At 37.5% G+C, this 138722-nt stretch overlaps 4 protein-coding genes across 11 annotated transcripts in view; 1 reads left to right on the forward strand and 3 right to left on the reverse strand.

Moving 5' to 3' along the window:
* Positions 1 to 15277: 15277 nt before the first annotated feature.
* Positions 15278 to 18967, reverse strand: ADRA2A (adrenoceptor alpha 2A). The gene is made up of 2 exons (XM_019725123.3): positions 18506 to 18967; positions 15278 to 18294 (listed from the first exon to the last, which is right to left on the reverse strand). The coding sequence occupies exon 2, from the start codon at positions 18056 to 18058 to the stop codon at positions 16667 to 16669; it is 1392 nt and encodes a 463-aa protein (XP_019580682.3). The 5' UTR covers positions 18059 to 18294; positions 18506 to 18967; the 3' UTR covers positions 15278 to 16666.
* Positions 18968 to 38797: 19830 nt separating this feature from the next.
* Positions 38798 to 107865, reverse strand: SHOC2 (SHOC2 leucine rich repeat scaffold protein). 5 transcript variants are annotated; one of them, XM_074339070.2, is made up of 9 exons: positions 107625 to 107865; positions 86903 to 87848; positions 67418 to 67555; positions 54563 to 54693; positions 49964 to 50152; positions 44934 to 45056; positions 42965 to 43102; positions 42516 to 42633; positions 38798 to 40918 (listed from the first exon to the last, which is right to left on the reverse strand). In XM_074339070.2, the coding sequence occupies exons 2-9, from the start codon at positions 87603 to 87605 to the stop codon at positions 40710 to 40712; spliced, it is 1749 nt and encodes a 582-aa protein (XP_074195171.1). In that variant the 5' UTR covers positions 87606 to 87848; positions 107625 to 107865; the 3' UTR covers positions 38798 to 40709. The 5 variants fall into 5 exon arrangements, with proteins under 5 accessions (XP_074195171.1, XP_019580679.1, XP_074195172.1 ...); XM_019725120.3 differs by lacking the exon at positions 107625 to 107865 and adding an exon at positions 106908 to 107006; XM_074339071.2 differs by lacking the exon at positions 107625 to 107865 and adding an exon at positions 106871 to 106973.
* On the forward strand, positions 107341 to 121576 carry BBIP1 (BBSome interacting protein 1). Of its 3 annotated transcripts, none has more exons than XM_019725117.3 (3): positions 107341 to 107478; positions 120369 to 120440; positions 121344 to 121576. In XM_019725117.3, the coding sequence occupies exons 2-3, from the start codon at positions 120395 to 120397 to the stop codon at positions 121508 to 121510; spliced, it is 213 nt and encodes a 70-aa protein (XP_019580676.2). In that variant the 5' UTR covers positions 107341 to 107478; positions 120369 to 120394; the 3' UTR covers positions 121511 to 121576. The 3 variants fall into 3 exon arrangements, with proteins under 3 accessions (XP_019580676.2, XP_088647987.1, XP_019580677.2); XM_088791861.1 differs by lacking the exon at positions 107341 to 107478 and adding an exon at positions 107564 to 107774; XM_019725118.3 differs by lacking the exon at positions 107341 to 107478 and adding an exon at positions 107633 to 107770.
* Positions 121577 to 122749: 1173 nt separating this feature from the next.
* PDCD4 (programmed cell death 4) overlaps positions 122750 to 138722 on the reverse strand; it is a 24825-nt gene continuing 8852 nt past the window's right edge. For both annotated transcript variants that reach the window (XM_019725115.3, XM_074339072.2), the window contains 10 exons: positions 138613 to 138722; positions 136968 to 137062; positions 135237 to 135350; positions 133005 to 133226; positions 131354 to 131451; positions 130315 to 130429; positions 127376 to 127483; positions 127039 to 127149; positions 126205 to 126344; positions 122750 to 123505 (listed from right to left, as the gene is read on the reverse strand). The exon at positions 138613 to 138722 is cut by the window's right edge and continues 193 nt beyond it. In XM_019725115.3, coding sequence (XP_019580674.1) covers positions 123445 to 123505; positions 126205 to 126344; positions 127039 to 127149; positions 127376 to 127483; positions 130315 to 130429; positions 131354 to 131451; positions 133005 to 133226; positions 135237 to 135350; positions 136968 to 137062; positions 138613 to 138722 — 1174 coding nt within the window. In that variant the 3' untranslated portion in view covers positions 122750 to 123444. The remainder of the gene's footprint in view (positions 123506 to 126204; positions 126345 to 127038; positions 127150 to 127375; positions 127484 to 130314; positions 130430 to 131353; positions 131452 to 133004; positions 133227 to 135236; positions 135351 to 136967; positions 137063 to 138612) is intronic.

Consider the following 138722-nt stretch of genomic DNA (forward strand, 5'->3'; position numbering starts at 1 on the left):
ATATGCCGTGCCCAGCACGGTACCCTGCACACTCCAGAATGGTCTGGACTCCACTCAGCTCCCAGAAAAATGAACTTCCTACAGCATAGACACCAAGAGCTCTCTGCTGCCTATAGTAACACACGTGGCCCTTCAAAGTTTGCACCCAACTTTGCTCCCTAGTCTCATCAGTGACACCCCTACACATGCACCTTCTATGTAGCATGTTGCAATTCTTCTCCCTGTGTCCAGAATTCACAGTGCCCTTTACATCTCCCTGCATTTGCACATGGTTCCCTTTGCCTGGAACCTCTATTCCTTTCTTCTTATCCTTTAAGACCCAGGTAACATGTGACTTCCTCTGTGACGACTTCTCTGATCCCTGCAGACAGAATAGGCCCCTCCATCATCTGTTTTCTCCAGCATTCTGTTCATTTCCCTATTACAGTAGTAGACATAGAAATAGACCACTCAAGAAAAGCATTCTGTGACCGGCAAAGGATTGTGACCGCCAAGCATCTCCTGACATTCCTATGGAATTAGTGTGAATTCCTCGAATGGAGAAAGTCACTCCTCTTGGTTCCTCGCAGCCTAGAAAGCACTGGTTCCCCTTGTTCTCCTCCACTGCTGAAATAAACACGCTGTGTGGAGCACGAGTCATGCCGACTTCAGGCTCTTTGAACCTTAAGTCCTGACGTGCCTTTGTTCACGTCTGCCCCCCGCATGACTCCGAGCAATCCCATGCCTACAACTGTGAAGCCAGGTTATGCGGGCCCCGATGTGGGGGAAAGGCTGGATTTTTCCCATGTGAACAAGTGACACAAGATATGAAAATAGAAATGGACAGAGGAACTCCACCCTGCTGCCGATTGGTCTCACTGAGCTAAAAAGGAGAACAGGGTTTTAAGACCCAGGCAAAATCAACAATGAATTGGCTGGTGGGGAGGAAAAGAGATGGCATTTTCTTGCGCTATAAAGAAACTAAAAATAGTGTGAGGTTTTCCAAGAGGCTATAGTGGTACTTCAGGATGTGGTTATGAAGCGTTTATTTCAACAGCTATTGGCGTGTTCAAAGCTAAAGCCATTCACGGTGACCGACTGCTCACCCAGCTCCCAGGAGCAGGCGGAAGGCTGCAGCGTTTCCCATCTCTGGGCCTTTGCTGGTTCAGTGCTCCTCCCAGAGGGCACCCCCTTCTCCCCCAAACTGAGACAAGTCATCCATGCCCTGAATTCCAGCCACTCCTCTGAGCAGCATTTCTCGAACTTTTCACCAAAGCACCCCCAACAGCAGAGACAAATTGTAATAGAGGAGGGGTGGGGTTAGTGAGATCTGAGACTTGCCTATAGAGGGTATTACAAGCATAACATTTCCTCCACATCTCTGTGTTAGCCTAAGAATTCTATCTCACGTTACTCCAGAAAAAGGGCCTAAGTTTGTGTTAGTGTTTAAAAGTCAGTTTGTTCCCCAATCTCACAGTTGTTGTTGTCATTCCAGAAAGGAGAGTCGTGTTTATCCTGTGACATCGAGAGCCTTCTGGCTCAGCCCTGCCAGTGTGCGGTGCCCCGTAGTGACAAAACCAAAGCCTTGGCTGAGGACCTCAGCTTCACAGTTCCTTTAGCCACTGAGGTAAATCATCCATTCTTCCATCAATTCATTCATTTATTCATTCAACAGGCATTTACTGAGCCCCTTGTAAATGCTTAGAACTAGGGATGAAGCAGGGAGGATCCTAGTCCTCTGTGAACTGTCTCAGGGAGGAAACACAAGGAGCCTGGGTGTTCCATGACTCTGTGACAAGTGCTCCAATGGGAAATAACCACAGAGGCTTTGGAATCAGGAACGTGGAAACTGGGAAAGCCTTCCTTCCAGGGTGGGCACGGGCCAGGCTGCACTCCAGCTTAATGGTTAAGTTCTGTGTGTCCTTGGGCAAGCCAGTTAACTAACCTCAGTTTCCTCATCTATGAAATGGGTATAATAGCCTCATGCAGTTTCCATGGGGATTAAATGAGTGATGCAGTGCGAAGTGCTTCATACTAAGTGTTCAATAAATATTATGAATATTAAGCTGAGATCTGAGGAATGGATGGAATTAGGATGCACGAGGATGGCAAAGATAAAGGAGGGGAGGTGGGGAGAGGGGAAGAGTGTGTTCCAGGCAGAGGTAACAGCATGTTAAAGAACAAATATGTAATAAATATTTGTTGAAGAATAAATTCTTTAAGGGAAGTGAGAGTAACAAAATCTCAATAAACCACACCCTTTACCTATTTCCCATGCATGGTATATGTGTGGAGGTGGCATAGACTGGCACCTGAGCCAGGCACCCATAGGCAAGCCTGCTGCATATTTCTAACCAGTGTCAATTTCTTAAGGGCAGAGATTGAGTCTTTTCCCTCTTGGGGTCCCATAGCCCTGAGGCTTTACTCCCCCTAGGGTGATAAGATCCCCCCTCTGCTCCCTCTTTCTGCTGTTTCACCACCACTTCCATTCTAGGGAAAGGCCTTGGCCAACATCACTGGAGAGCCAGGTGTCGTGCCCCATTAGCAACCTTAGGAACACAGGCAAGGGGCAAACCCTGAACTTGGGGTCAGGGGCCCTGGATTCAGGTCTCCCCTCTGCCCTGCGACCTTGAGTGAGTCTCCTGGGACACCAGTCCAGAGAGCACACTGAGCCCCCATGACAGGCAGGTTTGGGAGGGTTGATACAATCGAGTGACCAATCATCCTGGTTGCTGCAAGACGGAGAGGTTTCCTGGGATTTCCAGCTTTCAGTGCCCAAACCAGGAAGGCCTTGGGCAAACGGGTGAGTGGATCACTCTCCGCATTGCTTCTCCCCTCACATCTTCTGCCTGCTCCTCCTGCCCAAACCTGAGTCACAAGTCCTCACAGAGCAGCACCTGAGTCCTCCTGCTTCGCAGCTAACCCACCAGACCACGTCTATGCAGAACGAGGGAGGAAGAGGAGGAACAAGCCGTTGGTATTGCCATGACGTTCCCACACTGGAGGTTGGCTTCAATCCACCGTTTGAGGTGGGAGGTCCGGGCCAGCAGCTCTCAGAGATTCCATGTAGGGCCAAAACCAGGCCAGCTGGGGTGTCCACAGGGACGGGGGACAGGGGAGGTTGGTCTGTGCCACTCTCCAAAAAGTTGGGGTGATGGAATTTATGACCCTGGTGGCACTGAGCCCACCGTTCTTCCCCACAGGAATTAATTGGGCTAGTGGTCAACTTGATGCCAACCCACTAGCCAGAGGGCAAATAAGAGGCTGCAGGGGGTAAATCCAGGAGCGCCTCCAGGGTTGGGCCCCATAGAGAGAGCAACAGGCTGCCTGCCATCCCATCAGAGAGACATCTTGGGTTTTCAATTACAATCCCCACTTACGTGCTGTTTCAGGCTTGAATGCCAGGCTATATTAGGTCATGCCGAGCCAGGCTTGTTGTGCTTTCTCATTAGCCACATCACATCGTATTTTTAGAGATGGCCAAGACTGAGACAATGCCAGAGGGTTGGTTTTCTTCCTGAGTCCCCAAACACCACCTCCATAAAAATATCGCGCTTGAAGATCCAAGGGTCCCTGTAGTTCTTGCCACAAGGGATAAGTGAAGGGTTGAATCAGAAGCAATGAGGGATGTGGTTTCTCCGCCTATTTTCCATTCATTTCAGCCACCTACACTCACCACCCCAAAGCCCTCTGAGCTCCTAGCTTCCTATGGCCCAATGCAAAAAGGACAAAGATCCAGACTCTTGTGGGGACTAAACTGTTTTCCTCAGAGCAGCCTTTCCTGCCCAATTCCACCCCTCTACAGACCCAAAGCACTGCAGTGGGGCTTCCTGTGCTGTCTCTGCCAGGTCCATCATCACTATGGCAGGAATGTTACAGTTTTCAAAGTGCTGCCTCACCATAGTCTCATTTGACTTACCTGTGGAGGTGGTAGTAGGATACCCATTTTACAGATGACGAAGTTGAGGCAGTGAAAGGTGAGAAGATGTGTCTAAGTCATAGAGATAATAAGTGGGAGGATCAGGGCCCCTGCATGGCCCCAGGGGCTCAGTTCAGAAGCCAGGCCCAGCTGCCTATTTACTTCCCCTCATGTGGTAACCAAGAAGGAGTTGTTGCTTATGGGTATCCTCTCCTGAAAACACAGTGCTCACTGCTAGAAGTGCCTGCACATGCCTCGGCCCTCTGTACTTCACTCCCACCCCAACCTCTTTGTACCTGGGACAGTCACCATCTGCAGGGCTGAGGCCAGGGCAGCGGAGAGAAAGGAAGTGCTTTCTGTGACTTTCCACTGGTTTCTGCCCTCTGTCTCCTGTTCCTGTTCAGTCTTAAATCAGTCTCTGTCTCTCTGTCTCTCTCTCTCTGTCGCTCTGTCTCTCTGTCTCTCTGTCTCTCTGTCTCTCTCTCTCTCTGTCTTTCCCGCCCCCCTCACAGCTGAGTCTGGGATCCAGCATCCACAAGACCCCCAGACCATCTCAGGTTGGAGTGGAAGGGGCAGGGTTATTCTTCCTCGGTTAACAACTGAGCACAGTGCCAGCGTGTGGGGCCTATGGGTGAAGGGTGTCTCCCGGGGAGGGGGCAGCAGGCATCCTAGGGTGGAGATAGTAGGTAGGGGTCAAGGCTCATTTCAGTGCATCTGCCTTGGGAACAGGGCTGGAAGCTTCAAAATCCCTGTGTCCATGAGATCCTGAGAAGAAGGCTGCAGACAGTGAAGGATCAGGGACCAACCCCAAATGACCTCCATGCTCTCTGCCCAGGAAAGACGAGTGCAAGCCCTCTGCCCATAGCTCTTTGGCCACTAGCCCTTCCACGTCATTCACACCTCATGGGTCAGAACACAGACCACCTGACAGGGCAGGCCCAGGGGAAGGACTCCAGACCAGCAGGTCAATATTCACCTTATTTAAGCGGCTATGGTTGCTTTTTCTTCCACTTCTCCATTTCAAGCCATGGATTCAGGCTCACTCTATTGAGGACTCAGTCCAGCCTATGGAGCACATGAACTCAGATTGGACAACGGAGCAGGGCTGTAGCCTCCTTCTTTCCCTGGCCACTTCCTCGCTCCTCTAACACCTCACCCACACCTCCCTGCCCACACCTAACTTCTTCCCTCACACCCACTGGCTGCCCATCTCTCCCATGACAGCATAGGTTCCAGGATCAACAAGACCATACCAAACACCCTACCTGTGCAGAGATCCATGCTAGATGCCAGGTAGGGAGTAGGAGAGGTTGGTTTGTAGAGAGGTAAGGCACAGTCTTGGCCCACCCAGCAGCTTCAGGCTAGTTAGAGAGACAGGAAAGGCTTACATAGACTCAGCACCTCCCCCCAAAATTAAATAATATGGCAAGTCAAACATAAACATGGGGGAATTTGAGGAGTTGGTAACAGCCCAGCTAGTCTTGGAAAGACAAGAGAAATGTGGCCCCCAGACATGCCTCTCTTCCTGGAATCACACAGCTTAGAAGGAGTACAGGTGTGCTGACCCCAGGGAACATACCTCGACCATAATCCTCCTTCCTTCTTACTGGACCCACCCTCACGCACAGCTGATATACAGGCATTACCGGCACTTATCGGACTCCTGCTGTTGCACAGTTTTGAAGGCTAAATGTCTATAGGGAGGTGAGAAGAGGCAGAATGTAATTATAGAAAGCTGGAAGCCCACGTGGCCCACGCTCTCAGCTCGTGTAGTTTCATTTTGCCAACTAGATCAAAGAAGAATATCCCAAAAACTCAACACACAAAAATATCTACACATTTCAACCACCTCTGAGGCCATTTCCTGGAAGGTTGTTTCTGATCTTAAGCTACCCAGTCTGTCGTATTATTATAATCTGTTGCAGCATCCTGAAGGGACTAACACCATGACCCAGTCACTGTGCTCATGGAGGGCGATACAACTGGTGTGTTACGGACCTGGGCTTAGCTGATGGACACATGGGCGAGGGTGGTGAGAGAGAAGCGCTTAAACATAGATTGGGGGCTGCAGGGGGTGGGGGGGGCCCTATGGCCAGAAGAGGGAATGGAAGTAGGAGAAGCAAACCACAACGTTCACCACAAGACCCATTACATACAGATCAATTTTCATTCATGGACTCCATCTTACACGTGAACTTGACGAGTTACAGATAGAAGCCGTCACCTCTGTTCCCTCTGCCCCAGTTCAGGGGAGACTCTGGGGAGCTGTGGGAAACAGGGATATGCAGAAAGTCAAACGAGGAGTCCAATCCCATGAAGAGCTTGGAGGCAGAACCTGGTAAAGAGCAGCCCGGATCAACTGCCTCCTTCAGCTTTGCTCCCATGGACCTGCCCTCGTGGGAAATGTGCAAACTTCGTCTCAGCAGAGTGAGTCATTCCTGTCATTGTCACAGTTGGGTCCCAGGCACTGGGTCAGAGGCAGGACCGAGGCATTGTCCACGTGCTGCTGAGACAAGCGCAGGCACCACTCTGACTGAACCGTGTCATCATCATCATTATGAAGAGGAGCCAAGACCCAGAAGACAAGAGCACGTGCCAAATCCAAACCAAAACAAATTCCAATCGAGAGAACAAGTCACCACATTGGTTCCCCAGGACAGCCAAGAATAAGACATGGCAGGGGCAAGTGAGTGAGGCGAGAGGTTAGGATTGATCCTAGGAACAGTGAGTACATGCCAGAGCTGCCTGACGATGAGGGAGAGAGATGCTAAGGAGGCCCAGCCCCTGCCAGGTCCAGGCCACATGACAAAGAACCCAGCAGAAGTGGCTATAAACACAGCCCCACAGTGAGCCTGACGTTGAGGCTGTCCTCTCGTGGTCTCCATGGAGAGTGGCATGCAGGAGTTGAGTCACCCAGAAAGCAAAATAAAGCTGGTGTCTACAGCTGCACACACAAAGGGCCACCAGGAATGTGACTGTGACCACTGAACTATATGAGCTGATTAGCTCTGACCTCCTGCTCCTTCCCTACGGAGGCAGGGCCAGTCTTAACGAGCCAAGACCATCTTTTGTGTATGTCCTGAAAGCTTGCACAGGAACACCTGCCGCACCAACTCCACCGTCCTGAGTACAAACTGCTAGATCAGGGTTCTGTTTGAAACTCATCTGTGATGGTTACTTTTATGTATCAGCGTGGCTGAACTACAGTACCCAGATATTTGGTCGAACATTATTTAAGCGGTTTCTGTGATGGTGTTTTTTAAGAGAAGATTAATATTTAAATCAGTGACTTTGAATAAAGCAAATTGCCCTCCATAATGTGAATGGGTCTCATCCAATCAGTAGAAGGCCTTAACAGAAAGAAGAAGGAATTGTAGCAGCCCACCACCTTTGGACTCAAACTGCAGCTCTTCCCTGGGCCTCCAGCCTGATGGCCTACACTGCAGACTTTGGAATTGGCAGCCTCCACAGTCACATGAGCCAATTCTCTAAAATAAATCTGGAAAGATAGATGATAGATAAATAGATGACAGAAGATAGATGTATGGTAGATATATGATAGAAGATAGATAGATGATAGCTATATGACATGATGATAGATAGTAGATAGATAGACAGATAAATAGATATACATATATAGATACATAGATATACACACATCCTGTTGGTTCTGTTTCTCTGGGAAACCCTAATACACCATCTCTCTGGGTTTAAAAGCTGAAACTCTTTCCCATATCCCCAAGCACTCATTTCACTGCCTTATGAGATAGGAGATATAGATGCAGATATATAGATATTCCAGATATATGACATAAGCTATGTATATGAGATACACCATACACATGATATATACATACATGTATAAATCACACACACACACTCTATGCCCTCAAGGCCCTGCACAAAGGTATTCTCTCTGCGGATCCTCCCATGATCCTCTAGCCGGTGTTCGTCTCAGGCCCCTGGGAACTTTTATGGCCTTAGGTCTGTCCACTTACCCTGGCACACCTGCCTTCATTCTCAAGGCTATTGAGGCACCAAAGCATAGCAGAACCATAGCTCTTGGAGGTGAAGAGACCTGCAGATCTCTGTTGATTCAACCCTCGCCCAGAGAAGAAGCCCTTCTACCAAATTAACCTCTGCTTACATATCTTTAGGAAAGGGGACTCCCCACGACAGACAGCACACCCCCTGTTCTTCAAGAACGTAACCCCCTCTATCTGTGCCTGTTTCTACTTTCCTTTTCACACGTGACACTATGTATTCATTTTCACACTGCCCCTCCCGTGTTTTCACGTGGTTCTCAGTGGGCATATCTGACTTGGGTGTATTCCGTCCCATTAACATCATTCTCTCATTCATCTGGCAAATGTCTATTGGGCACCTACTGGGGGTTGCCTGAGACTCGGCAGGAAAAAAAGTCCTTCCCCTTGTGGAACTCACAGTCAGGGATAAAACATGATAACCATGCAGCCTTGAGACTGTGGGAAAAAGGTAACATTTTACCCATTTTTCAGTTGATATTGAGACTCTAGGAAAAGCAACAAATAGTCCAAAGTCACATAGACAGACAGAAATGGAGCCACACTGTGAGCCCATGTCAGTCTAACACCGAAATCCAAACTCCTCTGATCCAGCTGCTAAATCCCTTGGGAGAACTTGTGGGCTAAGCATGGCTGAAAGGGGAGAAATCTTTCCCAAAGCAAAACATCTGCATTTCTCATGTTTTCCTCTTGGTTTACATCCGAAACTCTTCTGATTAAAAGATGTCCCCCCGCCCCCGACGAAGTGGGCACAGTAGAGCTGGTGAAGACACTGGTCTAGGCCCCAAACCTTTTGAGCAAGAAGAATGAGTGGTGGAAAGACCCTCCTGAGAGCCTGGGAGGATGGGCTGGGCAGGGGACAAGCTCCTGAGCAGCCCTCTCACCTCTCACCGCAGCAGGGTGGTGTCCCTCCTCAAACACCCCCATGGGGCATTCACCACCATCAGGGACAGGAAGGGAAGTTGACAGGGAGTCAGACCCAAGGTTTAAATCCTGGAATAATTTATGCCAAACCCCAGGTTCTTTCCACTACTAAGATAAAAATGTGTTGTAGTGGAGCTTGGCTTTAAAGTTTGGGTGTGATTTTGCAAGGCAGCCGGGGACGAGGCGCGTGGCATTCCGCGTGTAGAACGGCTTGGGCAGAGTTCCGGAGTCAGAAACAACACTACGACCGGCCTGGGGAGCGACAAGCTCACGAAGAGCACTGACCTGGGCATCAGGACATCTCAGTTTCAGGGCTGCTTCACTGGAAACCATCGCAGTCATCATGGGTCCTGCGTGGAACTTGGCGTTCGTCCAATCCCACACTTTCGCTCTGTTGAAAAACACAAGGTCTTTCTTTCATCAGGCTGGAAAGAGAGAAAGCGAAGAGTCTAATAGGTCAAATCCCTGTCACAAATCACTACAACACGGGTTGTGAGGGTGTGGTGCTGGCGCTGATCAAACTAGCCAGCCCAGCCCAGCTCTGCCCACAGCAGCTTCACCAGCAAAAACAAGCCTTCAGTTCCCAACCTGGAGTGGAAGCGATTAGCACGACTGGCCTGATGCCAAACACCGGCCTGGGTTACTCACCAAAACACTGGGAACCCTACTCTCCAAGTTACAGCTGGGGAGACTGAGGCTAGATCAGCTGTTCAAGCTTAAAATCAAAGCTGTGTGATGGAACTGCGAATATAATCAGGTCTTCTGGCTCCCAAGTCTTCACTTCAACGTGCCCTTCTCAGGAACACCAGCCCTTCCCTCTGAGACGTGGACACCCTCTCTGGGAACTCCTGAGAGAAATAGCTCCCTCGCAAACCAGCAAATGTTGAAAGTGTAGGGATTGCGTTTCAAGCAACCAAACACTATGGAGAGTCATAGGAAAAGGCCTAGCCTGCTGCTGAGAGCGCCTCGTGTCACAGGTTTCCTGAACTCCTTGCCGAGGGCTTCCCTCCTCAAGGGGCCTGGGCAAGCCTGGACTAGGAGTAAGCAAGGCAAGTCCCAGATTCGGGGCTTATCAGATCTTCGGATCCCAAGCAGAATCCATGGGGCGCCGGGAGCCTGCGAACTCTCCTTCACCCCTGCATTGTCAGCGAGGCTGTGGGCAGCTCCGTGGCGTACACAGCCGCTTGTTCCCTGTGGTCGCCTCTCATCCTCTCTGACCTCTTGTGTCGATAAGGCAACTGAGGTTTGGAAATCGGGAAAGTCAAACCAAGTCCCACAGTCAGTTAGTTCTACATACCACCAAGGCCGGCTGAGTTGTCAGCATGTCAGCATGAGCTCTGAGCCCAGGAACCACTCTCTGAAGATGAAAATTCACAGAGGGTGAGGGTGGTGGTGTACACTATTTTGCAAGCAAGGACACCAATGAAATCCCCAAATCTGGGTCTGTACAGAGACTGGCAGTGCCTTTGGGTGGCTTTGGGGGAGGCAGGAGCCCTGGGCTTCCATGAGTTCATGTCAGCACCCTAGTCAGGTCACTCTCATCTGGGTTACTGTTCTCAGCACACCCCACCCCATCAGTCTCCACTCAGCAGCCAGAATGATTTTCCAAACAAAAAAATCTGACCCTGTTCATCCTCTGCCTAAAAACTCCCCAGTGGCTCCCATTGCCCTCGAGATGAATCTTTCCGAGTGGCTGCAGGATCTGGCCCCGCCCCTCTCAGCCTCTCCAGTCTCCTTTCTGCCTCTCAGGCCACACAGTCTGACCAAAGTGGACTTTACTTGGTTGCATGAACACACCATGCTCCACCTCCCACCCCAGTCTCTTTGCCAGACCTAGTCGTGCCCACCCCTCAGCTCTCCTCTCCGCCAGCTGACACTTGCCCAGCAACCGTCCTCTGATGCTTTAGCCCAAGCCAGGCGCCCCCACTGTCACCCACTGTACCACCTTCATCAATCTGCTTACCATCCCCCGGTGCCAACTTAATATCTATCTCCTCACAAAAGAAGAAGGTCTGTGGGGTGAAGGTCCTCACTATCTTGTTTACCACTCCACCCCCAGCACAAATAGTGCAGTATCAGTGATATTAGTTTGGGGACAGCTCAAAAAAATAGGAAAGAAGGAAGGAAGGAGGAAGGAAGGGAGGAAGGGAGGGAGGGAGGGAGGGAGGGAGGGAGGGAGGGAGGGAGGGAGGGAGGGAGGGAGGAAGGAAGGAAGGAAGGAAGGAAGGAGGGAGGAAGGAATTTACCATTTACTAAAACTCTCAGTACCTCCTCTGGGGCCAGGGCATAAGAGAGAATCCTTAAGGTGTGTACCTACTGAGAAGGAAGGCTAAGGGGTCCTGAGTAAGGAGCAGCAGAACTCTTAGTGACCCAGGGGACAAGAACAGCCATGGACCTGGGCAGGTCCCCAACACTCCTCCCCAGGCCCCAGCTCACATCACTGCTGGCAGCGCAGTGGTCTCTTCACTGGGCCAGAGCCACACACGTGAGGACAGCCTAGACAACTTTGGCCAAGAGCCAGCCCCACGGCTCCCTGGGGCTGTGTGTCACCTGACTCACCAGCTAGCAAGGGGGTGGTGTACATGTGTCTGTCTGTGTCCCTGTGTGTCTGTATGTCTGTGTGTGTGCAGTCTGGCCATACTCATAACAGTCCCAACACAACCTCAAGCCTTCATGAGGCCAATGACTCTTAGACCAGTTGTGCCCAAGAAGAACATACAGCTTGGCCCCTGCCCAGTGTGCTTCACCTGAGGGAGGGACAGAAGGAGAGAACAGAGCTGGCATTTCATAGAACCTCAAAACCGAGCAGGAGAAAAGTCCAGTATGACCCAGTAAGTGTTCCAGAAAACATGTGTCACTTCAATACTCTATAAAAATGAAGTCTGCCGTCCACGGAGAAACATCGCTCACCATATCCACCCCCTCTCAGAATCACAACCCACACTGGCAAGTTCAAGGCTCTGAGAAGTCCTGAAGAAAAGGCACCTGTTACAGGTCGCCTAACCCAGCATTTCATCGGAGAAATGATGTAGATCGACAGGCAGACAGATAGATGACAAACACGAGAGAGAGAGAGAGAGAGAGAGAGAGAGAGAGAGAGAGAGAGAGAGAGAGAGAGAGAGAGATTGAGATTGTGTTTGTGTTAAATTAACTGTACGGGACACACTTAAATAACACTGATCTAGACCAGACATTCTCATGTTATAAATGAAGAAATGAGGGCTTAGAAAGGACTTTGCCCAAGGTCATACCCCTGGCAAAAGGCAAGGCCGAAAATAGAACCCAGACCTCCTAATGCCCAGGTCCACGCTCTTTCCAACAGGCCCTGTTCCCTCCTTTGTATTTAACGCTAAACTCCAGGATTTCTGGTACTCAAAGAAATCGACACTATTTTCAAAACAAACACTGGTGTTTGTGGTTGTGCTTGGTGACTGCATGTGTCCTCCCTCTGCTGAGGAAGGCGCCCTTTCCTGCTCGCCAGACTCCCAGGCCCACTGTGGGGGCTGGCAGGACCCAGGGCAGAGCGGGCTCTGACAAGGGCAGGGGCCTGGGTCCCCGGATCCTGCTATGCTACTTGAGTCAGGAAGGCAAACTTCCTGAGGGGTGTCCTCAAAGGGGAAAGGAGCTCATCATGTCATCTCTAGGGATCAGGATGGAGAAATAAAGCTGAGGCCTGGTAGGCCTGGCAATGCTTTCACAGGGTTCAGCTGCTAGAACCAGAGCTGCCTTCCCTGCCCCTCCTCACTCAGCTCACGTCCTGGCACCCCAGCACCCCTATCCTACTCCCTGAGCTCCCAACCATAGTGACCTCTCCCCCGTCCACTCTCACAGGACAGGCAGACGCCCATGACCCTCGGTGGCACTCAGCATTCACTGCCCCCCACACACACTGTCGTTGTTGGATGGCTATGCTTCACGCAGGCACATCCTGTCTCCCCAGGCAGCCTGAATGCTTCCAGAGCACAGGGCAGGCACAGAGGGCTCCTATGGGGTTGATCAATAACTCACCAAATCCAATAGCAAAATAGAATTCCTGTTGGATGTTGATGGCATCAGACAGAGTCAGGGGAGCAGTGGGCCCCAGGGACCCAGGGATGCCACCTGACCAGTCGGCTTTTCAGGGACTGAACAGCACAATCTGGGAGTGGAGGATATGTGTGGAAACTTCTGGCTCTAAAACACTGATTCAATTATAGAATCATAAGGAGGGGAAAGCCTAAGCTCCTTTTTCATCATTTTCTCTTCCAGCCCTATAGCACAGAGGAAATTGAACAGAGTCTTGCATCCAGGCTCAAGTGCGGCATTGCCCCGCCCTCCAACTCAAGGCACTTTGCAGGGCTGAATCTGGCAAGACACACTTCAGACCCAAAAGCCAGCGGCTGTTGATACCCCAACCCAAGTCACGTAAAACAAGAGGTGCTGCCAAGAAGACAGATCCTCTCGGCCCAGATAATCACGATCAGATGTGAACAGGAAGCTGTGTGGTAACAGACAGTCTCACCTCCTGATCTTCGGGCTAAGACCCCCATGTGGACCCCTCCTCCCCCTCAATTCCCCTCCCCACCTGAGACCTTTGCAGACTGTTGCTTGAGCCCTCCGCAATGAACAGTGATGCGCCCTGTGAACTCCAGCCCTTTCTCCCCAACTTTCTCAGGCCCCCTCCATCTCTGAGGCTTCTCTGCTGCTGGAATGGATGGTGGGGATACCAGAGGCTTGCCCCCCATGGCACCATTGCCCACACTTTCCCCTTTTCCCAAAGGAGCAGGCGTGAAGGCAAAACAAACATGACCCACAGACAGAGCAGAAGAGTCAACAGTGAGCAGTGTTTGTATCTGCCCCTGTGTCTGGGACACACCACAGCCCGGTTCCTGGGGGCCTGCCAGGCTAGCCTATTGTCTGGCACTGTTTGCCTTTGGGGCGATGGGTACCTTGAGTGGGAGTGACTGAGAGGCTGGAGTGGGGGTGGGGAACAGGACTCAGCACCAGACCAGGCAGCCAGACTTGGCTGCACAGGCCATGGTGTACGAAGCCCCCAGGCAAGAGCTGAGGACCCGCCCATCCTCCTGTCTGCAGGCTCAGATGGCCAGGCGATGGCGGAACTCATCTCCACCTCTACAAAACCCTCTCAGAACCAAGGCCTTGCCTCTCCCAAGCCCTTCAGAACCCAGATGACTTCTCAGGGCTTTCCACCCTCCCACCCCTGCACACACACCTGACCCCCACCAAAGAAATCGAGGAAGACAAGTGCTGCTCAGAGGGCGCTCTGAGGACCTGCCCCTGGGAGCGCCCAGAGCTGGCCTGCACATGTTATAAGTGGCTGGCCCTATAAAGTCCATCCTTCCCCAAACCATGGCCTGTGGCATGTGACTAGGCCTCAGACCCAGCTCCTCCTTGACCAGCTCTCCTTCATCAGTGTTGTGTGTAGTTATACACATGCATGTAACTGCTCGCACCGATCAGCTGCTGCCCAGCTGAACGAGGCAGCATGGGTCCAGAGCCCTGTTGCCCAGAGCTTGGGACCCTGAGCAAGTCATTCCTCCTGGAAGATGAAAGGTTGGATTCCTGGCTCTCGAAGGGCCCTTCCTGCTTCAAAGTACCACAGCCATAACCGTCCGTCGTGTGAGGATCTCAAGCCCTCCAAGACAGCAGGATAGTACAGAAATGCAACCGGGAGGATCCGTGTCTTTGGCCAGAGACGATTCAAGCCACCAAGTAATAAATACATGGTTCTATTTAGATGTTTATGCTGCAGTCTGTGTATACACTACCCCACAGGCTACACACCACATGTTGTATGTTACCACATTTTAAGGTGTGATACACATTTCGGAGTATATTCCCCAGTTTGTGTATATAACCACACTTTAGGGGAATATACACACCTTGCGTTTTAGGGCATATAGACACTTTGCAGTATGTACATATTCTGTGCGTATCTATATACTTAGGATCTATTCCACACTTTGCATATACAGCACACTTTGTGTAGAGACCTCACTGCTGGTAGCATTCTGCAAAGTGGTAATGATGTGGCTCTGGCAAGGCTCTGGGGTTAAGAGTATAGACCATGCAACCAGGTAAAGCTGGATACAATGCATTTCTACCACTTGTTAACCTTGAGCAAATCACTTGCTCTCTGCGACTCAGTTTCTTCACCTGTAAAATAGGTCCATACTATATTAATAGTCCATACCTTATAAGGTTTGGGGGAGGATTAAATGAAGCAGAACCATTAACAGGCCCACCATAGTGTTCAGCACATAAGAAACACTTCGTGAATGGTAGCTTTGTTATTGCTTGCACTTTTAAAGATGTTTTATCATGTACATGTATTTCTTTTTAATTTAAAGAATATGTGTATAACCAGATGTTCCCAGTCTTAAAGCTTTTGGAAACTCAAATAACAGACAGGACCATTTAATTCATATTTATTTCACATTTGATCTGTAAACTTTTTATTTAAAAAAAATCCACTGTCATTAGCAACATGTGCTGACGTTAATTTTTCTTTAGTGAAATAAGAGTGCAGGCCTTAAAGAGTCTAAAACATGTAGAAACTCGGATGTAAACATGAAGGTCTTCTCCCTCCTCCGTTGACTTTGGAAATTCATCAATGACATGATCTCAACCAGAAAAACAGAGCGAGGGGGGAAAGACAACACTTTGATACCTAAGAGCTCTTGGGGCAGGAACTGTACAGTTTGGCAGGCCCATTTGTCTTTTCAAACTGTTTACCTTGGGCAAATTGTATCAGGTTTGCCTCTTCCACATAATTTCCACTCCTCTGTGTCTAGAAACAGCAGCTAAAAGATTTCCCCCTCAGTCAGCACTTTGGGGGATGGAGGGGCACACATACATACAAAATAGAAACATACGTATTCTTCAAGCAGTGGCCCCAGAGAAAAAGAGGGAGAGGACACCAGAAAGAGACGGTTTTAAAGGGAGTTACTGGGGCAAGGGTGCATCCGGGGATAATGGCTTTATACACGGGGCTGATGCAAGGCAGAAGGGTTCATTTACTTCTGTCTTGGTCCATCATTGCAATATTTACATAGGAAAAGGCAATTATGCTGTTAGGCACAGGGGAAAAAAAATGGACAAATCTTTCCCCCCTCAGGAAATCTCAAAGCAGGTCTAGGCCCAAAGGATCAGTCACCAGTTGCTGTTGAAAAGGACACAGAGGGAGGTAAGTGACACTAAAAAAGGGCTTGCACTGCAGAGGGACTTGGCCTGAACCAGACAGACTTGTGTACTTCGAGGGCATCTCCAACAGACAGGATTCCGACTGCAAAAGCCAAGCAACACTAGGGACCCCACCCCCACCCCGTATGTACTATCAAAAATAGTGTATATTTACAGTGGGGGATGGGAGGGTGGGCTGGGCTGCCCTGAGCTTTGTTTAAAAATAGAGTTGGGGGAGGGGGAGAGCAATTAGCCAAGACTGGGTAACCCCCATCTGTTAACCCTTCGTGAGCCATACCCTCTGGGGTCCAGCACTTGCTCTGAACTGCTCTGGACTTAGGGGAAGTGAAAATAACAATACTGATTAGGGGCGGCCCAAGGAAGATCGCTAGGAGTCAGGAGCGGTCCTAACAATTGGGGGGCGTGTGGCCCTCCCAGTCAGTACTTTTCCTGGTAGGGAAGAGCAGATGGCCCCAGGAGGGCCTCCATCCAGGAAACGCAGAGAAGGCAGACTCCGGGGTTCAGAGTGCTGGAAATGCGTAGAAGCACCCCTCAATCCCAGCTGCCTGCAGTTCACACGAGTCTGTTCGCGGGGAGGTGGGGGTCGCGGACAGTGCGCTCACACGATCCGTTTCCTGTCCCCGCGGCAAAGGATCTTCTTGAAGGCGCGGCGGAAGTCGTGGTTGAAGATGGTGTAGATGACCGGGTTCAGCGAGCTGTTGCAGTAGCCGAACCAGAAGAAGAACTTGAAGAGCGTGCGCGGCACGGAGCAGCCGACGGCCGTGAGCGTGTAGGTGAAGAAGAAAGGAAACCAGCACACCACGAACACGCCGATGACCACGGCCAGCACGAACGTGAAGCGCTTTTCGCGGTTCTGCCGCCCGCGCCAGCGCGACGCCTTGGCGCCCCCGCCGCGCTCCTCCCCGGGCCCGGCCGCCGGCGCCCCGGGCCCTGCCGCCCCAGGCCCGCGCCGTGGCAGGCTGTCCCCCGGCTTCACCTGGCTCGCCCGCGCCTTGCCCTTGGCCCGGGGGCCGCACTCAGACTTGCGGGTCCCGGGAGGCCGCTCGGTGTGCTCGGACGACGAGCTCTCCTCCAGGTCCAGTGCGTCCGCGTCGCGCGGCCCAGCCGGCGTGGGCTCCCCAGGGGCACCGTTGAGCTGGGCGGGCAGCGGTTCGGCCTCGGCTCCCACGGGGCCCACGCCGCGCTCGGGGCCCAGGCCATTGGGCCTGCGCTGGGCGCCCCCCGGCGGCACTGCGTCCGGGCCCCGGCGGCTAGGAGGCACGCGGGTGCGGCGTTTGGCGATCTGGTAGATACGCACGTAGACCAGGATCATGATGAGGCAGGGCGCGAAGAAGGAGCCGATGCACGACGAGATGACGTACCACTTCTGGTCGTTGATCTCGCAGCGCGGCTCGGCCTGCTGCTGGCCGCCGCTGCCGCCCTTCTTCTCGATGGAGATGAGCGGCGGGAAGGAGATGACGGCGGAGATGACCCACACGGTGACGATAATAGCCTTGATGCGGCGTGGCGTGCGCTTCAGGTTGTATTCGATGGCCTGCGTGATGGACCAGTAGCGATCCAGGCTGATGGCGCACAGGTGCACGATGGACGAGGTGCAGAAGAGCACGTCGAGCGCCAGGTAGATCTCGCACCATGCCTTGCCAAAGTACCAGTAGCCCATGACCTCGTTGGCCAACGAGAAAGGGATGACGAGCGTGGCCACCAGGATGTCGGCCGAGGCCAAAGACACCAGGAAGAGGTTCTGGGGCGCCTTGAGCGCGCGGCTTGTGAACACAGCGATGATGACCAGCACGTTGCCAAACACGGTGAGCAGCATGAGCAGGCCGGCCAGGCACACGAGCGTCAGCGTCACCTGCAGGGAGTAGGGGGTGGCCTGGGCACCGCCCCCCGGCTCCTCGGTCCCATTCCAGCTCGCGTTGCCTGCGTCCGGCTGCAGGGAGCCCATGGGCACGAAGCTGCCCTCGGCCAGCGGCTGCTCCTGGCGGAACATGAACGCGGGTGCCCGCTCGCCTGGGCCTGCTGCCAGCTGCCTTCCGGCCCGGAGCCCGTGGGTCCTCCTCTTCCTCCCGCGCCCGGCTCGCCCCGCTGCGCTTCACATGGGGAGGGGGCCGCAAGGAGGCCGGGCTGAGCTGAGGGGCAGCTAGCGGCCCATGGGCCGGGCTCCCACGAACGACGCCTAGCCTGCGCTTCGGATGCTGGGAGTGGGCGCGCTCTCGCTCTCCGCTCCTAAACACAGCCAAGTTTTATTTCTAAGCGGCGGGAGAAAAATAGTAGGGCCGATGGGGAAAAAGATCTATTCTTCAAGAAGAGAGAACAAAAATCATCGCTGGCCTCATGACTTGGAGGGATAACAGGAAATTTTAAACTATTTATCTTATCTATCTATCATCTATCTATATCTTGACTCTTGAGCCTGAGCGAAAGCAAGAGGTCTTACCGTGTGCGGGGCCCGCCCCCACCCCGGGAGGCAGCGGAGGGGTGCTGTTGCGGGCTTGGGGTCCTATGTCTGTCTCCTTACATCCCCGAAGCGATTACCGGCTCTCCTGCTTCCCCTAGACGCGGCGGGGCCGGCGGGGACTGGGCTGGCGCCGAGCAGCGGACTCTGCCGCCTCTCGGAGCGCGGCGGGACTTCCAAAGTTGCGTGCCCTGCTGAGGCTGGGGCGCGGCGCGCGGAGCTCCGGGGCGGTGGCTGCGGCGGGGTGAAGGGTGTGGGGGCCGCATGAAGGCGCCCCCGTCCTTAAGCGGGCCGGGGCGGGTGGGTGATCGGCCCTCCAGGAGCCCTGGCCGAGTCAGAGGGTCTCTTGGGCGTCGGCCCGGTGCTCTGAGGGCGCTGAGCGCAACCGGACAGGCTGGGGTCCCTGGGCAGCGTGAGTTGGGGCAGGAGTGCAGGGCTGAGGGGAGCAGGTGCTGGAGGTGGCCGGGCGGCAACGCGCCGGCTGCTGGCCGTCTGCACTGAAGCCGGAGCCGCCGCTGTTCCGCCGCGCTCACCGTGGACCGGTTTTATAGCCCCGGGATCAAGCCGGCGTTGCCGAGCAGCCGGCGTCAGCCCCCACGTGGGAAGCCGACCCTCCCCCGCCCCTTGCACCTCCCCTCTGCGGGTCCAGCTCCCGCGCCCCGCGAGGAACCCAGGGGATCACTGCCTGCCTCCTTGCCGGGACGTGCCCTTTAGAAAGGCGGGTGCCTTGAGCGCGGGGTTTAAAGAGCGTGTCCCGGGAGTGGGGAGCGGCCCCTGCTGGGAATTGGCCGAGCAGCTACGGGCCCGCAAAGCAGAAAGCCGCCGGCACCCGGAGTGCCACCATCGAGCTGAGTCCTGGGAGGAAAGGGGGTTGGGGACCCCTGATATGAATCTGGAGAAGCATCCACCCGTAAGGTTCGCATCCGGAGCAACCCTGCCCTGGGCTGGGCCGCCCTCGTCAGCAAGTGCTGCTGGCCGCCGGGGACAGTGGAGTCCTGGCGAGACAGGAAGGCGCAGGTTCAGATTGACCCCCGGGGGCGGAACGGGAAGCGCCTCCTGCGGAGCGTCCCCCGCCAGAGTTCAGAGCTCCGCTCGGAGGAGGGTGACCACGTGTTGTGCCAGCCGCAGAGCTGTCTCCGGGACAGGAGCGGCCAGAGGTCTGGACCGCGCCTCCTTAGGCCTCGGTGGGGAGGGGTCCTGGAGGCGGAGGCCTTGCGCCGCGACAGAGCGAGGATGCACTGACACCTGCTGGCGGCTCGTGGTCACGGCTGGGAAGCTCCCCGCCAGCACCGGGCGCCTTCTCCAGCTCCTGCTGTCGTTTGCCTACAGCGCCTTCGCCTGTCTCAGGACAAGTTTGGGTCCTAGCTCAGAAAAGGAGAACCCAGATTTTAAATTGCACTGTCATGTTGTAGAAATCTTCCTAAAGCATACACTCCCCTCTGTGTGCCTACCCCCGGCAGCAGTGGGGGTTCATATACTAAAGTCACAACGGAAAGACTCTGCAGGCATCAGAGCCCAGGACTGGCCCCCACGCTGGACCGGCACAGTCCACCCATTCCACAGATCCAAGAGGCCTTGACCCTGCCTTGCAGGGTGCCCAGCTGTGGTGTGCTGTGAATCATTATAACTTTGTTGCTGTCGGAAAGCTAGACTCCATCCTCCACCCCACCCCCATTTCGGATGCACACACACCATCTTTTAGTTAAGGGGAGGATGCTGGCCGAGAGAGTATTTTCCGTGTTCTCTCTGATATGAATAGCGTAGAGTGGAGTGAATGGCTAGTTTTTCTCTCCGTGCTATATGTCCTACAATAGATTTTAACAGTTGCTAGAGTACCAGCTTGTATTGTGCTATCTGCCCTGTTCAAACAGGCAGCAGGCAGTTTGAGGGTAAGGCCCAGGAGGATAGAAACCGTCAGTAGGAAAGCAATTGCACCTAAAGAAAAGTTGCCTTATGTAAGGACCCATTATACCAAATACCTTATGTAGTCAGCTCAGCTGGAAGTTCCAAGCATTGAACAGATTGCCTCTGCCCAGCAGGTTGCAGGCTCGGGACTAAATTCAGGACATTGAGTATCCCCTTGAACCCCAGCAGATGATAGTTATTGATGCTGCTACTTTTGATGTAGTCATGAAGTCTATCTAAAATACTTTTCAAAGTACATCACAGAGGTCTCATTTGACTATAGTACCTTTATCTCCCACTCTGCTTCAGTTGGGTGAACTTCCCTTCGAGGAGCCTCCCAAATCCCCTTTTCTGGAGAATCTAGAGAAGGCAGAATTTGCTGAGTCCATCATTTCCCATCTTCTACTCAGATCTCAGCTCTGAGTCTCTTGGCAGGGGCAGAGACATGACACTAGACTCCGTTGGAAATGTGGTTATACTCATCTTTGCACAGCAGCCAGGAGCCCCAAATGTCAAGTGTGAATGCTGAGAGAGACAAAAACCAAAGCCGGTGGCAATCTGGGGTTCATCGTGCTGTTCACAGGACCTAGGGAGGCCATTGCTGCCCATCTCCTCCTTTTCTCATTTCAGGAGCAAAGGGGCAAATGAACACAGGGCCACAATGCTTTTCTTTCTTGAAATTTCACTGTTAGCCTGTGTATGACACCTCTTGTCACATTTTCTAAATCCTTCCCAAACAGTACATTGGTTTCTTAATTCCTGGGTTTGGAATCTTTTCTCCTAAAATGGAAATAGACCTTTCAAGGAATTAGGATCTGCGAGGCCGATACAAAACTATTACTACTGCTACTACTGCTACTACTGCTACTAATTGCTGTCGCTTGTTATGTACTGAGTATGCATCATGTCCCAGGCCATACACAGAGCGCCTTTATATGCAGTTCGTCCTCTTGTCACATGTCCCTCATCACGAAAGGCTCTGCCTCCTTAGTTTGACACAAAGGGTCAGTATCTCTGAGCTTTGAAAAGCTACTAGACACCATTATTTTTTGCTAGAAGATTTAGTGCTGTGCTAGCCAAACGGGACAGAGTTGAACAGAGAGACATCCATGAAGACAGTAATTCTTAACCAGGCCTGCATATCAGCATTGCCTGAAAAGGAAAAATACACTTACCAATGCTCCACCAGGGTCATTATGATTCATCAAGTTCGTGGTCGGGATGCAGCTTGTGTATCTTAACAAAGCTCCTGGGGAGACACTAATATGCACATTGCTTAAGACTCACTGCCCTAAACAATAAATTTCAGTGGGGGGCAGGAGTAACGAGCAAGCATCTGGTGGGGGCAGGGAGGGGGGATAAATGACCTAAGGATTTCTGTCAAGCCAACCTGATCTCTGAAGAATGGGCCCCAGATTGAGAATCATTACCCTGGTGGGACAGCAGGACAGCTAGGAGGGTGTCATAGCCCTTCAGGGATCTGGGCAGAATGAACAGCTGAGTGCCACTTAAGTACAGAGGTTGGCTTTCATAGCCTGAGGAAAAGTCAGCTCTGGGCTCATGAATAGGGATCCATTATTATTTCTACTATTAACATACATAAGTGCTATGTATTAGCACTGATCCCGTCAGGCACAATGCTGAACAGTCTATGTACCAAATGTTTTATATTATCCCCACCAACACCCCTAATATGTAGATATTATTGGTACATAGTAGGGAAAACAAGACTGAGAGGCTAAGTAGATTGTCCAGCTAATAAGTAGCAGGGTTGGATCTGGACCCCATGTTTCCTGGTTATAAGCCCAGCAAGATTTCTAACTCCCTTTCTGTGGATCTCTGCCCTCTGCCACACTGACAAAGGGGAACCTGCAAGAGAGTCATCAGAAACGAGAGTGTTGACGAGCTGGCAGATCCTATGTCCTGTGCTCCCGTCCATCATGGCTGCTAGTGCAGGACCGTACAGAACAAGACATGTTCTTTCATGCCACATCTGATGCCTACTGTGTTGGAGGAAGCACCAGGCATACTTCACACAAGACTGAACCTGTCCCAGTGGCCAACCTACTGCAGAGGGAGCACTACACTAACTGGTTGTGCAAGCTCGGAATTGCTGGCCTCGCCTGGGGAGAAGCAGCCACCCGCTCCCTTGTGTGCCTACACATACTTCTTCCATAGCTTGGGTGAACCTTTATTGCACTAGCTCACCTGTTCACTTGTATGATGATCTGCTGAGGGGAAGGACTGTCCTGTCCACCTTTGTATTCCCAGAGCATACCTAAAATGGACTTTGTAAAAATCAAACTCCTGGAACCTACCCCTTGGAGATTCAACAGGACTAGGGTAGGACTTTGGCATTTACTTGTATTTTTAACTACCTGAGTAATTTAATAAATACCAAAATGTAAGATGCACTGGCATAGATGCTTGACAAACGTTTGTGTGATGAATGAATGAAAGAATTGGTGAATGAATGGATACTTGATGATTAAGTTACCCAAGAGATAAGAGGCCCAGGAGAAGGTACCTGGTTAAGGTGGCTAGCACTTCATTCCAAATTTAGGTTTAGTTGAGGAATCTTAACTAGCTCAGGGATATAGGTATAGAGTTCTCTCATTTTCTCTCTATGTCTCTACTGATGTATTTTTTCCTAAAAAGAATATGTAAGCAGTGGGATATACTTTATTTACAACTATCAGCTAGACAATTTACCCACAAATGAAAGCTATTTAAGCTAAATAATCTGTTTGTCCTGGAATTACATCTCTAATGAAACTGTCAGGCAACACCAAAATACAACTTGACTTTGTCTAAAGGGAGCAGAGAACTGGGTACAGGCGCTATTAATAGCTTTTTTAAATTGAAGACTAAGAAAAAAATCACGTGCCCCATTAGCGTGGACTCCTAGGCTGTGATACAACTCTCACAATCAGTTCACACACACACACAGGCCACACCCACGCACACAGGCAGTACTTAAACACACACTCTCACCCGCCTGAACGTGGTGAGCAGGTGGGGAACACAATGTTCTCACTGCCGTCATGCCGCGCACAGCTGGAACCAAACGCTGCAGTAAACTACAAACATCTGTCAAGTCACTGTATTGCTGACACAGAGGTGGGCGGGGGGCAGTCACTTGGGAAAAATATATTGCTCCCTCTTAGCTATTATTTAATTCTTCCCCTTTCTTATACCTGCACTTGAGCTCTTTGGAATCACATTGTTACGGAAGACAAATGGACACCGAAAAAAAAGCATCAATTCCAAGAGTGTTGTCATAAGGAACGGCCTTACTTACCACCTTCTGGGTTTCTCGTCACTGACTGACAGATCCATCCTGCTATACTCACAAAAACAAGTGGGAAGTCCTGCCCCCTCCTTCATCTCTTTTTCAAAAGTGCTAGTCCATCCTGCCCCGGCCAAAAGATTTAGCCAGGTGCTTTCTGTCTCTGTGAGGGTCTCTGGCCAAAACCAAGAAGACAGCAGTCTGTACCAGGATCATCTCTGCCTTCAGGATGCCAAGAGAGGGTGGGCTTCCAGCTGGCTCTTTGCTGCTGCCCAAATCTGCAGCACGTTTGTTTGCACCCAAATGTGACCGTTGAGGGATGTGCACGCACGCGAACCTTCCCATTACCTCCTGCAGTCCTTCAGGTCAGTTGTGACCAATAAGCGCTCTTTCCCCTTGCATCGAGGTCAATCAGCGTCCCTGCTTTGTCCAGGAATATAAGGAAAAACAAAGCTTGAAATGTTTATGGTGAGTGGTTGCTATTTGTACCCAGGCATAACACGTGAGCCAGAGCCCCTGGTCCTTGAGTGTAAAGGAGATATTTGTCACCAACATTAGTAACTCTTAAACTAACATTCCATTAGTCTAATTAGGTAAAGTGAATCACCCTTCACATTTACTCAAGGAAACCAAGGCAACACGGTGCCTGAAACATAAAACAGAGAGAGAGAGGGAGGGAGGGAGGGAGGGAAGGAGGGAGGGAGGGAGGGAGGGAGGGAGGGAGAGAGAGAGAGAGAGAGAGAGAGAGACATAAAGAGGTGGTAGTCTGGCTATCACAAATACATTATTTCTTTTTTCCATTCTCCTTAGTTAATGACACAAGCACAAGCTCTTCCTTCCTAAAGGGACCCCTATCTGCCTGTCTGCCAGGGCCAGGAAGTCATTAGAGTGAAATCATTAGGAGATTGGACTTTGGAGTAAGATAAGCCTGGGTTCTGGTCCTTCTTCTGTCATTTAGTAACTGTATTAATTTCTGGACCTGTTTCCTATACGGAAATGGGGAAAACACTTGTACTCAACTCATGCACACTCCCAAATGAAAATTAAATGAGCAAACACATGGAAAATACATAACATGGTGTTTGGCATTTAATAGGTGCTCATTATGCATTGGGAACATTTGTTTATTTGGCAACTCTTTCTCCTCTATTTATGTGAATTTTCCTCAGACAGATGTACATAGATCTTAAGATCAGTAAATCTTAAAGGATGATAGCTAATAAATTAGCATGAGAAATAAGAATTTTAAAAAATGAAAGTGGGATTATGACTTTAATGGATTTTAACAGGTATTTATTACTTTTTCTGTGTGAACAGCAATGGAGGGGGTAGAAGTCAATGGTTTTGAACTATTTATCATATGTAAGGATACACATGCAGTTATTGCCAAAGAAGAGGCACAAACATTGGCGACGTTCAGAGAACCAAGCAAATCGGATTTAATAAAGCAAGCCTCCTAACAGGGTCATTAAGTACTACAATTTTCTAGAGATGAAAACTGAGAATTGCCTTCTTTGGAGAGCTTTAAAAGCAGGATTCATGCCTATCTGTTGATTTTGAATCAGACATATGGACCAGACTGGAGGTGTAAAAAGAGCTGAAGAGAAAAAGGGTCACAGAATCTTAAAGCTGATGCAACTTTAGATAAAGAGGGCAATGGGGGTAAATAGGGTGATGCGGCTTCAGGGTGCTTTCTTTTGCAATAGAAAGCCCAACTAAAACTGTTAAAATAGAAAAGAAAGTAGATTAATTCATGTAAATGAAGTTCAGTTCAAGCCAGGGGCTTAGTTGACTTTGGGCAAGGCTGATGCATTGGCTCAACTTTCTCACTAGGAACCTGATTTCTTTCTACCTCTCTCTCTACCAGTGGAGGAAAAAAAAGATTAGCAAATGCACAGGGAGTAATACAAGGAAACATGTAGTCTTCCAAAAGGCACATGAGAAAGAAGCTGCCTTGGTTCTTCCCAGCACTCCAATGTCCAGACTTCATCACTGTGAGGTTGAGATGGACCTCTTGTTTTGTTCTCGGCTTCCATGAGATTCCAGAGCTCACAGAAATACTTTCCCTTTTCACTTCAATCTATTTGAGCAGGTTTCTATTCTGTGCAAACAGAATGCTTGACTGGAATGAATGTTAGAGCTTTAATTTCATAAAATTAGTTACTGATCATCTTCAATGAATCAGAATTAGTGCTAGACACTGATGCTAATAATCACCCACAAGACATAATTTCCAAGTCCACTGACTGGGAAGTCTCTGAGAGGAATCTTTCCATTGACCTTTCATATATTAAAAACATTTTAAGTAAAATAACTGAGCTTCTAAAAAGCACCAAATATTGTTGCATTTAGCACAACAAAGAGCTGGTTCTTTGAAAAGATTAATAGAACTGACAAATTCCTGGCTAGACTCATTAAGGACGCAAGAGACAAGATACAAATAAACAAAATCAGAAATGAAAGAGAAGTTAAGGCAGATAACACAGAAATACAAAAAAAAAAAATACAAGAACACTCTGAAAGACTATATGCCACCAAATTCAATAACCTAGAAAATATGGACACATTCTGATAAACACATAATCTTCCTAGATTATGTCATGAAGAATTAGGAAATTTAAACAGACCAATCAACACAAAGGAAATTGAAACAATCATCAAAAACCTCCCACAAAGCAAAAGTCCAGGAGCAGATGGCTTCACTAGTGAATTCTACCAAATATTCAAAGATCATTTAATACCTGTCCTTCTCAAACTCTTCCAAAATGCTTAAGAGACAATACTTCCTAATTCATTTTATGAGACCAACATTACCCTGCTACCAAAACCTGGTAAGGATAACACACAAAAAAGAAAACTACAGACAAATATCTCTGATGAATACAGATGCAAAAATGCGAAACAAAATACTAGCAAATCGAACACAATAATACACTAAAAAGATTATCACAATCTTTTATCAAGATTATCAAACAATACATCACAATCAAGTGGGGTTCATCCCAGGGGCACAAGGATGGTTCAACATACGCAAATCAATCAATGTGATACATCACATAAACAAAACAAAGGATAAAAATCATATGGTCATATCAATAGATGCAGAAAAAGCATTTTACAAGATACAACATCCATTTATAATTAAAACACTTAATAAAATGGCTGTGGAACGAAAGTACCCTAATATAATAAAGGCCATATATAACAAACCTTCAGCTAATATCATACTTAATGGCAAAAAACTGAAAACTTTTCTCTAAGATCAGGTACAAGACAAGGATGCCCCACTCACCACTGTTATTCAACATAGAATTGGAAGTCCTCGCCAGAGCAATCAGGCTAGAGGAAGAACTAAAAGGCATCCAAATTGGGAATGAAAAGGTTAAATTGTCACTTTTTGCAGATGACATGATTCTTTACATAGAAAAACCTAAAAAAAAAAAATACACACACACACGAAAAACTATTAGAAACAATAAACAAATACAGTAAAGTTGCAGGATACAAAATCCATGTACAAAATCCATGTGTTCCTATACAATAACAATGCGATTTCAGAAAATGAAAAAAACAAACAAACAAACAAACAAAAAAACCTATGCCTTTTGCAATTGCAGGAAAAAGAATCAAATACCTAGAAATAAACTTAACAAAGGATGTGAAGGACCTATACACTGAAAACTATAAGACATTATTCAAAGAAATTAAAGAAGAAACAAAGAAGTGGAAAGATATTCCATGTTCATGGATCGGAAGAATCAGCATAATTAAAATGGCCATATTACACAAAGCAATATACAAATTTAATACAATCCCCATTAAAATCCCAATCACATTAAAAAAAATTACGGAATTTTGTATGGAAATTGGTATGGAATCACATAAGACCCTAGATAGCCAAAGCAATCCTGAGAAAAAAAGAACAAGGCTGGAAGTATCACACTCCCTGACTTCAAATTATACTAGAGTGACAATAATTAAAACAGCAAGGTATTGGCAGAAAAACAGACATACAGACCAATGAAACAGAATTGAGAACCCAGAAATAAACTCACATATATACAGCAAATAATTTTTGACAAAGGAGCCAATAGCATACAGTGGAGAACATAAAGCCTCTTCAATAAATGGTACTGGGAAAATTGGAAAGCACATGCAAAAGAATGAAACTAGATTTCTGTCACCATATACCAAAATTAATTCAGAATGGATCAAAGGTCTAAATAGAAGACCTGAAACAATAAATTGCATAGAAGAAAACATAAGTACTGAACTTAAGGACTTTGGTCTTAGAGCAGAGTTTATGAATTTGACCTCAAAGACAAGGGAAGTAAAAGCAAAAATAAATGAATGAGACTATACCAAACTAAAAAGCCTCTGCACAGCAAAATACACCATTAACAAAACAAAGAGGCAACTAACCAAATGAGAGAAGATATTTATGAACAATACCTCCAATAAGGGGATAACGTTTAAAATATATAAAGAACTCATACAACTCAACAATTTTTTAAAAATCCAATTTAAAAAAAATGGGCAGAGAACCAGAACAGACACTTCTCCCAAGAAGACATACAAATAGCCAACAGATACACAGATATATGAAAAGATTCTCAACTTCACTAGCTATTAGAGAAATGCTAATCAAAGCCACAATGAGATACCACCTCTGAGTTCCCTGGATCTGTAATTAGGTGTCTGACATTAAATTTGGGAAATTCTTAGTCATTGTTGCTCAAGTATTGTTTTCAAATATTGAAAGAACTCTTTCCTCCTTCTGGTATTCCCATTACACATACATACACCTTATGTAGTAGTGCCATAGTTCTTGGGTATTCTGGGTTTTTTTCCCGTCTTTTTCCTTTGTTTTTCATTTGGAAATTTTCTACCGACATGCGCGTATCTTCAACCTTAGCGATTCTTTCCTCAACCATGTCATCTACTAAAGAGCCCACAGAGGCATTCTTCATTTGTTACTGTGTTTATTTCCAGCATTTCTTTTTTATTTTTAGAATTTCCAGCTCTGCTTACATTACCCCTGTATCATTTCATGTTGTCTTTTTCTTTTAGATCCCTAAGCATATTACTATTTTAACTTCCTGGTCTGGTAATTCCAGCCTCCCTGTGATATCTGTGTCTCGTTCTGATGGTGCTCTGTCTCTTCAAGCTCAGTCTTTTTTTTCCTTTTAGTATGCCTTGTAACTTTTTGTTGAAAGCTAGTCATGATGTACTGGGTAAAAGTAACTGGTGTAACACGCCTTCAGTGATGTGGTGGTAAGGTGTGGGGGGAAGAAACATGCTCTATAGTTCTGAGCAGGTCTGTTAGTGAGCTTGTGCTCCTCGGCTGTGACCAAACACTAAACACTTCTCAGTTTCCCCCATTCGGCAGAACAGGAAGACTAGAGTTCGTTATTTCCATTCCTCCACATAGAAAGCTAGAGGGAACTGTAGTTGGGTATTTCTCTTCCCTCACGTCAGTTAGGCTCTGGTAAAACCCCAGCAGGTTAGGCTCCTGTCCAATCGTTTCTCTTGAGGGCAAGGCTTGTTCAGAACAGAAATGCTCTCAGTATATTTCAAAATAGCTGCTTTTCCTCTCTCCATGCTGGAAGCACGAAGAGATTGTTCTCCAGTCTTCACTGTGAGAACCTGTTAGGGCTCCTAGAGGTAAAAACTCAAAAAAAAGTATGGGGCCCCTTCAGATTGGGCCACCAGGAGTTTTTAACTCTCTGACTTGTTCATACTCAGTCATCAGCAATTCATCAATCGTGGTTTAGGCTTTTCTACCCCAGCACTTGTTTCCATGAATGTTTATACTCATGGGTTTCTGCTCTGGTAATTGTGGTTCTCTGTATCTGCCAATCTCTCCAATTTTGGGGGGCAGCTGTTTGCCGTGTGACCCCAATTCTCTGATTAATTGTCCATGTGATTTCACTGAACCCCAAACTCCAAAGTCACTAATCCTTGACTTTGTCCAAAACAAAAATTTTATTAAATAGTTCACGTATAATCAACATGAGAAATTACTCACATAAAAATAATAGCAGTTAAGTATATAAATTATACATTATAGACCTAAGTCTAGCACTTAGTTTGTGGGTTGTATCTTGTATTTGATTTACAAGGATGAGAAGGAACTGGCATAAAAACAGACATATCTTTGGAACAGAATAGAGAGCCCAGAAATAATAAACCCATGCCTATATGGTCAATTAATCTATAACAAAGGAGGCAAGAATATACACTAGGGTAAAGACAGTCTATTCAATAAATGGTGGTGGGAAAACTGAACAGATACATGCAAAAGAATGAAACTAAACCACCTTCTTATACCATATACAAGAATAAACTCAAAATGGATTAAAGACTTAAATGTAAAACCCAAAATTATAAAACTCCTAGAAGAAAACGTAGGCAGTAAATTATCTGGCACTGCTCTTAATATTTTTTCTTATATATCTCCTTGGGCAAGGGAAACAAACAAACAAAATAAACATATGGGACTATATCAAACTAAAAAGATTTTGCACAGCAAAGGAAACCATCAACAAAATGAAAAGTCAACCTACTGAATGGGAGAAGTTATTTGCCAATGACACATCTGACAAAGGATTAAAATCCAAAATTTACAAAGAACTCATACAACTGAACACACACACACACACACACACACACACACAAATTCAATTAAAAAATGGACAGAGGACCTGAATACACATTTCTCCAAAGACATACAGATGACCAATAAACATATAAAAATATGCTACTCATCACTAATCATGCAAATTAAAACCACATCACCACCTCACACCTGTCAGAATAGCTATTATCAGTAAATCAACAAACAAGTGTTGGCAAGGATGTGGAGAAAAGGGAATCCTCGTGCACTGTTGGTGGGATTGCAGCCACTATGGAAAGTAGTATGGAGGTTCCTCAAAAAAATAAAAATAAAACTACCTTATGAACCAGCTATTCCACTTCTGGGTATTTATCCAAAGAAGACCAAAACACTAATTCAAAAAGATATATGCACTCCTATGTTCACTGCAAATGTTATTTACAATAGCCAAGATATGGAAGCAACCTAAGTGCTCATAAATAGATGACAAATGGATAAAGAGGTGGTACATATATACAATGAAATATTCCTTGGCCATAAAAGAGTGAAATCTTACGATTTGCAACAACATGCATGAACCTAGAGGGTATTATGCTAAGTGAAATAAGTCAGACAGAGAAAGACAAATACCATATGATCTAACTTATACCAAATGAACAAACAAAACAGAAAGACTCATAGATACAGAGAACAAACTGATGTTGCCAGATGGCAGAGGGGATTAGAGGTTGGGTGAAAAAGGTGAAGGGATTATGATGTATAAATTGGCAGTTACAAAACAGTCACAAGGATGTGAAGTACAGCATAGAGAATATAGCCAATGATATTGTAATAACTATGCATAGTGCCAGGTGGGCACTAGGCTAATGAGGGCATGACTTCATAAATTACATAAATGTCTAACCACTATGCTGTACACCTGAAACTAACATAACATAATATTAAATGCAAACTGTAATTGAAAAAGAAAATTAAAATGATGAGAAGTGTGGAATTCAATTTACATTGTTCAAATTTGTGGTTACAAGATATGGTTTTTCAAATTTGTAGATTCTTAATGGATGAAAAGTTTTGTTTGACTTGGCTTTCATCTGGTTAACCTATTTTAGTCAAGGCTCCACTTTATCACTTTTCACCTGGTCAACCTATTTCAATCAAGGCAGTGTAAGCGATGTGGTTGAGATGGGGAGGCAATACAGTGGAGTAGAAACACTACTAAAAGGTCAGAGACCCAGGCTTTAATTCAATGATACATCTAATTGACATGATACTGCATCAGTTTGTAACTTATTCAATTATTCTGGATACTTTCTCATCTTGAAAATAAACATAATGAAGTCAGATTTACATAAAAACCAAAGGAACAGGAAGGGGAAAATGAAATTAGCTTAGTCAAAATAATACACAACTGATCCTTTAAAAAAAAGAAAAAAACTAAATATAACCAAAGCCAAATAAGTGTGTGTCAAGGGGAAATGCTTACCAAGGTTGTCAAGTTTTTAAAGGTTCAGAAGTAACCTGAGTTCTTAACAATCCTAAATAAAATGCATAGCCCATGGAATTGTAGTAATCCAAATTGTTTTAAAATTCACTTGGACAAATAATAGTATACTGCAGATAAAAGTTATAAAATAACTGCCAAGGCACTTAGATATAAGCAAACTCTTGAACTTGGAAGAATTGTTTGTACATTTTAGAAATGTATATTTTTTAAAGCTGGTTATTCACTACATGGCACTCAAATGTGCTATAAAAGCTGGAAAAATGTAATCTCCCGTAAGAGTGTGTTAAGTATGTATGTATGTGTATATAAAATGAAAAAAGTAAACCCTAATTCTCAGATATCTCATCTAATGAATGTGGTTAAGATTAGGATAAGTTATTACTGTACAAAAGCAGAAAACAAATTTTGCTTTTAGTTTTTATCTGCAATCCAAATAAAGTAGGGGTTACTTAGAAAAATTCTTGACTGTACCATTTCTTTTGAAGTTGACATCAAAGGCCAAAATGTGTACATTTATTATTTACATCCAAGCTGATGATCACTAAAGTAAAAAGAAAGTCACCAAACATTTTAAAAGAAAATGGTAACCATCCCAAACCCAGGCTCGTCCATAACTCATCATGTCAATATTTTATTCTCTATAAACCAAAGTCCATCAGTACATTTTAAAAGGCAACCAATGTTCTCAATTGACTCAAGATGGCCTTTTATTAATAGTTAATAGGAGTTGTTTTTGAGGTTAGAAAAATTGAACTCTGGATGAAATCAGCTATTAACTTTTTAAAAGTAGATTCCTCAAACAGGTGTGAAATCCGTTAGACTGCGACCTCCTCAATGGCAAAAATTTGTCCGTAGCATATGTTTGACAAGAAAAGACCTACGATAAACATTGTTTTGCACTAAGAAGTAATGCTAGTTAAAAGGCGTATTATTTATAGTAAATAAAATTCAGCAAAAGATGACCTTCCCAAATATATGGTGATGGAAAGAGAACTGACTCCTGGGCTGTGAACACACAATGTGATATATAGATGCTGTATTACAGAATTGTACACCTGAAACCTTTGCAACTTTACTAATAATTGTCACCCCAATAAACTTTAAAAAAGAGAACTTCTTTACAAATCAGTCACCTAAGTTGAAACACGTAAAGTTCACTTCATTTGTTTACACCATTGTGCTTTTACTCTCCGCCATATTCATATGTTCATACATATGTACTCACACACATACAGTATACCCTTATGCTTCAGAAAACACAAGGCTAATTTTAAGCATTCTGAGTGCTACTTCTGTCATAGCAAATTTGGACATTTAGATGCTTAAAAACTGAGCATTAAAACTCCCCCTCTAAATTATAAATTACATTAAAATTAGGTTTCCTAATTAATTTTCAAAATTATAATTTTTTAAAAATCCACAATTTTTATCTCTAATCTCAACAGGGAAATTTAAAGTAACCTTATTTTCAATCATGTGAAATCTTTAAAAAGACTTGGACATTTACATTACCTAATTTTGAAGGTAATATTTATAATATATACTCTAATTAGATATTATTGCACTTGTCATTTAAAGGAGAAATTAACCAATTTTTTAAAAAATCTCAGTAAAAAACAAGTTTGAGTTGACAGTCTTATCACTTTACAGAAGTCAGTAAAGAGCCAAAAATCTTATCACTTAAATTTAATCTAAATATTTTATAGCATTGAAGTCATAATTTTTTGTGTACATTTTAGAAATGTGCCCCTCCTAAATATAAGCATTCTTTTCCTAGGCTGGATTTTTGCTAGCAGGGCTAAGACCTTCAAAATCTAGTTCTTTAGCTAGACTAGTTAAGCCAGTCTTGTTCAAAGATGAGTTAAAAATAAATGTAGACTTGGCCAGTTACTTCCAATCTATTCCAGAAGATTAACTATAAAGTAGCAAACAAGGGAGAAAGACCACCATAAACCAGTTAATTAAATAATTAGAATACTGGAAAAGAGTAAGCAACAAAAAATGTTTTTTAATGAAAATAGGTTAAATTTTTAGGTGACATTTCTATAGATAAGATTTAAGAGAATCCCATTTAAACAAGAAATAATATAAGTAATCATGTGAGATTATTGGAAAGAGCATGAAGAGCTGCCCATAACGTTCCTTACCTGGCACACTCTGTCCAGTTCTTTGGGGAGAAAAGTTGCACACAGGCCCACCCTGAAGAACAAGCACTTAGGCTAATCTCTACCTCAGCTTCAGGGCTGAACACTAATCATGGAGAGCGGCTATCAATTAGGATCACTGTCCAATAGGATTTTCTGTGATGACAGACACGTATGTTCTGTATTTGCACTAACACAGTAGTCCCCAGCCACACACGGTTACTGAGAACTTGATATGTGACTAGTGTGACTGAGGAATTAAATTTTTATTGTATTTTAGTATAAATTTATATAACCACACGTGGCTAATTAGTGGCAACCATTTTATACACTGCAGAGTCCTAGAAAAATAGGCACGCAAAGTAAAAAGTTATTGAAGCAGAATAATATACTGAGAGGTTAGAAAAACTGAACTCAATGAAATTGGCTATTCTATTTCCTAAATATTCCTTATTTCCTTCCCACTTCTATTACAGTTACCTCTCAATCGCTACAGGCTCCTTATCTGCACAAAAGTTAAGTATCAGAGCTCATCAGGATTCCATCTTAGAGGATTCCATCCTTTTCCCATCCTAACTGCTCTGCCTCGGAAATTCCTGCTTCAATTATAATCTATATGCTGGAGCATCGGTTTCCAGGCCTCACGTTCTAAACACTGGATTTAAGTATCCACTTGCTTACCTGACATCTCCAATTGATGTCCCACTCATACTAGAACACATCCTCTCTTTACACCCAAACCAAAAGAACCTGGTCCTGCTGCAGTTCCATAGTTTAGTAAAGACATCCAGATGCCTGAGCCATAATCCTCGGAGTAACCTTTGATTCTCTAACTCTTTTCCAATCATGAAGTCGTACTAGTACCTCTCCCTAAGTCTCCCTCAAATGTGTATTTCTTTCCATCCCCACTGCTACAATCCCAAAGTCATTGTCATCTGTCACCAGGATTAGTTCAACAGCCTCCCATCTGGCTGCCTGATTCCCTTCAAAACAATCTTCTCTAGGTTCCATTGTGATTTTTTATAAATATGTATCAAAGAACGTTAAGAGGAAAGATGAAAATTAATCAAGTTGTGCACAAGACTAATATTTGTTACCTTCCCTGTTTTCTTCAGCCAATGAAATAGTTCCTACTGGGTAAGGTCTCCTTTACCGTTATAGCTTTTGTTCTCATGATAAAAACACAACTTAATGTTATTAGTCAGTATCACAACTTTCTTTTCTAGGAATCCTGCACTCAGTTTCCACTTCTAGTTACCAAGACATCTTAAACAGCAGAGCAGATTTTCTTATGAAAGGTTACAAAACAAAACAAAAAGCATTTTCTTCATGAAGGCTAAGAGAATGGGGGAATCACCTCTAATAATTTAATGTCTCCATTATAGGACAGTCTTCATTACAGAATATATTCATTATATACTAACAGTTTTTAAAAACCCAAAAACTATAGCTTTGATTTTATAAATAGTAAATATAAACAATATAAGTAACTGTATTTCAGGTTATTAATGACCATACAAAATATTTCGTGGCATGTTTTGGGCACCTAATTTTGTACACCTTATGCATACCATTTGTTGTCTTAAAGTTTTCCAGATTAAGTAGTAGTGAGAGTTATTTCTCTAAATTCCACAATTTTGATTCGACGACATTGCAAAGACTGATTTCATGTCCAGCTTCAGTTACATACAGCATTGGAAAATTTTTAAAAGACTCAATGGCAAAACATTTACATTATTTATATTGAATACCATACTACAAACTGACTGACTAGAGTAGTAAGATAATTTTTATATAGCCAAAATAATCAACAATTTAATTCAGGTTGACAGTACATTTTCTGAAGGCTGTTTACACCTTTTAGCTTTGAATCACAAGTCAGAATAGCTAAGCATGTACCACAGCATAGGACCTGTTAAACATCAGGGGAAGCCTGATCTTTACTACGAGAAAAGTCATAACTATTAAATACTGTTTTCGGATATTATCATTTTTGTAGAGTTCTATTTGTGCCTTGTAAACTGTGTACTGCACAAATTATCATGTAGCTAATTAAGAACAAGTTCTGATGTGCAAATTAAAATATAATCAAAATACTTTGTTACATTCTTATTTAGTAATTACAAGACAACATTCTGAACTCTGATAAAATGAGTTTTGAGATGAGAAAAGAAAATCACTAAATGAGGGAAAATTATACATTAGTATACTATTCAATTAAAGACAAACATTAATGATCTGAGCCATATACGTAACATTCCCTTTAGTAGAAGATACCAGGTTTTAGGTGCTAGCTAGATGGATAGACTTATTAAATAATTAATTTCTACAATAATCATGAAAAGATAAATGGTATAGATAAATAATGCAAGTGCTATTTGTGTAGTAAGCCTGATCAGACCAGTGGAAAGTCAAATTCTCCACATAAATAATATCAGTAATGATAAAAGGAATATTGGATAATATGAAATCTAAACAGTAATAGTCACTGATAAAGTACCTGTACACTCTAATTAGGTTTTCCAAGTTAGGTCATTTTTAATAATCCCTGTGACATATAAAATGCTTACAATGTCATTTAAATATTATTCAATTGTTATTAAGATTGTTAGGATGGAGCGCTAATAATTTGCATGGAGATCAAATTTCTCCATTAGCCTACTAGTACCACCATTGAGGAAAAAAAATGCTCCTTTCCCAAGACTCTTTACTTCCATCTCTCAGAAATTTGGCAAAATACACTGATTTTGTTAGAACAAGGCACTTCATTGTCATCTGCTGAAAAACTTTCATAATAAATATACATGATGTGATGTGATAAATATACCTATGTGACGTGAATAAATCCTCCCTAACATGCAGTGTTGTACACGGCACAACCTGGAAAACCAATACATGGTAGCTTGTCTGTACTACTCTTGGTAGTGGACAGTATTCCTCCTACCAAACTTTAAAAAGTCCTCAATCTAAAACACTATAAACTACAATCCAGTTGAAGTCTTCACACTAACAGGTATTGACATTAAAAAGTTTATATTTAGAAGGTATAATGTCAGCAGGATAATTACCAAGTGTGTAAAGAAAAAGTTATTTTAAGGGTAATAACAACCAACTTCAGTTTTAAAAGTTAAAAATCCCCCCCCAAAGAAACTTATATTTTAACTTACGTTTCAAAGTTTAAAATAAACCCACAAATGTTTCCTTAGAGTTAGTGTTAGGAGGTTTAGAAGGCATTCTATTCAATAACAAAGGATTGATACCTATTTTATAAAACATTCTCATACTTTCTTAATATAACAACATTCAAGATACTCCCTTAGATACTAAATCAATGCCACAACTCTGAATATTCAAATTCTGAGATCTGATAATCAACCAAATATTGTCACATTTTTCAGTTGCCCAAATTGGCTCTTAAAGGCTAAACTAACCAAATGAATAAGACAAGAGAAAAGTTTTAGCTAAGATACTTGGTATACTACCTTATCCTCTGCTATATGCAGAAGGAAACCTTTCTTCACAAGTCATTCATTTCAAATTTGAAAATTTCAGGAATTTATTCTTCTGCTTATTTTAGATGGAACCATTTCCTTCCTCCAATTTTAATCATGCAAAAGTAACCATATATCCTAGTTTTCCAGAGACAGTTCTGATGTATGGCTCTTGGCCCAACATAACAATTAATAGTGTCCCCTTTTCATTTCAAAGTGTCCCATTTCATACATTCTAGCCACAATCCATTCTTATTGATAAACAATTACAAATTCTGCAAGCTAAAATATGGACTCAATACACATGGCTTAGCAAAAACTGAGATGAAAAACAAAAGTGATAACAATAAAGTTGCCAGAGAAAGGCTAGGTAAATTATGATGTATAACAGTTTATCCATTTTAAATGAGTCAGGCTTTACAAGATAAATTAGAAAAATGCAATTACATTTTTAGAGCTCCTTCTAATTGCATCAGCCACCTTTTAATATAAATACAAATAAATGTTTTATGTGTATTTTCTTCTCCAAGAGTTTCTATCGTCAGCTGCTTTCATTTGTATCCATCAAGTCCATAAATTATTCAGCATCTCCCTCTTCTTCTGTACAAAATAATCATTTGGGATTTAAAAGTATTAAACCACCACAAAAAGACTGTTTGACATTGTTATTGCCCTTTTGCTACTATATATTAACAAAATGCAAAGTTTAGAGCAATGTTTTTATAATGTAAAATTCTATGACATTCTTTTTTTTTTAATTTACTGAGCCTCATGGAAAGAATAAACCTAATTTCTTTAAAAGAAATGAAATTTTTTGGACATGCCAATTAGTCCTACTACCATTTCAGAAAAAGTAGTAGCTCACATGTAATCATTCAACAGTATCCCTTATATTCAACTATTTAATATTAAATATCGCGATTTCACAAGGCCCAATTAGAGTCCACTTTAGTTTCTTGTTAGACATAGTAATGAAATTTCACGGGCTCCTACAAGGTGGCAGCCATACACAGGGCATGTTTTATGCTTAGTAAAAAAATTTTATAATTCCTCAGCTATATATGGTTTGCCTGTAACCTCTCTTCTACATGTAAGCGTGTGATCATTTTGCATTTCTGTTACAGACCAACATAAATGAAGGTAGGGGAACCAAAATGTTTAAAAAACCGTATCTATTTTCATTTTTAAGAAACAATAACCTTTTTTTTTTTTTTTTTTTCCAAAAAAAGATATTAAGTTACTCCTTTTAAAGTTCAAGTTCCACCATCTTAATATATAAGCATACCTGGATATGAGATTTTTAAAAACCACACATACACACAAGCTCTAGGTAGAGCTGTAATAAACAAATTCCTTTTATAAACAAAAATTTAACTGAAAAGCCACAGTAGATGGGAAAAAAAAAAAAAAAAAGAAGCAAGGATATTACTTGGTAAAATCCAGTGACATCTACAATAGTTTTACAGCACATTTAAGCATTCTAGGGTTTTATATCTTCACCTGCCTTCCATTTCTTAGTTGCTCCTTAAAAACGTGCCAATCACAAATACAGGTTCAACCTCAAACTTAGTCTTGATTTTGAGTGCCAGGAAAGGCAAAACAACATTCCAAATTTCTATCTTAATATCATGGCCTTAATTCAAAACTGGTTTTATTTTAAATACAATGCCCATCTAAATGGAAATAAAAAAAAGAAATCCAAGCAGCAACATGTAATTATACAGAGTACTTATTCATACGTAGAAGAGTTCTTTAGGATGATATCTAGAATGTACTTGCTCTATGAGTCTCTTCAATAATTAAATCGACTTAGACTGCCACTACCAAAAGTAAGAGTACTGTATAAGGGGCACACATTTATAATACTGCTAGCCTTAAATGCAGTACAACAAAAGAAAACATATCAAATAGCACATGCGCGTCTTACAGAACTCCCACTGAACTATATCAATGGCTTCTATGCAATGTGCCTTTTCCATAATTGTATTAACAACTACCAAGAAAGGAAAGATGAGATTAAAATCAATGGTACTGAACTGAATTGTTTGAAGCCAGTGCCCCACATGTGGGGAAAAGTGCATTTAGTTCAGCAGCAATACAGCACAGTGTGAAGATATTGTGCTTAGACACAGATATTCCAGAACTGAAAGATGTACAAGGCAAGTCAAGATATAAAACCATAGTACACTGTTAAATAACCTTGAAACATACATATATTGCAGTGTTCAAAGAAAAACATTCATTTTCATTGTACAAGGCTAGGGAGAAATCCTTAAAGTCACCTATTGTAGTTTATGATATAATAAATACATATCTATATAGCATTGTATATACATATATAGAATGTGTGTGTTTATGTGTATCTTCTTTTTTTTTTTTGCCAAATTATTGTGTGTGTTTTTTGTGGATCTGCAACTTTTAGGAAAGAAAACTTCTATGCACTACAAGTTTCTGTTTCCCCCAACTTAAGAAAAGATATTTATACTAGAAAAGGTCTCGATACCCTCCCCCCAACCCAAAGACTCACTTCATATATTTTGCTTTACAACTGATCAGAGAATCACAATTAAAGAAATTCTAGAATTTATGACTGTATCTTTTTACTTTGCTAGTTGTTTCAACAAGCAAATATATTTTAATATTTAACCCAGTTGACACAAATTCTTTAGCAGAGGATATAAACTCTAGATTTGACTGATTAAAACAGAGCAAATCAAAACAACAACCAAAAAAAAAATCCAGTGATTTACTCTGACTGTAAACAATATACAAAATTTAAATCTCAAATTTCAAAATAAGTTAAAGAAAAATTCTACCTTCAGGGCCTAAAATACTATAAGATCTGACAATTGGTAAGGGGAAAATGTATATGAAAAGTTGCAACAAAATTGTTTGCCCATTATTTTTGCTAAGAGAAAGTATATCTAACTATACTACCTCTGCCCCTTAAATTTAATAAATTCATAATTTGTTTGCAAATGTTTTAAGCAAACTGGCATATCATATTACACAACAGAAAAACATCCATCAAGTTCAGCAAAGAAAACTTATATAAGCCTTTTGTACAGAATTAAAAAAAATCTAAATGGCTATGATTCCTCTATTAGCAGAAACACATAATGCAGTCTTTATAAATCTGCCAAATATATCAATATCTACATAAATAGATACAGATATAGATATGAAACATTAATGGCAGTCTATTTTTGAACAGTGTGTGGGACCAGCAGATTTCTATCAGACCATGGCACGATATGGACCCTGCATCTTTAGGAACTGAATGATGAAAGAAGGACCCCCAGCAACAATCTGAGGTGGAAGGTGACTGAGTGGACAGTTCTCAATACTCATGATTGAAAGCTTGCTGCAAAGCGCCAGCTCAAAGGGAAGGCTATGCAGGTTGGGGTTGTCATTCAAATACAGTTCTTCTAGGTTCTCCAGTGTACCTGTTTAAAAAAAAAAAAAAAATCAATTATTATGTTTTTAAAAACATTAGTTACTACTAAAAAATTCAATGGCATGATGCTACCCTGGGCATCATATACTGAATACACATTTTCTCTTACTTTCTTCTTCTAATTTTAAAACTCTCTACAACCGCAGATCTCAAACTCTGCTATATGTTCAAGTCAACTGGGGAGATTTTGAAAACCCTAATGTCCAGGTCGTACTCCATCCCAATTCAATCAGAAATCTCTTTCTTTATGGTTGGTTTTCAAGCTTGTAGAGGTTTTTTTGAAAATACACATGCTGTATCTCCAGAGATTCTGTTGGGGACAACTTGGCACATGTATTTTTTTTTAACTCCAGAGGTAAATTTATGGTACAGTTAGTGCTTATAATCACTTTCCTGTTGTAGACAATGTGCTAATGTCTCTTATTAATAAATCTCTCATGTGGAAAGGTTTTTGTTACTTGGTATAAATCTTTCAGTAAGACAGTTATCACATATTTGGCAGTAAGCCAAACATCAATTTATGTAATCTTTTAAAAATTTTTCTTAGACTGTCTTAGGATACTCACACTTTCTAGGCAAATATCTCAAGCAATTGCATGAGGCCAGCTGAATAAATATAGTAGAAATAAAAGTGTGAAGTTGCCTCATGTGTTGCTAATTTTTAAACTTTAAAATTTGTATTATTTGATAGTGGTATGTAGAAGACTAATAAAAATAACAGCTACCAAGTAGTGGATTTGTTTACATTTAATATTTTATTTAACATTCAGAGCAATCTTATGAGAAGTTATTATTATCATCTTTATTTTACAGGCAGGAGACTTGAAATTTAGGAAGTTTCCCTACCTTATCTAAAGCCACAGAGTCAGATTTTGAATTCTCTATTTCATTTCAAAACCATTCTTAACCACTAATCTATAGCGCCTCTGGGACAGCATGGTACAGATGAGAGAACATAATACATAAAATTACTAATTTGGGAGCATTTGAGATCTTGCTTCCTAGCATATGTTGTCAGTTTGGCTCACATGAACTCATAAAAATTCAAAAGAAAAAAATTACTAATTTAAGAACTACTATATGACCTCAATCAATTAACTCTCTTTAAAAAACAAGACTACAACTTGCACTGACTCAAATTCAAGATGGTCATGTTGATTATACAAAATAATGGATATGAAAAGTTAGAAAATTCTGAAGTATTCTTAAACATTATTAATCCTAAAACCTCACAAAGAAATGTTCTTTTGACATAAGACATCACTAATCTAAATAAAACAAGCCTGTGTAACGTTTAAATTTGGAAGAAATGAAAAACAACTCTTTGAAATTAAGGTTAAACACACTGGAAATATAAGTATACTAAAACATTCTCAAATACAATATTAACCCTATGAAGAAACCTAACCAAAACCTAACAGCCACCCAACAAACTAACTATGGGTACTCTATTAAAAAATATATCTTGAGTGCCTTTATAACCTCAGTTGACAAAAACGGTACATCTGTCATGATTATCTGAAATACTGCTTGAATATACAAGAGCAAATTATTAGTAGAGAGTCAAGCATCCAAAGGGTTCATACCAATTTCCTCAGGAAGATGAGTAAGTAGGTTCTCTCCAAGGCCTAGATGTGTGAGATTGGTAAGGTGACCAATGCCTCTGGGAAGAGTGGTCAACTGGTTATTTGTCAAGACTAATTTCTAAAAGATCAACAAAATAAAAGATGGTTAAATATACATTTCCTACAACTGATGTAAATTTAAAATAATACATCTACTAAACCAATAAGGTAAATTAACAGCGAAATTAGATTGGATAGGAGAAGAATCACTCAAGTTTTTTTTTCTTCCAAAAATTATCATTTGTTAGGAGACAAAAGCAGATAGGTTACACAAACAAAAAATAATGCTGTAATAGAAATATCTACCCAGTCCAACAATTAGATCAAATTCTTAAGAAAAATGTTCAATTTGTAATACAGCCCCCAAATTTTAATGATATAACTATAAATCCATCAGAATACTGTTTTACCTGTAAATCCTTAAGATAAGCAATTTCATTTGGCAAGGATTCCAATTTGTTCTCCTCTAGATCCAACTCTCTTAACTTCCTAAGGTTTCCAAGACCATGGGGAAGCTTCTTGAGAAGATTGTTTGATAATATTAGAACCTAAAGAGCAATTATTGATAGTGTTAGGCAATTCATGAAATGGAATTACATATTACCATTGCGTGACTTACAATTTATTAAACAATACTAATTTTCTAAATACTGAATATTAAGGGTAATGTTCAATTATATAGTATCATAAAACAGTTAACTTACTATTCTAAAAAAATTACCAGTTATTGGAAATAAAGATTTAAGTCAAAACTAATGTAAGCAAAAGGAAAGAATTTAATTTTAATTAAATTACAGAAAGTATATAAAATTATTAACTACTTGCACGAAGATTCATATAGTTCATGGTATTTTGACATTATAAATGCTCATCTAATAGGAAACCAGTCATTTATTCAAATACCTTACAAACCAGTATTTAAAGGAAGTAACAACTGACTTTTAAACTGCCCATACATATCAATCCAAAGTTATTTTTTGTGGTATATTTATTATAGTGCAATGCATCCTGCAATATACTAAAGAGGGGGGAAAAAGGTTGAAAAAGATAGTGCGGAGAGGGGCATATGATTCAGGCCTACTTTTCCATTCTAATTACCCACTTACTCTTTTATTTACTAGTTAAATAGATTATTTTCTTTGTTGGAAACATGCATATTTCTAACTCCATACATTTAGCCTTACTGTTCTTAATATCTATAATGCCCTCTTCTCATTTCCTTAATTTTTTCTTATAAATTCTTTTCCATGATTAAAGATCCATTTTATAATCATCCTTAGTCAAGTATGATTTCTCCTGCCTCTGAGTCCCTAGAATTTTCATTCTTTTGATGAAAAAGCTTGCTAATAGTAAATACATATTTTTTTAAAATGTCCCCTGTATTCACGTTTTTTAAAAATCTAATTTCTTTTATTCTTTTATTTAATAAGTTGAAGTAGTGTGGTGTAATGGTTGAAAGCATGAGCTTTGAAGCAAAACAGATCTGGGTACAATTCCACTTCGGTTTCTCTTTACTTACGGATGTAATCTGCCCAAGCTCCAGTTTCCTCAGTTGTGAAATGGGGATAATACATAGTATTTTCCTCATAAGGTTGTAGTTAGGATTAAATTTGATAATGCACATAATGCATTTATTATAGTGCCCTGCAAATAGTAAACTCAATAAATGGTAACTGCTATTATTATTTTATTGGTCTTACTGTATCTGTTTATTTTATTGTGGGTAGTATTATTCTGGAGAAAATGAGTTGGCATGAAAAACTAGCCAGAACCTTAGGTAGATATTTCCGTTTAGTGCTCTTTTCATTACTCCCATACCCAGTATTATCACCTTATCCTGTCCCCTCTCCGCACCCCTCCCATTGTATAAGGACGATCTTCTTCAACCTTTTTCCCCCTCTTTAGTATATTGCAGGATGCCTTGCAATATAATAAATATACCACAAAAAATAACTTTGGATTGATATGTATGGGCAGTTTAGAAGTCAGTTGTTACTTCCTTTAAATAATGGTTTGTAAGGTGTTCTGAATGACAGTCTGAGGAATCCATAATCATGCTGATGGACAACAGTGCAGAGTTCTTAAACAATCAAGGGAAAAAATATGTTGTAAAAGATGCTAAGTTTTAGAGACCTTTTATTTCAAAGATACTGATGACACTCAAACCTATCACCTTTCGGTGGACAAGAGTAATTGAGAAGCAGAGCCCAGATTAAGTCAACACCTCATCATCCTAGCAGGAGTGTATGTTTAAGAGAACTCTGACATTTCTAATTATAATCTTCACCCAGATAGAAACTGCTTGTTTTAACTGGAAACTTTGTAAGTGAGATAGCTGTGGAAGGATGGAAGGAGTTCTAATTGCTCTTTTATACTCACCTCAAGAGAAACGAGACCAGACACATCCTCAGGGATCTTTGTGAGCTGATTAGTGGCTAAATTCAATTCTACCATACTGGTCCAAGTTCCAAAATCCAAGGGAAGTGATGTCAATTGATTGTCCTGGCAAAGACAAAAAGAAGCATCTAAAGTATAACCACAAAATCAAAACTCCATATATACCTCCTGATGGAAGGAGAATTCTTAATTAAACAGGAAACCTTATTCCCTTTTTTATGTCAAATACAGAAAGAAAGAAAAGGCAACAAAACTCTAAGCCTCCAAAGTTTTTCATACAGTAATTAGGTTTTTATTTTGAGGTTCAATTGGAAGTTTGATCTTTATGTGATTATCGATATTGGATATGGAAAAATACACCATACAGACCAACACTTGAGATTTCAAAAGTCCCAGTGATAAATGTGATGTTTTCCCCATTGCACAATAATGTACAGAAATCACTGAATAAAAAGTGGATGCTCATGAGCATAACGGAAAAATAAACATCTAATTATAGCCTATAAGGAAACCAGACAAGCTTAGCAATTATAGAGATACTGAGCAATAAAGTACAAGAGGAAAAAAGCCTTAATAAGACAGCAAACTAAATCACTAAAGTATCCACAATTTTACTTTAAAAGTCCGTAAGATGGTGAAAACATTTTGATCATTGAATAATAAAAACAGATGATAAAATAGTGTGATCCTAATTTTGTTTAAAAATTAGATACAGCTATACACAGAAAAAAGTGAAATATATGCCAGTGATTCACTATTTCTTTTTCCTGCTTCCTCATATTCGTTTATAAACCACATTTTCATTTATATTATAAAACACAATAACAGCTGAACACACTATTATGTGTTGGGGCTACTGGTATTGTGAGGTGACCATCAGTACCCCAGTTGGGTATCAATTATATACGCTAATATGTTCACAGTGATCCTTTGCTACCTCTCATTGGTGGGATTATTTTGTCTTTCTTGTTAATCTGCATTTTCAGATTTTTCTGCAATGTCTTATTTTACACAAAATCATCCGTACAAGAAATCCCAAGAGGCAAACATCTATTTGAAAACCAAGGTTTTCCTTTTTTATAACATTTTAACTTATTACCTATGTATTAGAACATTTAAATTATCTATCCATGCCCAAACTGATAGTTAATAGTATGATAAAATGTTTTCATTAAAAACATTTACTACTGGTGCTTATATGAGGAGGAATATATATCAGGCTTCATTTGATTTCAAGAAAAAGTTTTGTTAAACATTTGTCATGATTTTGAAGAAACATTAAGACAAAGCTCTACGCAAAGCTTTGTTATTTCACTGAAAACAGCAAGCCTTTCCAAGCTAACATTACAATAACATCACATCCATAAAAATGTATAACCAAATGCAGAAATGAATGAACTGTGTTCTAAGACTCTTATTACAAACTTACTATCAGATTAATGATATTACCACTGCTAAATCTCATATAACCAGACTGATTAACAATGAATTTTACACTTGTTTCAGATTATAAGATTATTTTGAATTTCCACTAGTTCACTTATTATATACTTCCAAAGAATTACCATAAAAGATACATATATTTATGAACAAATATAGATAGAATCAAGAAATTACACATTTAGACTGTAGTTTAAAGAACCACAATTATGTTGAAATGGTTCATCAAAGAGAAAAGGATGTATTACAATAAAATAGAAATAACACTATCCCTGGAAGCAGGAAATATAAGTTTCCTGTATTCCTGTTAGCCATGAATTAGTAGCTATGTGGCCAATTTACTCACCACCTTACTAAAAATTAAACCACTGAACAATTCATTTTTCATTTCTTTCCTCCTTTTGCAATAAACTTATTTTTCCTTATTAAAAATGTAAACTCATTCACTGTAAGATTATAGATAAGCAAAAAGAAACTAAAGATACACATAAATAATTCTGATATTCAAAGATAGTATATTTCGGTAAACATTGGCTATATATGCATATAAATCTATAGATATTTAATATATACAAGTAATTAAGCACATTCAAAACAGCTTTTTAAAAACTACATGTGGAAAACAAAATCTCACATGCTTTATCTTTTTCCAACTTAAATTGAGAATATTTCAACTGGCATTTAACATGATTCCAATTTTAATGGCTTCATTGAAGATATACAGGCATACCTCTGAGATATTGTGGGTTTGGTTCCAGACCACAATAAAGCCAAGTATTTCCCGGTGCACATAAAAGTTATGTTTACACCATACTGTAGTCTATTAAGTGTGTTAATAGCATTATGTCTAAAAAGAGATGTACATACTTTAAAAATACTTTAATGCTAAAAAAGTGCTAACCATCATCTGAGCCTATAGAGAGTTGTAACCTTTTTGCTGGTAGAGGGTCTTGACTGGATGCTGATGGCTGCTGACTGATCAAGGTGTTGGTTGCTGAAGGTTGGAGTGGCTGTGGCAATTTCTTAAACATAAGACAACAATGAAGTTTGCCACATCAATTGACTTGTCCTTTCACAATCAATTTCTCTGTCGCATGCGATGCTGTTTGATAGATAGCATTTTACCAACCAAACTTCTTTCAAAACTGGAGTCAATCTTCTCAAATCCTGGTACTGCTTTATCAACTAAGTGTATGTAATATCTTAAATTCTTTGTTGTCATTTCAACAACCTTCACAGCATCTTCACCAGGAGGAGATTCCATCTCAAAAAACCACTTTCTTTGCTCATCCATAAGAGGCTGCTAACTGTATCTCAATAAATCTCAATAAACTCCTCATCCGTTAGTTTAATCATGAGATCACAGAAACTCAGTTACATCTTCAGGCTCCAGTTCTAATTCTAGTTCTCTTGCTATTTCTACCACCTCTGCAGTTACTTCCTCCACTGAAGTCTTGAACCCCTAAGTCATCCATGAGGGTTGAGTCCATGAGAGAATCAACTTCTTCCAAACTCTTGTTAATGTTGGTATTTTTTTTTTACCTCTTCCCATGAATCACAAATTTTCTTAATGGTATCTAGAATGGTGACTCCTTTCCAGAAGGTTTCAATTTATTTTGCCCAGATCCATCAGAGGAATCATGATGCATGGCTGTTCCAGGGGCTGCATAATGGATGCTGTGTTAGCAGGCATGGAAACATCAATCTCACTGTACATCTCCATCAGAGCTCTTGAGTGAACAGATGCAGTCAATGAGTGGTAATATTTTAAAAGGTTATCTTTTTTTCTGAGTAGTACGTATCAACAGTGAGCTTAAAATAATCAACACATGGTTATGCTGTAAACAGATGTGCTATCATCCACGCTGTGTCATCCCATTTATAGAGGACAGGTAGAGTAGATTTAGCATAATTCTTAAGGACCCTAAGATTTTTGGAACGGTAAATGAGCACTGGCTTCAACGTAAAGTCACCAGCTGCATTAGTCCCTAGTAAGAAAGTCAGCCTGTTCTTTGAAGCTTTAAAGCCAGGAATTGACTTTTCCTCTCTACCTATGTAAATCCTAGACAGTGTCTTCTTCTAATATAAGCTGTTTCATCTACATTGAAAATTTGTTATTTAGTGTAGCCACCTTCATGAATTATCCTACTGTGTTTCCCCAAAAATAAGACCTAGCCGGACCATCAGCTCTAAGGCATCTTTTGGAGCAAAAATGAATATAAGACCCGGTCTTATTTTACTATAAGATCTGGTCTTATATAATATAGTATAAGACCAGGTCTTATATTCATTTTTGATCCAAAAGATACCTTAGAGCTGATGGTCTGGCTAGGTCTTATTTTCAGAGAAACATGGTAGATAGATCTTCTGGATAACTTGCTGCAGCTTCTACATGGACAATTGTTATTTTTCCTTGCACTTTTAGGTTATGGAGATGGCGTCATTCCTTAAACCTCATGAACCAACCTCTGCTAGCTTCAGACTTTTCTTCTGTAGCTTCCTCACCTCTGTCAGCCTTTACAGAATTGAAGAGAGTTAGGGTCTTGCTCTGGATTAGCCTTTGGCTTAAAGGAATGTTGTGGCCAGTCTGATCTTCTATCCAGACCACTAAAACTTTCTCCATATCAACAATAAGGCTGTTTCTTTTCTTATCATTCGTATGTTCACTGGAAGAGCGCTTTTAATTTCAAGAATTTTTCCTTTGCATTCACAACTGTTAACTGATGCAAGTGGCCTAGCTCTCGGCCTGTCTTGGCTTTCGACATGCCTTCCTCACTAAGCTTAATCATTTCTAGCTTTTCATTTAAAGTGAGAGAATACGGCTGAATCTCAATATTGTTGTGTCTCAGGGAATAGAGAGGCCCGGGGAGAGGGAAAGAGATGGGGGAACAGCAGGTCAGTGGAGCAGTCAGAACACACACAGCAGTCAGAACACACATAGCAGACAGAACATTCAATTTGTCAATTGAGTTCACCATCTTACACGGCTATGATTTGTGGCACCCCAAAACAATTACAATAGTAACATCAAAGATCACTGATTACAGATCACCATAACAAATATAGTAATAATATAAAAGTTTGAAATATTGCAAGAATTATCAAAATGTGACACAGAGACACAAGTGAGCAAATGCTGCTGGGAAAATGGCATCAATAGACTTGCTTGATGCAGGGTTGCCACAAACCTGCAATTTGTAAAAAACCCAGTATCTGCAAAGTGCAATGAAGCACAGCACAATAAAATGAGGTCTGCCTGCAGTACTGTTAAAAAATGAAATCTCTCTTAACATTAATAAGTTGGTACCAATTGAATAGAAAGCTCTGCAATAAGTATCCCTACAACTATGCTTTTATGCACATTCATGGTTATTTCTTTAGGACACATTGCTAAAGGTACGCATGTTTTCAAGATATCTGTTATCTAATACACATTGCCCTGACATATCCTTATCATCAGTGTAGACGCCATCAGCAAGAAACAAGCACCCATTCTCCACACTTGATAGAGAAAACATATTAGAAGTGCTAATAATAATAATTTATTTCCCCTAATATAAACAGAGGCTTACCTTCATATTCAGCTTACTTAATACTTTTGCTCTGGAGAAAATTCCAAATGGGATTTTATTGATTCGATTGTGTTCCATGTTGAGGGAATAGATGGTGGAAAACTGAGACGGACCACCTACTGGATATAACTGGAAGCAATTTCTGGCTAAAGTCAAACTATTCAATTTCACAAGACTTGATAAAAGACTCTGTAAAAAATGAAATAATAGAAGAATCAGAACTGTAATAAGACTTATTCTGTCATGTATAAAACAGCAGTCCCACCTAATTGCTGCCTTGCAGGAATGTGGAGCCAATGTGGTCAGATTTTCAGATTTTACAAGAAACAGGAAATTCATTTACTTATATAAAATCTCCTGATTTTTATTCTTTGGCTCAATTTATTTAAAACACTCTATAAAGAAAATATGTCTGTGGGTAAAAGGGGCCTCATGAGTGGCCAATGTGAGACCTCGATAGAGCAGAAATTTCGGTATGGGACAATCCTGGGGCTGAGTCCTTGCTCTGCCACTTTCTGTGTAACCAACCCTTTCCAAGTCCTAGCTAAGTTCCTATCTCTAAATTATTATTAACATAATGCCTGGCACAGAGTAAGTTGTTAATCAGTAACGTAATGGTTCCTTTTAGGAATAATAAGTTCAGAAAATGATAATACTTCCTGATATTGTATTTTTCATATGGTAAAAATTTCATTGCTTTTCCATATGGTAAAATTTCTGAGGAAATATGCATCTGTCAAGTAAGTATTTATTTAGCACATAACCCCATAGCCCCTTAATCCAGCCTCCCACCATGCAACCACGGTGCTAGGTGTTCAGGTATTATAAAAGAATCTCTGCCATTAAGAAGACTAAACCCTATTTAGAGAAATAAAGCACAAAGATAGGAAAAAGAAAATAATATATAACTATATATATTCAATAGTAAATTATATAGAATAGACTCTTGCTATTCAAAGCCTGGTTCAAGCAACAGCAAATGAGTATCCCCTGGGAGCTCGTTGGAAATGCAGAGTGTTAGGCCCCACTGCTACAGACCAAAATGTGAATCTTAAGATTCCCAAGTGATCTGTGTGCTCATTAATGTTTGAGAAACACTGGTATAGGCTATAAAATAGTTTTGAATCCTGGCTCATTTAGTAGCTTGTGACTTTGGCAAGTTATTTTGCTGAACCTTAGTTTATTCATTTGTAAATGATGATGCCTTAATTTTTAGGCTGCAGTGAAGACTTTTCAAAAAAAATAAAATACATACATCGTTTTACAGTACCTAGAATATAATAAGTACTTGAATTTAAGACCTTTCTCTATTTAAATTCAAAGAAAAACAGAAATACTGGAATAACTGGAAAAACAGGAAGGAGGTTAAGAGTGAGCTAGATGCTGAAGGATGAAAAAAAATTAAATATTCAGAAGTAGAAGAAAACACTCTAGATTCAAATAAAAGCCCAAGTGGGGAGAAAACAAGGAGTGTGAAGTATGTGTCTATGTGTGTGCCTACGTGTGTCTGTGTATTTTAAACAATGTTCAAATTCCAGTTGTCCACCATGAGGAAATTGAAGACTCAGTACCAGAGGTGTCAGTTGATTTGCAAGGCCAGCTGAAGGAATGAAGTAACTATATAATTAAAGGTGCAATTATACAGCGAATTGAAACTTGTTCTTTATACTGAATGTTAAGAAGCTACTTAACATTTGTCTACTGGTGTACAGACAAAAGGAAGAGCACGGAAAAGGAGGATGAAAAAACTTCGCATGGCAATCAATTCATAAAAAATGTCTGTATCCTGCTTTACTGAAAAAAAAAGGCGTTTTATTGAGTCTCATGGCAAAGATGTTATTATTATAGCTGCCTTACTTTACTGAATTGACAGTCTTCTATTAAAAAATGTTAATACCTGAGGATATTTTTAAAAGGGGCAACAAGAAGGCAGCTCCCCAACCTTTCATGCTTAGGTCATATTGTGAATCTTTGGGGCTGTTTATTAGTGTTTTACAGTCAGACACATCTCGGTTCCCATCTTACTAGATCTTCTACTTTATCAGTTTTTGTGACCTTTGGTGAATGAATTAGATAATCAATGTATCTCTCATCATATTCCCCCCAAAATATTTAAGGCAATAAATTTTGGCCAAAAACATAACTTCTCTTAAGTCTTATTTCCCTACCTATTTGATAAGAATACTCCAATAATTAGTAGGATTATAGTGAAGATTTAAATGAGGTAATATGTATAGAGCTCCCAACCTTATGCCTTGAGCACATGTGCTTAAATTTATTAAGTTCCTTTTCCTTATGTGTATATGTCTACGTTAAAACTAGTCCATTTTCAAAGTCTTCAAATGAAAAAATATATAGTCATTCTGTCAGCGCTGATTTCAGCAATATAATGAGCTCCAACTGAAAATCACTTTACTGATTTTTCTTGCTTAACCCAGCTTGAATGTCTAGAGTAAGTGCTGTCTAATGGATTTTATTGTTTTCCTTATTGCACTTGTTATAAATGCAGATAATTAGACATCTGCATTAAGAAAATGCTCTTCCAAAGCACATGCACTACCTTTAAATAAGACTTAATGCTTTCTCATATTTGGACAAGACCAAATATGAGATAGCTTCTCTACCTGAAAACAGGTCAGTTTAAACACACACATACACACACTCACACACACACACTCACACACACACACTCACACACACTCACACACACTCGCACACAACTCACACGTACACACACACACTCACATGCACACACACTTACATGCACACTCACACTCACACACACACTCACACACACACTCATACACATGCACACAAAGCCCTTTTCCACAGCCAGAGAGAACTGTCTTTTTTATTATTTCTCTTATGAAAAATAAATCCTGTCTTATTTAACTCACAACATATTATATATACAAATGTACTTATCACAATGTCTGTATCCTAAGAGGTACCCAATAATTATTAGTTTCCTTTCACTGACAGTAAGACTGGATATATAAATATATTTTAAAATTTCTAACTTTGTGAAGTTTGATATGCACCCAGTCTTTATATCTAGGCATAGTGACATTGTAAAATCGGTCAATCTTACTTAAGCTCACAAATCACACCCTAAAAGCATCCCAACAAGGTCTAATTAATGTGTTAATTGTTTGCCTTATTCTGGGTATGAATCACTTTTAGAAGTGGGGATGATGACATTAAACAGTAGAACCTCACCCATTTTGATCATTCTAAATTACTACCATCACAGAAAGGCAAAAATCCACACAGTCTAGTTGTCAGGGCTCTGTCTACAATCTGTGGATTCTATTCCTCATCCCATTTAAACTGCGACTAACAGTGCTCTCTGCCACAAGTGAGATACTGTCATACAGTTTTAGTGAACTGGTTCAACCTAGAAACTACAATCCTGGGAAACTCATTTTTGTATTCTGACCTAGCTATTTTCTGAAACCCCAAACACCCAGATTGATAGGAGTCAAATTAATAGGTGCTATTTTATTTCTGTATAAGAAATAAAGAGCCAAATCAATTGAATAAATTTATTTTATGAACTAATTGCTACAGACCAATAGTTTCATCTACTCAAATTGTTCTTTATAAATCAAAAGCATAAATCTGAAAAACATTCATCCAAAGCACCTTTATTCTCAATTCAAACATACACACACACACACACACACACACACACACACACGGGAAAACTAGCAATAGTCTAAACACACAGGATCACCTATGTTAGACATTTTTAATTGTTAGAACAAAAAAGACTGCAAAAGCTCAATCAATCCATAAGTCCACATTCCATTCTTTTATGTCAGAATAGTACAATAAGATATTACGCTTGAATAACCATAAGTAAACATACAAGTTGTTGGGTATGCTAAAATAATAGGTAGCAAAAGAAGGAAACGCAAGAATGAAACATTAATCAACAAAGTTGAGAAAGAATTTTTAAAAAGAGTATTGTATCTTGCCCAATTAATCTCTAAGCAAAACGAGTGAAAATATTTTTCAAACAGAACCAACAAAACCCAAATTAAAAATAATGTGTTAAACAATAACAGATTTTGGTGACTGAGATGCTAAACAGGCTTTGATATTGTTGTATAAGGGTAATAACTTGGGCCACAGGAGTGTTGCAGCTACTATTAATCTTGATAATAAACAGTATGTTCTATGCAGTTCGTCTTTCTACAGTACCTTTGTTTAATAACTGAACTGGGTGGGGTAGTTGAGTTTTAAGACCAGCCATACAACTTTTCCTTAATAGCTTTTATTGCCAGTTGCCAAAATAACACGAGAAAGACTTATGTGGAGCTAGAAGGGAATGTAGCATACCAATATTCAACCCTGGTTTCTTCCTTCTGCACATCAAAAATAAAATTAATACTAATTATTAATTTTAATTTCTATAATCATACCTATTCTTTCTTCTTCGGATTTTTTATCTCAGTGGTGGCTATATATCTATAGCATACTCATTTTTAGGCAATCTCAATCGTCAAATGATTTACCCAGGTGTAAAGACTTCCTAGTTTTCCCTTCATTATTTTGCAGGCTTGTTTCAAGCACTTACCCTAATCCACTTCTTACCTCTGGTAAAGTAGAAATGTTATTGTTCTCTAAATTTAATTCTTCAAGTGCACTGCATTTTGCCAGTGATCTGGGTATTGCTGACAGTCTGTTGTATCTCAGACCAAGGCGATTTAAACTGGACAGATTTCCTGTGAACACAAAATAAAAGAAGTTACTTTTTAAAAATATGATGAGCCTCTTGCTGTCCTAGGCTATCAACCAAATATTTATGAATGACTGTGAAACACTATTTCAGCACGATCCTTAATTTCCAGTACCAAGGACCAGCACACTACAGTCTATCCATTAGGAGGAAATGGAAACCATTTCTGTGTCCACCTGTTAGAGGAATAATGAAATACACGGCTATAAGTCGATTTTAAAAATGAATTATTAGAAAGTACTGGCATACTTTAATAACAAATTAACCTTTAGATAAGGCTTAATTAAATAACATCAAGTAGTGTATATATTAAATTTAGACAGTTATCCCATCTGTATCTATGTGATGATGATCCAACATGGAACAAGTGGCTACATATAAAAAATGTACATGTAATTTTGAAGGAGAAATTTCCAAAATTCTAAAATAGTTTTCTTTAAAATATATGATGCACATTTTATGAGATGATAAAGGTCCAATGTTTTCCATGAGTTTAAATATAAACATTCCAAAATTTTCTGAAAAGTTGACCTGATGGTAAAAAAATTTCTCAAAATTATTTAAAAAATTTACAAGGAAATGTGGAAATTATAGTCTCTCTAAGCATATATTATCTAAGCATATACAAGCTTGAGCACAAATTAGCCACTACTGAATACATAAAAAAGGAGAGCAGAAAAACAGGCATTTTCCAGTTTTATTGCCAAGACTACATACATGGCAAGTTACAGGTAAGTTACATGGATGAATATGATATCTGCTGTCATAAAAGATTTAAATCAAATTTAACTTCCCAAACAAAACACACTAGAAAATAAGTACACTTTGACAACCCTCCAAAATAAATAAATAAATGAACAGTAATGAGAATATAGTATTCCTGTGTCCTGACTGATTAATTTCTTTTCTGACTTCAAATTACAACTGAGCTATAACATTTTTAGATGGCCCAGGTTTAAATGTCAAATTAGCCTCTGATTTAAAATTAAACAATATTACCAGTGTTAGAAACTATGGAAGTGGATGCCTGTGTCACACATAACTTTTTGGAGACAATATTTTGATGCCTTTCAACTTTCAGCAACCTTCTTTGATGTTTATCTATTTCTTTCTTTTTGCTTTATCTCTTTTTCAAAAAGTTGTTGCATGTGTAACTTTCTTTCTTAGATGCAATGTTACTACAATACTTACAGAAAACATTCATTATCCTGTAGCATAAGTTAAACCCTAGGAGGGGGTTTGAAACCGCAGGAGGGCTGTCACTATGCCTCATAACCCCCATCTAGTTATCACTCGTCCGCATATTCCTCTGTTGCTAAAGAAATCAGTGATTGGAGTGATAGGAAATGACCAAATGGAGTTAATTTTTACCCTTTACATTTTCAAGGTAAGAATTAGTCCTTTACAATGAATATACTCTGATAATTCTATACCATAAGTCTAGCCAACTATAATGTTAAAAAAGAAAGAAAAATAAAAACTTAGCTACCATTTTAATTCCCGTAATTAGAACTATTCCAAAGGTATGCTGTGCTCATTTATATTACTTTCTCATAATAGTGTTTGGAAACTGGGCCAAGAGTTTGGTGGTTCTGATTAAGAGTCCAATAAGCAGAAAACGGAATACAAAAGCAATAAAAACTACCACTTAGCGAAGACAACTTAATTTTGTCTTTAAAGTGCTTTCTAAGTTAACCAAGGATGCTTCACTAGTGCCTTCCTGATGACATTCTAATGGGATGTGTCAATTTTGGAGGGAAAAATGAAAACAAGCAGAGGATTAGGTAACTTTCCAAAGCTCCAGAGAATTCAGAGATTAGAAATAAGGGCAAGAAAAAAATTTACTATTGCTATCATGCTATCACTGCACTATGACATTGAATATGATAGACATGTTACTTAAAAGTTGGGTTGGCAGAAAATAATGTGCTAACTATATTAATTATAGTCCTATTTCTAATGGCCATAAATCGGGACAACCTATATGTTCAAGAATAGATTAATGATTATTTAAATTGGAGACATCACAGGTGTAATAGAAAAAACAAAAGATTTTGTATTATCTATGTGGGCCTGGACAAATTACTCATCCATCAAGTGGGGATAATGCCAAATACCTGACAAGGTTGCTCTAAGGGTTAAATACGTGGAAGATATTAGCACAATGGCTTACACGGGACAGATACATAAAACATGATTTTATTCTATGGTATGTCTATATTCTGCTATATTCTGTACCTACTAAGATTATGTTACAAAAATTTTTAAGAGGAGAAAGACTAAGTTATAATGCTAAGTGAAAACAGCAGGATAAAATTGTACATTTTGTATGACCTCCACAGTGTAAAAAATACATGCATGCAAAAAGACTGGAAAGAAAACACATCAAAACTAACAGTTATCAATGCATGGAAGAATTATGGAGGATTAAAATATTTTTCTTCGAACTTGTTTTTTCCTGATTTTCTGTAGTTTTATAATTTTAAAACTTCCTTTTGATAAAGAAAAATCTAATTCTAAAGTTACTTTAATTTTAAAAATTGTGGTATCTTTCTACCATCCCTTCTTTCGAATGAATGTTTTACATCACGAAGATGTTTATTTACTAATGTAGAGGTAACGTGTTTGGACACTCTACATGGTGAGGCTCATCTTTTCCATACAGTGAGTATATCAGCTAAATTGTGGGGAAAACGGAGCATGCTGGTTTGAAGTTTTAGATAGCCATCCTGAGGAAAAAAGGTAAGAGATTAGAAAGATACCCAAGAAGCAGCAATAAGAGCCATTGGAGTCAGTTCTCCTTCCATCACCATATATTTGATCCCCCTTACCTTCATTGTACACCTGAAATCTATGTAATTTTACTAACAACTGTCACCCCAATAAATTTAATAAAATAAAACAAAATTTAAAAAAAAAAAAAAAAAAGAGCCATTGGAGAGTAATCCCCATGGACTTTGGCATAAAATATGCGAAGTGACTTGTCGAAGTCACCCACCAGTTAGTGGTAGAGCTACAATCAAGCTCAGTTGGCTCCTTATCAAGTAATTGTTTTTCAAGATCTTCATTGACTTTGCCCCAGTTAGCTTGTTTTATTCTGACACGGAAGAAAAATCTGTTTATTCTTACTTCCATGCTGTTTGACTGTCCATGCTGTTGTGCTCATGGAATACATTTTTATTCCATACTAAGTCCAACACATTTGTTCGTGAAGCTCTCCCTGGCCACTCTATCAAAATCTTATTAGTCTCCCTGTAATCTGGACTCATGGCAGCATACTGTCTTCACCACAAATTGGCATTTAATTGTATTTGCTCTTATGTTATTAGTCATTGCATGGATTAGTTAGCTCCCCAACAAACTGAAAACTCTTTGTCTACGTATTTCTATCTCCCCATAGAATCTGCTTTAGTGCTAAGCACACAGCAGACATTTATTCATACTTTCTTAATAATTATAGAAGCTAAAACATTTCCGTATTTGTCCTCCTTTCTAAAATGGCATGTCTATGAAACACAGACTTTACTAAATATGATTTTAAAATATACATCAGATTTGCCAGGTCTATCTGAATACAAATTAATTCTTCTACAAATATTTGCAATAATTTTATTCTAAGATATCCAATTCCTAAGGAGCCCATTTTTAGATATCAGCTGTAAACAAAGAACTAACAATTCAAACTCTCTGCATTCATCCACCCCACCAAATAATTTTTAAATTACAAAATACATGAATGCATCTTACTCTCTTCCCAGATAACCATGGTTTGTAGTCTAATATATACATAGAGACCTTTTTCTAAGCTTTTACTTACACATACAAATACAGGGATTTTTTTTTCATGTGTGTGTGTGTTTTCATATAAATGGGATTATTCTATATGCTCCCCCCTCCCATATAACAGGTCGTAGTAAAGACTGATAAATGATAAACCTTATTTTATTTAACCTTTGTAAAGTATTCTATGATGTGTTTGAACCATTATCTCTTCAATCATTTCCCAATTTGACGGCATTTCTAATTTTTAAAAAGGTATTCTGTAATGAACAACCTTATACATATATCTTTGTACACATGTAAAAGCATTTCTGATGTATCAGAAGATAGATATTTTAAATCTTGATAGCTAGTACAAGATTATATCAATTTCATCCCCACCAAAAGTAAAGGACAGTGCCCATTTACTCACATCCTTTCAAAATGGGGATGGAGGAAAGATATCATTATTTGATTTCTTGCCTATCCCATGCCCACGGCCACTATAGCTATACCAAGGCTGGTAAAAGTGGTAAAAGTGGAAATCTTCCTACAAGCAGTGATAATGTCTGACTATAAAGAACTTTAAAATGTTTTGAACAAATTTTAATTTGCTGTGCATGAAGCTGAAGATAAAAGAGGCAGTCAACCTTAAAAAAAAACTGGAAGTAAATTAGACCAACCCTTTCTCTCCTTCACACCACTGCTTTCCCTATGGAAGAAAGCTGTTACACTGTAACAAAATGGCTGAAGCATTCACCAAGGGGTCTTTAAAACCTGCCAGAGGAGGAAAGGGCTTGTTAATAGTGGAAAGTCCCCATAATTTTGCTCCATCAACTGACATGCCTCTTTCAATCACTGTTTACAGTAGAACAGTAGACAAATATAATATTTTAACCATTTTTTATTCTCACTGAAACTTAAAAGCTTTCTCTGCTAACAAAGATTAGTATGGTAACCAAATTCTAAATGCTTATCAACTCAAAAGCACAGTCAATAGAACCAGATTCCTGAAACTTCTCTCCCAAAGACAAAATAACTTTTAATTTCTCACTTTTAAAATCAGGTTCCTAGAATTTAAAAATTACAAAATGAAAAGGATGGTGAAATTGCCAAGTCACATTAAGTAGTACAGAATCAGTGATTATTTAAATACAAAGGATGCTTTAAACTTTCTTAAACTTTTTCTTTTTTCCGTGTGTGAGAGAGAGAGTGTGTGTGTTAGAAGAGGCTGAACTTTAAAAACTGTAATGTATGAATATGTTATTCTGATGAAGACCTCACATTTGCAAAGCCTTTATTACTTTCTTGAGAGTATGGCATGTTCAAAGAGTCATCCACACTTTGACAAAATCTATTACTCTCAGACAAAATAAAAGAGGTGAAAAGAATTAAGGATAAAATATCAAAACTCTCTTATGTCAGAAAAAAACTTGACATCAGAAGTCTGGCATTTACTGTGATTCACCCCTGCAGTGGTTTCAACCTCTAACCTCTTTCAATGAGCGGTTTTAACCACAAAATAAACTGCAACCTCGAAATCAAGCCATAGCTTGCTTCAATGTTGAGCCATTGCTACTGAGAAATAAAATCAATGTTGCTGAGATTCTGTGTATAAATGTAGGCTGATCATTGCCAATCACTGGCATTTAGCTTTTAAGTGCTTAATTTTGCCGGCAAGTTGTTCTGTGCTCCACTTGACAGCTTGCTTTTTTATGCTGTCAGATTTTTAAAATATGGCAACACCAAATGGCTATGAATTAAACTTAGATACTTTCAATTTCAGCAAATATAATCAGCATCTTTAGGTTAATTCAGTACAACTTTTCAGTAAGACTCTAACTCAAATAGCCTTAATCTTACATTAACAAAGCAGCAAAAAGTCAGTAGAAAAGACACACAGTTCTTATGATGAAATATAAAAGGTACAATGTTTTTCAACATTAAACTAAAAAACTGAAAGCACACTGTAAAGCAAGCAACACAAAAATTCTTAAATGTCGAAAACCCAAAAGAATTCCACTATTAAAAGGAAAACTGGTAAAGTTGCTATATGTAAGCTGCACTGTAATTACCTAAAATCTAACTACTAAAACTCTACTTGTTGATAAAACCACAATTACTATAACATTTCTTCAGAGCCCAGTGCAACAAAAAGACCTCTGTGAATTGTTCTGTGAATCTCCAGCCTTGAAGGCAAGGTCTTGTTGCATACTTTTCTCTTTATCTCATTTTGAGGAAATAGAAAGTAAAATATATTTTCCTACTTCAGACACCCTCCCTCTACCTCACCCCCATCCCCCATTTCATAAAACCACCAGAGATCTCAGAAGGCGTAAGGTATCATCAGGTTCACAGTTAGAAACAAAATGACTATTGTAATGAAGCTTAATATTTTCTTTAGTTCATAACTGATCTTGAATTAGGAAATATTTACATGAAAGAGAATACACTTTTTGGTCTTCCACGGGACCTATTAATGGTTAAATCAGAGAAACTATAAATACGTGCTTAAGCACTCTCACTTAACTGCAACCAGCTAGCTGCCCTGGCCCCTCCCCATTTCCTTCTGCCTCTTCTCCACATCCTCTGAGCTGTCAGTGATCCAGGCACAGCTCAGCCTGGAAGTAAAGGGCAGTGATTAGTGCCAAGAAGTGACAACTACTCTAAGGGTGTTCACGTTAAATAAAAAAAGGGGTAAACATCTCGGTCTACGCATTTAAAAAAAGAAAAGGAAACGAAGTGCTTTGGGGGACAGTGACTGTAAGGTGACAGAAGATTTGACTTTGAACTGTAAGTGTAGGGCAAATTTCTTTAGACCAGGGAAAATAGAGTAGAGCAGCTGCTGCAGAACTAGCATCAATTCTCCAGGACAGGTGTTGGTTTTTTGTTTGTTTTTCATCTTAAGTTATACTTTTCAAGAAGCAGACTAGGAAAAAGAGAGAAAGTATCAGGAAACCTATGTTCTAATGAAGTGTGCCACTATCTGTTTTGGGTGAATTGCTCTTCTCCAATAAATAAGAAAGAGAATCTCAAAGGTCATTTAAAACTATTGAGATTTGTAACAGACCAAAACCCAAATGTTCAAATTTCTCACCAAATCTCAACCTTGTGCTATACAATCAAAGTACTGGGGATAAGAGGGATGGAAAAAGTCAAAAGAATTGTTTTAACAAGCATAGTATATGATAAATGACTACAATAATATAAAAAATTTAAATAAACATTACTTATTTATTTTGCCATTATACTGTTTCCCCCAAAATAAGACCTAAACGAACAATCAGCTCTAACGCATCTTTTGGAGCAAAAATTAATATAAGGCCCGGTCTTATTTGACCAGGTCTTATATTAATTTTTGCTCCAAAAGATGTGTTAGAGCTGATGGTCTGGCTAGGTCTTATTTTCGGGGAAACACGGTATTAGGTTGGTGCAAAAGCAATTGTGGTTTTTGCAATTTTTTAACCTTTTACACCGCAATTACTTTTGCACCAAGCTAATACTTGAAATAACAGCTGCACTTTATCTGTTGGCAACTTTCAAAGCATATGAAAAGAAATATTTAAAAATTCCATATTGTTAATACTCCAGTTCGCATTGCTTTATTCCCCCCTCTCCCCCCGCCCTGGTTCAAGCCATTGTCTCTCAGTCTAGTTGTGAAGGACACAGCTCCCTGGCCCATGCTAGTGTTATGAGCCTTGCACACTCCCCCCTCCCACCCCCCTGCAGTCAGTCAGCCGCTCACAGCAGCACAGGGTAGCCTGAGGCAGCAGGCTGCTGCAGCAGCTCGCATCGACCTCCAGCTGCTCACATCAGCCCAGCTCAGCTGTTGTTCACAATCTTAGCTGTAGAGGGCGCAGCTCACTGGCCCATGTGGGAACCCAACTGTCAACCTCCGCGTTAGGAGCATGGCGCTCCAACCACCTGAGCTACCGGGCGGGACCCGTCATTGCTTTCTAATACATACTTGTAATCTGACCGTATAGAATGTGCTAGAAGTGAGGCACTTTTGTTATTCTGATATAACATCTTACAAGAGATTTATAATGAAGTAAAATGTTTATATATTAATAAACACACTTAAAATACACAAGAATTACTTCTGATGGAACAGAGAAATGTAAAATTAAGAAAGCCAGGAGGGAGAAGGATACATGGAGAAGTTATCCTTTGTCAGAGGAAGTGAATCCAAAGGACCCTAGTCCTACTTACTAACAGCAAGATTTTATCATCCACCACCACCTATGCTTTCTCTGTTTGCTAGGACTATTGCTTTTAGTGCATTAATTGCATCCCTCTTTGATTGTTATTTAACAGGGATACAAACACATTCATAAAATATTAAATAACAAAATATTGTTATACTATTTGAAAGTAAGAAAAGGGCTGATTGATAACCATGTCCTATATATCCATTTGATCTGTTGAAAGAGTAGAGGAAATACGTGGATACTTAGGAGAAAAGAGCTCTAAGCAAAGCGACCAGAAAGAACAAAGGCTCAGAGGCTAGAACTTGCCTAACACACTCACAGAACAATCAAGTATCTAGGATCTATAGTATCCTAAGAAATACAAAGTGACTAAGAATCAATGAGAGGGATAAGAAAATTTTACATTTCAAGCATCTTTAATTTCAGTTCCCCTGCCTGATTTGCAGTAGAGCAAACAACCCTTATTTTTCTTTTTAAGATTGAGCAAGACTTTAATTTTATAAACATAAGTTGCTTTTATAATGTGCTTTTATGTGACATTCCACTGAAAAGTGACCATGGTAAGATTACATATTATTCTTTCCTTTCTCCTTTATTGTTCCAATTAGTTGGTTGTTCAAAATAAACAAACTTACAACACAAACTAAAATGTAATTCAAGAAAACTATACTGAAATAAAAACTAAACCTGTATGTTGAAATGGCTCAGAGTATCTCAGGAAAATGGACCCTGAAAGATCAACACTGAGAAATACAATAGAGTTCCTAAACTTGAAAAAAAAAAAAAAATAGCCAGGCAAAAGATTAAGTCACTTACAATGGGAAAAAATTGGACTGGCCTCCTACTTTTGTACATTCAATTCCAGAAGACAGAACTACCTGTTAGTTCTACTAAGATGTTCAAGGAAAGGAAGTTGGACCCAATGACTTTTATATCCATCCAAACTGTTCTTCAAGCATAAAGGTTACAAAAACTAGGGAACTACTTTTCATGAACCATTTCCCAGAAAACTACTACAAGATTGACTTCAGCCAACCAAGAGATTGGGGCAACTATGGCAACAGAACTGTTGATGAACATGAAAACTAAAACAAAAATAGAGATTAGTGTAGCAAGACATACCATAAATGTTACATGTCCTGACAGTGTAACTAACAAAAATTAAGAGGAAAAGAGACAAAAAAGAACAGACATGTAGAAGAATTCATTGATTGCCTCATCTATGTCACTCCACTCAACAAAAGTAGAATACACATCCAGTTGCACATGGAATACTAATCAAGATAGACCCTATACTGAGCCATAAGTTTCAATAAATTTAAATGATTCACGGCACATAAAGTATTTTCTCAACAACAATGAAATTAAATTAGAAATCAATAACAGAAAGACCCTTGAAAAACTGTGAGATATTGGGAACTAAATAACATGCTTCTAAATAAACCATAGCTCATAGAAGAAACAGAAAGGTATATTAGAAAGTATTTTGAACAAATCAAAACAGGAAAACACAACATATCATAATTTGTGGGATGCTGCTAAAGTCATACATAAGGGTAAATTTATAGCACTAAATGCCTATATGAGAAGGTCTGAAATCAATGAACTCAAGTTTCCATCATAAGAAACTAGAAAAAGAACAAATAAAACTCAAAGTAAGCCAATGAAAGAAAATAATAAAGGTCAAGATTGACTACAAGATTGACTACAAGTGGAAATCAATGAAATAAAAATCAGAGAAGCAATAGAGATAATCAATAAAATCGATACACCTCTAACCAATTGGGAAAAAAGGGGAGAAGATCTAAGTTACCCATATCAGGAATGAGAAAAGTGGCATTACTATAGATTTATAGATATTCAAACAATAGGGGAATATTATAAACAATTTATGCCTATTAAATGTGACAAGTTAAATGAAATGGACATATTGTTACATAATATTTATTATTATTATACATGAAAGACACAAATGATCAAGTTTGCTCAAGAAAAAAGTGATAACCTAAATAGCCCTATATCTATTAAACAAATTGAAGTTGTTTTTAAAAACATTGCTACAAAAAAAAATCTTGAGGGCTGGCCCGGTGGCTCAGGCGGTTAGAGCTCCATGCTCTTAACTCCGAAGGCTGCTGGTTCGATTCCCACATGGGCCAGTGGGCTCTCAACCACAAGGTTGCCAGTTCAATTCCTCGAGTCCCTCAAGGGATGGTAGGCAGCGTCCCCTGCAACTAAGATTGAACACGGCACCTCGAGCTGAGCTGCCGCTGAGCTCCCGGATGGCTCAGTTGGTTGGAGCGCGTCCTCTCAACCACAAGGTTGCCTATTTCGACTCCCTCAAGGGATGGTGGGCTGTGCCCCCTGCAACTAGCAACGGCAACTGGACCTGGAGCTGAGCTGTGCCCTCCACAACTAAGACTGAAAGAACAACAACTTAACTTGGAAAAAATTCCTGAAAGTACACACTGTTCCCCAATAAAGTCCTGTGCCCCTCCCCCAATAAAATCTTTTTTAAAAAAAATCTTGACCCAGGTGGCTTCACTAATGAATTTCACCAAATATTAATGAAGAAATAATGCCAATTTTATACAAACTGTTCCAAAACTTGAAAAGACAGGAACACTTCCCAACTTATAATATGTGGACAACATTACCTTGAAACTGAAACTATACAAAGAGATTTTACAACAAGCAAAACAAGTAAATTTAATTTTTAAGACTTCTACCAGAATGTATATTTTTTCATTATTTCTTGGTAAGCAATTTCAATCTTATCTGGTTTTTTGTCAAGTTCTGGGTTTTTGTCAAGTTCGGGCAAATATTATAAAATTATATTTTATTAGGTTCTTTGCTGTATTACCTCTATTCTCTTTCTACAACTTCTTGTCCTGTCTCCCACGACTTTTTTTCCCACTTTTTTTGTATTTTTCTGTCTTTTTGTTCTAGATTCTAGGCAATTTTTTCCACTTATCTTACACATTACTATTTTGATCTTTGCATGTGTTCATATTATACAGTATTTTCCATTAAATTTATTTGGCAAAGTATTCTAAGAAATATATTTTTTGTTTCCTTTTTCTATCAGCCTAATCATCTTTTTCAAATGCAGTATATAACTTTTCTATGCTAGTTTTCTTCTAGGGTCACAGCTCTTTGTTTTTCTTGGGTCATTTCAATAGACTTTAAAGAGTGAAAAGCAAGAAGTAATTGTGTTCAGTCCCCACTGGACCAGGAACCTGATTCTTTTATATACAAAGGAAATTTGGTCGAATATTTACTATAAATATTAACAGAACAATTCACTGTGTGTTATAGACTATTGTGCCTTTCAGAGATGAACCTAATCAAATTACTAGTTAACTAGAATACTTAGTCTGTTGTCACTACAAATAGTAATGTGATTTAAAGAGCTCTGGGCCAAGAATCAAGAATATATACGTTCTCAGATTGCTTTTATGTAAAGAAACAGTTGTCCTGTAGCCTAAGACAGTCTATTATAACTTATTAAAAAATTCCTTAACAATTGCTTCTGCTTCAAGTAACGGTAGACTAGGCAGGTAATTCAAGCAAACCCTCCCATTGAAAAATACTAAAAACACTTCTAAAACAAAAATCAGAGAGGTAACAAGATAATGACTAATTACCAGGCCAGAAACCAGCTGGGAACCCAGAGACAAGCAAAAACACTGGAGAGGATTTTATCCTGAGAGCACTTCCCTAACTAGAAGCTGAAGCTGAAAGGCTAAAGCATGTTTCTGCCCGGTCAAAACCTAGAACCTGCCAAGGGTGTGGAGTCTCCTAACAGATATCAACTGGGACCCTCCAGGGCTGCCCCATAGTACTAAGTGTGAACTGGAAATAAAATAGCCCTACAATTAGTCTGCAGCCTGCCTTTAAATCAGCTGGGAGATCAGAAAAATCTCAAGCCTTAGAACATAAATGGATTAAAGTCGTCCTCTAGGTACTGACAGAAGGAAACAAAAATCCTTCTGGAGAAAAATATCAACATTGGCCTTAGATGATTTAATAATATAACCTCATAAATATTCATTAGTGAAATTATATAAATTAAGTATGGGTGTAATTTTTCTAAATAAACATTATAGTAGTCTTTTACCACATCAATAACTAAAAAGGTGTCCCCATTTTCTAAATTCCAATAAATTGTATAAATGTATGGGCATTGAGAGAAATAAACAAGACTATATAAATATAGGGCATATTAAAGTAAGAGCAATTCAACTTTTTGCAGTTTGGCTAAGTCTTTGAAACACATTTTACACTTAAAAACATCTCATCTCTTAGTCCCTCAATATTGCAGATGAACACACATTAAACTATATTGGCCATTGTTTTAAAAACTAAACAGCTATGGTTTTATTTTTCAGTGTGGTCTACTTTAGCAAAGAAGGGACCTTTACCATAGCATGCAGCTTTCTGAAATAAGCAAAAACAAAAAATGCACCCATTCTGCAATTCAAGCACAGCGCTATAGAATATATACATATGACTTAATGTTCTATCTTCTTTATGATCCAGTTGAGCTCATTTCCTAAAACCTAATTATTTTCTTTGCCAGTAAATGGAAATAGTAATTTTAAAATGCAATCTTTTAGAAGTTTTACTACTTTGACAATATTGAATTTTCATCTTTTCATTTTTATTATGAAAATGAATCCAAAAAGTCTTCGAATGTCCAAATAGCTGCAAATGATTATCAACCCTTTTCCCCTCTCATACCTATAGTATCTGGGAGGTCTAGCAGTTCATTGTGCTGCAAGTCAAGGTTGGTTATCTGTGTGCAGTTTCCAATCTCCTTTGGAAGGTGTTCAAGTTGATTGTGAGCTACATCCAGCGTAATGAGGTTACATAATTCACCTGTAAATTGATCAACATAAAAATTTAGTAAGAATTATTAAAGAATATATTAAATAATACTAAAAAACAAAACTTCATTTTCTATATCATAGTTACACTTTCTTTCTGAAAATGTTAAAGTGAAACACAAAATCTGAAACTGTTATTTGAAAATATCTTACAAATACCAAATCATTGTTATACACCTGAAACTAATATACTGCAACTCAATCATACCTCAATTAAAAACAAAATGACATCTGTAAAATGTTGTTTGTAAATGATTACTAACCAATATTATATATCTATACATATATATATATTTTAAAGTAACCAATTCAACCACATTTACATTTGTATATTCCATACTTTGAAAAGAGCTAATTTTTTAACCAAATTCAACACAATAATATCAGCTACATCTTGAGTTCAATTTGAGAGTCATCATCTATCTCAAAATATATATGCTCTCAAATAGGCATATTCTGATGTTATATAAATATGTAAATTGAGATTTATAAATCTAAAACTGCTTCTCAATTTAATAGTACTCTAAGAGGATAGAAAATAAGGTATGTTTCTTCTTCTCATTCTGGTTGAAAGGGCTGTACTGACAACTTAGATTATTCTTAATGTTACTGTCTTCGAAAACTTTCCCTTATAATAGACATATTGATTCACTCATGATTTTCCTTTGCTTTTTAAAGCAAAGGCTAGAGATACTGAAAAAAGTAAGATGAACAAATAAAACTCTGGAAAATGGGTGTGGGGCACATTATTAAGTCAAAAACAAACATAGGCGAAAAAGAGATAATAGAAAAACTGGATTTCATCAAAATTAAAAACTTATGTGCATCAAAGGACACTATCAAGAAAGTGAAGAGCAACCCACAGAAGGGGAGATAACATATGCAAATCATATATCTGCCAAGGGATTAATATCCAGAATATATAAAGAATTCCTACAATTCAACAACAACAAAGAAACCACCCATATTAAAAGTGGGCACAGAAGATGAGCAGACATTCCTCCAAAGATATACAAATGGTCAACAGGCATATGAAAATATGCTCAGCATCACTAATCATTAGGGAAATGCACATCAAAACCAGAATGAGATTCTACCAGAATGAGATACACTCATTAGGATGGCTACAATTAAAAAATAGAAAATAACAAATGTTGACAAAGATGTGGAGAAATTGGAACCTTTGTGCTTTACCTCCAGGAGCCCCACCCAGATTCTCAGGGTGAATGAAGGTAAGAGAAAAATTCCCTCCTGTTTCACCTAGGCATATCATATTCAAACTGCAGAAAATCAAAGACAAAGAAAACTTTGAAAAAAGCCTGAGGAATAAAAAACACCTTACCAATAGAGAAACAAGGATAAGAATTACATTAGACTTCTCTTCAGAAACCATGTAAGCAATAAGAGAATGGAATGAAATATTTAAAATGTTGAGAGAGAAAAAAACAATAAAATTATCCTTCAAAAGTAAGGGAGAAACAAAAATTTTCTGAGAAAAAAACTAAGAAATTTGTCACAGTAGACCTTTCTTGCAAGAAATATTAAAAGAAGTTTTCAGAAAGAAGGAAAATGATGTAGGTTGAAAACTTGAATTTACATTAAAAAAAAGGAAGAGCATTAGAGAAGGAATTAATTTTTTTTATTTTCTTACTCTTAATTGATCTAATAGGTAACAGTTTGTTCAAAGTATTAATAGCAACAATATATTGGGTGATTTTAGACTAAGTAAGGATAAGTGAATGTCAGCCATGTTATAAGGAACAGGAGGGCGGCCTGGGAATATTGTGTTATACGGCGGCCACATTACCCATGGAGTGGTCGTGTTATGTAAAAATAAACTTATATAAGCTGTAAATACATACTGCAAAACTCCAGGGCAACCACAGAAATACATACAAACAAAAAGAATTAAAAGAAGTATAAATGATATACTTAGGAGAAAATGGAATAATATAAAATGCTCAATTATAACTAGATAAGGCAGAAAAATGGTGAAAGACAAAAAAAGAAATAAAAAACAAGTTCAACTAATAGAAAACAGTTACAAATATAGTTGATATTAATCCAACTAAATCAATAAACACTTTAAATGTGAATAACCTAAATTCACCAAATAAAAGACAGAGACTGCAGAGTGGATAAAAAAACAAGATGCAACTCATGTTGTCTTCAAAATACCCACTTTAAATACAGATACAGGTAGATAAAAGTAAAGGGATGGAGAAAGACATACAATGCTAAAATCAATCAAAAGAAAGCTGGAGTAGCGATTATTAAATTTCAGATAACGTCTACTTCAAGGAAAATTACCAAGGATAATAGAAAGCATTACACATGCTACATGGAAGGATTTTCCACAACATAATGCTTCAAGTGTATGCACCTGCTTATTTCCTCCATATCTAGTAAAGTGCTTACTTAGTACATAGCAACACCTTAACTGAAAGAATAAGTGAAGATAACTGGAGAAAATTAAGTTTGGATTCTAGTACTCTTCATGCCAGAATAAAACATTTTTTTAATTTATCATCTTTTCCAATACATACTTGAAGTGGTTTTATTTCCCACTAAAGTAACTTCCAATACTCTAAAGGAAGATGCATACATCCAAAAGTATATAGAGTCCAAGCAAATAAAGCAAGTTGGAAGGAGACGATGGTTAACTTTAACCCATACAGAACAGCTGTGAGTTAACTCAGGTCAATTACTGCTCCATTCAGAACTTCTCAAGCTCAGCACTATGACATCTAAGGTCTAATTCCATTTGAAAATTTTACTTGCCTTTTGTCTTGTCTTTAGAGGAGGCAAACACTGCAGGCTGTAGCCAAGACTTTTAAAGCATGCCCTTACCCTTCATCCAGACAATGAAGAGTGCTGGACATATCCCTTCTCAAAAGTGACAACACTAACTAATCTCATATTGGAATTCTTCCTGCTGTTTCTCTAAGCAACACAGTCTCCCAGGTTATGCTAACATATTAAATTCATTTCATTTTGTAATACAGAAAGGCAGTAATTCACATGCAGTGGGGCACATGGCCCGTGACATCCAGAAGTTAGTTGGGATGTAAAATTTAACATTCATGAAACAACAGAAAGGCAATTTTAGAAGGAGAAAAGTTTTGTCCCCACCCCACCCCCGCTTCTGGAGGCTACAGGTAATTAAAATGCTTAAATAACCAAATTCCTGAGGATTATTTGGTACTTTCCCAAGTTTCCTATTTTTTCACATCTTATTTTAGAATAATCATTAACTTTTATTATGTAAAAATATTTTATATATGGCTTTATTCAGAATAGAGGCTTAATGAATATATGATTAAATAAATGACAAAACTAAATCTGTGGGGTTTAATCAATAACAAAGGAATATTATTTTCTTATACAAACATTTGAATATACTACCATGTTTCCCCGAAAATAAGCCCCAGTTAAAATCGTCAGCCAGATGGCCGCATTTAGTACGTTATGACAATGTTCCAGAAAAAAATGACATGACTGTATTTGAATAAATGTAATTGTTGTACATGAAAACATAAGACATCCCCTAAAAATATGCCCTAATGCATCTTTTGGAGCAAAAATTAATATAAGACCCGGTCTTATCTCAGGGGAAATACAGTATGTCCCTAAAACATAACAGAAGATAAATGATTGCTATAAGGGCATTAATTCAGTCAGACAAAAAAAATCTCGTGTGTGTTCTCTTTACCAGGCACAATACTAGGCACTAAAGACACAAAGAGACTACAATACACTAAATACTTATTCTCATGAAACTTAAAATTAGCAGTAAACTATATGTAATTTGAGGGAGGCTGGAGAGGGCTCTGCTTAGGAAATTTCACCATTAAAAGAGCCATTCCTTTGAATCTTCAAGGCCATTCATGGTCAAAATTCTTTAAGGTGACCATTTCATTCACTTATTCATTCAAGAAAAACTTATTGTGTACCTCCTGGAGATTAAGCAGTGAACAAAACAAAGTCTCTTTTCTCATGGAGCTTACATTCTAGAGCATGGAGTGGGGAATCAGAAAATAAGGAGACAGAGATAGGAAATAATAACTGCTGTAAACAAAAATAAAGCAGGGAGGGGCAGCCTGATAGCTCAGTTGATTAAATCACAAGCTTTTAACAAGTTTGCCGGTTAGATTCCCGCATGGGATGGTGGGCTGCGCCCTCTGCAACTAAAGATTGAAAACAGTGACTGGACTTGGAGCTGAGCTGCGCCCTCCACAACCAGATTGAAGGACAATGACTTGACTTGGAGTTAGTGGGCCCTGGAAAAACACAGTGGTCCCCAACATTCCCCAATAAAAAAATAAAAAAAATAAAAAATAAACAAAAAAAAAAACAGAAAAACAAAGCAGGGAGAAGAAATTGGAAATAAGTGTTGAGGTGGGAAACCATGTACATATTTGAACAGAAACACAGGGCATGGGAGGGGAAAAAGAGGAGAAGAAGGGGGGGAGGGAGGGGAAGGGAAGAGAGGGGAGGGGAGTCTTACATATCAGACTAAGGAATCTGGACCTTTTTGATCCAGTACTAAAGTACAATTTCAGCTTTTTGAACAAAGCATGATAATCAGAATACTGTTCTAAAAAGATTATTTTCTCATAGATTTGAAGGGATGGGTTGGAGAAGGCAGAACTAAGAAGCAGTCTATTAGCAAGCTCCTGCAATTAGCCCACATGAAATAACGAGGCCTACACTGACTCAATAGCAGCAGGATGAACAGACCCACTACAAGAGCTACTAAGAGAGGTGGAAAAAAAAGCGGTAAGAACAGTGATCTTCAAATTATATATGGTGAAGGTCCAGTTTGGGGGTTTTGTTTTTTTCCCCAATTTGTTGTGAACCAATATTTTGTAAAATACACAGTTGTATGCTTGGATGTTGCAGCAATGTCCAATTGTTATACAAGATTCTAAATGTTCACTTTCAATTTCTGTTAACATGTGGCAAACTGGTAACAAAAACTTGGTGGTCCATACCTGTCTGGTGAGCAGGCCACACACACCCTGACTATGACTAGAACAGAAGAAATCCTCTGATTCTAAGATCTTGAACCTGGGTTGACGGAGCAGATAATGATGCAATTAAGAGACAAGTGAAATCCAAAAGGAAGGAAAGTTTTTGGCAAGAAGTTGTATTTTGATCATGCTGAATTTGAGGTAAACTAACTAAGTGTTAATTAGGCAAAGAAAAAAAATAAAACAAACAGGTCTGAAGAAAATGTTATGATAGAACACTTTTGTCCTAAAGAGGGAGTTGGGGTTAATATCTGCCAAGAGGCAAATGTTGGGCTTCTGGCTAATGGTAATGGTGAGTACTGGATAAATTACTTAAACTCTGGATAAATTATTAAAAAACAACACTATAAAAGCAGGCAAAGAAACCAAAAGCAAGTTGAAACTGGAGGGAATTCAACTCTTGCAAAAAGAGAACTGTGGCAGGCAGACTTCTAAGTTGGCCCCAGTGACCTGCTCACATACAACTGTACACACTGTATAATGACCCTCCCCTTCACTGTGCGCTGAACTTACTGACTTGCTTCTAATGAAAAGAATATGGCAAAGGGGATGAGATGTCACATCTGCTATTAGGTTACTATTGTGACTTCCATCTTGCTAGTACTCTCTTTATTGCCTTCTCAGCTTGTAACTTGTGATCAAGCAAGCTGCCATGTCGCAGAGGACCACAGAACCAAGGGCAGTGTCCAGCCAACAACCAGCAAGGAATTAAAGCCCTAGGGGTAGCCGGTTAGCTCAGCTGGCTAGAACATGGTGCTAATAACACCAAAGTTGCTGGTTCGATCCCCGCATGGGCCACTGTGAGCTGCGCCCTTCTTAAAAAATAAAAATATATAAATAAATAAATATATATATATATATTTTTAAAGACATCAAAGCTCTTAGTGCAACAACCTGCTAGGAACTGAATCCTGACAACTACCACATGACCTTGGGCGTGAATCCTTTCCCAGATAAGCCTTCAGATGACACCCCAGCCCTGGCCAGCGCCTCGGTCGAGACTTTGTAAGAAACCCTGATTCAGAAGACCCAGTTGAGCTGTGCCTGTTTCAGAACCAAAGAAACTGTAAAATAATAAATGAGTGTTGTTTCAAGAGCTACTTTTTTAGGGTAATGTTACACAACAGTAGATAACTCACATAGGAATCACACTGGGCGAGATCCACATTTGTAAGGCTTTTACCATGAAGTTACTTACAAATCTGCCTGTGGAAAATAAATCTCAAGTAGAAAGCCAGAGTTCTATTGGCCTGAGAAACCAGAGTATAAGGTCCAGAGTTATGACGGTGGCTAGAATTCAAGGTTGGATACTCTGGAAATGAGGAAAACTGGAAAGAATAGAATCCCAAAATCTGCATATACAACCCTCAAATTTTTGACTGACTCCAAAAATACACCTATGGGGGAGAAAACTGAAAGGAACCCAGGGGGAAAACAACAGCTGGAAGGCTAGAAGAGCCAAGCAGAAATTTTGACAGCCGCCAAGTGTTATGGGTAAGATTTTGGAATTTCAGTCCTGCCAAGTTAGAAGGGTCAGGAAACAAAATCCCAAAAGGGCCATAGCATAGAAATAGAGACCACATCTCAAGACTAAGGAATTTGCCCTACGTTTAAGGACATAACCAAATAGAACTACCCTAAGAGAGCTAAATCCAAGACTCTGTTAAGATCAAAGTGACTCAATAGCAATTTAGTTACCTACCAGAATAAAATTTAATACTTCAGAGGACAATAACAGAATCCACAGTCATGACAATATCATCCGCTTACACTATACAATCAAGAGTTACTACATTAACTTCCACTTTTGGCTATAATACAACTAGAAAATGGACAAAATACAGTAGTCCCTCCTTATCCAGAGGGGATATGTTCCAAGACCCCCTGAGGATGCCTGAAACCACAGATTGCACAGAACTCTATGTATACTATGTTTTTTCCTGTGCATACATTTCTATGATTAAGTCTAATTTATAAATTAGGCACAGTAAGAGATTAACAACAACTAATAGTAAAAAAGAACAATTATAATATACTGGAATAAAAATTATGTGAATGTGGTCTTTTTTTCGCTCTCTAAATATCTTATTGTATTATACTCATCTTTTACTTAAGGGAAACACTTTACAGCTTCTCTCTGGCATATCTGAATTGCCAGCATCACTACTCTTGCACTTTTGAGCCATTATTAAAATAAGGGTGATGTGAACACAAGCACTGCGATACCATGACAATCTATCCAATAACCAAGATGGCTATTCAGTGATGAATGCGAAGGGTAGAGTATACAACGTGGAGACACCGGAGAAACGGATGATTGATGTTCTGGGTGGAATGGAGTGGGAAGGCGTGAGATTTCATCATACTACTCAGAAAGGTACACAATTTAAAATTTATGAATTGTTTATTTCTGGAATCTTCCATTTAATATTTTTTGGCCAAAGGTAACTGAAACTGGGAAAATGAAATTGCAGATAAGAGAGAACTGCTTATATGAGAAAATAGTTTGCAGACAGGAGACAACAACCATACATGTGACTGTGATCCTGGATGTAAAGGAAACTATGAGCATTATGATTGCCCCAGGTTATTGCCTGGCCTGATCCAAGCCATAAAAAAAGCAAGGAAGGAATAGCAAGCAAAGGCCAACAGTTTCACTGAGTTGTGGTGAAAGATCTGAGTTTAGGAAGGGCCAAGTGGCTACTATATTTGGGACAAAATTTGAGAGAGAAGAGAAAAGCAAATAGATCTGTACAATCTGCAAAAAAAAGTTCCTTTCAGTCTTTGCCTAAGTACTGATCTGTATATAAGTGAAAAGAAATTACCAAAAGCTGAGCAAAGAACCAGCAAAGAGCAAGCAGTAACCCACACAATTCCCAGCAGTCACACAGGCTGGGAATAGCTTTGAGTTCCTACAAGGCAAAAAAAAAAGGCCTCATATTATCTCATATTATACAGTGCCATCAAGAAGAATCCTCAGAAAGGTATCAATTTAGTAGTGCGCTAAGTTAGATCTAGACTAAAGGCTGCTCTGGAACCACCATAACAAAGCTTAAAAGCCAGAATCAAACAAAAGGATCAAACTGACTTCAAGTAACCAAGTTCAGCACTATTTGAAAGAATACAACAAAATCTAAGACCCAACAATGTAAAAATTATGAAGACAGCCAATTAAAAATTATCAAGCATGCAAATAAACAGGAATGTAGCACCCACAACCATGAGAAAAATTATTCCATAAGCCAGACAGAAATAAAAGAGATGGAACTAGAAAAAAAAAAAAAAAAAGACATTGAAAAAGCTATTAAAAATGAGCTCCATGTTCAAGAAGGCAAAAAAAAAAAAAAGAGGAACAAAAATCACATCCAAATGGAATGTATAGAGGTTAAAAACACAATATCTAAAATTAAAATTTCATTGCATGGGATTAACAATAGATTTAGACACTGAAGGAGAAATGATATATAGCAATAAAAAAAACTGCAATAGAAACAATCTAAAATAAACACACACCAAAAAAATGAATTGAACATCAATGACCGAAAACACACTATAATGTGGGACATATATGTATGACATGTAGAGATCCAGAAACTATAAAAGCAATAAAAGGGCCAAAAACGGAGAATTCTCAAGAAATGATGTCCAAAACCTTTCTACCTTTGATGAAAATCATAAACTCACAGATCCAAGAAATTCCGAGCAGAAGATACATGAAAAAAACCAAATAGAAGCACTTTGTAAACAAATAGCTAGAAACCAGGCACAAAGAAAAAAATATTTAAAATACACAGAGGAAAAAAAAAGACTTTACAAACACAGAAATAAAGATAATGACAACAGCAAAATTCTTGTCAGAAAACTAGGCAAGCCAAAAAAAAACAAAACAAACAAAAAAAACAATAGGAGACATATCTTTAAAACACTGAAAAGAGGAGAAAAGCTGTGAAACTAGAATTCAACACCAAGAAAACAGCTTTCAGAAATTAAAACAAAATAAAGGCTTTCAGACAAACATAAGCCTAGAGAATTCATTATGGGAAGACCTGCACTACGATATATATTAAAGGAAGTTATTTGGGCAAAAGGAAAATATCAGATCTACACAAAGAATGAAAGTACTAGAAGTGGTAAATAGATGGGTAAATATCAAACATGTTTTTTTCTTTTTGTTTAAATCGCTTTCAAAGGTAACTGAAAAGGATGATGGCATGACAAAATGCACTGGAACCAACGTAAAAGAGTTCACAATAACCAAAGCAGGAACAATTTGAGCACTAAAATGATAAAAATAATATTGGATTGGAACCCATAGAATAGAATAAATGAATCCAGACTTATATAATTGAGCAATTGAATAAATAAATAAATGTGGGAGAAGGGACACCTCTTCCTTATACAAGAATCTCAATTAATAAATGCAGAAGGAATAAGGGAAATGAAAAGATCATCATTCATACACAAAGTAATTGTTTCAGGGAAGACACACAATGAATGCTAAAATTAGTAAGCAAGAGATTTAAGGAAAAACAAGATATTGGCATAGTGTAAAATCAATACTTCCCAAGATAATTAATTTTAAAAAGTTAACTTTAAAGTAGAGCAGCACAGGAAACACTATAACTAAGAGGTCAAAAACAAAATTACCAGTAATGAGACATACCAACATCATGTATCTTTCAATACGATTCGCTGGAAAAGGCACCACAATCACCTCTGTGGTATTCTTGCCCAAAACGCATAACCTCAAAGTAGTCATGAGAAATATCACGCAAACAAAAAAAATTAGTGATATATTACAGAATATCTGAGTAGTATTAAAAAGTACTAACATTATGAAAGAAAAGGAAAGACATTTAGTATTTCCACTGTCACAGGTTGAAGGAGACTACAGGCACATAACTATTAAACGTAATGTGAGATTCTGAAACAGAAAAAGGACATTAGTGGAAAAATGAGTGAAATCAGAATAAAATTTGTAGTTAACAGTATAGTCCCAATGTTAATTTATTGTTTTTGATCACTGCACAATGATTTTGTAGGATGTTAATATTAGGGCATATAAGAACACCCTGTACTGGTTTTGCAACTTTTCTATTAAGCCTAAAATTTGTTCAAAATGAAATGTTTAAAAAAGATAAAATTTAAAGCAAAACAAGAGCTATGTGTTGTTACAGGATTTATAATGTATGAAGTAAAAATGTGTGACAATAACTGCACAAAGCATGGGAGAAATAGAATGCTTAATTGTAAGGTCCTTAGGATGTACAAGGTGTAATCAAAAGATACGGTGAATGTTTAAATTAAAAACAAATTATTACAGTAAAAGACGTATTGCCATTAATCCCCCTAAAAATACTCCCCCCATCGCTTTGAACATACTTATCTCATTGTTCTTGCCACTTTCTGAGCAGTTCTGGAAGTCCTCTTTCATGAGTGTCTTTATTTCATCCTCTATCACAACACTGTCACATTTCGCTTCTGGTACCGCAATTTATATGAAATAAAAATATTATAGTGTGTCTTCATCACCTTATTCACCAGATTTGGTACTGTGGGACTTTTAGCTCTTCCCCAAAGTCAAAATGACCATGAAAGGTAAATGTTTTGAGTAGGTTCAGGACATCAAGGCAGCCATCAAAGCTCAACTAAAGACACTCACGAAAGAGGACTTCCAGAACTGTGTCAGAAAGTGGCAAGAACAATGAGATAAGTGTGTTCGAAGTGAGGGGGAGTATTTTGAGGGGGATTAATGGCAATGTGTCTTTTACTGTAATTGTTTTTTATTTAAACATTCACCGTACCTTTGGATCACACCACATATGTGAAGTTGTACAATATTACTTGAATGTAGACTGCTATGTACTGTAAATATTAGAGCAGACACTAAAAAAGTAACAAAGATATATAACTAATATATCAACAGTTGAGATAAATGCAATTTAGAAAAAATAATCCAAAAGAAGACATCAAATGAGGAGAAAAGGGCTAAGTAACAAATGGCTCAAATAGAAAATAAGTAGCCAGATGGTAGATTTAAGCCAAATCATATTAACACAGTAACTATATTAAATCAAAATGGTATAAACCCTTCAATTAAGGCAAAAACTATCAAGACAAGATAAAAACGCACCACACCTAACTATATGCTGCTTACAAAACACCATTATTTAAGTATAAAGACATAAAAAGGTGAAAACAAAAAGATGATAAAAAGATATACAATGCAAGCAAGCATCCACCAATCCATAAGAAAGATTGAGTGGCAGTAATTAGTATTAGGTAAAATAGAATTTAGAAAAAGCAATATTACTAGAATATTACTAGATATAAAGACAGACATTTCATAATACGTCACCTCATCAAAAAGAAAATTAAATGCTAAGTATATATACAACTAGTAACAACGTTTCAAAATATAAGAAGCAAAAAATAATAGCACTAATGGAAGAAAGACAAATCTATCATAGTTGGATATTTCAACACTCACTTCTCACCAATTGACAGAAAATCGATAGGGGTCTAGAAAAAATGAACAACATTATCCATCAACTTGACCTTGCTCCAAAAACCAACACAATGCACATTGTTTTCAACCGCACATAGAACATTTACCAAGATAGACCATATTTTATAAATCAACAAAAAATATCTGAAAACATCTCTCAAATACTTGGAAATTGAACAATTTAGTTCTAAATAATCCACAGGTGAGAGAATAACACAAGATATTTAGAAAATATTTTGAACTGAACAATAATGAAAATAGAACACATCAAAATGTTTGTGCTGCTACAAAAATAGTGCTTCTGTGTTTCCCCCAAAATAAGACCTTGCCGGACAATCAGCTCTAATGTGTCTTTTGGAGCAAAAATTAATATAAGACCTGGTCTTATTTTACTATAATTCCAGGTATAATATAATATAATATAATATAATATAATATAATATAATATAATATAATGTAATGTAATAATAATAATAATATAATATAATACTGGGTCTTATATTAATTTTTGCTCCAAAAGACACATTAGAGCTGATTGTCCAGCTACGTCTTATTTTCTGGGAAACAACACGACTGTAGGGAGATTTAGAGCTATAAATGCTTATACAATTAATTGACCCTTTAACAACAACACTGGGGAGAAGGGGTGGTAAAGAGCGCCAACCCTTGCACAGTCAAAAAATGGATGTAAAACTTTTGCACACCCCTGCCACACACACGCGCGCGCGCGCACATACCTAAAACTTAACTACAGTTATCCCTGGAAATCCAGGACTCCGTGGATGCTGAAATCCCTACATAAAATGGCACAGAACAATACATACTCTGCCCTCCACATTCACGTATGGAAAATATTGTTTTGTATCCCTGTATGTGAAACCCGAGGATACAGAGAGCCAATTGTGTAGTTATTGGAAAAAATCTACACGTGAATGGATCCAAGCAGTTCAAACCCATGTTGTTCAAGGGCCAACTGCATAATGAAAAGAAAGTCTAAAATCAATCTAACAATTTAATTACGTAGACAAAGAAAAGCATATTAAACTTAAAGTAATAAGGAACTAAATATTAAAGAGTACAAAACAAAATAACAACAACAAAAAATATATGTCAGGGGGGAAAAAACACCAAAAGCAGTTTTTTTGAAAAGACAGATAAAATTGATACACCTCTAGCCAGACTGATCAAGCAAAGAAAGACCACCCATATTACCAATATCAAGAATGAAAGAGGGACACAATTACATATATTACAGGTATTAAAAGAATAATGAAGAATGTTATGAATGTTATACCAAAAAATTCGACAAATTTTATAAAACAGGCAAATGCTTTCTAATATATTCAAACTACCAAAATTCAATTGAGAAGAAACAGAAAACCCAAATAACCCTGTATTAACTAAATTACATTAGTAACTAAAACCATTCCTACAAAGAAACCCAGTCTAGATTACATAACGGATAATTCTTCTAAACATTTGAGAAAATAATACTAATTCTACGCAAACTCTTCCAGAACATAAAAGAAGGACACTTCCCAACTCATACTACAATATGAAGCTAGCATTACCCTAACAGCAAACTATTAAAAACAAAATTACAGATCAATATCCATGATGAATATAGATATGAAAATCCTTAACAAAATTTTAGTAAATTAAATCTAGCAACATATAAAAAGGCCCTATTACAACGTATTAATAGGCAAACACTGGTAAACAAATCACTTAGGTTGTTTGTTTAATAAGTTGTGACTTTCCCCTACACTATCATTTGACTCACATTAAGGATGCTTACATTTTAAAAAATAACTCCTATTCCTGAACTTAATGTTTTTCAAACATTCAAAGTTTAGCTCTATAAAAATCACATCAAATCTTACTAAAATACATTTATTTGTAAAACTACATATTAACAAGGGCTGGAAATACCTATGACACAACCTTGAAGAGATTTAGGGACTTGGGTCAGAATTTATACATTTAAATTTGCTTTATAGGCTTAATCTCCCTTTCATTGCAAGGAAGACTTCAGTAGCTCTTCTAAGCAACTGCTTCTGCAACTAAGCAACATGGACAAGAGTCCATGTTCCTTTGAATGGGTAGCATGCTGTCATCAGAGGACAGTAATCGCCCTCTTCCCCACACCTCAGCAGTACAGGAAGTCAACGGTATCCTATCAAATCCTCAGATGGCTCAAGTGCTATTTTCTCTGTTCTCCTATTGTTTCTTTTAACAGTAATAATAAACTTTTCCAGGTTTTTGCTGTTTAATGAAAGACATGACAATTTGATAACAATAAACTAAGTTAACAGTTCATTTCTAAGTCCCTCGGGTTTCATACTGAATCCCAGTCAAAAGGAGTTACTGATTAACAACTCGGAATGCCCTTTCCTGATTTCTTTTTCCTACCAAACTAAGTTACTCATTAACACTTGTACAAAATACTCAAATGAGATCATTAAATAATGTTACCTGGACCATGAAAGCAATTGTAACACCCTTGGCAGTCCTGGGAGAATTTCAAGAATTTTAGGGATTGAAGGTTACAATTTGAGTTAATACCGAAAAATGGGTAACAGTATTTGGCTTCATTAAATTTACTTGAAAACCTATTATTTATTGTCTACGTAGGAAATCAGTTTTTATTTCAATAAATGTTACTAAGCCAAATAGGTTAAAAAAAAAAAAAAAAAAAGCTAATTCTACTACTTTTTCATGTATCTGAATGCTGTGAGAGTTGTATTTTAAATGGGTAAAAATGACCTGGGTTCTTAAAAAGCACATACTTTAACATATCAGACCATTCCCCTTGAGGAATTCACGTGAAATTGTATACTATATAAATGATGTAGCATTTTATTGAATACACAATGTAGAAGAAAAGATTTTTTTAAAAACCCCTCTAACTTAGCTGTTTCATAAAGAATAAATAAGGGTAAAACTTGAAAGAGAACTCCTAAACTAGGCCATAATTTAATAAAGGAAAATAAATTGTAGGAATATTAGTATGAGACAAAGATGGAGTTTATTTCTGGTTTCAAAGAAGAACCACTTCCTTCCTAGAAGAATAAAATTCTTTAAAACTTCATTGTCCAGAGTCTCCTGAACTACACTGATCAACTATTCACACTGACTACCTGATGGCCCTCAGGGTAATCCACTGAGGCAAAAAAAATTGTTTTACAAAATCACATCTCTAACATGAAACTCAAAGAAACCAGTTTGGGAGGGAGAAAGTGGTTGTTTCCTGTTTTCCCTCTGAAAACATGATTTCTTGACTCTCTCGCTGTACAATGAAGAGTCTCTTTCAAGATTACAAATGGTGAGAAGTATGGGAGAGAAGAACGGAACACTGATCTATAAAAGAAAGCAATAACTAAGATTTCTGTCTATCTATTTCACACAAAAAGACATGCCTTATACAAAAGGAGAAAAGTAAATAAATATTACCAATTGTAGAGTTTTCTTGGCTACTGTCTGATATTGTATCTCTGGCTCTTCATATGCATACATGTACTGTCTGTTCAGTATCCTTTTACAGTGTTTTCTGCCAGTGTTCACCCATGTGAATATTTATCACTGGTATAAAATCACATGGCATTAATAAAGATGCCATTCATGCTTAAACAGATAGAGTTTCTGATTTTAATATAATTTCCCTACAAAGGCAACCTTGCATAATAGTTAAATTTCAAATAGACAGTTCAAATTAAATATTAGGCTATATTTCAAAAATTTCTAATTTCTCAAACATACTGCTGAACACAAACCGGATGGCATAATTGAAAGCCGTATACTCATAAAACAGAGAATAATCATTTAATATGCATAATATAAATCTAACATATATCTATAATAACGTGGATCCAAAATGTATAAGTGTGAAGTTTAACAAAATGATAATTAGCATATATTTTGAATTGTAAATTCTCTCATGGGTTTCAGCAATAAAATGTCAAATTTCCATTTTACTTGATCTTTGTGCTTGGTTCTTATTTTGTAAATATTCTCAAAGGAGCTAAGGATTTTAGGGATTTTATTTACAAAGCAGGAAAGCAAGAGCTGCGTCACAGAAAATAACTGTTTCTGTCTTTCCTTTATAATAAAAGATAGCTTTCGAGATTTAAGAACAAGTCTGTAGTCATCAGAGAACTGCAAATCAAAACCATAATAGAATACCACTTCACAGTCATGGGATGGCTATAATAAAAAGACAGCTAACAACAAGGATGCTGAGGATGTGGAGAAATTGGAACCCTCATACACAGCTAATGGGAATGTAAAAGGGTGCAGCCACTTGGGAAAACAACCTAGTTAAACATAGAGTTACCATATAACTCAGTAATTCCACTTCTAGGTACATACCTAAGAGAAATGAAAACAAATAACAAATGTCCACACAAAAATTTGTAGAAGCTGAAAAATATTGTATGTCAACTATAATTTAATATATATATATATATATATATATATATATATATATATATATAGTCATGGGATATGGAGTACAGCATAGGGAATAGAGTTAATGGAATTGTAATAAATATATATGATGCCAGAGAGATAATAGATTGGGGGAGAGGCGTTATCATTTTGTGAGGGGTGAATGTCTAACTATTGCGTTTTGTACACCTGAAACTAATTTTTAAAAAAAAAAGCTTGTGCAAAAATGTTCAGTGATTTTATTGATAATAACACAACCAATGAATGGATAAATAAAATGTGGTATAGTCATGCAATGGAATATATTCAGCAATAAAAAGAAATGAAATACTGATACATACTACAACCTGGATGAATTTTGAAAACATTATGCTAAGTGAAAGAAGCCAATCACCAAGACCAAACATTTTGTATGATTCCATTTATATGAAATGTCCAGAAAGGAAAATCTATAGAAACAGAAAGTAGATCAGCATTTGCCTAGGGCCAGGGGTTGGGAGAAAATAGGAATGGGGTGACTGTTAAAGGGTACAGAGTTTCTTTTTAGAGTGATAAAAATGTTCTAAAATTGTTTGTGATGGTTGCAGCACAACTCTGTGAACATGCTAATAGCCATTGAATTGTACACTTTAAATGCATGAATTATATGGTATATGAATTCTATCTCAATTAAGTTGCTCCCCCCTCAAAAATAAATCTAATGCAATGGCTTTCAACAACAGCTACACACATAGAATAACACAGCTTATTCTTTAAAAGTACAGATCCCCTAGACCTGCCAGACCATTAAGTAACCCAGCTTATTCTTCCACTAAATCATAATCGATGGGAGTGGGATCCACTTTTCTAGACTAGTGGGGACAGTACAGTAAGATGTAGTTTCAAATTCTGACTGCCAACTAACTTCCTAGCTGCATGCTCTTTAGTAAATTATCTAATCTCTTTACATTTTCAGTTTCTTCTTCAGTGCAATGGGGGGAGAAGTACCTATTTCATTGGGTTACTGTAAGAATTTAATGAGATAATAAATGTACAGAACAGTACATGGTATATAACATTGTGCTAAAACAACAACTATGCTTATTATTACGATTACGTCATTTTTACTGGACCTCTTGTTTTTGTTCCCTATAAGGAAACAGATAATGTAGACTTTTGCAATGTTTGCCCTAATCCATGCATCTAAGTTAAACCTTATAAATCTTAACTCCTTATAAGAAATATTAAGTTTTATATTTAAAAACAGTTTACTTTCTAGGATGCCCTGCTTAGAGTAAAATAAATAACATTTATGAAGTTAGTAGTTTTATAGAAATACAGAAATTACAACAAACTTTAATGTCACTAATAATGGGCAGTTGCTCATTTTAAAAAATTCTATGGTTATTTTTAAAATTACAAATTTAGAAATAAAGGTAAAAAATTAGGCAGCCACAAATACCAATCATTTAATTAAATAAAATTTGCCAATTTCTTTTCTTTTCTTTTCTTTTTTATTTTAAGTGTGTTTTTCCAGGAGCCATCAGGTCCAAGTCAAGCAGTTGTTTCAATCTAGTTGTGGAGGGTGCAGCTCACAGTGGTCCATGCGGGGATCAAACCGGCAACCCTGGTGTTAAGAGCATCGCGCTCTAACCAACTGAGTTAACCAGCCACCCCAAAATTTGCCAATTTGCAAAAATATATACACTCTTTTAGTAAAAACGCTTAAATAGCTATTTGCTCAAGAATGACTAAAGAAAATTTAAAATCGTACGAAATAATTTCTTGCATAAGAAATGTGTGTTTTTAATTCCCAGGTAATTTGATAACATCTCCACAAAAAAAAAAAAAAAAGAAAAAAGAAAAATCCTTAAAGAGAGACTTCATATGAATTAAAGCCAAAGTTTTAGGGTGGAGTACAATACATACACAAAACAATAAGAACAAAGACAGGAAATAACATTTTTTATTTCTATATAAAAACTCCGTATTTCTTTCTCCAATAGCCTATAAATCTATTCCACAACAAGCCATACACACAGGTCAAATTTTGACTGAATCTGGTATGAAATCAAGTCATTCAACTACCACATACCTATCTGAAAACATGGAAAGGAGCATTTCCATTCAAATTACTGGGAATATTTTAATATCTCATGAGTGAATCATATGTTTTAAATACAGTGCATTGCTTGAAAAATCTATGATGGATTTTCAAGTACATTTAATTAAACTAAAATTAACTAAGATTTTAAGTGTCTGGTTAAAGTAAAATGTAGTAGAACATCATACCTAAACCGCATCTTTTTCAAAGCTAGATAAAAAATTTTTAAAAACCCACAAAATATTATATCTCTACAAAGTTGCAGAGGCTAAAACCAGAAAGTTTCCTTTATCACCCACTATAACACCAATGCTCAGAGCAACAATACATTTAATTCACCTGTTTTATTCAGAATAAATTTGCCTTTCATACAAAAGGAAACGTTTCCTTAAAATGTTGCATAATCAATTTTTATATCAATTTTTTAAAATCTTAAAAAAGGGCCCATAGACAATACTTTAATCAATTTCCCCAAATTGATTAAGTCAATGGTTTATTATATTCCAAATGTTTTTAAGATTTTCCATAATTAAAAATACTAAAACATTAATTTTTTTTTTACTGACTTGTTTACACATTCTTCTAAAAACATTCCTTTGTTTCAGTACAATTTAGCTTTATATACAAAAACTGGAATGAAACCTACCAAGATGCCAACAGTATTGCATTTACGGTAGGAGACTTTTCTTCTATTTTTCTGTATTCTTGGATTGTTTTTAATGAACATGTGAGTACTTTCAAAATGAAAAAATATTCTTCAATTTTCCTACGACACTGCTTTTTCACAAGGCTCTGATATGCCAATCTTTTGTAGTACTTAGGTAGAACAGTGATGTGAATTTAAACAAACATTTTTCAGGTAAAGGGAAAGTCAGAAAATGGAAAAATGTAAATGTAGCCTTAATGCATCTAATAAAATTATATCTGTAAATACTTTTAAAACAGGTAGCAACAACTTAAAAATTAGGCAAACATCTTTTTTCTGCTTCAAATTCACTTTTTCTTCAATGAAAATGAAAGTCTAGGTTTATGTGAAAAAGGCCCAATTACATCTATATTCTAACTCACTATTAAATCTATAAAAAAATCTCAAACTATGTACTATTAATATTGCTAAAACTGAATAATTAAAGTAAACCATAAGAAGATGGAATTTAGGAACCAGATGTTTTTAGGCTAGTATCAGGTATTTTCTGATATGGAAAAGCACTCACTAAATTATTTAGCCATAACAAGTACTACAAATAATAGTAAACCAAGGCCTCTTACCAATTTCAGCAGGTAGTTGTTTGATTTTGTTTTCTCGAATGCTAAGCATGCTGAGTTTTGACAGGTTTTTGATGTCCTTTTCCACAGTAGTTATACGATTAAAGCGAAGATAAAGAGTGGTGAGAGAATCTAGCCTGTACACCACTGAAGGAATTTCTCTCAGTTTATTGTGCCGTAAATCAAGCATCCGCAGCTTCTTCAAGTTATCAAGAGAGTCAGGCAAACTGGTAAGTGAATTTTCACTTAGAGCCAGTGTCATGAGATTTACTAGACAGCCCACTTCTGCTGGGAGGGACTGCAATTTGTTGCTATATAAATAAAGTTCTGTTAATTGAGTTAACTCTTTGATTGATGATGGCAATATGTGTATAGACCTCTTGGATAAGTCCAAACGCATTGAATTCTCTTCCCGACATTTGTTGAGCTCTTTAATCACCTCTGCATTGCTAGATTTTTTTCTAGTCCCAGGTGCTGGATTTGGCCGTTTGATCGTATTGTCAACTGAAAAAGCCACCCCTGGTTGGGCAGCACTGGAGTCCTTCTTTCCATCTTTGGCATCTTTCCCTTTGGTCTTAGGTTCTTTTTCTTTGCTCTCTTTTCCAAAACCTCCAGAGGCTTTTGCCTCCTTTTCTCTTTCCTTAGCTGATGGTACTTTGGGATCTTTCTCTTTAGAGTCTTTTTCTTTTCCTAAACTACTACTCATGGTGACTCAAGTTTGGGCAAAAACTACATGAACTCCTTTTATTTTACTTGCCAACAATAGTAGATGGAATTCAAAAATGAAGAAACAAAGATCCTACAGAATCAAAAAAGGTGTTGGCTTGAAGAAGCAATCACCGTGGAGTAACAACCAGCTGTTACATGTTGGATCTAAAAGCACTATGCCCATGTCTGGTAAGTCATTCCAACTGGTAAAGTGGTACTGGTCAATGATTCATTAGAATTCCTGAAATATAAAACAAAGAGAGTATTAATACTTTAAATTGTAATTTATATTAAGCAAACGGGCTCTGAAAAAACAATCTTACTGATAATTTTGCCATTTTCCATGATTTGATACAATATTTACCAAACTATTAAGCAAAATCCATTGAAAAACTATAAAAAATTAATAAGGCAGGCCCTACCTTTAAAGTACATTTACAATCTAACAGGAAGAGGTAAGTGTACAAGTTACTATAGTACATAACTTTGTAAGAGCTGAAAAGGGGGAGAAGTCCCAACAGCAGATGATGTTTGAGTGATTTCTATGTATAAGCTCAATGATGAGGAATTTACAAATATTAATTAATTTAATACATTTACCAGCCCTATGAGATAAACTGTTGTCCCCATTTTATACAAAGGGACATTGAAGCACAGAAAGATTTTTAAAAAACTAACTTTGTGGTCTTGGAAAAGTGACAGAACTGAGATTCCAATGGATGTATTCACTGCCTGTGTTCCTAACAACTACACTAAAACTGCTCTATCTGTAACTAATTACCAGATCGCTTTAAGCAACACAAAGGATTTCAAAGGTGATGACAGAATGGAGAGTAGTCTGTTAACAGAACAAAATGAGCAAAGTGAAATATGTATGGAGAACAGCAAACAGTTCAGGAAAAAGGGCATCAAGAATCTGCACTTAAATAAGCATTCTAGGTGACTGTAATGCAAGTAGATCTAGGGACCACCTTTCAGAAACAGTAACAAAAACAATCTTCAATCATGTCTGTAGTCTAAGAACTGGAAAAGTGAGAATTCTTAAGGGTTCTTAAAAATAGAAATAGTTCACTGATAAAATGACTGACCGAAGGGATTCACAAAGGCTGAAAAGATGAGTAAAATCTTTGTGAAGGAGCTACTCCTCTCTAAGCATTTCGAAATTTAAACTGTAATTTTTGTTTTGTGACTCTATTATGAGTTTCATAACTAACTGATCTTTATTTGGTACTATGGCTTAAAGCTTAAAGACAAAACTAGAACATCTCACCTGATTAGCTTAAGAGGTTAAAAAGAAGTTAATAAAATTGTACCAAACCACTAAAAGCATCTGATAGTCTAAGTGCTCACAACTGTGCTAAGAATTTCGATATAGAGGATGTGAGCCTCACCCTATACAAGGTTACCGTTTAGAGGTTACAGGTCAGCCAAAACATTCACATATGACAACTAAGTAACAATAAGATATATAGCAAGTCCTCAGATAAGTGACATATGCTCTAGCACTTTTGAGAAATCATTGGTTTGAAATCACTCACATGCTAAAAACACACACATAGACACACATACTTATACATCTGTATAAACATATATTGGGTTTCTCCAGAATCAGGCTTTAAATTCTGTCTTTTCCAGATTTACCACTTGTATCACTACACTCTCCCTTCCGGTCTTATCAGACTATCGACCCAGTCTGCTTCTAACGTGCTTTCGCGTCACCGCGTCTTCATTTGGCTTGCTCCCTCTGCTGCGGTAATCCTTTCTTCTTCTCCATCTCTACTCCCTGTCTCCCTGGCCACACTGTTTATATACTATCCTCACCAGTGCTCTGTTTCCTGAACATATGGTACTGTTTTCCTCCCTCCATGCCTATATTCTTGCTGTTTCCTCCTCTGCCTACATGTCTTCCCTATATATCCCTCAAATTTCTTCCTTTTCCAGGCACCTCCTTTCCAGATGAACCTATAAACATCTTTTAAGACTCCTCAGGAGTCCCTTTTTCCAGGAAGTCTTTCCTACATCCCTGTCATTAGGCTAAGTACCTCCCAGAAGCTCCTATGAATGTCTATCGCTATATAACATACTGTTTTTTAAATCATTGGTTTTATTTTTTAGTTCCTAGGTAAATCTTTACACACCTCAAATTCTTATTAACTTCCACAACAGCAATATACTTGTCTTTCATATATGCTTGTTTGTTTCTGTTAGGATGTATTTTTCTTTAATAAAACTGCAATAACATTTTTGAGTATCAAAAAATTAAACACACCTATTCCCCATCTTGAACAAGTCAGTACTAAAGCAACTGAGTATTGCAGAGCAAGGTGGGCATCCATCCCAGTGATGGCACAAGGTGAGAAGTCAAAATGTCCCGTAGCAGCAAGTCAGAGCCCAGGCAGACTGAATAGGGTGGGAGTACAGAAGACTCACCCCATCTTAGATTTCAGAGTCTGGGTGAGCTGAGAAAGACAATCCCACAAAGGGGCAGCTTTCTGGGGGGATATTAGAGCCCAACCAGGACAAAGTGGTCATCGGTGTACGTTGGCCACCTACAAGAGGTGTCAGCGGTGCCACGTTAGGTGGGAACAGGTGTCCTCAGGGGAGGATGGCTCAGCGTGGAGAATCATCACCTGAATGGGGTAAGAAGAGCATCGCCAGGTGGTGACAGACCAGTGTAAGATGCTGGATTCTAAGAGGCAGAAGTGAAGATGTCTACTGGGAGAGCTGGGTGGTTAAAGGGTCAGTGGCATGGCATGGAGAATGAAGAAAACAAGCAAGGTGAAGAGAACATCCATGAAGACAAATACTGGGCTAAAAGTGGCCCGGCAATTCACAGGAGAAAATACTTAAATGGCCAAGAAGTACTGTTTCAAAACTACTCAATATCACTAGCAATTAGGGAAATATGAAGAGATATTACTGCCATCTGGTTAGCAAGTATAAAAGTCTGATAAAACCAACAGTTGTTAAATAATATAGAGCTGGAAAACTCTGCCAGTAAAAGTATCAAGTGTTAAAACTATGGTGGAGAGCAATTTGGCAAATATCTGATGAATCTCCAAATACCGACATCCACCCATTAGCTCCACCAAGTCTAATCTAGGTATTTACAATACGTAAACTTCTACACTTACACAAGGAGCCTCTGTGGCAAGGTCACACTACACTGTGATAAAAAATCTCTACACCTACCAGAAGCAATACGGACAAACCTCAGAAACAATGGTGAATAACAAAAACAAAGACATATAAGTTGCAAAATGATATATAAAGAATGGTTCCTTCTGTATAAAGTTTTAAAATACACAAAAATACATACTGCCTGTGGACATTTACATATACAGATTAGACATACGAGTACATAAAGGACTGAGGAAAATCAAATTTAAGACTGCAGTTGCTAAGCTACAGGTAAGGGTAAAACCAAGGTAAGGCAGAATGCTGACCCAATGTTTACTAAGCTGAATCAGAGTCCAAAGATGTGTTTCCATTTTGAAGCAAATGTTCAAATGAACTCTGGGTTTCTCCCCTGGCTGTTTGAAGATCTAGAAAGGTAACTTCACTAGTCATTAGAACAACATTTATTTAAAAATATAATGAGAAATAATGTTACAGCTATCAAATTGATGAAAATATAAAAAGAATAGTGCTGGTGAGGATACAGAGAAATGGACACTCTCATAGTCTGCTGATGGGCATACAATCCAGAAATGCCTTTCTGAAAATGTGGCTTCTTCATAATATGATTAATTTGGGTATTTTTTCTCTGTTTGATTGAAGAAAAACATAAATGTGAGAGTTACACATTGGTGTAAGAGCACAGAAGAAATAAAAGAATATACCCCAAACTCATCATTTAAGTGCTTATTCCTCTCTCTGGAAAGACATGGGAGTTGGAGGTGATGAAAGAGAGAGAGCGAGAGAATGGCAGGGAATAAGGTAAAGAAATGGAGGTTGAGACCAAATCATAAAGGGGCGTGCGTAGTGAGCTAAGAGAGCTTGGACTCCGCCACAGATTGTTCATCTAGGATCTTATGAGCACTACATGGAGGACACTCATGGAACAGTAAACATTCTTGGCCTGACTGGCCTGGAAAGGAACTTGTGTGTGTGTCTGCATGTGCCTCAGGCTGCCAGTACTGAAGGAAGACAGATCCCTCTTCAAGCCCTCAGTAAACCCTTTCCAAAAGGCAAATCTCTACTCTCTCTTTTACGGGCCCAATCCTAATGTTGTACGACTTGTGACCTCAGTTCAGGCTGAGTTTATAAACTACTACCACGTGAGCACATTTGAGTTCCAAAATAACCCTGTGAAATAGGTAGTGCTATTCCCATTAACAGATGAGTTAACCAAGATTTACAGAAATTAAATTATTTGCCAAACAGCATGGTGTGAATCTGACAATAACACTAATAACAGCAGATAATATTAAGAACTTAGTACATGCCAGGCACTGTGCTAAGTGTTTTTAGCTGTTATCTCATCATTTCCTTATAATCATTCTGAGGCAGGCTATTCCACCCTCCCCCTCCACCCCCGTTTACAGATAATGAAACTGAGGCTCAAAAGAAATCAAATGACTTATCAAAGATTACACAGAACGTAATTGGCAAAATCAAAGGACTAATATAGTTCTCACTCCAAACCCATACCTTAACCACTTTACTATTTCAGAATACATTAAGTAGGTATAAATAATCAGGATTAGATGCATGAACCAAGGACAGTTTTTGACAGAACAAGATTTGAAAAGGTAGGATTGCTTTCTATAGCATGAGGAAACACTGACTAAAAAGAACCAATAAAACACTATAGAAAAATCTAAATATCTTTAAAAAAATCATTTTCCCCCCTAAGACCTAATCCTTTAGATCACACTAGTTTACTGATCATTCTTGCATTTAAAAATTTCTTCCAATAATGTATTATTGTGTCTAAATGCATAATCCATATAACCTTGAGTTCAATTAATTTTACTGAATGGTATCTTTCTGAAAAGTATGACAAAAGGAATACATTTTATAAATTTGTTTAAATTCAGCACCATAGAGTTTAACTCTGTAGTCATTTAGGTCTACTTTTTCGTTAATAGTGGAATCCATACATAAATGTTTCCATAACTGACCTGTAGAGAAGTGATGATGCAACTCAATTCAGCAAAGAACCTGACTCATGTACCCTTGGTCCACACACCGATTCCTAAAAACTAGCACTGATTATTCCTTAGTAGTAATATTGTTAAGAGTACGTGCATATTTTAAAACTATTTTTCTCTTGCCTTAAAGAAAGAGAATAATTCAGTTAAATGAGAGGGGGAACTGGATATCCAGAGACTTACCTGGGGAGTTCTATTTTAAATTCGACCCACCTTAAATCTATCTCAGTCTCTACCTTCAAATCTCATGTTACATGGAGGTATCTCCTAGCTATTTCCATCTCAAAAGGAATATAATTAAAAATAATACACTGCAAAGAAAATACAGTAGGGAAGAAAAGAAAAAAGACCAAAAGAGCTGTGGATTTGAGTTCCAAACCCCTTGATAAATTAGTGTGAACTTGGGCAAATGACATTATTTCCTTTTTTCTTTTTTTTTTTTTAAGTGTGTTTTTCCAGGACCCATCAGCTCCAAGTCAAGTAGTTGTTTCAATCTAGTTGCGGGATCAAACCAGCAACCTTGTTGTTAAGAGCACCCCTCTCTAACCAACTGAGCTAACCAGCCGCCCCCCAAATGCTACATTTCTAAGCCTCAGCTTTTATCTGAAAAATTAGTTTGGGGGCTACATGATCTCACAAGTACTTTAAATCTCTAAAATTCTTACTGCTAAGTCTTAACAGAAAGTAGTTTCAAAGACCAATTTTGGGTGTATAACACATACCAGGTACTCAAAACTTACTTTAGGACTGGAAGATCAATTCTAACAAAATATCCAGTTTAAAAAACAAACCCTCAGGATTATAGCAAAGATACTACCATAACTAATTATACTTGTATTCTGAGTATGTCTACTTACTAGGACAGTCGTTACTATTTATCCACATTGAAAAGCTTATTAGGTCCCCATGGCGACCCATAATCGTAACTGTCATGCAAACGCGTTTTGGAGTACCCTAACATGTTAATCTGAAAATGTTCAGTGATATATTCTCAGCATTTCCCAAAATCTATTTCTACAACATCTAGTCCAATGGTCAAGTAGGTTTAGGATAAGGTGTTTCAAACATAATTATACTGTCTTTACAGCAGAAATTATCAGTGCTTTTAATATAATTATTTCTGAAGAATATAATATACAAGATTTCCCAGTTTATTTGGTTATATACTACCTAGTTATCAGGATTCTTCATGTGAATATTAATACATTTTATTTATTAATGAGGATGTTAATAGTTATGCCATAAATATTTCCTCTATTGGTTTTTCTTGTAACTTAATCAAAGCATTAATAAATATATATGTAATATTAAAAGCCTAGAACACCCAACAAATGATAGCAATGTTTATCCTTGGGTATTAGGATGGTTTTCACTTTATCTCTGAGTTTTGTTTTGTTTTTTAAAGATTTTATTGGGGAATATTGGGCAACAGTGTGTTTCTCCAGGGCCCATCAGCTCCAAGTTGCTGTCCTTCAATCTAGTTGTGGAGGGCGCAGCTCAGCTCCAAGTCCAGTCGCCGTTTTCAATCTTAGTTGCAGGGGACGCAGCCCACCATCCCATGTGGGAATTGAACCGGCAACCTTGTTGAGAGCTCGTGCTCTTAACCACTGAGCCATCTGGCCGCCCCTCAGAGGCTAAGCAGCAGCTCGTTGTCTTCAATCTAGTTGTGGAGGGCGCAGCTCACTGGCCCGTGTGGGAATCACACTAGCGACCCTCTTGTTCAGAGGTCACGCTCTAACCAACTGAGCCATCCGGCTGCCTCTCGATATTAATTTTTAAATGTATACAATAAGTATTCACTCCTTTCATAATTGGGGGCAGGGGAGGGAGCCATTTTCATTTTGCAACAGAAAAAAAAACCTAACAGTGATACTTCGGTTATGTTGACTTTTAAACTGGGAAAGGATAAAGGTAATTAAAATTTTATTTATAAAGTAAACTGAATGTATAATACAAGAGGTCAACATAATATCAAAGCCCATTTAAATCTGTCCATGATAGCCCAAGAACTAAATATATCTAGCACTTCAGATTTGAATTATAACATACATTGTTTTTACAACAGATATGCAAAAGTGCATGGAATGAGATGATTAACTGAAGTTATAAACCAAGTTTGTTGGCAGTTCAGAAAACTAGTTTTTTCTAATTATAAATATTTACATTTTTGTAAATATAAAAATGATATTTTCATTCAGTCAACTTTTATTTAATACATACTATCAAATAAAATGCATTGTTCAAGTATGCAATAATAACAAGGCACAACAGTCCCTGGCTGTAAGCTCACAAACAAGTAGAAAAGGCAACAACATAGTGTGGTAAGAGCTGCGAGGCACAAAGAGAAGACACTTAAACCAGCGTTGGAGGTTGGGGAAAACCGGTAAAGGCTTCTTAAGAGATAGCAGCTAAGGAGAAATCAACGAAAAGGGTAGCAGGGGGATCAGGAATCCTGGAATCATCTTGACTCTGTCTCCTTCAACTCTCACATCCTAACAATCACCAAATCCTATCCATTCTTCCCCCAAAATTTCTCCTGACTCCTCCATTTCTCTTCTCACCACCACTACCCAGGCCCAGGGTACACTGAATCCTCTCCTCGAATAGCTTTGTAACTGGTCTTACCACCCCACTCCTCTGTCCTGTTCCTAACCTAATCAGTACACTGTAATTAGAGTGACCTTTCAAATACTCAAATCTAATCGGGTTACTGTCCAATTTAAAACACTTGGGGGGAGAGTGGGTGACCCCCATAAACACAGCCCTCAGGATAAAATCCAAAATTCTTAGCAGTAATTACCAAGCCTTTCAAGACCTGGCCCCTGCTTACTTCTCCTGTCCCCAGTCTGACATTTCCCAACTTGCACTCTGGTCACATGAACTTTTTTCAGATCCCACAGCAGGCCCTGCTATCACTTGTCCCTAGGACTTTGCACAAGGTATTTCCTTCTGCCAGAAACATAGGTTTACAGTTTTTCACTGAGTTAACTCCCATGTATTCTTCAGATCTCAGCTCAGAGGTCTGAGAAGTCTTTCTTGATTATTCGAAAGTTTTCTGAATACCCTCTCCTCCATGCTCCCACTTAAAACTTCCCCTATCAGAATATGTATTACACTGTACTCATACTACCCAAGTTAATTGTCTGACTGTCTGACTCCCTTATTTAAAGTAATGGGAAAACAGGGACCCTTCTTTTTCACAATTGTATCCTATTACTTAGAAATAATGCCTAGCACATATAACAGCTATATTTATTGAAAGAATTATAAATATTTGTTAACTTGGCTTTACCTACCCTACTGAACAGTAGGGTCCTTACTTAAGAATAACAAAGAATTTTTACTCTATATAGTGCTCTGCAACTTAAAAGATATTAAGAACTTTTTATTAAGCACACAGTAAGTGCTCAATAAACACTTGCTGAATGAAGCCAGTCAAACAACAAACAGATAAAAACCTTGTCTCATGCAGTTTCCCTATATTCCACTTAAAATTAACTCTGAATCACTCAGATTCTGATATAAATACCTAAAAATGACAAAACTTCATTTGTATTTTCCTTTGTTTATAAAGATCTGAAATAACTCCTTATTCTTTTAAGTAGCTTAAAAGGACAAAAATAGGCTGCTCTCCCTTCCAAATCACTTAAAGCTATATAGTTTTATAGTCCAAGAATAAAAAAATAAAAAAAGGAATCCTCAAACTTGGAAGACTAAAGATCAAGAAAGCACTCCAAATTAACATGCTCAAAGGAACATTATTATTTGGAGAGAAGTGAAAAAAACACATCCTTAAGCAACATGGGTGAACCTGAGATAAGAGCAGTTTTCATAGAGGCTAAAGAAATACTCTGTGGAAAAATAACCCTTACACTAGTGCATGTTTATTAGAATTATGTCAAGGGTGTACAACTCGTAGCACCTTCAAATTCATTCACTTAACTTTTTTCCACTTTGGTGAGAAGGCAAGATAAAATAGTTTGGACTGACATGGAGAGAGACAGGGCTAATTTATTTTATGTAGTAACAAATACAGAAGAGTTTTTCAGGAAATCTGTGTTCCTTCTTATGGGAAAACATAAGACTTATTATGTAATTTTGATTCTAAGCAAACAAAAGTTTTCAGCAAAGAACTGAAAATTCCTGTTTTCACAATACAAGCCATAACTAGCATTATAGCTCTCTTGTACAACACTTAAACTCACCATATATATAAGTTACAGGATGCTCCAGCAAAGGCCCAAAATAAAAGGCAGCAGTAGGGTATGGGGGACTTAAATGTCTCAAAAATAACTTAAGATATAATAGTAAACATCAAATATCCTAACCAAACCAAACATTACCTAAAAGTTCTTACACCACACATAACACTCTACCAAAAAGATTTACCTCTGAATAGTGCTTAAACTGTGTTTGTTGCCAAGGAACTCTAAACATGTCACACACAACCTAAGTATTCCCAACATATACTTTATGCTTCATTTACCAAAAGCAGATTGGCAATAAATCAAAAAGTTGGTTAATTAACAGTGTAAAGCAAAGAGATAAAATGTAATTGCTATCTTACGTTATTCCCACTAAGATGACTATAGTGTTCAATAGTATTTTCAACTTAAAAAAAACAAATGATTTTCAGCCCTTTTAAGCTAAAAATTAAGGTAATTACATTTAACTGCTGTGTTTTTCTAAGTATAAACCCACACATTCCTTCCCTAGGTCTTATCTGATTATAAATCCTTTCCATTACTCACTGTATAAACTATTTATTAGAAACTGTCAGAAAAAATATAAACAAAAATAAATGTACTACACATAACAAGATTAGAGGAGAGTGTGGTCTCAAAGTAGGTACCTTACATTTAAGAATCAGTATTTAGTAAGTTTCCATTATTATAAAACAAACAGCCTTTTTCACGTTTATATAGTGCATTTTGAGACTATTTAGATGAAGACTATATACTCAACTAATTATTTTATCTATTTACTTATCTTGACAGTTGTTAAAAATAGGATTTACACAATGCACTTGGAGCTTGAAAAATAATCTCATTTTTTTCTGTATTAAATTTAAACATCCCAAAGCAAATAATCTTTCTCATATAAGACCAAGAGAAATATATTGAGCAGCCAGGCCCAATTTAACTTAAGGTTAATGAGGACTTTCTCCCATTAGAAGCTACTCAAAGAAAGGCAGCCCTTGCTTACATTTTTGAATATACATAAAAAGACATTTTATTATTTTTGTAATTTAGTATATTAAACCTAACCATTTCCCAACTGGTATGTATGTCCTATTATCTTATGACTATATAATCCCAAAATATGATTCCCACAAAGTCTACAGAAGCTCTGATGTAAAAATTTCTTATACCACAAAGATGTAAAAAATAATTTAGTAATTAGCAGGTGATAAGTCATACATTATTTAAATCATGCCAGAAAGAAAAAACATTATTTGACAATACTTGATTTTAATTACTCTCAGAAGCAACTCAAATATTATCAAATTGTTAGGGATAATGGTAAAGTCAGGAAAGAGGTGAGCTAATTAATAAATTGTTTTTATTTTTAGTACATGAATCTACCATTTGTGGATTATCAATTTTCAAAGAATTTGAATGTAATAAATATAGCAAAATTTCAATTATATTAAATCTGATTTCAACTTTCTTTGATGAAACAAATCTCTGCAAGATCTTGACACAGGATCCTTATTATTATGTCAATTATTATATCAATTGTATGAAATATAATTCACATAATTTCATATATATATGAAAATGTCAGGTATAATTGAGTACCAGTTGAGAAAAATTCAGATACATTTTTCATATTTTTGTATACAGATTACTAGTCATGCATTAGGATATTACGCTCAGAGCTAACTCTCTAAGAATTATATAGCTGACTTTTAAAGCAAATTTATTAAGTCCTTCCTTTTTCTTATCATGACAATCTTTAAACTGAAACATTTAACTCTGATCTCCATTTGCAGATACTACAATTAGTGCAGATCAACTCAGTCCCTTTTTTAATTAACAAAGTAAGCTGGTAAAAGTATGTTTTATCAAATGCCCTTACTACCATACTTTCCTGGACAACGTATATAAACTAGTAGATTTCATTCTTTATAGTTAGTTTCTCATCAGTTTCAGTATCTGGTTCTCATAGACAGATATAATGCTGCAATGTTTGGGTTGCACAATATTCTGGGGGAAATGTTATTTCCACTGAAAATTTTAAGTCATGTACACAAGCATCATGGAAATGTTCGTATGAGAGTTATTAAATAATAATTTTAATAAATTTTAATAAAATTTTAAAAATTTTGTTTCAAATATAGTTGACTCCATTTTTTAAGTCATTTTTCTCAAGTCCCAAAACAGTCCTTGCTTTTCATGCCTCATTTGTTACCTAAAACATTACCACCGTATTCATGTCATTCACTCACTGACCATCATGTTTGATCATCTTTAGATCCTTACAGCCCAACATAAAACCTTATGCAGTCTCACATATTTTTGGGCTTCAGTAAACTTTATTCTTGTCCCAAATACTCAACTTCTGTCGTACTACTATAAGCTATTATATAACAGGAGGTGGAGAAAATTAAAAAATACTGCAGCACTACAAGCTGAGTTCCCACAGTTGCTCAGTGGGTGTTCTGAAACTAGGCCATATTTCTAGTATTAAGAATTTCAAATCACTACTTCCAAAGCACAGAAATAAATGTCTTCAAGATTAAATCATAAATCCTTACTATTTTAAGCTGCCTAGTATATAAGCAACCCATTTCTGACTTTAAAACTGTAATTAACACATGGTAGATAAACCAATATTTGTTTTAGTAACAAAACAAGAAATAATTAGCTCTTCTACTTATCCTTATATAGTCATAGAATTTAATAGATTATATTAAGATAAAATGCAATATATTTAAACCAGAACTAAAGCAAAATTTTATCCCAGAAGATATATTTTAAAAATTGAATTAAATATAATCTATTTCAGGTCACCCAATCTGCTAGGCTGCACACACTTCTAGCAAAGAAGTAATTATGACCTCCAATCTAATTTTTCCAGTCCAGATTACAAGGAAGTCCCCAAAAAATAAAGCTTACTGTCTTCAACAGAATAAAAGTTGCAGAAATACGTCATTTTGTCGTATCACTGCAACAGGTATGTTTTCATTCAACCCTGATGAAGAAAAACATGTTACTCAATTTTACATACTTCATAGCCAAGTAAACAAAGAAACACATGGCAGGCATAAAATCTAGTTCTACAAATTGTAAGGTCATAATATTATACTGCACTGATTCTGTACTGTCAGATAATAATTTTCTTCCACTTAATTTTACTCAATAAATACTTATGGTACCTACTTAAGCACATCATTAAGCAAATTTTTCCAATAACAAAAGCGTAACATGTTAAAAATTTTAAATTGTACCATTTTATATGGAAACCTTTCTGAAATACAATACATGGTCCTGTGTCATCTTTAACAAAATTTACTAACAGCAATTAATCTCTTCTTCATGATTTTACATCATTACTGCTATACTTTTCTACATATAAAACAAATGGTATCTTGAAAGAGTTTAAATATGTTTATCAGTTCCTTAAACTGCTATATTTTTTTTAAGTCTTGTATCTGCTTTTTAAGTGTTTTCCCTCTGCTGTTATTTTCTACTCTCTTCTGGCCTTTAGGAGTATCCTAGTCCTTTTTCAATTTGGTTACCAAACTTTTAAAAATTGTACATAATGAGTAAAAAAGCCCTGAATTAAGGTCTGAGGGATTCTAAGAACAGGAAATTTAAGAGCAAAAGCACTATAACATCTCTTTGTCCTGGCCTGTTTGGGGGCTCTAGACTATTAATTTAAACTAGTAGGAGCATGTAAGACCTACATATTGTATACCAGAGAAATAGTCAAGACAGACGGACAGACTCATGCTCACCATGAAGCCTACAGTCTAGCAAAAGTCAGACACATCATTACAAAAATGATCAGTGATATAAAAAAGAAAGTACAGGTGCTAAGGGACCTGTAAATAAAAGAATCTAACTGGGGATCAAAGAAGGCCTCCCAAAGGATGAGATATTAAAAGCATGGGGTTATATCCAAGGAGATGATACCAGAAACTTAGTTTCCTAATAAATAACTGTGAGATAAATGAGGTGTTACAACACTTATAAGGTAATTTCTAAAATGTGAAAACTTTCTAAAGAAATGTCTATAATGAAAATAACTAAAGGGATCAAAACAAACAAAAAAAACAACATGAGAATGTTTTAAAATGGGAAACTATGGCACTATTGCACTTTGTGGGGAATGGAGTTTGGGATGGCAAAGAAGGCCTCACTGTGCCCTTGAAAAAGTGTCCTATAAAACCATACTCTATGAAAAATTACTTAATATTCAAGTTCAGAAAATTTTTAAATCACGTGAGACCATACAAAGACGTCTATCAGGATAGAACTGCTGATCATGACTTACCTAAAAGAAAGAGAGGCACTCAAGTAAGTTTGGAAAGAGGTTGTTTTCAGCGTTCTCAGATGAGCGAATTTTAAATGTTTGCATAATAAAAACCTACTATGAGTTCTACGGAAGTTCATAAATGTTACTCTTAACATGATGCATAAATGCTGAGAAAAAGATATTGAAATACGATTTTGAAACATCATTATCCAAATTCTAAGCATGGGAATTATTTCACATCAGGCTGGTATGTTCTCCTTGTATTTAACTAAAATGTCAATGAAATAAATACTTTAAGTTTTAAATAATAATATGGAGTAGCTCCTCAACATTAATGCAGATCTTCGGTTCAAGGCCCAAATTAAATGAGGCGCACGAGGAATAATCTTAACAAATGTCAGCTTTAATGAAAGCCTACTGTATCACCTAAAATGCTAGGTTATACAAGGAATCCAAATTGCTATTCACCTGCAATTCTCTAAATGAACCCTAACATCTCTAACGTCTATGCTTTTTCTAACCTCTACCTAGCCTACTTATTCCGCAAGAGTTAGTTCAGGCCCAATCTTCCTCGTATGCAATGCTAGTTATACATGTAGTCTGAGGCTTAACTCAGCTGAGCTCCTCAGGATATACTGCTATTAAAGCACTTGTCACACTAAAACAATTAACTACTGATTTGTCCAGCTTATGCAACAGACTGAACTTACTAAGAGCAGGAAACAGTATATTTATCTCTGCATCGCCAGAGTCTGGGACACAACATGGTGATCAGTAGAAGGTCTATGACGTTATTGAATATGAAACTGTAGTTAGTAAGACATATTTATAGAACAAAATTTAAAACTTAACATAAAGACTATCTACAAAACTGTGAAAGTCTTGAAGGCAAGAAGGAGTGTTATACAACACAAAACTAGAAACTGAGAAAGCCCAAATTTAACTGATGAAGTTCACTGCAAATTCTAGAAACTATCAGTGTCAGAACAAGTCATTTCCACTTTACTAAGACACTAGAAAAACTAAAAAACAAAAAAAAAGATTCATGTTCGTTAACTGTAAAATTACTTAATTAAAATTGTAGAATTTATAAATAGTATTTGAGGGCAAGTAAAGTGCTTAAATTTTGAGTGTTCACAGTGCTATAAACATGAGAAGATGGGCATGCCAAATACTTCATGAAAGTCTTTCAGGTTCATTTCACATAAGGACCAATTATACCCTTTAAAGGTATCCTGTAAGGTTTTAGCTTCAAGCAATATGTTCATTCTTTCCAACAAAAGACCCTTGCCTTCTACAGCATGCACTCCTTTTTGCAACCAGTACTGATCTTTAGAGAAATTGCAATGAGATATATAGTGTGAAGTCTAATTAGTTCTTTTAAATCTTGATAATGGGAGCATCATACTTTCTCAAAAAGCACGTTACCAACATCTCAAAAGTTGAAGAGCCCTTTGTAATTAGAATATTCTTTTCATGTGTTAGAACTTTGATTTGCTATAAAGTTGAGAACCAGGGGAAAATACCCAACAAAGACAAAATGAACATTAGTTTACCTTAAAATAATGCAACTATATAATTTACAACATAAATCAGTTTCTCAGACTTATGCATGCTCCTCTCAACCTACACTGATTGACAATTAAATTTCAGAACACTCTATCAAATTTTAAGCATACCATAGGTCACCTTATAACTTATACATTTTTCAGATTTTAAAAGTCAGTGCAAAAAAAAAAGTCAGTGCAGACAGAAAGGTAGGGAAATAAAAAATTTTAACTGTTATATTAACAGAGAAAATATTTCCAGAAAGAACTATAGGGCATAACTTTGATGCAGTGCAACAAGTAGACAAAACTCAGGTTAACCAGGTAACAAATTTTATATGTGTGTGTGTGTGTGTGTGTGTGTGTGTATACATATATATATATATGTATATAAAATATACATATTCATATATATATGAATGATTTGGCCTCAAATTATAATATGCCTACTGTAAAAATACAATGTATAAAATGTAACAATAAATAAAACTAGCAACTAATTTAATATTTGCAGTACTCACTTCTCAAGTACCACATAAAAGTACTTAATGTATCACTCTGTTACTAAATTATAGCCAATTTCTAATTCATCTATAAAAAAATAATTACCAATTTCCTACTTGTCTTATTAAGAAATGGCAAAGTGTTTACTTTATATCTAAATTTCTCTTCTAATTAATATTTTATAAACTAGTTCAATAACATTTCCACCAAGGCCAAGCTACAACTCTCAGAACTCACTGAAGGACTTGACTTATAGTTCAACTTGTTTGGTTGTTTTTTATTGTTTTGGAGGGGGGCTGGTCTTGTTTCATTTGTTGTTGTTATAAACATAAATTTTATGCTTTTGCATACATGCATGATACATGAATGATATAGTAAACTGAATTCTAAACATGTATTCTTTCATGTAATCTTCAACCTCCAAAAAATATTAATCTTTATATCTGCAGATTAATCTTTATATCTCTATATCTTTATATCTTTATATATCTTTATATCTACATATACAGGGTAGAGTATATATTTTAGTCAAAAATACAACAGATTATTTTTATGTTTAAATATCTTCTTACTAGAAAAAAAATCTAAAAATTATTTACATTGTTTAAAGAACACAAGTCCTACAGAAATATTAAATTACACAACAGATATTGATAATCCAGCATGTCTTTAAAACAAATGACTGCAATTTAACTGCCTGGATAACAAAGAATTCCAATTTTATTCATTCTTTCCCCACAATTCACATGGGTAAGCCAAGGCAAAAAATATACCAGCAGCTATCCAGAAACCATCATTGGGAGTATTCTACAGAGAATTCTATGTTATGTCTCCCTGAACATGGAACAAACCCTGTCATAAGTCACTGAAGAAACAGTAACATTTAAAAACCGTAATTCCAGCAAGTCTACCAAAAGAATTTATAATTTTGCTGTTCCTTTTGAAAAAGAAATGTTTCAAATTTCTGACTGGTTTGTAGTTCACAAGTTGTTGTATGGCTCTTTCTTGCTACAATTATTAAAACACAGCTCAGATAAACTTTCTGAATATGGTAATTTAGAAACTAAAAAATAATGCAGCTGCAAGCTATTAAAGTATCTTTCAGTATCACTCTTTGATCCATAACAATTTATAGGAAATAAAAGAAAAATATAAACACTTGAAATTTGTATTAACAATGAGAGATTGAAAAACAATGCCAATCTGACATAAATGTAGTTGTTTCTTCAAAAACTGAACAAATACGTTGGGAAAAAATGTAATCTTAGAGATAGGCCAGGGTCCATACCTTGAAACTGGCATTTCAAGAATATAGTTTTACAAGGAAATCCTACTATTTGCGACAACAGATGAACCTTGAAGGCACACTAAGTGAAGTAAATCAAGACAGAAACAGACAAATACTGTATGATCTCACTTAGATGTGGAATCTAAACAAACAAACAAAACCTCATAGAAAAAGAGATCATACTTGTGGTTACCAGACGTGGAGAATGGGGGGAGAAGGGGTTGTTAGAAGAAGGTGATCAAAAGGTACAAACTTCCAGTTAAACAATAAATGAGTACTAGGGATATAATGTACAATATGATGACTAAAGCTAACACTGCTCTATGATATATAGAAAAGTTGTTAGAGTAAATCCTAAGAGTTCTCATCACAAGGAGAATATTTTTTTCCTTTTCTTTCTTTCTTTTCTTTTTATTGTATCTATATGAGAAGATGGATGTTAGCTGAACCTATTGTGGTAATCATTTCACAATACCTGTAAATTAAACCATCATGCTATACACTTCAAACTTATACAGTAATGTATGTCAATTATTTCTCAATAACCTGGAAAAAAAGAATTAGTTTTACATGTTAGCTTACGTTAGCTTTATATCACAATTAAGCTATGAAAGTTGCAAACCTTAAACAAAGTATTTATTTGTCTGTGGTCTATTTTTCAAATGTATATTCACAATTAAAGTTTTACAGTGTAATTTATATCCAAACAAGTATCTAAAAGATTGATCATATTCAGTCTAAGTTCCAGTTGTAGGGAATGGTCATTTACATACTTTATTCCTAAAAATTCTTGTCACTGTCACATAGACAAATGTCAACAGTTGATAAATTCAAACTATAAATGTAAGCTTACTCAATGTTACAAATTGTACCCAATAGCTAAATCTCTTCAAATACAAAGTAACAAACAGTTATAAGGGCTGTGGCTTGGAAGGGTGCAGGTAGAGATCAGTACACTAATTAACTGAGGTCTTTAAAATTAAGACAATTTTTCAGTGCTGATGCTACATTTAGATACAAAAATACTTGGTTGCACAAGTGTACCCTAGGATTCTGAAAAGCATAACAAAAATTAAGTTTTAGATACAGTAATCCCTGAGTAGATACTAAAAGCTGCTGACATTTAAGGAGTGTACAGAATTGCACAGGGGTTAAGTTTAGATATAGACTGTTGGTAGTTACGATGGAGGCAAATACTATACAGTCCACATCTGCAACCCAATTTTGTTTCAGCATCCCCAGAGACTTAGAAAACACTTCTTTGGGTAGGTTGCAAAACACTGCTTCCTCTTTTATTCTCATCACCCCGATTACAATACAAAGCAACAGAAAGACGAAAATCAAATCAGCAACTGTAAGCAAACACACACAAAAGCATCCTCTTTCCAGCTCCCGAATTGGTACTCATTACACCTGTTTGTAAACCCATACTAACACAATAAGACGAACCCTCGGCTGATGGGGGGGGGGGGGGAGCAATTAATGGTTTGGAGTCATTATTCTTCTACCTTGGCATCGGGTGGGGGAGGAGGATGGTACAAAACAATGGATACTGAGGGGCTGGGGAAAAATCGTTTTGCCCCGAAGCCTCTAGCATTTAAGCTGAGAGGGGGTGGGGGTAGGAGTACTTTTCCTCTATCCCTAAAAGCTACGGCGAAAGAGGTTGCCATCAGGCATGCCCAAAAGGGCAGTCTTGGATGCCTACAACTCGCTCCACCAGGCAATACACCCAAAACCTACTCACCAATCTTCACCGAAGGGAAAGGAGACGAGGAGAGCGTGGTGGGCTTTGGGGTGGGGGCGAGGAAAGACCCCACCCCGTACCATTACCGCTGCGCCAGGGACACCACCAACGATTTACACGCCCTCCCGGACGCCCACGGGTCGCCCAGCCGCCCGGGCCCGATGGCTCTGGGAGCCGAGTGAAACAGGACCGTCCGCCAGACGCCCCCGGCCCTCGCCCTCGCGCCGGCTCACCCTCGCCCGGGCGCTGTGCCGGCCGCCCGCCGCCACCGCAGGCCTGGCCCGGGTCGCTGTCAGAGCCGGCGGGCTTGCTCTGGGCGCCCAGCTGTGGGACCCGCACGAGAGCCGACTCCCAGGGCCCAGCCCTCCCGGCGACAGCACCCAGGAAAGCCGCGGCGGCTGCGGCGCCTCCCAGGGCCCCAGCCCCTCGGGCCTCGCCCCGGCCCCGCCGGCTCGCGCCTGTCAGGGAGCGCGGGGCCTCCCCCTACCGACAGCCAGCCCCACCGCCCGACGGGCAGGAAGGAAGGCAGGAAGAACCGACCCATAGACACCCTCCCGCTTCACCGGCCCCTGGTTACCGTCAGGGGCCCCGACTCCGCCATCCTCCTCGCTCTCCCTCCTTCCTCCTCCTCCTCCTTAGAAGCGACGCTGCCCAACCGCCGCCCCCCGCCCGCCCCTCCCCCACTCGCCCCGCCCCGCCCCGCCCGCCCCTCCACACACTCTTGCTCCTACCGCCCCGCCCCGCCCCTCCGGCGCAGGCCGGTCACTCGCTGGGGAAGAAAAACAGGCGGAGCCCAGGGTATCGACACTACCCAATCAGATTGAGGCACTGGCGCCAGCGACGCTACCCAATCAGAGGGAGGCACTGGTGCCAGTTTCCCTCTCTCCGCCCTTTTCCTTTCCTCCACTGCTCTACGCCCTCCCTCCCGCCCACTGGGCGCCGCTGGCTAGGCGGGCCACAGAGTGAGCCTCCAGTAGGGTAGAGTGACAACTCAGTCGGAAGTTGACGCTGAAGCTAAGGCAGCCATAACTGGTAATGGCAACGGGAGTTTTTCTGGCTTCCAGTCTCCAGTGTGACGTAGTTTTCCCTTCGCTCAATCTCTCCGTTGCCCTGGGCAACAGCTGAGCCGTCTGGGAAGAGAAGCATCTGTAAGTAGGCCCAAAAAGGGACCAAAGGTGACCAGACACCCCATGTTAGACAAGTTAATTCATATTTAGGGCTACCTGCCCGGATTCGGGGAGAGGAGGAAGCAGGTTTCCTGGCACTTAGTTTGCTGGGACGTCTGGTCACTTACATAAGTGGACAAGAGTTTAGGGCTCTGAAAATCCCTGTCCTGCGCCCGGAACTTGCATTGGGCACTTCTGAATGGGGTCATGGCCGAAGGGTGGGAATAATCTGCGTCCCAGGGAGTGTCCGTTCCGACTGGAGTCGCGAAGCAAGGTGAGTGTCCCTCGGCCTCGACCCGTGGCCCAGGCCTGGGCCGGACGGTCCCTAGGAGACGGAGCGCCGCGGAGGCTAGCGGGGATCCGGGCTGCTTCCGTTGGAAGAAGGTTTTCTTTCCGGGCTGGCCAAGCGGCGGCCCGCCCTCCCTCCGCCCCTCTGAGGCTCCACTGTGGGGCGAGGCCGCTTGCCCGCCACCCTCTTCGCCCAGCGGCAGCCACCCGGGACGGGAGGGGCCTGGGCGCGGGCAGTGGGGCGGTGCCCCTAACACTCGCAAGTAGGAGCTCGTGACCCCGCAAGTTCCGGTTAAGTACTTTCACCCCCTGACCTTTGGAGGACCGAGAATTAGGGAGCTTGAGGAAATCGTTTTCCATTCCCAGCTATAAAGGAAAAGGATGGCCTCCCACCACCCCAGCAACACTTCAAAGCCTCATTTCCCCGCCTCCTGCCTTCACATTCTTAATATTCTTCCTTTTCATTGTTTCTCCTCTCTTGCGGGTTTGTAAGCGTTGACTGCAGTTCTGGATGAAGGTATACTGTACTAATCCTGCATGTCTACGGTTTATTTAACAATTTAAAGTAAAACAGTATTCTATATGGCTCTTTACAAGAGCTGTCACACATTATCTCATGTAGTTCCATCTATAGGCTTGAATCAAGAACCGTCATTTTAGTAGCACAGGATTGGATGCCTAAAGCTTGGGGGAGGGGGGATTAGAAGAACTTTGAGATAAATTGAAAATTGTTTATACCCAGCCAGTCACCAACAAGGGGACAAACCTACCTTCTTAATTTCTACTTCCTTAGTATTCATTCATACTCCAGCCAAAATGAACTATTGTTTTTTCCAAAGTTAATCACTGAAGCACCAACCTTTTGTGATTCTGTATCCATGTCTTAGTTATCCTTGAAGATGTGTTTCCATATTCTCCCCAGTAGGAAGTAATTTCCTCTGAGCTTACCTAGCACTTTTTGTACCTCTTGTATGACAACCACTATTTTATGTAACAGCTGCTTATGTTCTTAGCTTCACTGCTATGTTCACGCCTAAATAGAATGGTTTGTACCAGATTCATCTGCCTATCATTTTACACTGCACATATTATTTTGGTAAGTACTTACTGAAAGATTGAATTTTGGGGTGTCTCTTGGGTGCCCAAGATACTGCCACCAAAGTTTTCTGGAACTCCAGTTTATGAGAAATTCAGCCGAGTCCCTACTACTCAACCTTTTCTTAGGCTTCCCCTCTGAAAACTGTCCAACCTGATTTCTTCCCTCAATTTTATTTTGAAAATATTCCTACATTTAAAAATAAACACTAATATGCTTTTCACGTAAATCCAACAGTTAACATTTTGCCATATTCATCCATTCTCATATTTTTCATTGTCATTGAACCATTTGGAAATAGGCTGCAGACACCTATTGTTAGGCAGACACCCCTAAAATTTCCAACATGTATTTCCTACATATTATAAAGTTCTCCTGCTAAACACCTCCTTATTACAACTAAGAAAATTAATAATTCTGTAGTATTTAAAATCCGGTTTGCATGTACATTTTTTCATTTGACCCAAGAATATCTTTTAAACTTTCCCCTCACCCACTCCCAGCAAAAAAATATCAGTCAAGGTTTTCCATATTGTATTTGGGTATTGTAACTTTAGCCTTAATCTTCAACAGTTCTCCCATCCTTTTTTTTTTCCTTTGTGACACTAGCATTTTGAAGAGTTCTAGCCAGAGTCTTTGTCTCCTTTTTTCTTATTTCTTGTAAACCAGAATTTGGTCTAGAGCCTTGATTAGATTCAATTTAACATTTTTTGTGAGAATACTTCACAGTAGTCATACTTTTCCAGTCATAGTTAAGCTTTCTCAAATGTAACTACATCTTCCTGTGCTGTAACTTGAATCCATCCCACTTTTCAGCACACGCATCCTTCTGTGGTTCTTACAAAGAAGAGTTTAGCATTTAATCCTGTGTGTGTAGACTATGCATTATTATCCTGGACTGGCAACATAAACTGCTTACCTTTAATAAAGTGTTGCTGCTACTCTGCCTACACTTGGAGCTGATGCAATGTAATCTGCAGCAAAGTGTACTGATGTCAGCACAGTTTCATGAGTTTCAACTCATGGCACCCTGACGACTGTTGATGAAAGATGTGTGGGCCCTGCAATTCATATACAGATGAATCTTGATGTTATCAAAGCAGATACCAAGACAACTGCTGGCCATCTGGCCACATTCCAATTTAGGCAATGTTATTTTTCTCCCTGAAATTCTTTTGCAAGTCCTAATTGGTCCTGGTGTTCTCATGATAGCTTTTTGGTAGCATTCCTCAGCCTATTAAAAATTGCAAAATCAAGATTATACTTAACACAGTACATTAGGAACATCCCCTGCCCACTGGATAGAGACGTGTTTGCAGAATTTACTTCATAATCACAAGAGGAAAGTTCCCAAAACTGCCAAGCTCGTGTACTCCTCCTATCCTAGACTTATGTTTGATCATGAAAGATAAGTGAAAGGAAGAAAATGCACTTAGGGGAGCAGAACAAAATGCTCTGGAGGGCAAATTGGTATAGACTGTCTTTAGCCATCATATTGAAAGCTAAGTAATGCACTCCATCAGTCATTACATTTGTGTAGAAGGAAATTTGTGAGATTATAAAACAATTTTCACTCCAGATTCAAGTAAAGCAAAATTAAGACCACAGATTTTAGAATCAGACCTGGGTTTCAGGAACAGGGCCATTCACTAGCTCTGACTATGGACAGTTTACTAATTCTATTTATCATCTATTAAATGGAGCCACAAAACCTCTTAGGATTGTTGAACAGAATGAATCAAGTATGAGGTGTGATCAAAAAATATGGTTCAAATAAAAAATTTATTACAGTAAAAGACACATTGTCATTAATCCCCCTCAAAATACTCCCCTTCACTTTGAAAACACTACCTCATTGTTCTTGCCACTTTCTGAAGCAGTTCTGGAAGTCCTCTTTCGTGAGAGTCTTTAGTTGCTCTGTCGTGGCTGCCTCGATGTCCTGAATCGATTTAAAATGTTTTCCTTTCATGGTCATTTTGACTTTGGGGAACAGCCAGAAGCCGCATGGTGCCAAATCCAGTGAATAAGATGGATGAGGACACACCATAATGTTTGTATTTGACAGAAATTGCCATACCAGAAGCGATGTGTGACATGGAGCGTTGTCATGATGGAGGATGAAGTAGACATTCATAAAAGAGGACTTCTAGAACTACTTCAGAAAGTGGCAAGAACTATGGGATAAGTGTGTTTGAAGTGAGGGGCAGTATTTTGAGGGGAATTAATGACAATGTGTCTTTTACTGTAATAAATTTTTTTTATTTAAACATTCACCGTATCTTTTGATCACACCTCGTATATATAAAGTGCTTTAGCTTAGTGTATTGCACATGGTATGCAGTCAGTGTATGGTAGTTAATAACTTCTAAAGCAGTCCAATTTGGTCACATAGTAGGCATTAAATATTTATCGAGTGAATGAATCTAAAACAGTGGTTCTCCAAGTTTAATGTGGGGATCTTAATTAAAAATTAGAGATTCTAATTCAGGGAGTCTGGGGAAGCCTCCAGAAAAATCTGTATTTTAAATAATTGTCCAGGGGATTTTGATGCAGGTGATCTGAAGATCAGGTTTTGAGAAATACTGAGGAAAGTAACATTTATTTCCCTTTCCTTGCATACTGTTGAAATAGGTATATATCTCAGATGCTGAGAATGTAAAGCGTTTATCAAATACCTTTTTTAAAGATTAATAACTAACATTTTAGGATCATTTTCTAGTACTGAATTTTAAAATAGCAAAAATTATTAGAAAGAGGCATTTTTCATGAGTAGCATGTGTCATATTCTACTAACTTAATAGTAGTGTCTGCTACTGAAGGAGAGCATCATCCAAGTTCACCTAAGAACAGTTGCTGTTCTTAGGCCAAGGCACATTCCAGAAGCTGACACCACACATTTTATTCACATGAGTCTGGATTAATTAGCCAAATTGAACATGCTGCAACATTCTTCTACCAGCAGATGCCAGATAGCAAAACATTATCAATCCAAATTAGGCACTCTGCTAGCATGTGGGCAGAAACTTAGAGTGAGCATTACTACGTAGTGTCTGCTGCAAAACACTTTCTTTTGGGGCTCTTTCACCTTTTTCTCATGTTAGTTTACATTCAGAATTCTAAAATGCATTTGAAAACTCATCTATTAGTCAACAAGTCTTAGATAAAAGATAAATTTTTTTTGCCATTTTCCTACCATCCTTGCTACCCCCATCCACAACCTGCACTAGCCAGATTGAATTTACTTAAAAAGAACTAACTTATTAAATATTCACGAAAGAAAAATATCCAGTTCTTTACATAAAAACAGGATGGCCTCTGGTGTCTCCCTCAGTTCCCAGAGACTGTATTTTTGCTTCTTTATACCCATTAATGATAAAATAGGACACTTTGGCATGTAATTGGTTGCACTGTCTCTGTTATTTTACTTAAGTTGCAAAGTCAAGTGCCTGTAGTAGCTGGGCAGGTAAAGGGAAACAATATGCAGTAGTGGAAACTGGAGAACTCCCTGTGCTCATCTAAATGGGGCATCACTTCCCAGCCCTAGCCAAATTTTACCATGGGGGAATGTGGGCCTATGTTGCCCGATTTGTCAAGAAGAGCTGAAATTTGGACTTTATATGAAATCTCCTGATTTTTAAACATCGGTTCAAATACTTTTTTTAAACATTTAGTAAGCCAGCAAAACATTTAACTAGACAAAACCAAAGGCCACCAGTTTATGACCTCTGTCTCTTACATGAAAACATGATTGGTACTTTGGCCAAGAATCTCAAAATGCTTTAGCAGTGTTTTCTTTTTGCCATATTTCAGGTGCATTTATTTGTTTAGTAAGGCAGTGAGTCACTTGTCACCTCCATCAGAAATTCAAGATAGATTCTTATATCCACTAAGCTTCTATTCCCTTGATTACAATTTTCAAGGTTTTTTACTCTTTGCCACCAACTTAAAAACATCCATATTTTCTCAACCTTCAATTACATTATAAAATAGGTTTGCTTTATTATGTTTTTAAAAATATATTTAAGAACACAATTTGACAACACATGCTCTTGGAAATAAAACAGGTTTTTAAAAGAAAAGCCTTTAAATAGATCGTGCTGTCATATAGGTACCATGGTGCTGATGAGGATTCAAAGGAACTTTAGGTTGGAAGGTACTTGATGGGAAATCTAGAACAAGTCCTTAATTATAGCAATATGATAATTAGACCTGAAATAATAAGTTTCACACTGTATTTCTAAAGCACTTTCACATCCACTTTTCACTTGAACTTTGTAACTCAGAATAGATACTAAACAGTTCTGTATGAGAAAACCAAATCTCCAATTGGTTAAGAAATGTATTCAAGATCACACAGCAGTAGAGAAAGAATACAAGTTGTACCCCATTTGAAGTATAAACGTAAAATAAATTAGAAAAAAATGAAAAAAACACTCCAGTACAAGCTTCTGTTTTGAATTATATATTGGATTTTACAGTCACAACTTATTTAAAATACTTGGCATCCTAGAATACTCTGAAGTATTTAATTTCAAATTTTAAAAATTAGGATAAGCTGATAAATTTTAGGTAAATTAATGGAGGGATAAAAAATTATGAAGAGCTAATGGCTAGTTAGGAGTGGCAGACACAGATGGAGATAATTACATTGACCAACAGAATGGCTCCTTGAGGCCCCCAGCAAAGATTAAAAGGTACTAAGGAGACTTTGTATGACCTAGTTTTTAAAACATCCAAATCCTGTCCTGAGCATTTTTAGAAACCAAGTCTTGGCTCTGGCACCCCCAGTATGTTTTCATTTTGATATTTCTGATCTATATGTATATGCTTTGAGTTACCAGGAATTGAATTTGGATTTTAGTAATCTATTCCCCTTCTGTGTCTGCCCCCTGTGTGACTATAGCATACATTTTCCAGATGGTTAGATGAAATCTAAAGCTAATAGTCCTGTTCAGCTATTTAACACATGATCTTCATCTCATCATGTTCTCATATAAGCTAACCTGTGGGGGGGGGGGGGGGGGGAATACAAAACTTGTAAGGTTTTAAAGTGTTGCATATTTCTAATTAAGATTGAGATTTGAAAGTTTCAGTGGCATCTTCTTTTAAAAATAATGCTGTAAACAAAATCTACAGACAAAAAGAGGTATTTTTTCCTGCTAAGAGATTTCTTTCAGGGTGGTATCAAATATGACAACTGGAATGCTGAATCCTCAAATTAAGGAGCGAGTGTGTGTGAGAAAGAAAAACCACATGCTGGTTAGAGCCATACATTAGTTTGAATGTGACACAATTCTCAAACTAAAGAGAGAAATAAAAATATAGTACTTTAGACAGTATGCTGCGCTTACATTTTTAACATGAGCTTTACTGTTTGACTCACATTTTATGTACATCCTACTTTGCAAAGGTTAATAGTAGCTTCAAAACTGCCCATTTCAGTAGAAATTGAAGATGTTACTTTAACCTTCATTGGCTTCTGTACATCATGTTACTCTTAATCTAACATCTTAAATGTGTTCCTCCAGTGAGGCGCCATTCTAAATGCTTTTGGGGTCTTCAGGCCATTCCTACAAATACAACATAAAGAAAACTGAAGAAACCAGGCCTTGGAGTCAGGCAAACATGAGTTCAAATCTGTTTTTACCAGCTATGTGATGTTGGACAAAATAACTTTTCCTGGACCTGGTTTTAGTCTGTTTAATTTAATAATACATGTATGTATTAGGGGATGCACTAGGAGGTGGGGTAATGGGTAATTCGATTCCAAAGTTAACTCTTAGGGTAAAAGTTATTTTCAAAATCACTATAGAAATCCCTTAAATTGTCTACATAGTTAAATACATGATTTTGTACTAATACACTATGCTGTTAGTTATTCTTAAGCAAACTAAAATTTAAGAGTCACTATGCTACACAAAAGAAGCTAAAGTAGATTTGTGGGCATTGAAACTATTCTTCCTTTAAGGTAACTTTTAAGGAAATATGGCTGTCAGGGGGATGAGTAGAGAATTCTAAAGTATTTCTGCTTGCCTGTAGATTTTTCATTTTGTTTTATTAATAAGCCTCTATACATGTCGATACTTATTTTTTTCTAAAAATCTAATTTTATGACAACATTGTAATGGTACAACAAGAATCACTGAAATTCACTGAGCTCTTACCATGTGCTAGGGACTGGTCTGATGGATTTATATGAATTATGTTACTTAATATACCATCTAAAGTCAGTGCCATTATTAGCTTTACAGATGAAACTGACGCTTAGAAAATTAAGTAATCAGTTTAAATGACTAATCTACCTCCAGATCCTTTTCTCCACCACTACACTATATACTCTTAACTACCAACCGTACCATCTACCGTCTTTCCATATCCTTCTTAGGGGAGGTTATATCCATTTCTATTGCTTATACTACTATTCCACTGACTCTGTGCCTCCAGTCCTTTTTACCTTCCTACTGGACTTCTGCACTCACTCAGTTGGTCTGAACCTAATTCATGGTCTTTATCCTTCCTTCCTAACCTATTCCTCCTCTGTGTTCCCAACTTAATACCTGTACCATCCACTCAAACATGCTAGCTTGAAATCGCAGTCATCCTTAGTCATTTTCTTATCACCCAAAGAGTTGGGGGCAGGGGGAAAGGGGAGTGGTAGTGGATGTTTGAATCTCAACTTCATATATCCTTGAATACCTCTTGTATCCTCTCTTAATAATGCCTGTCATCACTGCTTTTGTTCATACCCTGATCATCATACCTAAACAATTATAGCTTACTAATCTCCTTGCCTCTAGTGTCTCTTCTGTTTTTCCTTTTTATCTAGAATGGGTTTCCAAAAAATGAATCATGTCACGTACCCACTCAGCCATCCAATTAGCTCCCTCCTGTGTACAGGATGTAAAGTTCAAACTCTGAGGCACGGCACTGAAGGCTGAGCACAAACTGGCCTCCACCTCGCCAGTCCCCCCACAGTACGCAGACTACTCTAGCCATTCCCTCGGGCTTTGTTTTTCATTGCTTCTTCCTTTGAACATATTTTTCAGTTTGTCTAGAAGACCCTTTGTTACACAGCTGCTTCTCTTCATAGTAAAATCCCCATTCATCTTTCTGGGACTAGTTCCAATATCATGTTTAGTAATTCTTCTTCAGAGACCAGCCACTGTCACCTATCCTGAACCAAGTCATTCATGGTTTTGGTTGTTTAAAGCACAATAGATATGAAAGTATGTTGTGTTCAACTGTAACTGTTTATTTACATGTATCTCTCCCCTATCTCACCTTTCCCAAATTCTTCAAGAACTGGTTCTTATCCACTGTATCTCCCTCATTTAGCTGTGGCTGACACATTAGATATTTAGTATATTTGAAGAAAGAAAGAAATGTTTGCACAGGCACATCTGATCCCAAATTCCTTTTCTTTCATTTACTTTCCACTCTGAAAGAACAATTCCCTGTCACCAAAAAGAGCATCCTTTTCTACTCGTCTTTACTGTCCAGTACTCACATCCAAAGCTGTCCTTCTTAACAGATATATAGCTATTAACTTTATTTTTTATGTTCAGTAGTTATTGTGTAATTTGTTTTGATCAATTTTCACTACTTGTAGTAACTCAATCCAGAATATTTTAAATTTATTTAAAATTTTTCATTTAAATTTGTGAACATTTTTGTAGCAGAGAAATATGGTAGGATGATCATTAAAATATGTTTAAGCATGAAAATACATAACATTAAAATAAAGTGGACTGGAAATAGAGAACTAGGAGAAAAAAGATATACAATATCTGAATAAAACATTAATTCATCTTTTTAAATTAATGGATGATGGTAGCTATCAAGTTGCTGATATTTAGATTACATTGAGTATATTTTTAAAAGACTGGTGTTATTTTTAAATATGCTGGTAATTATATCCTTTATAACTATTTAAACTTAAATTTATGTGTCAATTTAGAAATGTATCAAGGAGTACCTTGTTTTTCAAAATCTCTGGGGTTCTTGCAAGCATAAAATTTGAGGACCACTGATATATATCCCAAGGAACAGAAGCATGCTTCAGTGCCCGTCCATTCCCACACCCGTAATTTTGATTACCAAACTAAATCACCCTAGAGATTTTTAATTTGTCCAAGTTGTATGATAACTTATCAACATGTGTATGATTGATTGATTTTTCCTAGACTTAAGTGTCTTTCAACTCTCACTAACAGCTTAGTAAAATATTTCATGAGAAAGATTTGGTTTCCCTGCAGATTCTTCTGGATTAATTTTAGGCATCCAGCTTAAATGGCTATGACAGGTTTGCTACTTTGTCATGACTTTGAAATGCACTATCCATCTAAAACCATTATCTCTAGGAGAAATTCCAAACTAAAGAAACTATGGGGGAAAAGGAAGCAGCCGATTATTTTCCAATTACCCAGACCAAGAGCTTCAAAAAATGATTGACACTGTATTCTAAAAGCAGTGAAAGTTTGGGTTTTATTAGTGTAAGAATTTTATTTCTGCAGTTTAATGTTTTCTCTTAAAAGATGCCTTGACCAGCTTTCATTTTAAAATCTGGCACAGTATTCCATTGTGTGGCTGTTCTATAACTTAAACTTTGTCATATTGCTGAACATTTTGCTATTCAATACAGTGCTTTAACGAACATTCTTATCCCTGTATCTTTATACACTTGTGCTTTGTTCCTTTCGAGCTCATTACTAGAAGTAAAATGTTTGTCAAAGAAAATGTGCATATTTTTAGCAAATATTGTAAAATATTAAAAACTACAAAATATCCCTCTAAAAGAGCTGTACCAACAAACCTACCCCCAACAGACTGCCCATTTCCCTATACCTTCCCTACCTGTGGAAACTATCAGGCTTTTGACTTTTTTACAATTTTAAGACATAACACGCCAAATGAGACCACAGTGATTTCACCTTCCTAATGAGACCATAATGATTTTCCTATTTCAATTGCAATACCCACCACCATCCCCTGCACTCCTAAATCCCCTTAAACTATTTTATTTTCTATAGAACTTACTACCTTCTAGCATTTTATTCTCTCCTCTTAATCTAAACTGTAAGTTCCAAAAGGGCAACATTTTTGTTCATCTGTTTTGTTCACTAATGAATGTCTGGCACATTGTAGACACGTATTTATTGAATTGAATGATGTGGCAGTTGTATGATACACATGAATTTCAGCCATAGCTGGTATGTTTTTTCTTTGGCCCATCTGTCCTGTGTTACACATCCGACCTTACCAATAAGAAAGTATTCTTAGGAGCAGCCACAATTCCTTAGGGCATGTTGTATGTACCAGACAGAATACCCATGTTGGGCTATTGGCAGGCCACCTGGAGAAGGAAATAAATGCTCCTTCCTACTCTGGTCTCCCTGGGCAGTTATCAAGACAATGAATGTAGTCTTGCCAGTCCAGCCATCCAACCACCACCATGCTTATTTTAGCCCTTCCCTTCCTGTTTCTCTCCTGCCAATGCCTTGGGGGGGGGGGGGGGGCGGGGGGGTCTAAGAACAAGATAGTAAACTGAAAGCAACCCTAGTAAAGCAGACACTCCACCCAGGTATATGATGGCGCTACTCTTCCCCACCAGGCCCAGCCCACTCCCTACCAGGCCTTTGGCCCCACACCCTTTCCAGTAACAATGGTAGCTCAGAGAACTAAGGTTTGGTACAGCACCAAGTTTCATTGCTTTCCTCAGGCCAGATTTTAGATGTGAAAGAGGTATAGAGCAGAGAAAGCAAAGGATAGTAATTGAATTCTAGACAGCTGGCGTTGCAGTCTATAAAACAGCTAAGAGTTAAGTATTTGTTCATCCAGTTTTAGCATTTTGGTGATACAAAAATGCTTAGCTACAATGTATTTCCTTCACATTTATTAACATCTATAACGTATATCCTCTTTCAGTAAGTAGCATATCATGTCATATCAGGCCAAATAAAGGCCTAATGGATATTTTCATTGTGATATCTTTAATGGAGAGGCTACATGTTATTTTAGTTATATTGAGGCTAATCATGGATCTGCAATGTTATTAACCTTCAACATAACCTGGGGGGAAAAAAGTAAATGATCACTAGGTACCATTGGCAGGCCTAAGTAACAGGAAGGGAAGAAGGTGGCAGGAGAAGTTGTGCCTTTTAAGAAAATAGCATACTGCATTTATCTCAGATTCCAGTTAATGACAGTTGCTTTATTCTTGGTCCATTCCCTACTTTATGTTTACTGCTGAACAGAGCAGCACAGAGGTCAATTTTGATGACAAAGTTCTGGAAAGCAGATAGAGATTCCTCAGGATCCTTAGCTGTACCAGAATAGGAATTTGAATGAGAGGAAGAGGCTTGGTGGATTGAGAGTAGGCAACTTTTATAAGGAATGTCAAAGTAGTAGTGGAATGGGAATAACTAAGACCAGAAGCAGCTTCACTTGATTACAACTCACTTGCAGTGGGTGTTAAAGGCAGGCACCAAGCCAGCATCACCGCCTTATAATAAATCTTTCTTTTCTGGTGATGTTGTGAAAGATACATGGTAAGGCTGCATCAGTCTGGCGAAATACCACAAAATGGGTGGGACTGTCTAGAGAACCATCTGTTCAGAAAGGGATCATGCTACAAATTACAATCCGGAACACCTTGAATACATAGCATAGCAGTAACCTGGGATGTAACACTGGGAACAAATGTCATCAGCCAGAGATGGTGTATATGCTAGGATATTCTAACAAAATTCTCAGATGAGGGTATTCATTGGTACTTTAGCATATAGTATATCTCTGTATTGAGGAAAATAGTAAACTGAAAGCATACCTCACTTCTGTTCTTCAAGAGCCAGTTTCACCTGTTTGTTACTTCCTTATAACTTGCAGCTATGTAGCCAGTAACTGCTCCTTGGGATGTTTTTTGTCATTATAATAGAGTTAAAGTAGAAACCAGGTGTTAGCTATTGAGAGAAGTGAGAATGTTAGGAAATGTTTACCTACTACTTCATCCTTTCCCTAACTACCCTGGTGTTTCCCGGAAAATAAGACCTAGCCGGACCATCAGCTCTAATGCGTCTTTTGGAGCAAAAATTAATATAAGACCCAGTCTTATTTTACTATAATAACCCAAGTATTTTACTATAACCCAAGTGGCTGCTATAAATGCGTTTTTCCTCAGCTGATGTCTAATTATCTTTGTCTAAAAAGCAAGCCTTACCAATTTTTCACTAGGAGGGGCAAAATCTTAGAATATGCAGCCTTCCAATTACCACCACCACTGATTAATGAAAGTTGCCAAGACTTAGATGCTTATGTGGACTATCTCAACCTAGTTTCAATAGAAAGACCCACAAGAAATTAAGAGGGAAATTATACAAGGATAGTTCATTTTTTCAATAGAAATTGTGATTTTACTTCAATGGAAATATCCCAAGCAATATGCTTTGGGAATCATTCTTGAGTGATACTAATAATTGATTTCTCATTGAAGGCAAAAAACTATCCAACAATTCAGACATGGCAGAAGTGAAGTCCGTATTCCGGGAAGTTCTTCCAAAACAAGGTATTTAAGTCACAAATACTTAGATCATAATAGGGACCTAAAAAGTAATAGGCAGTTCCGTTTAGATACACAACCATTGTTACAATTGCCTACAGTATTCAGTACAGTAGTAACAGGCTGTACACTTTGAAAGGTAGCAGGCTATCCCATATAGGTGTGTGTAACCACTCCATCGTGTTTGCACAATGAAATCACCGACGATGCATTTCTCGGATTGTCTACCTATCTATAAGTGGTGCATGTCTACAGTATTTGTTAGCATTTGACGACTTACTCTGTTCTATACCCCCCATTTACTGCCCATTTCTAGTATGCTGCTTTCAATACTAGGTTGTAAAAGAGTAATCCATCGCTTTTTCCCAGTAAAAGGATGACAAATGAAGCACTGTTTCTCAAACCTAGAAATCCTGTTGTACTCAAGATTGTAAATTACAAGATCAAATTTTCAATGAGAAAAGAGCAGTGTAGTTCACCATAATATTTAGTAAGGTCTGAAAGTGGGGGAAAAGAAGCCTAAATCAAGCAATAGTAAGAAAAGCTGAAGGTTTCAATTAAACATTCAGTAATTTGAATATTCATATTAAATGAATGTATTTTACTATGTAAGTATTTTCAGGGACTATGTACTTCTCCCAGATCTTTTTTTAAATTAAACATTTGACACAAAAAGTTGTGTGTCTCACGATAGCTTAGAATCATAGGTAGAAAGTTCAAAACTTGTCTTCCTCTTGAACTCCCTAGTATTATATGCTGAATTTTTAATATATATTGAAGAAATGTTAGAGGGGTTAACTATGAGAACAAGATTTTCATTAACAATGGATTAAGTTTTTAGACCTTCATTCTACTTGCAAATCCAAACTGGATTATCTCAAATTAATTCTTACTTCTTTTTAAATTTAGGACAGTTGTCTGTGGAAGATATAACCACAATGGTGCTGTGTAAACCCAAACTTTTACCCTTAAAATCTCTGACTCTGGAAAAACTGGAGAAAATGCAGCAAGCTGCACAGGATACGATTCGCCAACAAGAAATGGCAGAAAAGGAACAGCAACAAGTAACTCACTGAGTGATAACTTAACACTTCTTTGTAACACCCTACCTTCCTATTAATAGCTAATAATCTATTAACGTCTGTCTGCTGAAAGTAGTATGTATTAATAAAACTGATAGTATTCATATAAACAATATAAAAATATCCAAGACTAATGAAATTTGTATTGTGAATTTAAGCACTCTGGTTTGTACTGAAGTAATTAAAAAACTATGAACGCCAATTTTATGGGTTTTTTTACCCAAGTTTTTAGAACTGCAAATTAAATTACTGTTCACCATTCCTATGACTATCAGTTTTACACATAACATCCTTGGCACAAGAGACTAAATGCAACTTTTATATTCAGAGAATCTTTACATGTTTACTAAAAACTGAATTTGAAGATACATTCTAATCTTGCATTAAGTGTTCATGCTGGGCTTTTACATTACCTAATTGTAAAACTTTCTTAATGAATTTTGTGTGTTGTGTCATGTTTAAGGCTATCTTGCCTGACCAACTGATCTTACCAGTAATGACAAAACTGTATTTTCTTAAAATAAATTCCATTTTTAAGAAACCCTCACCTGAGTTTTTAATTATACTGATTTTAAGCACTTAACGAATTACTGGCTACCTTTATTATCTAGGTATCAAACACAATTAAAACCCTAAAAATAGCAAGTAATATGGACTTCAAAGAGCCCATGAGGTAAATATGAACAATTTGTGGTTTTAATTCTAGACTGTACTTAAATCTGTAATAGGTATATTCTTAAGAATACCTTTGTAAATTCTGAATATAATTCTTGGTTGGTTTGCTGCAGTCAAATAACAGATCATTTAAATTAGCATAGACCATGGGCCTTGCTAAGAAATTAAGGATCTGAAAGAGAGGTTAGAAATGTGATAATTCTTTAGATAATTGTTATTTACTGGCAGCTACTATTCAGACACTGAATAAATATAAAACTTTTGAGTCTTTGAAGAATAATTTTTTATGACACAAACATTCAGTAATAGAACTTAATAATGAAAGGAAATATGTTTTTTAGAAATTTCATTAAGCTTTAAAAATCAAAAAATAAGGAAGTGTGCATGTATTTCCCAAGTATAATACTAAAAGACATCATTTACTATTGTACTTGGGATTTAAAAGTTTGTAAGAAACAAGTTTAAATTCACTAGGTTCACATATGCTCCCTTATGTGGTTTAAAATTTACCGTGTGAAATAAGTTTTAAAAAAAAACCTAAAATAAATGTACTCCCAATAAAGAATCAACACTGCTTCACACGTTTTATTTTGTCATACATTCTTCTAGAACCAGGTTCATTTTTCCAGTTTTGTAGAAAAATAGATGTTCCAGCCACCATTTACTTAACTGTCTAGTCTTTAAGACCAATCACTATGTTCCCTGGAAAGATGAATAAGTCTCATGACTGACTCAAATTCTTCAAGACAAAGAAATAACTTTTTTTTTTTTTTACTCCCAAAGCACAGTATTTCAACAACAGCAGCCAACATGGGGTTTTAGCAGCTTAACTTTACCCCCTAAATAAAGCTTTGTATCAACCAGTGATTTTACTACAAAAACACTGTCCTTGAAAGAAAGGAGTGGCAGTCAGACATCAATGCAAAACTTGGAATGATTAGGTCATAAACATGGCACTTACAAAAGGTAGCTTATGAGAATATTCCACTTAAGAAGTGGTTACTTTTCTGTTTTCTGTCCCTCCTTTGTACCCTCAAAAAAAAAAAAAAAAAGAAAAAGAAGAAAACGAAAACACTTCCTTTAAAAATTCCCCTTAAATGTAAGTCTATAAAATTTCAGAAATGCCTTGTACCCAAAACAAGTGCTTTAAAAAAAAAACAAAAACAAACAAAAAAAAAACACTTGTGCTAACAACTCTTACAATTCAGATACATGTATTTTTATAACGTCTAAGACTGCAAGAGTTCTTATGTTCAGTAGCTCTCTGGTTTAAGACGACCTCCATCTCCTTCACTTACAAAACGTTTTCTGCCCCTGTAATACAAAGAACATAAATATGAAAACAGATATAAATTTTGACTATAGTCAATTTTAAAAATTAAAAACCTTGTGTTTCCTGGTTACTCATTAAGTTTTGAAGGTTTTTATTGTTTAAAAAAAATCAATATGCCTCTCAATCTTTTCAAACAGACTTTCCCTGCTATATATCCTAGGATATGGAATATCAAATGAACTGCTAATCTCAGCAATTTTTAGTTGAATAAAAGCTTATTGAAATAAGTTCACTGTCCAAATGGAGTTACATAAAAAAAGTTAAAATATAAATGAGGGAAACATTTGCTATTTAGAAATTTAATATTTATTTCTATGTTATTAATATTTGAAAGCTAAACAGTGAGCCAAATAGGAAACAACATAATTTGGAATTATGTAAACTAGAGCTACAGCAAGCACCTATCAAATTAGCCATGTTTAAAATTAAAAAAAAAAAATTGCAGATGTAGAAAAGCCATAACCGTATATGGAAAAATAAATCAGAATCCAATTAATTCCAGTCTATTATTAATTCCAGCCTCATTTGGGGAATTCCAGCTATTTCAAACTCAAGCGGCCTTGCTCTGTACTGTAACCACACCCTAGCTACATACAGTAACAACAACCCAGGAGGAATAGTTGACCAGCAGCCAAAAGCAATAAGTAGGAAAGAGAGCTTGGGCAGAATTAGTCCTTATTCTGACCCTAGACCAACGTAACACAGGCATTTGAGACCACACACAAATGCGCACTTCACCCAAATAAGCAGGAGGAGAGAGAGTAACAAGTCCAAGTTCTGTGGTATACACAGAAAGTGTGGGTGTCTCCTCAATTGATACTTGAGAGTAAAGCCACAATAGAGATAACCAGATAAACCTTTGAACAGAGGCTGAAAAACTTTTTAAAAAGCCAGTGCCAAGGTGCTGACCCATTTTCATACCAAGTTTACATGAAAACCAGCTATATTTTCATGAACATAAAGTCACAGACTACAATATTAGCCATGTAATTTGGCTAATTTCCCATGTAAATTTGGGAAAAAAGCAGTAAGTAGCAAGAAGTCTTGCCCAAGTTTTTACTGAGGTATACCACTTGGCACATCAATACATAAAGGGTGCCATCACCAAGTAGAAATCTACCTTTTCAAACATTTTTATCCAAGCCATTCAACTATCTTCCACCATTATCTTATCCTTCTCTCTTAATGGCTTCCACTTTCTAGAGCAAAAAACACTACCAGCAAGTATTATTCTGAGATTTAAAACACACAATACACTTAAAAATACAGAAAGCTTAGAAATTTTTTGATAAAAATTACAAAAATTTAAAATGTACATAAAACAGACCCATATAAGAAGTTCAGCTATTATTAAACTTTTATACCTGAGGTATGATCAAAAAATACAGTGAATGTTTAAATTTTAAAAAAGTTTATTACAGTAAAAGATGCATTGCCATTAATCCCCCTCAAGATACTCCCCCATCGCTTGGAAAACACTTATCTCATTGTTCTTGCCACTTTCTGAAGCAGTTCTGGAAGTCCTCTTTCGCGAGTGTCTTTAGTTGCGCTGTTGTGGCTGCCTCAATGTTCTTAATCGATTCAAAACGTTTTTCTTTCATGGTCATTTTGACTTTGGGGAAGAGCTGTAAGTCCCATGGTGCCAGATCCAATGAATAAGGTGGATGAGGACACACCATAATGTCTGTCTTTGACAGAAATTGCTGTACCAGAAGTGATGTGTGACACAGAGCATTGTCATGATGGAGGATGAAGTAAAGACATTCACAAAAGACGACTTCCAGAACTACTTCAGAAAATGGCAAGAACGATGGGATAAGTGTGTTCAAAGCAAGTGGGAAGTTTTGTTTTGTTTTGTTTTGTTTTTTTTAAGGAGAGCGCAGCTCACACTGGTCCATGAGGGGATAGAACCAGCAACCTTGGTGCTACCAGCACATGCTCTAACCAACTGAGCTAACCAGCCATCCCCGAGGGGGAGTATTTTGAAGGGGTTAACAGCAGTGTGTCTTTTATTGTATTAATTTTTTTAAACTTAAACATTCACCGTATCTTTTGATCATACCTCGTATTACATCATAAGCTTTAACAATAAAAAATTCATCAACTACTAAAGAGTCAGATCCTAGCAGCACAAATATAATACCTCCAAAGCATCACAATGTACGTGTGCGTGCACACACACACAGATGCTTTCTAGTGAGATAAAATCCAATTAGCCCCAATTCTCCATTCTATGGAGCAAAAGGAAGCAATGTAGAATACAGGAATGAGCCTAGTTCTTTGAAGCCAGAAAAAAATCTGGAATGATCCTTGGCTTCTACATCTGTGACCTTAGAAAAGAAACATTACAGCTCCGTAAGCCTCAATTTTCTCATCTTATTGGTGATAATATCTACACCGAAATAATATTAAAACTACTCAGAACAGAGCCTGATACACAGAACTGCTCCAGAAAATTAGCTCCCTTCCAGTGGCTTCATGAGGTAGTCCTGTATGGATTTATAAGGGACAAAATAAGCTTGGCCCTTGTTTTTCCATAAACTCCAACTAGATGATTCTGACTCTTGAGTGACTTCAGGGAAGACACCATTTTTCTGGACAGAGCTGGAATGATATAAAATTAGCTTAGCTTTCCTAAGCACCTAAGCCAGGATTTTATGTTAAGAAAGTAATAAAGTACCTTGAAGGACAAAGATCTCTGAGTTGTTTGGAAATTATTCCAGCCTGAAAACATTCTTCTACAAACCGCTCAAGCACAAAGTATGAATGTGGGACATCCAGATTAATGTCCGGAATTTCATTATAAATTCTCTCATAACCCTAAAACAGTGAAAGTATATACAGAAATGTTAGCCCATACAAAATACATAATGCCATATAACTCATCACTGTCATCAAGCTATATTTAAGACCAAATATTCATGTAAAAGACTGAAATCACATCTGAATCTTGAAAAATACAGATAGTAGGTAGTAGTTATAGAATGTAACAGATAGTAGTTACAGACTGTTTTAATTTAAAACTGTTCTCTCAAAACATCTCCAGACATCAGATATTGGACACATTTCTTCCCCCATCACTTCTCTGTATACATTTACTACATTTCGAAAAAATAAAAGGCAAGTTAAGAACCTCACCAATATTTTAATAATAATGTATACAATTTTAAACAGGAATAATTTAAATACTTTAAAGTATAATTTGTTAAAAGTTCATGTTTCTCTCTAGATATAGAATAGAAATTATCGTATCTTAGAAACAGAACTCTTGAGGAATAACACAATCACATTTTTAAAAATATAGGTAAAAAAAACTCATTAAAGTGTTACTTTCCAACAAATGGCTGCAAAAAGGTTCAAACATAAACACTGCCATTAGGGGAAAAAAGCACCTACAGGCATACTACTAAACATACTTAAAAGAAAATTTCATTAATAATTCATAATCTTTATTCAATCATTATATATTTAAGGTATAAGCCTAAAAATTGTTCAAAATTAATGTTATACTTACTCTTTTCATTTGGTCTAGAGTAATGGTAGAAGATTTCCAAAGGGATTTGAATAAATCCAAAATCATCTTAAATGTATTTTCTCCAGTTGACTCCAAAACCATTATAATGGCCTAAAAATTGAATGAATGAATGAATTTTGGGTTACTAATTCATATGAGACTGCTCGTAAAATGTATCAGATCCCTTTTGTCTAATATGTAATTATAATCATTATAAAAAATTTAAAACTTTCTTCCTTAAATTTTTAAAAAGATGTTTATTATTAAAGAAGCATTAAGTACCACAGTACAAAAAGGAACACTTAAATCATTCTTTGGCATGTCAAGGTAATCTTACTTCATATACTAGCTCATGGTGAAAATGAGGTACTTCCAGTTCCTTAAGGCAATGTTCAGCTTCAGATATGTCTCCAGAGAGTAAATACTCTTTCAGCAGCATATCAATCTATTAAATTCAAAAATTGAGATGTTAGAATTTCTGAATTTTTAAAAAATTGTGCTTTGCCTAAAGAATTTACTACTCATCTCATTACATAGTGAAATAGCAGGTTACAAACAGCTGTCTTAAGAACACATAGACTTGACATGACACTACCATAACAGAATATTTTCATAATTAAAAAGTAAATCCCCAATTTTAAATGCTTCATAACTATGAAGAAAATGCAGTGCTTCAGTGTGTCTTTAATAATCACTGAGATCTATGTGTAGACTTAAGATGTACATATTGAGTTGTGACCAGAATTCTTCAATGCTCCCTGTAAAAAGGGATCTTAAATACCACTAGAGGGCACTAACTGAAAGTCTCAAAATGAACTTTTAAAAGTGGCACAAACTCTCACTTCCATCAGGATGACTTTAATAATGCACTAGGATCCAAAAAATGAGATATCAGGACTTTACTACACAGGGTGAAGATTTACACATAGTTTCCCTTTTCTCTACAACTGAGGATTTGAAACCCGTTATCTAAAACATTCATCAGTAAGTAATTCAGCTTCCCGTTATAGCTAAAGAGGTACGGCTTGTCTTTCTTGTTCAAATTTGACAATAACATCTATGACTTCAGAGAAAAGGAGGAAAAGTTTATCAGCACAAGAACTTCAACTAGGAATGTTCCTCCCTATACACTGCCTGTTAAAATCACCTTTGCACCTAGTAGATGTTCAATGTTAACTGACTGAATAAAATAATCTCACGTATCTTCCACTTCATATTTCGTATTTCTACAATGTATTTCATCAAAGATAAAGTAAAATTTGATTAACAGAATACATCCTGATAATTTCTATTACGCTTTAGAGTAGTAAATATTTAAAGCATATTATTTGAATAAAATTTTCAGTATAAGTATACATAAATTTATTATTTAAATTGTATCACTTAGTTTTTAAACTGTTACGTAACTTAAAGTGGTTAAATGTTTCCCATCAGGTTCCATGCGTTTTGGAGAACGATAAATTCAAATACATGTAAACATTTCTAAAAGTCCTCTTTGTGTAACTCATCCTTCCATGTAAATATAAATGGATATTCAAATAATGTCAGCCTTAAACTCAAATATTGGTAGTTTTATTTCAATTTGTATCTTGACCATTTTTTGTTAATTCATGTACCATAATATAGTTTGGCAGTTTCTCAAAATATTAATTTTGGGGAGTACAGATGCTCCTCGACTTAGGATGGGGTTATGTTCCAATAAACCCACCATAAATTAAAAATATTGTTAAGTCAAAATGCATTTAATACACGTAGCCTATAGAACATCAGAGTTCAGCCTAGCCTATCTTAAATGTGCTCAGATCTTATATTAGCTTACAGTTAGGCAAAATCATCTCACTGCCACTGCCCAGCATCACAAGAAAGTATCCTGTTGCATATTTCTCTAGTCCAAGAAAAGATCAAAATTCGAAGTGCAGTTTCTACTGAATGTGTATCGCTTTCACACCATCATAAAGTGAAAAAATCAAATCATCATTAAATTGGGGACCATCTGTATTACCATCTTAACAATATTAAATCTTCTAATCCATAAACATGGGACATCTATTTAAATCTTTAATTTTTTTCAACAATGTTTTGCAGCTTTCAGTGTACAAGACTTGCATTTTTTGTTAAATTTATTCCTAAGTATTGTAACCATTTTTTATGCTATTGTAAATGTAATTGTTTTCTTGATTTCAATTCAGATCATTCAGATCATTCTAGTGTATAGAAGTATAATTGAATTTTGTACATTGATCTTTTATCCTCCCTTGCTGAATTTATTTATAATTAATAGTTAAGTTTGGTTTTTTGCTTGTTTTGTTTTTGTGTGTGTGTGGATTCATTTGGTTTTCTATACAGATCATGTCAGCTGAGAATAAAGATAGTTTTACTTCCTTTCCAATCTAGGTGCCTTTTATTTCATTTTCTTGCCAAACTGCAAGACTGTTTTTATACTCAATTTTTCTAATAATTTTTTAATTTGTTTAAAAGTTATTACAATCATGATATTACAAACACCAATTCATCTATCTTAACACATATAAAGGCAAAAGTGGTCAAAACACGAACTATAATTTAAGCTCTTTAACACTCAAACTAGATATACATATGATTAACAAATTATTAAAACAATAGTCATATGTTAAGATTGTATTCCAAAATCAGAAGCACATTAACTATAAATCTTCTAATTTTCTTAAAATCTGCATATAAGGAGATTAAATACTTTTGGTTTCTTGATATAGAGCATCCTTTTACTGCCCAAAAAAAATCTGCAAAAAATAAATCTGGCATTTAAATGTAATAAATCAATTACTTTTTCTTTTAAAGCATGCCTATAGGTAGTGAACCTCCTTACAAAAAACTACCACGCTGATCTACTCTAGTGTTCATAATTCGTAATTTATAACCTGAGACTATCTAGTTACAAATTGCTCATATGAAAATGGATATTTAATGGAAATAAGTCTTATTTCAATAATATGTGAACATTTTAAAATACCAATATAAGAAAAACACTACATGCATTTCTTCATATACAGCTTTCTTATAATTATTCATGAAAGCCCTTTTAATACAGTCCATTTTTAAGTCAGGGAAACCATACAAATTTAATAATAATTATACAATTATTGTATAATTTATAGCAAAAATTATATAATTCAAAGCCAAATATACAAAGATTCAATTTTCCATTTGCAGCTTTAAGACTAAACTTAATTTTTGTGCACAAAAATACCAGCTAGAGGAATACATAAAATTAAGTTAAAGCTACTACCCCATAGTTACCTCTTTAACAAGGTGATTAACAGGTTGCTGCCCACCTCCGGAGCCCCACACGCTGTCTTTGCGCTTTCCACCTTTAGACATACTCAGGAGCACAGTAGCCTTGTCCAGAGCAGCTCTACAAAAAATATTAAATACTTAAATAAATAAACTTAATTTTGACACTTGGACAGGCTTCCAGTTGACCAATTTATAAAGTTAAAAAAAAAAAAAGAAACCAAACATATTCACAAAAAGCTTTCACATAACACAAAAGCAACCTAAAATTGGAAAGTCTTTTAAAAAACTATTTTTCAAAATAAAAAGTTGGGAGCAAAAAAAAAATTGCTTCTCATGTTAATATTCTCATAGTCTATTATAATTTTCATTCCTTGGTCAATAAAAATCTAATGTTATTACAAAATAAGTGATCAACACTGAGAAGGAACATTTCACATAAAACTAACTTTTACTTAGATCCATGCCTTCCCAAAAGTAGCCCAAAAGTAATCCCAGAAATTAACATCTACACCTGAGTAAACCTAAGACATGGCTAAGTCCAAATCTAAGTTTCTAGGAAGTTATAAAGAATCATACAGCATAACTCCCAAATATTACATTTAGCTTACAATTAATTATACCAAAGAACAAGACTGGAAAACATTATTTCTTAAGATTTCTATAGCAGATAATTAAAAAATTGGGCTCCTTTGTTAATATTATTCATCTTATTAGAATATTGCAGAATGTTAAAATCTGACGGGACTTAAGAATACTCTAAGTCCAATCATTTTGTTTCATAAATAATGAAACTGAGGCCCAGAGAAAAGTAGTTTGACATGAAGACAGCTAATGGTTTAGCTAAAAACTCAAACTTCTGCATTATAGTACTATCCTCTTCCTATTATATCATGCCAACAATCTCTCAATTTTAACAGTAGAAAATACACACAAATGACAAATAGTTGTCCACAATGTTTGATTAATTCAAGTGTCATTTCAATAGAATCCTGTAGAATTTCCCCTATTTTGAAATTCTAAGTAGGAAAATGGATTTACTTACCTAGCCTGTACACAATCTACAGTTCCTTTATAACTATCAATATAGGTATTACATAAAATTCCATCTCCAACAGCTCTTGCAATAAACTGGCCCACCAACTGTAATAAGAACAAAAAAGCTATATTAAAAAACCAAAATCAACCTTTATAAGACACAATTACTAAATATACAAATGATGAAAATTGGCTGAACTACACTCAATACCTAAGACATGTTGGAATATTTTTTAAAATATCTATTTAGCACCTACTAGTTATGCTTGGCACAAGCGCTCACATTTTCACCTGCAAGTTAAGTACCATCAGAAAGAGGAGGGGTCACGTATGTTTTGCTCACTACTGAATCCCCAACACCTTGCACACTGCTTAGAACAGAGTATGTGATCAAAAATACTTGTTAAGTCAATGACTTAAAGTCAAGAGACACCTCTCTACTGAAACAAAATAAGACTGGTTTTCTCAAAAAACTGTTTGATTAAAGGAATTTATCTTAGAGAGAAAAGTTTGTGTAGAAATATTTATTTGAAAATACAAATATTCACAGCATTATTATAAAAATTGGAAAGCAGTGTCCAACAATAAAGGTGTGCTTAAATGGTACATACATAAGATGGTACACTATATGGTCACAGGGAAATACAGTTACCACATATTTACATTTTATAGTATAAGAAAAATCAATTACAAAATAGCACGTTCAATGTGATTCCATTTTTTATTAAAATTTAAAAAAAAAGTAAGAATATAAAAAACCGTACACTGACATATACCCCCAGAAAGTAGAATGGAAGATTTAACACCAAAATGCTAACAGTGATTATATTTGCTGGCCTTTTTGTTTTGGCTTTTATTTTTTTATAATTCTATAATGAATATGAACTTATGTAATAATTTTTTAACAGTATGGATATTGGTATTAAAAAAAAAAAGTCCATGTTTGAATCACAGATCAATCAAACCTTACAAGACTACTGTCTGTCATAGAAAGTATAATAGAAACAGCATTAGGAATTAACCTACCTACTTTACTCCTAAATTAATGTTTAAGTAAAGTGCTCCTACCTTGATTTAAAACTTTGGTCAAGTAAACAGCAATAATTTCACACATTTTCAATTTCAAACCAGAAAGTCATATTACAGTGTCAGCATGTGTTAAATCTAATAAAAGTATAAGGCTTTGAGGACAGAATCTAAACAGAAGCATACACCACGAATTTTCTCATTATTTCCCCACAAAGCTACAAAAAGGAACAGACTTATTTATGATTATTTTTATAATAAACATTAGTTAAGCAAATTTAATCTTCAATTATAACAATCTACATTTTAAAAATCCGAGCTCATCAAACAGCTTAATTACATATAACAGAATACACATACAGCAAAAAATTATGACCTAAAAGCATACAGAGCATGGGAGGGGGGTGAAGCAGGATATAGAACTATAGTATCATGAAAACTATGTTTGGCAGTAAAAAAAAGAATAGCTAGGGAAAAAGACACTAAAATGTGAGAGGGCTATCTTTGTATGGTAGGAAATATGCACCCTATTTTCCTCTCTCATCTACTAAAATTTCCTAGGAGCATGTATTATTTCTATAGTTGGAAGGGTAGTGGGGGCAAGAGAATGAACAAAAGAAAGTCATACAAACCTGTGGTGCTCTAGGAGTATCCAATGCTAATTCAGGTAGATCTTTCAACAATTTATCAAATGATTTCTCTACATCATTTGTGCTCATTACTGTCCCACAAAGGTCAGAAAGTAGCTTAGATGTCATTTCTCTATGACTAGCCTTTCCCTCCAATGCCAAGGACACTGCCAACACTGGTACTCCACTTTTCATTTCACCAAGGTTTAAATCTCTTAGCATTTCCTAGTCAAAAAAAAAGTATGTCAATAGTCAATATACTTTATTTTTTCTAAATAAATCAAGATTTTATTTATCTATCCTTCTCTCCCCCCTTTGAAAATGATCCGAGAAGCAGTCATATTTTGAGAGATTGGATAAAAACACCTTACTCTGCACATAAATTTCATAGTAACCCACTTTGTCAAGCTTTAACTGTCTGAACATCACTCAACCAAGAATGTTGAATTATACCTAAAATAGTTTATTAAACACATATTACTAAGTTTGTTGTTAGAAGATAACTAACCCTCTGACCCTATCTATTAATATTTCTAGGAATATTGTTTTATGAGCATTTAGAGATTTACTTCACATCATCATAAGCTGTTTATATTCTACTTCTCTTCAGAGCTTTGTCTTCACATAAAAATGTACTTTATACTTTCATATTAAATTTAATATGAGATCATACATCATTGTTTTTAAGTGGAATTATTGTTTTAAATACTGGGATAAAGCACAATTTCCTATTAAAAATATAATAGCAGCAGCTATTACTTATTGACCACTTATAATGTATCAGGCATTATTAACAGCCACTTTATTTTATATAATACACAAAACAACCCTCTGAGGGAGAGATTATCACCATACTCATCATACACAAAGCACAGAAAAATTAAGTCTTTGCCAAGGGCACACAGCTGGAGTGGCCAAGTTGGAAGTGGAATATAGCAGTTTGACCCTACAGGCTAAATTCTAACTAAGTTACTTAGAGTACCTTCCTTTAGAGTCAACATTTTCGCAGACTATTTAAATCATGGTATACTACTAAGAGGGTGCCAGAACTATTTTCACAGGCACCTAACTTGTGTCCTTGTTAGTAGTCGCTTCCCAGTCGATTTCATCTGCCTGGACGATGCTTGAACAGCTAATTCATTGCCTGTAAACACAATATTCCTCCTTCCCAGAAAACCTACCTACCCTGGCAAACTCCTAACCATCCTTAGACATCTCAGAATCATCTCTTCTATTACTCTCCATTTTATGCTTCCATAACAGTCTGCTCATAGTACTACTCAGTTAATAAACACATAACATACTATTGGTCCCATGCTAGGTAGATTAAGGTTTCAAAAGTCTCTGCCTCCATAGGTCTGAGTTAAATTCTTTCTATATAATAGAATGTTTCATACTATATTTTAATAATGTTTATATATCATTTCTCTCACTTCACTGAGCTTCAAAAGAGCAGGAGTAACCTATTACAAATTTCTCTACATGGTATGCACTGAACAAATATTTGTTTTATATTCAAATTGTACAAATCCAAACATATCAAACCTCACGTTATCAGACAAACCAAGAAAGGCCAGTCTGAATTAAAAGAATCTAAATTATAAGTCTTCTAAAGAATCGCAATTTTAATACTTTAAGTCAGTAATCCTAATAAATAGACCAATAATTTTATTTTACCTTTTTAGATTTGCTTTATGAACAATTCATAACACAGTAAATGATTACTGTAACAAATTATCACATTTGTTCTCTTGCTTTCACACACATTCCTTTCGAAATCTTTATTTGTGTTCTTTTTCTTGGACAAAGTACAAAGATAAATTTTATCCTAACCCTGAGCACCGAATCGAATGTCAAAAAAAATGGAACCAAGTCAGGCATTTTTAACTAGAATCCCTGAAGAGGCTTCAGAAGTTCCATAAATGCCTTGAAATTGTTAAAATTATATTTTATAAACTATCAATTATAAAAATGTTATAGTTATAAAAATTATCAAAATCTTGTGTTGTGCCATTTCTCAAGGAAGGAAATGGCACATAGCCCTCATCTGATCCAAAACAGGTACGAACTGGTCCAAACTTATGACATTGTACTCCATTTCTTAGTTAGAAATTCATTTATGCAAAAGAAAAAAACTTATTCGGCAATCCAAGATCACTCTAGATATGATGTTTGGCTTTTAATAGTGTTTTCTCTCCTATATGAAATAAATTATACTTGCAACTTTAAACCTACCGCAACTTCATTAGTATCTCCATGCTCAAAATATTCCTGTATGATTGGTGTTAAAGTCTTCTCAAATGCCGTTTCATCCAAAGGCAAAACTACAGTTTCGTAAACACAGTTCTCCTGAGGGGGGGGGGGGGGGGGGGGTGATGGGAGGAGGAGAAAGAGTTACAAATTAAAGAACAAAATAGTCAGATAAACTGAAATTGTTTTAGAATTTTATATTTCAACTGGTTAGTAATCCCAATTCAGGGCAAGGAGACTTACTACATGCTTTGATCACTTACATTATAGAAAAATGGAATTTGTCTCTCTTCTGAATACAATAAATATATAGATTGGAATCCCTAACCACAACAAATATATGACTTGCTCCCAATCCCCCATTCTTCTGTTAATTCTTTATAGCTCTCACAAAACCAATCTTTCAGTGACCAAAAAGCTTTAAGATGGCTTCCTATCATACCTAGTATTTTCATTAAAACTTCACTTTTGAAAAAAATGAAGCAGGAACCAAAGCTTCCATGATTAGTATTACCATAATGGAAGTCTATAACAAAAAAATCTATGTTGCAGTGACTAAAAATTCCCTAAGGAAAAGCACTATAAAACTGAAATTTCAAAAAGAAGTAAGATTAATGTCCATTAATCTTCTATCCCCACTTCCTCTGCAAAAAAGCCCTGAAATGTTTATACGCAACGTGTGACTGGCTTCAGTCTAACAACATACACTTGAAAGACTGTATTAAAATTAGAATATTTAGCAAAGATTCTATGGTATTTGAATCCTACTGGTTTTAAAATATGTTTTTTCACATTCTTTTAGAAATATTCCTATGTCCGACTATTAGCTAAAATAGTTAAGTGCATACACAATAAAAACAATCTAATATATACCCTCATATATCCTGACTAAAATTTTCATCACCACATCTTATTTTATACAGAGAGTACTTTATCCAGGGCTATGCGGGGTGAGAAGGAACAGATATAACAGGAAGAGTAAATGGAGGTAAAGAATCAAATAAGATTCATGAGTTCTTAATTATTGAAGTTGGTAAAGCTGGAAGATGAATACAAGCAGGTTCATTATACTATTCTACTATGATAAAAGTTAGAAATTTTCCAGTAAAAAAAAATATACACAAATTCACTGTAAAGTCTATTAAAAATTTACTTTCTCAGCACTGTTGCTAGAAAAAAGATCCACATTTCAAATTTACCATAGTTATCATCCTAAACAGTAATATTTAAAAAGAGCTTAATATCTATAACTCTTTTACGATGTTCAAAAGAATGTTCTTCTTAATTCTCATTACTATAGAAACTATATTAACGCAAAAGAATTTACTGAAAAATACTCAACTTGATAATCCTAAGTGAACTTGCAAAGATCCACTTTTGACTCACTTCAGAAACCAACTGAAAGTTATGCATACGTTACTATTAATTAACTTGGTTTCCTAATCCAAAATTAACCTAAAGTCTGAAGGTACTGAGTGTATATATAACTTACATACATATACTAATGTGCGTGTATATATACATATATATAAAATCATAAGTTATATATATATATGCACATTAGTTTATATACGCACTATATAATCATACATGACTTGACAAGTTATAGATAGAGACTATATGATTTGACAAACATATGAATAAACTACAAACATGAGATCAAAAAAGTTTTTAAGTATTTAACTATATATTAAAACAAGAAAAAAACACTGATACCTGGTCATCATCATAGTTAGGATCTTTCACATCCACCTCCTCCACATCATATACCTGCCCAGGTGTCCCCCAGACACCTTTGCCTCCTGCACCACCTGTAAAAGTTTAGAATCAAAGTAAAGGGCACAAAGTTCATAGTTCAATAGATCTTAATTACAATCTGAAATAACTCTAGAAGTTCCAATGTCAAAATAATAGCTAAAAAACTTTTTTAATTTCTATGTTACCTTTTTTCCAGCTGCGAGTTATACTTTAAACTTCTTTTTATTCAGATCACTGCTTATTCAGTAATGATATTATATATTTTATAATTTACTTCAAAAACATCAAGTTGAAATAGCTTATAAAGTTAAAACTAAAAAGGCAGCTGCTTTAAAATAAAAGCAAAAAACAAAACAAACGAAAAATAGCTATATCAGTGACTTCAAAGCAGGTGATATTACAGTTTAGCTCTAAATTTTATTTGATATTTCTTGAGATCAAAACAAAAAAGAAATATGTTGAGCCAGTAAGATGTGGCATAGAAAATTTAACAAGGGAGAAAATCATTTAACAAAGAAGCACCGTAACCACCATCTAATGTTTTAAGGTTAAATACACATTAGATATAAAAGTACACATTAAACTACACTTTGCAACTAGCAATATTTACAAATAACTGTTATTTAAGCATTAACAGCATTATTTCTCTCTACATCTATGTACAAACCAACCAAAAGAAGTCTAACAATTCCAACTTTCAAAGTTGCTTTTCTACATAAACTTATTGAAATGTTTTTATAAGGCTCAATATATTGAATTATTTTTAAAGAAGTTGACAGTATCACCAATATTTTTTTGGAGCTTTTTATTTTATACCACCTAGAGTATAATCCTTGCGACCAGAGCAAAACAGAATCTGAGAACTAGGTTCAATTTTGATCCAACCAATGGCTGTAGAGCTAATTCAGTAAGAAAAACAATTTTGAACAGATCACAAAAACATTTTACAAAAATCCTAGGCTAGAAATTGAAGCTCCCACCATTCAGAAGCTGGTGAAATCTCTAAATTGTAGCAAAATCCTACTACCGACAAAAGCTGACAGATCCCTCATTCATCAAATATTTAAGTACCTACATTGCTAGTCAGTACTCCAGGCACTGGAGATACAACAGTGAAACAGACCATTCCACTCCAGTACCCAAAGTAGATAGAGCTAAAGAGAATCCATAACCAGATCTATGAAATCATTAAAATTCTGATCCAAATATTACCAAATTTATTATTTATCATGTATTCTTCACAATGAACACAATTAGATTCAGTAAACAATACATATGATGAAATTTCCGACCTTATTTCTTTCTAACAAAGTTAGAGAGTATATGAACAATTCATAACCGATGTACAAAACATCGGTGTGTATTTTGCTGGAAATAATAAAGTTCTGCTCAAGAAAACTAAATCTTTTCAAACAATAAGAAAGGCTCAACTTAAAGAAAAAGTGGGATGATCCTCAGATTATTACTATGTAAAAATAAATACAAATCATAAACCTTGTTTTCATTGTTTAAATTTCTCTCATTCCTAGAAGAAGGAAATTGTAGTACAAGAACCAGACAACATTTGTTTCCATTTGTTTCCTTGGATATGGTATATACCAACCTTTCTTTGGTAGTCCCCGTCCTTTCCCAGATCTGGACCGCCTATCTAGCAACCTTCCCTTTGGACTGGTTGGTACAGTTACTCCACTTCTCAGGGCTTCGCTTCCATTA

Source organism: Rhinolophus sinicus, chromosome 15 (assembly GCF_057876585.1).
Source record: "Rhinolophus sinicus isolate RSI-liver-muscle chromosome 15, RSI-T2T, whole genome shotgun sequence".
Lineage (NCBI taxonomy): Eukaryota > Metazoa > Chordata > Mammalia > Chiroptera > Rhinolophidae > Rhinolophus > Rhinolophus sinicus.

Bases quoted from the DNA above. Each gene is read 5' to 3' on its own strand.
- ADRA2A (XM_019725123.3), bottom strand. From the start codon at position 18,058: ATGTTCCGCCAGGAGCAGCCGCTGGCCGAGGGCAGCTTCGTGCCCATG.
- SHOC2 (XM_074339070.2), bottom strand. From the start codon at position 87,605: ATGAGTAGTAGTTTAGGAAAAGAAAAAGACTCTAAAGAGAAAGATCCC. The intron at 45,057-49,963 runs GTAAGCCTCTGT...TGTCTTTGCCAG, and splicing joins TAAGTAAGCTGAATATGAAG to GACAATCAATTGACATCACT. The intron at 40,919-42,515 runs GTATGAACCCTT...TTTTTTAAACAG, and splicing joins TCATCTTCCTGAGGAAATTG to GTACACTGGAGAACCTAGAA.
- BBIP1 (XM_088791861.1), top strand. From the start codon at position 107,696: ATGGGGTCATGGCCGAAGGGTGGGAATAATCTGCGTCCCAGGGAGTGT. The intron at 107,775-120,368 runs GTGTCCCTCGGC...TTCTCATTGAAG, and splicing joins GGAGTCGCGAAGCAAGGTGA to GCAAAAAACTATCCAACAAT. The intron at 120,441-121,343 runs GTATTTAAGTCA...TTTTAAATTTAG, and splicing joins GGAAGTTCTTCCAAAACAAG to GACAGTTGTCTGTGGAAGAT.